Source organism: Ylistrum balloti, unplaced genomic scaffold (genome assembly GCF_031769215.1).
Source record: "Ylistrum balloti isolate Yb309-2 unplaced genomic scaffold, AGI_CSIRO_Ybal_v1 Utg369888, whole genome shotgun sequence".
In the NCBI taxonomy this organism is placed as follows: domain Eukaryota; kingdom Metazoa; phylum Mollusca; class Bivalvia; order Pectinida; family Pectinidae; genus Ylistrum; species Ylistrum balloti.
Window position 1 is genome coordinate 988,115 of NW_026782022.1, and position 122,054 is coordinate 1,110,168.

At 35.7% G+C, this 122,054-nt stretch overlaps 4 protein-coding genes across 4 annotated transcripts; 1 reads left to right on the top strand and 3 right to left on the bottom strand.

The window, feature by feature from the left end:
- Nucleotides 1-7,359: 7,359 nt before the first annotated feature.
- LOC132546379 (integrin alpha-9-like) lies at nucleotides 7,360-41,940 on the top strand. Its single transcript, XM_060210094.1, has 21 exons — nucleotides 7,360-7,512; nucleotides 13,580-13,713; nucleotides 15,636-15,754; nucleotides 16,104-16,316; nucleotides 18,294-18,342; nucleotides 19,222-19,311; nucleotides 19,535-19,620; nucleotides 20,245-20,307; nucleotides 21,317-21,457; nucleotides 22,478-22,586; nucleotides 25,053-25,238; nucleotides 25,767-25,973; nucleotides 26,513-26,685; nucleotides 27,199-27,342; nucleotides 31,096-31,592; nucleotides 35,150-35,321; nucleotides 36,172-36,273; nucleotides 36,493-36,612; nucleotides 36,897-36,989; nucleotides 37,736-37,861; nucleotides 38,305-41,940. The coding sequence occupies exons 1-21, from the start codon at nucleotides 7,361-7,363 to the stop codon at nucleotides 38,563-38,565; spliced, it is 3,237 nt and encodes a 1,078-aa protein (XP_060066077.1). The 5' UTR covers nucleotide 7,360; the 3' UTR covers nucleotides 38,566-41,940.
- LOC132546380 (mitochondrial ribosome-associated GTPase 1-like) lies at nucleotides 9,228-12,418 on the bottom strand. The gene has a single exon (XM_060210095.1). The coding sequence runs from the start codon at nucleotides 12,336-12,338 to the stop codon at nucleotides 11,367-11,369; it is 972 nt and encodes a 323-aa protein (XP_060066078.1). The 5' UTR covers nucleotides 12,339-12,418; the 3' UTR covers nucleotides 9,228-11,366.
- Nucleotides 41,941-45,648: 3,708 nt separating the features above from the next.
- Nucleotides 45,649-81,867, bottom strand: LOC132546369 (sodium/potassium/calcium exchanger 3-like). Its single transcript, XM_060210083.1, has 9 exons — nucleotides 81,053-81,867; nucleotides 65,850-66,038; nucleotides 64,674-64,757; nucleotides 64,149-64,252; nucleotides 60,623-60,723; nucleotides 59,241-59,518; nucleotides 58,823-59,041; nucleotides 48,051-48,152; nucleotides 45,649-46,621 (listed from the first exon to the last, which is right to left on the bottom strand). The coding sequence occupies exons 1-9, from the start codon at nucleotides 81,282-81,284 to the stop codon at nucleotides 46,293-46,295; spliced, it is 1,638 nt and encodes a 545-aa protein (XP_060066066.1). The 5' UTR covers nucleotides 81,285-81,867; the 3' UTR covers nucleotides 45,649-46,292.
- A 16,192-nt stretch (nucleotides 81,868-98,059) lies between these two features.
- On the bottom strand, nucleotides 98,060-100,956 carry LOC132546387 (vigilin-like). The gene has a single exon (XM_060210102.1). It carries the CDS (start codon nucleotides 100,887-100,889, stop codon nucleotides 98,451-98,453), a length of 2,439 nt encoding a protein of 812 aa, XP_060066085.1. The 5' UTR covers nucleotides 100,890-100,956; the 3' UTR covers nucleotides 98,060-98,450.
- Nucleotides 100,957-122,054: the final 21,098 nt, after the last annotated feature.

Below are 122,054 nucleotides of genomic sequence, written 5' to 3' on the forward strand. Positions count from 1 at the left end.
ATATAGATATAAACGTTTTGATGATCCTATCTTTATAAATTCCAAAACGTTTGCAGGTCAATGCACGTCCAAATTTGATATCATTTTTACATTACTTGTGACTTTTTTTTCCCACTTTGTCAGATTATGCTATTTTCCTACAAATCCCAACAAATTTTTTGTATTACTACAGAAAAAGAATAGTGTTGTGGTTATTGTCATTTCCTTGTCATTGTAAGCGTTAGAAATTTTCTATGTTGCTTTCTTCATTTTTGCATCAGTGAAATATTAAATTATCTTCCGGATTGAACAAAAGAAAATACCACTTCTCAATACAAATTTGAAATCGAATATAGAACATCAAAAGGAAACGAGACATAATTTTGAATTTATTAGAACAACGATAATGGTGGTTAAAATCAAAACATTTAGGGAGGCATATTTCAGAACATATTAGGAAGCTAAAGAGTACGTTTTCTCTCTTTTTATTTCAGATGAATAAATATGAAAATATAACTATGTTAATTGGTTCAACCAAACCTAAGTAATTGGAATAAAAATATTCAAAATCGGTTTAGTAAAGGCATAACTATAATTCATGATCTTATCTAAAAAGAAATGTTACTCCTTTTATTTGTCTCATTCAAAGAATGTTGTGATATTTATGGTACAATATGTAACTAACTGTAGTATCATGGTGTTATAGTGAGAATAAAGATATACCTTGATAATGTTAAGGGAAACAAAATGACAATTCTCCGTGAAAAGTTTTAAAAGCAAAACAATCACAGGAATTCTGTAACATTTTCATTAAAAAATATCGATAGAACTGGATAAAGTGTGGAACAATGGTTGAAAGTAATTCAACTTTGAAATATGCAATATCCCAGGAACTATTGTTTATTTGTTTTATTTTATTTATTCATTTGTTCATTTATTTATTTACTAATTGTTTGGATAGCAAGATACAAACTATTCTTGTGGATATATAAAGGAAAGGCATCATTTAATAAAAATTTGGATAAGATATAGTAGAGCTCTCGTGCTTCAAGGACTCGTCAGCAATGTTAAGGGCCTAAGTGTTAAAAAAAACATGGTTCTATGAAGATTTGTAAATAATATAAAGGTTCAATTTTGTTGTTTGCGAAATGAGAACAATATTAAATGAATGGCAAATTGAATAAGACTAGTCGAACTCGTCTAAGCCCTTGTAATTTAATCAGTTAATACCTATATTAGTGTACTTTGAAATGTACTATATATATTGATTTTATTGATAGTATTCCAGTATCACAATTCGCATCACATCTTCGTGTCCTGCTTTCAAAATGAAAATCACAATGTAATATATGTATTAAGTAATATGTCCACTAATAAACCACGACAGATCATTGCTAGGTTATCTAGTCGAGAAGCGAAACGCAATCTCATGATGGCAAGGAAACACTTTAAAGAAATCCCAAGTTATAAGCACATAATGGTTAACGAGGATCTAACCAAGATTAGAAACTCCATCTCTTACCACGCAAGGAATTTAGTGAAAACCAAGAAAATATTGCAAACCTGGTCAATTGATGGCAAGATTTTTATTAAAAACCTCGCGGGTGAAAGAGTCTCTATTCGACGCGAGAGCGATCTCGTACCTTACGGCCATGTCGTCGATAGGAATCGTGACTCGGCTCCCAAATCCGGTGGTGGATCGACGGACTCTATTTCAGATTAACCATATGTATTTGTACACGATCTGATTCCGATCGTAAGTGTCTCTACCCCTACGTATCCGGGTTTCATGTAAGCCCCGCGGTTCCAGCTCTCTGTGGACTTTTTTTAGAGAGTTGCAACCTAGTTTCTACTGAACGCTGAATACTGGCAGCGTTGTTGTACTTATTATACCCAGACGTAGGATATAGGAACCATTATATCTATAACTAACTTTAACTAATAATTAAATATTGATATTACATACCGAAACCAATCTTATTACTCTGAACGTTTGCTAGCCAACTTTTCTGCACATGTACATATTGAATACTTACCTTATCTCAACTCCATGGTGCAAAATGTCTCCATATGTTTCTTTATATGTATATACACTTTGTTGTTTTCATTGCTTTTGTTACTGGAATGCATTACATCCGAGTACTGATCATGTATACAATTTTTGTGAAACTTTTCATTATTCATCTGATAATTATATTTGAACTCTCAAGCGTAGAAGGCGCTGTAAAAGTACTTACCTCTCCTACGTATCTGGTATTATCTGATGCCGAGTGACGTAATAAGCCACCGAACTCTTACCGGCGCCTTCTATGACAAATCCCTAACATTACCCTTACACAAACGCTTAGATCCAATTACTGTACTGGCAGTAAACCTGGTACTTAACTTTGGATGGAAAGCCTTACCCATTATCACTTGTATCTTCCTATACGGTATAGGTGTAATAGCTAGAGGTCCTAAAAAGGTACATCCACATAAAGTAAGTCAGAATTGGTATGTCTTAATTACTTTCATTTTACTATTAGACATTCTTGTAGTCTTATATGATCTTCTTGTTCAATGTGGAGATGTAGAAAGCAATCCAGGTCCAACTACAGCGGACGAACACATAAGTGTTGTTCACTATAACGTGCAAAGTATCCTTCATAAAATCGATGTATTGTTTACTGAACTGAATACTTTTGACGTGCTTGCGTTTACCGAAACATGGCTAAACCCCTCAAACGAGTCGTCTGATGATCTCATTCACGGCCATTTTTATCCACCTTTTTGTCAAAGCAGACAAACGCGAATTGGTGGCGGTGTCGCGGTCTATGTTAGGAAAAACATCATTGTCAAACGGCGTAAAGATCTCGAGGTCAGGAATGTTGAAAGTGTATGGCTAGAATTACATTTGAAATCTCATAAACTGCTACTTGGCACTTTTTACCGCCCCCCAAACATCAACGACCAAACTTGGAATTTAATCCATTACTCTATAGAACTTGCATTTAGTACAGGTATTACAAACATTCTTATTACTGGTGATTTGAATGACAATATTCTATCCACGAATAACAGTGTAATTAAAGATATTATGAACCAATTCGCTTTAAAGCAGTTAATAAATGAGCCAACTCATTTCACAGAAACCTCAAGATCCTTACTAGATGTGTTTCTCGTTAGCAATGATGGTATTGTTGAACAATCCCATGTAGGTGATCCTTTTCTGAAAAGTAATATAAGGTATCACTGTCCTATATATGCGTATCTGAAATTCAAACGCCCACCGAACAGTAAATGCACCAAACGTCGTATATGGTTATACAAAGATTGCAGTTTTAACAATTATCGTGAGAAATTAACTAACATTACCTGGAATGATACAGAAGCATTATCTACAGATCTCGATGCAGATTATGTTACAAAAACAATTACTCAAATAGCTTCAGAGACAATACCAAACAAATGTATCACAATAAGAAAAGCTGACCCGCCTTGGATGCACAATAATATACGTAAATTGATCAGAACTAGAAAAAGAATTCATGCAAAAGCCAAGACTACACAGAACCCACTTCATTGGGAAACATTCAGAAAAGTTAGAAATACATGTGTTGATGCTATTCGGCAGGCGAAAAGTAATTATTACAAAAAATATCATCTTACCTTCAAACCACTCCTAACTCTTCTAAAAATTGGTGGAAAGTCTTGAACTCATTAACTAACTTTTCATGTAAAACTACTGACGTACCTATGATCATTTATAATGGTCAAGAGTACATTGATGATAAAGAAAAAGCCACTATTCTTAATGACTACTTTATTCAACAGACCGAACTTAACGACTTACATCGACCCCTTCCAGTTAATCATGACAATATTACTATCATACTAGAAAATATTACTATTACACAGCAGGACGTCTCTGATGCTATTAGTATACTTGACGCGTCTAAAGCACCTGGGCCTGACTTAATAAGTGGGAAATTTTTAAAAGAAGGTAAACGTCAGTTAATTGGGCCTCTTTGTAGTCTTTTTAACAAATCACTGTCGAATCAATCATATCCCGAAATGTGGAAAATGGCTAATGTTATTCCTATATTTAAAAAAGACGACCCTAGTGTAGTTTCAAATTATAGACCGATTTCCCTTATTAGTATAATAGGAAAGGTTATGGAAAGGTGTGTTTTTAAACATGTGTATAATTTTCTACGAGACTCTTCTTTTTTCACCGAACACCAGTCGGGTTTTAGAAGAGGTGATTCTGCTATAAATCAACTATTGACTATTACAAATGATATTGGTAAAGCTTTAGATTGTGGGAAGGAGGTGCAGGTTATTTTCCTAGATATAAGTAAAGCTTTTGATAGGGTGTGGCATAAGGGTCTCCTTTATAAATTAAACAAAGCAGGCATAAGGGGAACGCTATTAGGGTGGTTCAAAAGTTATCTTTCTGATAGGAAACAGCGAGTTTTGGTAAACGGTGAATTTTCAAACTATGGTACAATTAAAGCTGGGGTTCCACAGGGCTCTATTTTAGGACCCTTATTGTTTCTGATTTTTATCAATGATATAGTTTCTGACATTGCTAGTATTATAAAATTATTTGCAGATGACACTACCCTCTATCTCGTAGTAGACAACGCTATTAACTCAGCCAACGTATTAAATAATGACTTATGTAATATTCATGCTTGGGCTAATCAATGGCTAGTTACGTTTAATGCAAATAAAACAGAGTCGTTACTAATCAGTAGGAAATCTTCAAAATCTATCCTTCCACAACTTATTATGGATAACACAAATATCAATCAAGTAATAACACACAAACATCTAGGTGTATATATCAATGAAGATTTAAGTTGGACTAATCATGTTGACGGTATTATCTTGAAGGCGTCCAAAAGGTTATCTGCCCTAAGGAAGCTCAAATTTGTTCTTGACCGTAGCACGTTGGAACGTATATATTTCTCATATATTTTGCCGATCCTTGAATATGCCGATGTTGTTTGGGATTCTTTGCCAATTGTCTTTATTAATAAACTAGAATCTATTCACAAGGAATCAGCACGGATTGTTACTGGAGCAACAAAATTGGTAAGTATAGAATTGTTATATAAAGATACATGTTGGGACACATTAGCAGAACGCAGGAAAAAACATAAGATTATCAAGCTCCACAACATGGTCTATAACCATACTCCGTCTTCTCTTTCTAATATACTTCCACGGAGAAATTCCGAAATACATAATATGAGAACTAGACAATCGAATCATTTATCTACCATTAAAACTAATACCAGTTTCTACAAAAACTCCTTCCTTCATTTTACTGTCCATTTGTGGAACAATCTACCTACCACTATACGAGAAAACCCCTCTGTGTCTGTCCTTAAACATTATCTTTATAGAGACAAAGGTAAATCGCCTAGTTACCGATCCTATGGAAACAGAACAGCCCAAATATACCATTCGAGACTTAGACTACTATGTAGCAGCTTAAAAGCACACCTCTTTGAGAAAAACATTAGCGACGATCCTTTTTGTACATGCGGCTATATTGAGGACAACTTTCATTATTTATTTGCTTGTGAAAAATACACAAACATAAGAGAACAATACATTTGGGCACTCAATTATGATTTAAATACTGAATGTCTACTCTGGGGAAATCCCGATTTAACTATACAGCAAAACGAGGAAATCGTATCAGCTGTTCAAGAATATATAATGAAAAGTGAACGATTTGCATGATCGTATCCATTTCCATTTGTAAAAATAACTTGACTGTGCTTACTCTAACAACAATCTCGTTCTCAATCACTTGGTCACGATGTACTTTCATTGCAAATCTTGTACCTCTTACCAATGTAATCATAAATTACTTACCCATACTCGCTCTAAACTGCGTAGAAATACTATATTTGTCTTTAGTTGAATGTAGATATCCATTCACGCATTATTTACCAACGTAACATATACGTACTTTAACGGTATTCGCAAAGTACTTACATGTATCAGTAATATGAAATTTAGTCCCTAGTTAATATAATATACTTGCCCTTAGTACGGACATATTATATACTTATAATGATTTACCTTCACTACAAATACTGTACCTATCATTTTTTATGATTGCTATGTCGCCATATTGTACCATATTTACATTCTTACAAATGGCAAATATTACTATAACCAATGTATGCGTCAACTAGGCTTTAAATTATGATATATGTGCATGGCATAATGTATTTACATCTTTTGTGAAAATTGTGGGCCTGCAACACCTTGCTGGTAGGGCTATCCCCAACCCCTGTGTGCTGTGAGCCTACAAACTTATCATTATATTGCATAATGATGTTGTATAGTGTACTACACTTATATTCTAACAAATTGCAAATATGACTATACCCAATGCATGCATCAATTGGGCTTTAAAATGATGATATATGTGCATGGCATAATGTATTTATATTTTTTGTGAAAAATTGAGAGCCTGCAACACCTTGATGGTAGGGGTATCCCCAACCCCTGTGTGCTGTGGGCCTACAAAATTATCATTACAGTGCATATCTTGCACAATATTTTACTCCATGTGCATGTACAACTATCTTATTATGTACCTATATACTTTATTATTGTACTTACTATGTATCTATGCTTAATTATACCAAATGTTATGTTATATGTTATAATATTCTATACTCTCTGCACTCTTCAGTTCAGAGGTAATATAGGGAATTAAAAACAACTCATATCTAATTTGCACGCGACTACATTTCAAACACATGATCAGTACTCGGATTATAATTTTATAGCTGCCACCAGCATTCCTTTTTAGTTGGACCACTCTGTCGATATGTGAATGGTATAACATTTTAGGAGATGGTTTTACATAAGCTTTAAGCTTGTTACCAAATCCTCTTAGTTAGGATTTGAATTATATGTATATCTAAATGTTAAACATTGAATAAAATATTGTTTAAACTAATACCAATTAGGAACATCGTGGGTTTTTTTTGTAATGATGTTATTTTTCGGAAATTACTGATCATTTTTACAATCAACCTTGCAACGTGCGTGCACCAAGCACGTGGTGTACAAATTGCAGTCAAAACACTGGATTACAAATTTAGGACAACGGGTTGATTCATTCGTAATTTCCCTTTAAATGCCATGTGTGTAGTATGATTTGTAACGGTCTTTGTAAAAAGCATAAATTATCGGTAATTATACGGGGTTATTATTAAGTAATTGCCTATAAGTCCTTTGACATTTTTCACCACCGGCGATTGTTATTCCTCAAGTGCAATACAGTTCACCGTCATATTTTTGGCGCGACAGCCATGTCAATTTCAAATGTGCGAGTCACTGAAATCCGGTGACAGCTTGGACAAACATGTGTACTTTTTCTACATATACACTGATGACATTTTTGTCAGCCTCTGTAGCTTTTAACTTAGATACCGAACATCCGGTGATCTATACAGGACCAAATGGAAGTTATTTCGGATATTCCGTAGCAATGTTGGATAATGTATATGGTTCATGGTAAGTAGTATTGAAGCTTAACTTTGTACGGTTCTCATGATTTTAGCAGACAAAAGAAGATATGAAAACTCGAAAAACAAAACTGATCTGAGAAAAATTATCATCATGTCAGATTTTGATTTATCTAATGATTACTATATAGATTATTTATCTTTGTTAATTTATATTTTGCAAATCTGGAACAAATTTGATTATTTTTTTTTTTGTAAAGCTTACTATCAAAGATACCTAAGGTTTCCTCCGCTTACAGAATCTGAACAGGTGTAAGGGCTTACCTCGCTTAAAGAATCTGTACAGGTTTAGGGCTTACCTCGCTTAAAGAATCTGTACAGGTTTAGGGCTTACCTCGCTTAAAGAATCTGTACAGGTGTAAATACTTTCCTTGCTTACAGCACCTGTACAGGTGTATGTACTTTCCTTGCTTACAGAATCTGTACAGGTGTAAGGGCTTACCTCGCTTAAAGAATCTGTACAGGTGTAAGTACTTTCCTCGCTTAAAGAATCTGTACAGGTGTAAGGGCTTACCTCGCTTAAAGAATTTGTACAGGATATATTCATACGTCCAGATCAATGTTATTCAGGTCAAATTCATCGACAAATGAAATAGACTTAACAAGTAAAAAATTTGAAATATTATACGATCAAACATTTTTATGTTCTACAACTTAATATTAATGAGCACTTATACTTATGTTAAAAAATACAAGTCTGTATCATAAATAGGTTATTTTATACGCGCGCCACTTCTGATCGCAATTGGGCGAGAACGTGTAAAAGCATGGGTGAATACGGAGAGGCGTTAATGTTTTTCAGTTTGTATAAATTAGTAATTTTATTTTCTCATATGGCGGAAACCTCGAAAGAACTCCAAGTCTCTTCCCCATCACTTATTTTCCGTGCTGCTGTAAACCATTATGACACAGATTTAGTCGAGACCATATTTCGTCAAATAACGAAGTTTAGATACAAATCACACTATTCGTAATGAAAGTTCACAAGGTTAAATAGGTTGTAGTTAATGTAGGCTGTTGTCAGTTTGTACGTGTTCGTGAAAAGTCGTTGATATGATTGGTGCCCCAGAAATAATGATGAAAATAATAAGAAATGACAGGTTATGTAATTGAACTCTTCACGAAAGAAGTTTTAGGGTTTTATTAGGAACTTAAATATAAGATCGTGTTCGATTCCCCGATCTAACGTGAACGGGGTATTTGGCCACTAGTAGTCTAACCATATGACTTTCCCCCAAGAAAACGGTTTCCTCTCCTTATCATCATTCAATCCGGACCAGCAAGAGTGATTAGTAAATAGACCGTTTCACCATCATTGTTTAATAGAAGCGAATTTAAACGGTGAATCCGTATTTGATTTTGAAGAATAAAGACCATCTACTCAGCCAAGTTAACATTGATTAGCCCACTATTTTAACAGTCATCAGATAGTGCTTTCACAGCTACATGTTTAACAAATATTTTTTTCAGTATTTCTCAAGAAATAGCAATTACAAACTTCAGCTCTCAAAATCCAAGATGGCCGTATGTCGGCCGGCCATTTGTTTCAGTGGTCAAGCTTAAAACGTGAACGAGCATAACTAGAGTCATAGGGAAACCCACCTATTAAGCTACAGAAATATCCTTCCAGTACCACTCAAACAATGGCCCTTAACGGTCATGTGACAATCAACGAATGGATGGACAAACCACAAAATTCGCTGATGGTGGTCTGACAAATCTGATAATTTTTATTTTGAACATTCCTTGAACGTAGCAGAAACTCATAATGGTAGGTTCTGTTCATGAAAAATAGTTGCACAATCATATAACAAAATGACTTCTGTGGTTACTATGTTGAAGTTTTGATCAGACAGAAAAACAACAAGTCATCTCTTTCTTTTCTTAAAAATATCAAACTCCAGATATTTTTTTCTGAGTGGTATGAATGGAACATGAAAAGAATTTGTTCTAGATGAGATACGTTTAATTTTGGACCAAAGCGTAAAGGTAAGATTTTGTCAGAACAATCTCAGGATCACTTCATGTATGTTTGATATCATTGCCACTCCATGTTAATGTTTTGGGCTAAATTTGGTTGAATCTACCTAAGCATTAAGTTGTAGAGTTTTGAGGCACAATATTGTCTAGTTTCCCCCTATTGGAGTCCCGCCCCTACTGTTAAATTACTTTTTTCTGAATTTAAGGAATGATTCTCCACCCATAATGATGTTTTGTACCCCATTTGGTTTAAATCCATAAAGCTTTAAGGAAGAGTAGCGTTTTGAAGCAAAATCATCAACTCATTTTCAAATTTGGTCCATAGGGGTCAAATCAACTTTCTGAATTTAAGAAATGTTTTCCAAATTTTAATGATGTTTCAGACCAAATTTGGTCAAAATCCGTTCAAGCATTAGTAAAGAGCAGCATTTTGAAGCAAAAAACTGTTTAATTTCCCCTTTTTGGGCCTCACTTCTAAGGCCCTAAGCGTTGATTTATCAAACTTTCTAAATTTAAGAAATGATAACCACATACAATAATGTTTCATACCAAATTTGGTTGAAATCTATTCAGATATTAAGAAGGAGGTGCATTTGAAGCAAAATATTCTCTAATTTCCCATTTTGGGGCCCCAACCCCCAAATCCCTCAGGGTCAAATTAAATTTTTGAATTTGATAAATAATCCCCTACTCCAAATGATATTTCAGACCAAATTTGGTTGATATCAACCAAGGTCTTAAGCAGGAGTTGTGTTTTAAAGGAAACATTTACCGACAGCAAACAACAACTGACAGTGCACAACAACGGACGATGCACGATAGCAATAGGTCATCTTGACCGTTTGGGTCATACGACCTAAAAAAGCTTTAATAAACTTCATCTGTCAAAATCCACAATGGTCGCATGTCTGCCATTTTGTTACACTGATGAGACACAAAAGTAAAAGAGCATAACTAGGGACAGAGGGCAACTTACGACCTGCAAGTACTTCTCAACTTCTCAAGAGATAGTGACAACAATGAATGTTTACAAACAGATGGACATGCCACAATGAATGGTGATTGAACAGTTGAACCTTCAGTAGTAAGAAAAATATGATAAACTCATACATATACCTGTCAAGAAATCATAACCTGAAAATTGTCTTTCACAAACAAGATATTGGTGGTGACATTACTTAAATGAAATTTGTGCTTGAACATCTATTACAACCTCATATACTTCACATCATACAGTAATACATTTCTCTTTAAAAATATTCAGTTTGAGGCCAAAAAATTAAAACTATGAATTGCTGAAATTAACCGCAGACTCCAGTCCAAATCTCGAGGCTTGGCAGGTATGTTAACATGAATGTCATATTAATTAAGTCATCTGAGGAATCTCTTCTTAACAAGCTATAGAAAAATCATGATATGATATACCTGTACCCCGACCTAAAATTTTATTAACTTTGAAAAGTACAATTTGTACTAGTGCTGGCACGTCAAATGACATAATTGATCATTTTGATAACATTTTAAAGTCATTTTATTTCACAATTTACACACCTTTGACAATTTTTTCAAATTAGGGACATATTGCAAGAATTTTTATACATGTTCCATAAAATTTAAAACATTATTTTTCTTACTTACATAACAATGAGAATATGTAAACAGATTCCTTTTTAATGAGTCACAAAACAATGCAAATTAATCCTGTGTGTCTGATGATTCATAGCAGATAATGAAAGCAATTTTCTCTCTGTGCCATGCATATCTAACACCCATAGCTGTGTACCATATACACTAACACAGGGTTGACCATTTGACATTTAAGATAATAACTATGCACAACAAATCCGACATATCATGTTCGTATCAAAGAAGGTCATCGTCCAACATAAATTTTCCTAGTTCACCCTTGCGAAACAACTTTAACACAATGTCAGCTGCAGCACTAAAGTCTGGTATGTGCACAAGCTGACGTGTTTCAGTAGATTTGATCTTTTTAATTAATTTTTTTTTCAGAGCCACATGTTTTAAAAATGGCATCACATCATCTATTGGTTCCTGCAGTTCAAAATACTTAACATAATAAAACTTTTGTTGTTTATTCATCCAGTATAGCATATAGTCTACAATGTACTCTTCCCCTACATAATGGTCCGGCATACAGCCACACAATGCCAGCTTCATTCCAACATGTATGTTTGGTACAGTTGGGGTCAGGATTCCGGGCGTATCAATTAGAAATATTGGTGGGTCAAAGTTCACCCTGACTCTATGTCCTATCGACTTTGTGACGCCGGCTTTAGCTCCAACTAAGGCAGCCTTTTTCTGGTGGGTGGTGTTCAATCTCCTCATGTAATTTAGAAATGTAGATTTTCCTATATTTGGAACTCCTAAAACAAGCAAGTTGAACTCATTCACTTCCTCTCTATGAAACCTGGGTCTCGCCTCGATGGCTTTAGTCACCATTGAAAATAGCTCTTTCGATACAAAACTGTTTTTAGTGGTAACAGTGCTTTGAGTGAACATAACATTATCAACTCCCTCGGAGTTTAACTTGGAAAGTATACGTTGTTTGTTGCCAAGATCACACAAGTCTTTCTTGTTGTAAACAAGGACATGAGGACGGAGAGATATGATATCGTTAAAACGAGGATTTCGTCCAGAGAATGGTATTCTGGCATCATGAACCTCAACAACACAGTCAATATTTTTCAACATGTGCTGAACTTGTAAAACACCTTTCTGCATGTGACCGGGGAACCATCTCACCATGTCCTTGTCAGGCAAGGTAAAGTTCTTCCTGAATGGATAGCTTGCACTTGAAATCCGACTAGCCATATCTGGTGTGATGAAAATCACTAATTACGTTGTAATTCGTCTCGTACAGTGACACTATTTGCTCGGAAAGTTTTACAGCCATTACTCAGTCTAACCGGATGTTGAATATTAAAGGGAACAAACTCTATATATACTTTGTTTTTGTTTTACAATTTTTTAAAAAAATGTTAAGATCACCGTTTCAATGATCGTTTAGCCACTCTTAACACACAGCTGAAAATTGATTAACGTTATGTTGAAAGTAGTAAAAAGCCGAAGAGAAATGAATTTGACCTGCTCTTCTAGACTGTAAGCAATAGTTATCTAATTCATGTTATAATCGAAATTATTTTATATTATCATCAGTCAAGCTCAGAATTCGTTTCGTTAAAATATTTTTCAAACTACACTAACCAGCAACAATATTTGCATTTCATATTGAAAAAATACTACCACTCAGTTATATTTTTATTTCAATACAAAACTAATTATACAAATAAAATCGATATAGAACTTTCCGGCAATGTATTGAGAAGATTTATAAAAGAGGAGAAATTAGCAAATAAATAATTACTTCAGCATTTTATATAACTTGAAACGCAAGAAACTTATCATCTTTTGACAAAATGTTATTTCTATGGAACGAGTAAATTTAAGAGATCCGCACCCCATCCTTAGTCTAAGATGATGAATGTGACCTACATTGCTATAACTAAACGGTGGAATGTTAAGGAAATGTTCATTTAATCGGACTTTTTATCAAGTACATCAGAGAGTTCCAGAATACTATTACAGAAAACAAGACAAATAGTTCTATATACATTTGTAAAGTGTAGACAAAGTCTATTTCTGACACCATCATTGGTATTATTTTCTCTGTTAAATTGTATGGCTTGATGCTGATTCAATCCTTCAATAAAAATATTTAATTCTACTTCATGTAGTGAGACTATTGACACAAATAACGCTACTAACAGCTTCTAAGTAAATATTTTCTAAAATATCAGCTCGAAGGTCCTATAAGAAATTGAAATGCACAGCCTTAGATACCATGTGGTAATAACTTACAGAGATGTGTCATCTTTAATTACTAAACAGCATAAATGAAAATGAATAATTGGATGACCAAATCAATCAATTAATCAATCAAGTATGGAACCTTTGGGAATTCTAGCCTTAATATTTCTTAAACTGGCACGATAGTTTAGAAGTTTAAAGCTAACACATTATATTCTTAAATTCCAATAATTATTCTGTTGTAGGGTTTTGGTTGGAGCCCCACTGGACCAAGACATTAACCAGCCCGGGGTTGATCGTCCTGGGACACTTTACAAATGTCCGTACAGTGACCATGGGTCAAGGGAAGAATGTACCCAGGTAAACGTGGACAGCACAGGTAAGACTAACCTTGGCAATATGATATTGTTTAGATTGACCAAGAATTAAATCGGATATCGTGAACGTACCGGAATACACTTACCCTTCTGGAACACCTGGCATTATTTTCTTCACCCATTTATAACATGTCTCAATGGAAATATTTGATTTATTCAAATTTTATCCTCACTTTATAGATTATGACGTTAATAACAGACCGGTATATCGCGATGTCTTTGAATGTCAGACGGACCAGCATACCGATATTACTGACATGAACAGTTTTTAGCCGAGAATATTGGACTTTAAAAGTGTAGTCCAGCAATTTCGTGTTCGGTCTGTTGGTCATCATATAAGCAAGTATGATATCATTTCAACTATTTTTCTGTTAAGATATAGAAATGAGTATTACTAGTAACACTTTATACAACCCCTGGTTTTCGATATTTCTTCAGATTCGTGTGAGAGTGTATAGACACAGGTGTGATATATTTAGGCGATATATCATATCTCAGGTAAGTACAAACCAAATACGATCTACATTCCGTAACTACAACTTAAGTTGTGTAAGTAGGCTTTAACTTTACAAGGAATACAACACAAACTAGCGTATATCCATCCGCGACCTAAATTAAAATTAAATACTTACAATGTACTGCAGTTGAACTCATATCCCAAGTTTGAAGATCCAATGACAAGTACTGTAGGAGATAGAGCACAGACAAAACGGACGGACACAACACAAAACTACAGTCTCCGTACTAACACTTTGTTCCCGAAATAGTTATGTTCCTTAACGTTACAGGGAATACAGAACAAGCTATGATGTTACAGGGAATACAGAACAAGCTATGATGTTACAGGGAATACATAACAAGCTATGATGTTTCCTTTACAGGGAATACAGACCAAGCTATGATGTTTCCTTAACAGGGAATACAGAACAAGCTATGATGTTACAGGGAATACAGAACAAGCTATGATGTTACAGGGAATACAGAACAAGCTATGATGTTTCCTTTACAGGGAATACAGAACAAGCTATGATGTTTCCTTTACAGGGAATACAGACCAAGCTATGATGTTACAGGGAATACAGAACAAGCTATGATATTTCCTTTACAGGGAATACAGAACAAGCTATGATGTTTCCTTTACAGGGAATACAGAACAAGCTATGATGTTTCCTTAACAGGCAACACAGAACAAGCTATGATGTTTCCTTAACAGGGAATACAGACCAAGCTATGATGTTTCCTTAACAGGGAATACAGAACAAGCTATGATGTTTCCTTAACAGGCAACACAGAACAAGCTATGATGTTTCTTTAACAGGGAATACAGACCAAGCTATGATGTTACAGGGAATACAGAACAAGCTATGATGTTTCCTTAACAGGAAATACAGAACAAGCTATGATGTTACAGGGAATACAGAACAAGCTATGATATTTCCTTTACAGGGAATACAGAACAAGCTATGATGTTTCCTTTACAGGGAATACAGAACAAGCTATGATGTTTCCTTAACAGGCAACACAGAACAAGCTATGATGTTTCCTTAACAGGGAATACAGACCAAGCTATGATGTTTCCTTAACAGGGAATACAGAACAAGCTATGATGTTTCCTTAACAGGCAACACAGAACAAGCTATGATGTTTCTTTAACAGGGAATACAGACCAAGCTATGATGTTACAGGGAATACAGAACAAGCTATGATGTTTCCTTAACAGGAAATACAGAACAAGCTATGATGTTACAGGGAATACAGAACAAGCTATGATGTTTCCTTTACAGGGAATACAGTACAAGCTATGATGTTTCCTTAACAGGGAATACAGAACAAGCTATGATGTTTCCTTTACAGGGAATACAGAACAAGCTATGATGTTTCCTTAACAGTTAATACAGAACAAGCTATGATGTTTCCTTAACAGGGAATACAGAACAAGCTATGATGTTCCATGGTAATAATATCAAGTTTCACCACCATAAAGACGGTCAGTGGCTTGGCGTGGCTCTTGATGTTCGACCAGACGACCATTCGTCCGTTTTGGTCTGTTTTAATGGTTTATTTCATTTTATTTATAATTTATTTAGTCTCATAGTAATAAACTACGTTAAAATAAATATAGGACAGTATGTTAATAAAGTTTTAGAAGTTTACATTTCTTGTTGCTCATTATGAAGGAATAAGTAACTTTTTACATACAAGCTGAAATTCAGGAGTTGTCAAAATTTTAAGTTTAATGCGGGAATCTGTTTCGCTTTTCGAATGTGTTTTTCGTGTATCAACTGACTGACTTTAGATATATTGCCTATGTGTTTACTCTGTGGTAAGGTCTGGTATGGTCATTAGATATATATCAAATATATTAATTGATTTTTATCAAAATATTCTGTAGATTTGTGCTCACAGATGGATGGACAACTTTCTGCTGAAGAAGTTTGACGACATATCCCACATGAACGGCATGTGCTATCAGTTACATAGTAACTTGACTGCTCCAGGTCGACTCGTCCCAGCCCTCACCAAACTAAACCGCTTGGTAAATCGGAGACTTCGCTATGCCGAATTCTCCATGGGCAGCCTTGGGATGGCGGCTCAGTTTTCAAACGTAAGTTTAAAGACAACTTTGTCTATTTTCTTTTTTGTTTTCTTTTTGTCTGTTTGGTTTATCACTCCGTGACCGGCCACAGTCTTTTCTAGGCCAGGTCTCCATGTACCTTAATGTATAAAATGCGGGAGACAAGTCACATGTTATCCAGAGCAAACAGAGCAATGTCGATACCACAAGAGTATTTGTGATCACTTCTTCATGATCCTTCCCAGGTAGAAATCGAACTACGCTCCGTGGATCTTAATATTAAAATGAATATTAATTGCCCTGCATAGTTTTTTTTTCTGTATTTTCACTCCTGTCACACTGTTCTATTAATTTCCCCATCAAACTCTACCTAAATACCATAATAATATATGAAGATGTTTAACTTTAGCACAAACAGGGATTGAACGTGTATTTTATGAGCTTCCTGAAACATCTGTTTCGTTAATCATTGACGGCAATTCACTATTCGGCGAATTGTCGAGATTGTTAAGTCAGCTGTCAGGGTCAGGGCGCATTTCCGTCCTAATGACATACCTGTACTGCAGGTAGTTTGAGGGACGGTTGATGTACCCCTTAACTGCTTGATATTGGAAACAGACGTTTAAAAAAAAAAAAAAAAAACGCTTTCTATTGATGAGCTTCATTCCGAACTTGCCAAAATTATCCAACAACAAACGTATAAAATGCCTATGTAAATAACTCATAAGTTGTCCGAATTAATAGCCCTTTCACCCTCACAGATCTTACCTAATACTTTATAATATACTTTTTCAAAATGTGAAAAGTTTCTAGAAGACAGTATATGTGTTACTCAATAGAAGATACTTGTTTAAGAGAACAGTTTTCTGAGTGGCAGACCTATTTACATATGGACATCGACAATAATAAATTACAACCCAGGCACTGCACTAATTAACTACTTACACCAAGTCTATCGGATGGGACTTAAAATGTTTTTGTACAATGTGAAGAAAAAACATACTTGTGAACGCCGACACATAGGTCAGGTAAGTATATTCGATAAGAGGAAAACCAGTTCGAACAACAAAATATTTCTAAGGAATTTACGAGAATTCCAAAATACAACCTATACCAAATTTTCACTAGTAAGAACCATCCCTTCCTCCCTTAGAAGCATGTCTAATTGTTGCTGTTTGCTCGTGATCCGAGTAAAGTTAGGAAAATGGTATGGCACTGATGAGTCGACTTTAAAATATAGTAATATTGGAACAGCTGTGTTCGGCTTTATTCCTTTCCTCCTTCTCCTACTGTCTTCTTTCACTCACTGCTCTATTCATTTCTCTATTTTTATTTCGTTTGCTTGGAAGGCCGGACGACAATAATAACGGACGTAAGGACCGTTAGAAAATAGTTATTCTCCAACATACTGTCCGCATATGTCAGAGTTTTATTTACGTAGTAATGTAAAAGGTCTGAAATTGAACACATTCATTAATGTTCCATTTATCTACTAAAACATGACACAAATTGCTAGTCATTGTTCGTGTTATCAGCTTTATCTTAATTATCTGCATTGGTGGGTAATGTCATCATTATGAAAATAATTCACTTAGATATGAGAACGTAAAATCACCATTTTTTATTAAACAATCAAACGAAAGTAAATAAATTCATAAATATAAATAAAGATAAAAATAAGTTTAACAATTTGGCTTGGAAGGCATCGTTTATGAAACATAAATATATTTTTATTTGAAAAAAAATGAAATACAATTATATATCGACATAACAGACTTAATAGACAATATATATAATTGAATAGGAAAGAAAAGTAAAAATGTTTGCATACCACGTCATTAAGGATAAATCATTGCCCTCCACTATTGAAGTTTTTTTTCAGAATTGCGTTATATTCTCTGAAAACACTGAAAAAACCCTCAAAAACAGAAACCTTTAAAAAAAATCCTCACACAAATAGTTCGATATAAGCAGCTATTTTAGAGTATGTTATTGGTATACTTACAGGAAGGAGGTCAGCTCTTAATGGGTGCACCCGGGCTCAACGACTGGTCTGGTAAGTAAGGTGTTGGTATTTACACTGTAGCCAGTAGATCTCATTACTAGCTCTAATTGGTATTTGATTGGTTTGGGAAGTCAAGTAGTTTTAAATCCAACCAGAATCCTTTGTTTTATTTGACTTTCAAATCACCAGTTGAGTAAATTTTCGACGCTCTTATTTACGTTCATATTAGCACTGGAGTAAATACAATTTTAATTTGGCATTGACTTGTTATTATTGGTAGAGTAACAATAACGTGTTATTATTGGTATAGTAACAATGACGTGTTATTATTGGTATAGTAACAATGACGTGTTATTATTGGTATAGTAACAATGACTTGTTGTCATTGGTATAGTAACAATGACTTGTCATTATTTGTATGGTAACAAGAACTTTTTATTGGTGTAGTAACACTGACGTGTTATTATTGGTGTAGTAACAATGACGTGTTATTATTGGTGTAGTAACAATGACTTGTTATTGGTGTAGTAACAATGACGTGTTATTATTGGTTTAGTAACAATAACTTGTTATTGGTATAGTAACAATGACTTGTTATTATTGGTGTAGTAACAACGACGTGTTATTATTTGTATAGTAACAATAACCTGCTATTATTGGTATAGTAACAATGACTTGTTATTATTGATGTAGTAACACTGACGTGTTATTATTGGTTTAGTAACAATAACTTGTTATTGTTATAGTAACAATGACTTGTTATTATTTGTATAGTAACAATAACCTGTTATTATTGGTGTAGGAACAATGACGTGTTATTATTGGTATAGTAAGAATTTAGTGGACCAGTCATTCCTTTTTCACTTGATAATTTCCAATCTGTATACGTATCAGCTAGAAATCAATCAGTTTCTTTAATTTTATTGACAGGCGGAGTTGCCATAGAGAAGGAGAGCAATTCCAGACGAGATCTACGCTACATAGAACCGGTTTACAGCATATATCACGACAATTATATAGGTATTTACGTTATATGGTTAATTAACTCAATATTAAAAAAAAAAAAAACAGTTGTACAACATGCTTTCAACAAAAACAAAGGAACAAAGTCTTTCATATTTTTTTCGTGTTCCAGGAAGCTTATTTCATGTTTGAACCGGAGAAAATTATTTATAATGTTTATTATCATAATGTCGATTTAATCGTTCAATGTTTTCAAAAGCCGTTGTGTCCATGATTTCAGGGTATGCCATCACCACCGGAAGTTACTTGTCGCGCAGGTCCAAGAATATTGCACTAGGTGCTCCGAAGGCCAATAACACGGGAAAGGTAAGGGATCATTTTCACGTCTTTGAGTGGATAAGAATGGTACATTTTCTGTGTAACTATGTATTTAACTTTCAGGATCATTAATGTGAAATAAAATGCTTTCGCTTTAATTTGTGGAGCTAAACATTTTTCAGAATTTTATAAACCTACAAATATTTAATTGCTCTTGTTCATGATATTACTGTCATTTGTTTTCATGATATTCTACTCATGAATATTCATGGCTTGTTTTTAGGCTTACCAAAGACGCAAAGTCAGTTTAATTCAATGTGCGTTACTTATAATGATATTTCAAACAAAGGCGAAAGGCATTGATACATGTGATGTTGAATTTTAAGAGCTGTATTATTTACATTTTTGCTCAGATTTACCGAAGTCTCCATCACATTTAATGCTCTTAGTTCATAGAAGCATATAGCAAGGTATTCTCTATAGAATTGTCTACGTATACTAGAAAGGAGGTAGGAGTACTTCAAAATTCTCAGTAATATTAAGCATGGGGAAGGTCAACACAAGGAAACTTTTATCCAATATTGTTTAGGATTCCGATCCCGCTACAAGTCGCTTGTGTTATCTGACAACAGACTTGGTAGCGTATAAACATAATCGTATCTATTGTTCCAGGTTTTAATTTTTGATTTGGCGAATCCAAGAAACAGTCCTCAGCTTATCATAACTGGAAACCAGGTAGGCGTGGGATGAGGATGCATTGTTCAGCAAGACCGGAAACAACAAATCTTGTATACTTTTGATATATTTTTGACATCGAATTTGGAAAAGAAATTCGGCTTCTACAGGAAATGTCATCGACCCATTGTTTTTGTGGATGACACGTGTTTTATAACATAGTTAAAATTTTGTGATGCGTTGATTGCGTCTGTAATAATAAAAATCAAGATGGTTTAACTTTTATCAAAATTATCTTTTGTAACCATACAATATACACGTAGAAACGTCTCTGTGGTATTCCAGCCAGTCATTATATACAGATAGTGTTTTCATTAACCTACTGCAATGTTGCGCCTACAAATCTAATCATCATCATCATCATCATCATCATCATCATCACCTGTTAATTTATAAGTCATCGATATAATATTTGAATCTAAGACGATAACTGCAGTAACTGGTGGTATATTTTACAAATTCTGACTGTCCCTTGTTACCTACAGTCGCATTCAAGTAGGTGCATGTTGTTAGTACCCGCAATCCCATGTAGAGTAGTTGTTTCTGCTCTGTTTCAGTGAGATGAAGGTTCTTATAGTAGGGTTTGCCGGAAAGCATTCGAACCATGTTTTTATTGTCGAAGTTTGCCAGCTCTAAAACACGTTTGGTGTACTGGTGATTATCTCTAACCGATCATGTGTATGACGTAACAGTGTAAACTGTCATGTCTTGATAGTGTAGCCGACAGTTTTCAGATATTCAGGCGTTCCTTGGTGGAATGCAGAGTACCATTGTTGAGACGATGGTTTCGAGCAGATTGGTCCATACATCATAGGATGTATGATATCCTTGAAGCATGGAAAAAGTCTGTCCTTCTCCATCCCTTGGTTAAGCTCACCGTCCTCCTTGAGGTGTACTGTCCCTTTCACTATCCTTTTCCACTAGTTTGAAGGGGAATGTACATGTGTCCTGGTATCTAAGTACTACTCTATGTGATGATGCTGTAGCAGCTTTTACGTTTCCGTTACAGCTGGGAAGCTACTTTGGCTCGGCACTGTGTACAATGAAGTTCAGCTCGGACGGGTGGGACGACATCTTGGTGGGTGCTCCATGGTACTCATCCGGCGGTGTTCAAGAAGGACGTGTTTTTATTTACATCTCTAGGGGACTGGTATGTAGATCTAAACACTTTAAGAAATAATAACACCAAGATAATACCAACATGGCAACATAATCATCATTGAAACTCAAATACCATCAAACTGGGGTGAAATTTGAACAAAAGATAGATTTACACGGAGACTCCTGAAAAAGTACAAGGAAAATAAGACAAGGTGTTCCGGAAGAGTAAACGTCTTCAGCTTTATCGACGACAATCGCCAGGTAAACATTGGCCAATTCAAGCAAGTAATGTCACGTTCTCAAATGAGAACAAGGTATAAAACAACGGAGTCAACTGACAAACTAACGAGCATCAAATACGTCCAGCTTTATGTCACACAAAGAAATAGAACATTTCTCCATAAGATCACCATGGCGACCATACAACTTCCCCATAATTTCATCAACGTGCATCTTTTGAACCCTTGTGTTACGAGTTTGTCAGTCAGTTGACGACTTCTTGCACGAAAGTCGTGATAATGGGAACATGCCCTTGATTATCGAATCAACTGTGAAATAGAAAATTCACAATAGGGAAATTGAAATCACCACGTTTATCATACAGCTTGATGGAAAGTTGTCCATGTTGGTTTCGTTGTAGGAAAAGATCTTACCACCAAACTCGATCATTTTATGATGTCTTCTGTATATTTCTTTGGAGTTTGACGTTTATTTTCACGAAATACGCTTCAGTATAGTTCACAGCCATATATTTATACTGCCGTTCACCTTTCACGGAGAAGAAAGCTCTCATAACAAGGGAACGAAATCGTTCCTTTAGTTTAGAATGGGGTGTGGTGGTGTACATCTAGACCAAAATTAAATGACACTGAGCATATGTACATTATAAAGAAATCGCCAAAAAGTGGTTTAACGATTTGAAAATCATGATAAATAGGATATATTTTGATTCGATTGACATGATCCGGTTTGCATTTTTTCATTAGTCAAACCGCTGCTACGGCCTTACCTAAACCAAACGGACTTGCCGCCCCCAAAAAATGCTTTTGATTGTAATGTGTCTTTCTAGATGGGATTTAAAAAGTCGGATACAGAATTAGTTGGATCCTCGTCTAGCCATTCCGGATTTGGTTCAGCCATCGTTAACCTGGGCGATACAAACAACGATGGTTACCAAGGTAATGTCTAAATTACATTCAACTTCAGATAAAGAAAATCAATTTTGTCTGGAATTTTTGAGAATTGACAAGGTTAATCGACGACGGCATACCTACTTTTCAGCAATTCACCAATGAGCTATGTATTAACCAAAATTACATATCACCGTTTGTACGCAATTCAGAAATGTTAGCTATCGATCTTGAGCCATCGCCATGTTATGTAACCAGACAAATACTGTAATAGAGATAACGAGCATTCACCTATAGGGCCCTCAATGCAGGTTTCCTTGTATATGTGTAATATGATCTGGTGCTCTGTAAGTGTTGAGATTTTTTCATTTTATCTTTTACTCATTTATCGTTTGGATGTCCATGTGACAATCATGCAAAAGTGCATACGTGGCATAATTGTATTTATGTGGCAATCATGCAAAAGTGGCATAATTGTATCTAAGTGGCTTTAATGCAACCATGGCATAATTGTATCTAGGTGGCAATCATGCAAACGCGGCATAATTGTATTTAGGTGGCAATCATGCAAAAGCGGCATAATTGTATCTAAGTGGAAGTAATGCAACCATGGCATAATTGTATCTAAGTGGCAATAATGCAAACGCGGCATATTTGTATCTAGGTGACAATCATGCAACAGTGCCATGTATATGTGTCTAGGTCGTAAACATGCAACCGTGATATGTTTGTGTCATCCAAATGTGCCGTGGTAATGATCGATTGTAAAAAGTTAGAGGATCACCTGTCCAACCATTACAGATTTATCCAATACTCTTGTTACTCTTTGATATTATAACCTCAGGTGTGCTTCTATCTGGGCCACCAGGTGTGATTGATATAAATTAATACAATATGTTTCAGAGTAGTAAAATAAACAGTTTGTGATAATGATTTAATTGGCACATGACTAGTTAGTTATAGTTAAATCGACAAAACAGGCTATATACCTCTGACTATGAAATTAGCATTAGATAAATATGTCCTTGGTTCAAAACACTGTAGGTGAGTTATATGTTTCATTTAAATATGATACAGTGCTGTGTTTGATGTTTATATTTAGCTTGCCAATGCCCTTTTGTATCACCAACGAGTACGAGAAGCACGAAACAGCTGTATCATCCAGCATCACCTTCGAGTCCTAGAAGGACGAAACAACTGTTCATGCAGCATCACCTTCGAGTCCTAGAAGGACGAAACAGCTGTATCATGTAGCATCACTGACGAACCCTAGAAACACGAAACAGCTGTATAATGCAGTGTCACTGACGACTCCCAGAAGGACGAAACTGCTGTATCATCCAGCATCACGTTCGAGTCCTAGAAGGACGAAATAGCTGTATCATGTAGCATCATTGACGAGTCCTAGAAGGATGAACCAGCTGTATCATGCAGCATCACTGACGAGTCCTAGAAGGATGAACCAGCTGTATCATGTAGCATCAATAACGAGTTCTAGAAGGACGAAACAGCTGTAGGTTGTAATATCAGTGACGAGTCCTAGAAAGACGAAGTATCTGTATGATGCAGCATCATTGACGAGTCCTAGAAGGATGAACCAGCTGTATCATGCAGCATCACTGACGAGTCCTAAAAGGATGAACCAGCTGTATCATGTAGCATCAATGACGAGTTCTAGAAGGACGAAACAGCTGTAGGTTGTAATATCAGTGACGAGTCCTAGAAAGACGAAGTATCTGTATTATGCAGCATCAGTGACGAGTCCTAGAAGGATGAACAGCTGTATCATGCAGCATCACTGACGAGTCCTAGAAGGATGAACCAGCTGTATCATGCAGCATCACTGACGAGTCCTAGAAGGATGAACCAGCTGTATCATGTAGCATCAATAACGAGTTCTAGAAGGACGAAACAGCTGTAGGTTGTAATATCAGTGACGAGTCCTAGAAAGACGAAGTATCTGTATTATGCAGCATCAGTGACGAGTCCTAGAAGGATGAACAGCTGTATCATGTAGCATCAATAACGAGTTCTAGAAGGACGAAACAGCTGTAGGTTGTAATATCAGTGACGAGTCCTAGAAAGACGAAGTATCTGTATGATGCAGCATCAGTGACGAGTCCTAAAAGGATGAACCAGCTGTATCATGTAGCATCAATGACGAGTTCTAGAAGGACGAAACAGCTGTAGGTTGTAATATCAGTGACGAGTCCTAGAAAGACGAAGTATCTGTATGATGCAGCATCACTGACGAGTCCTAGAAGGATGAACAGCTGTATCATGTAGCATCAATGACGAGTCCTAGAAGGATGAACAGCTGTATCATGCAGCATCACTGACGAGTCCTAGAAGGACGAACCATCTAGTTCTTTATTTGTATGAAATTGTATCATTCACTATTGTGTCTTTTGTACAATCACCATTACCTGACTGTATATATTCTTGCATTTCACCTTCATTTCATGTAGGATGAGGCTTTTTCTGATAATTGGACATGCGTTTTTGTGTTTACAGACGTAGCTGTAGGAGCGCCATACGAGGATGACACCCGCGGGGCCGTGTACGTGTATTTAGGTACTAAGGACGGCGTGTGGCCTGTACCGTTACAAACCATACACGCCCGCACACTAAATCTGGGGCTAAGAGGATTTGGAGCAGCGTTCTCGCGACCTCACGACATCGACAAAAATGGATACAAGGGTTAGTGCTTGTCGTTTGACTTGAGAAACGATTGGGCGGTTTTATTGATTACAGTCTACAATTTGAAATCAAAAGATAATATAAAGTTATGTTGGAGTTATGGTTCTTACGCTGTAAGTGAGAAAATTAGTTTCCTGTTTGACGCTCACAACATTTACATCACAAGAAAGAAACTGTTCAAATGTTCGCGGTTCACGGAAGTTATGAAATTTTTTGTTTGTTTTTGTTTTGTTTTGTTTTTTTTTTGTTTTTTGTTTTTATTCTTCATCGATCTTAATTTCTAGGTTTCTGTTTTCAGTCCATTCTACAATTCATAAAAAATAAAATCGCTTAGATATAACCAACATTTTAGTGATAGGGGTGTAACCGAAAAAAAGGAAAGGAAATAAAGGAAAACGTCAAAATATTGTCCATCTGCTACTGTCTTTTACTTTCGGTGTTTTCACTTCACTCAATGCGTATCGGGTTTGAAAATATTTGCTTGTCTTTTATTTTCATCAGGTGGTATTTTTGTTTGTTTATTTTTAGATATTGTCGTGGGAGCTCATATTTCAAATCAAGCTGTGTTACTACGCACGCGCCCCATACTGAAATTAGCTGTTGTTTTTATCGTTGCGCCAAAGAAAATAGATCCTGATCGAATGTGTACAGACTACGGATTACCTTACCCCTGTGCCAGGGTGAGGTTCTGTTTCTCCTATCAAGTTAATGGACATCCTACTCCAGCTGATATTGGTCAGTACTGATTAATTTACTTGCATAATTGAGAATCCTGTATATGACAAGGAACGTTTATATGCACCAGCCTATATACGATACACTAGATTAAATACCTTACAATCGGTAGATCCTCATATATTAATTGATTTGCCTTTTTATTACTACGTACTTAATCACACACCTATCTGGTTTGTCGGATGGTATAGTTATCACACCGCTCACCTTTCTATCAGGTGGTTATGGTTTGATTTCTTGGTCTCTGCCTGACCATGTTGATATTTAATAGAAACTTTGGTTCCCTCATTTAGGCACTTCCATCCGTATTATCAAATTACGCTTAACATATTTCAATGTTTGTAAGTGAGAACCAAACAAAAATGATTGATAGAAAACCTGTAAAACGATACATTTCACAAAATGTAGCAATTAATTTCTAATCACCAAACAGAAATGAATTCTGACCATTTAAAAAAAAAATCCACGAATAAGCTTAATGCCTTTCAAAATAATTCTTATATCCATAATAATCATAATTCTGCACTTTCCGCCTACAGATTTGCATTATACTCTGGGTGTTGATGTCACACGTGGTCACAAAACACGCAGGGCTGTTTTCATTGAGGCCCTGAAGAACGCAACCTTAACGGAAGTGATGTCACGAACCGGAAGTTTTGTTTTGTCTCGAAATTCCCGAACATGTAGCGATCTTCATACATTTTTTCTGAAGGTAAGAACATATGTAATCATATCCGTTCATGAATCGACAGATTGATAACTTACAAGCGCTACCTGGTAACTAAGTCCCTATACACGGCCAATTGACCCAGTGATGTGTTGTTGGTTTTGTTGTTGCTATTGTTGTTCCTCGTCGTTATTTACCTTTTTGACAATACTTGGCAGGCCTTGATCCGGTCAGAGAGTACACTACACAAACAGTGTACAGGGGCTATGTATACTTCCTCCCATTATGATAAAATGAAAATATTTCCTTTTGTTTTTTACCCTTTTGTCAGTACATGTTTGTTATCATTCGATAAAGATGTTTCCGCTCTTGACAATTGTACCAGCTTATTTTAGTAGAGGCAAAATATGACGTGCGGAAATTGACAGTTTCATGATCTTCTATTTTTGTAAATCTGAGATTCCAGTCCAAAGCTGTTTTCATAAAATTATATATGATACCTTCAATTACATAAGCGAACGTTTCTTTGACGATTTGCCCTATATCTGTTCCTTTCAGAATACAGTAGACCCATACGAGGCTATCACTGTGGAGTTGAGTTTTTCAGAGAGATACCGAAATACTAGTTCGATTGTACCGATTGTGGCTCCTTACATTGCTAAAAAGAAGGTGGTTCCGACACAACAATATATACAACGGCAGGTAAAAGCTTGATATGTCAGTTACAAACATGAAGCGGGTAACAAATTGTCTTTGATTGTCCTTGCCTGTTGTCTTGTAGACACAAATACAATGTAAGTGTAAAGAAAAAATTTACAAACCTCAATACAGTAAAAGTGGCTACGACTTTTTATAATTTTTTATAGTACGAATCTAAGCGGTTTTATCTAAGGTTTAAAGCAAAAAGAATGTCTTATTCACGGAAATCATGACACTTCGGTCTGTTTTTCTTTATCAATATTATATCTACAATATCACTCTTCCTAGATTTTTCCATCCACGAATCATTTGAAAGTATAAACCTATACAGTATTTTCATGGGGTCCACGTTTTAGTTATTCATTAAGATGAAAAAGGTCGAAATTATATCTTGAATATAAGACATAGAATAAAATATAAAATAAGTTTTAAAAAATGTAGTCCTTGGCATGATTTCGTTAAAGCTACATCCTGTCTGTCAGATGATCGGAAAGTCACCATATTTACAGTAACCTGAATCAGACTTATACATAGTCACCGTTTTAATGAGGCGCTTTCAGCACCAAGACCCTAATCGATGAACGTCTTGTATAGCATACAAACGAGCTGTAAATTCTTGATGGGCATATTTGGCCTTTAATTACTGGTGCCAGAGTGTACTTTCCGCTATTCCCCTAACCATTAGATACTGGTTTTTACCCTTGGTTGGAAAACATTCTCGAAGAAAGGTGATAATAGTACGAAGCTTTCCCTATATCGACAAAATTCCTCATGTGCATTATAATGTTAGAGGAGGGGTATATGCAGTGAATGGGAAAAGCACTGAACATACATGATATTGAGCTTGGTCGCATGGTAATGCAAGTGCGCGCATATGCAATAATATTACTTCTTTTTTGACAGAAAAACGTGTTAAAACCTTCAGATATGTTTTTTTGCAAAAGGTTTCCGCTAATTCTAAAGGAAAGAATCCATTTCAAAAACGAAAAAATCCGTTCCATAGCTTTCGCGAAAAGTACAATCTTTCTTCTTCCTATATTAAATCAATTCGCAAACATTGGGGTTTGTGGCCAACTTATTCCCACACTCGACCTCTACCGTCTCCTCCAGCCTACGAAATTTTTGCTATTTCTACAGAAATGAATTCAGAAAAATTCCATGAAGATAAATTCTGAGGTCTAGAATACTATATCTCATATCGTAAATAGTCATATGGTTCATACTGCTCTTTTACATGATTGAGAAGAAATGTAACTTATCTTGTAAGAGAGTAGGATGAGAAGAGAGATGATGAAAAAGCAAACCCTAGAAAAATACTGAACCTCTACCAAAGCGAGGGTTCATTATCAGAGGTCAAATGGTGTTTCCGTCAGAGAAACGGTCAGGAAAGTCTCACATTATTTTCATCACACATAATGTAACGATACTCCCGTGTATAACACTGTTGGTAATTTTGATTTCGTACAGAATAGTCGTTACCGCTTGTTAATTGATACTGAGTATTGGAATGATATATCGATCTTCACCAGATAACACTTAATCATGACAAAGAAACGTTGAGATCCCTGACCACAACATGACAAAGAAACACTGCAATTCCTGACCACCATATGACAAAGAAACATTGAGATCCCTGACCACCACACGACATACAAACACTGAGATCCCTGACCACCACATGACAAAGGAGCATTGAGATCCCTGACAACCACATGACAAAGAGACACTGCGATCCCTAACCACCACATGACAAAGGAACACTGTGATCCCTGACAACCACATGACAAAGAAACACTGCGATCTCTGACAACCACATGACAAAAAAACAGTGAGATCCCTGACAACCACATGACAAGGAAACAGTGAGATCCCTGACAACCACATGACAAAGAAACAGTGCGATCCCTGACCACCACACGACAAAGACAAAGTCAGATCCCTGAACACCACATGACAAAGACAAAGTGAGATCCCTGACAACCACATGACCAAGGAACATGGAGATTTCTGACCACCACATGACAAAGGAACGGAGATTTCTGACCACCACATGACCAAGGAACATGGAGATTTCTGACCACCACATGACAAAGGAACATGGAGATTTCTGACCACCACATGACAAAGGAACAGTGAGATCGCTGACCACCACATGACAAAGAAACAGTGAGATCCCTGACCACAACATGACAAAGGAACAGTGAGATCGCTGACCACCACATAACAAAGAAACAATGAGATCCCTGACCACTACATGACAAAGGAACATTGAGATCTCTGACCACTACATGACAAAGGAACATTGAGATCCCTGACCACCATATGACAAAGGAACAGTGAGATCGCTGACCACCACATGACAAAGAAACAGTGAGATCCCTGACCACAACATGACAAAGGAACAGTGAGATCGCTGACCACCACATAACAAAGAAACATTGAGATCTCTGACCACTACATGACAAAGAAACAATGAGATCCCTGACAACCACATGACAAAGAAACACTGAGATCCCTGACCACCACATGACAAAGGAACAGTGATTTCACTGATCGCCACATGGCAAAGGAACATTGAGATCTCTGACCACCACATGACAAAGGAACATTGAGATCTCTGACCACTACATGACAAAGGAACATTGAGATCCCTGACCACCACATGACAAAGGAACATGGAGATTTCTGACCACCACATGACAGTAATTTCATTTATTTGTCAACATGGGCTTACATTACAGTCTATTGTAAGTTAATTGTTTACGTTGATAGAAATGACAATGCCATAAATCTGCATAAAGTGTTAGACTCAAACTTCCGTGAACACCCTTAACTTCGATTGATGATGTAGGCCGTGGTGACAACTTTTCGAGAGGCCAGTTCAATACTGAATCAATACTCCCTCAAGGTTGACAAAATCTCATTTCTCTTGTTTAACCCGCGACAGTGTATCACTGACTACCTAAACTGTCGAGAAAATGACATTGATACGGCTTCAATTTATTTTGAGGATTCCCATGTCGAGCGTCCATTAGTGTCCTAAGCGAGCTGGGTTTCACACCACCAATATTCCTGTAGTAACATTAGGACAGATGTATCCCTGAAGAGAAGCAATATTACTAGCATGGCACTGAACAGTACTTTTTATGGATGCAATATGACAATATCCGATATTGAAGATATCTATCTGTCGATTTGGATTTTCATATGTGGTGGACATTTTCAATTTGATTTTGATGGATGTGTATGTTTTTCACTTCACATGAATGAAACTTTATCCCTGATATGAAATAAAAATGACTTATAATCTCATTTCTCCATGAGACAAACTTGAAGCAGTGATTACATTTGATAACGTTATTAATAAAATGCCTAACGACTTGGCAACATACAGGAAAACGATAAACTCTGATATCTAAAAAAAATCATAATTAAGCTTTTAAAAAAATGTGTTTTTGAATAATAACATAATTAAACATAAATAAATAAAATAATGAATTCAGCATTATTTTTGGGAGGGTAAATAGGATGAAAGTGTTTAGGACAAAATGAGATATGAAAAAGGAACTAAATGCAAAAATCGCAACAGTATAATTTTATAGTACGGACAGGGATGCGGCATACACAGTTCGTTTTCGTGTTTGTGTTAATACACTTTGTAAACAATTATCGTCTTGAAGGTTAATAACAGTAATTGTTTATATCCGATTATGTTTTCTATTCAGATTATATCGTGTGATTTATTTATCATTCCAGATTTCTATCATGAAGGACTGTGGATCTGATGACAAGTGTAGAAGTAGTCTCGAATTATTGAATATGACCCTGATGATTGGCCAGTCTAACTCTACATATGTTATCGATGAAAGTGAAGACATAAAAGTAGGCATTTCACTCATAAATTACGGAGAAGTAGCCTATGCGACTGCGGTAAAATTGAATGCTCCTTGGAATGTAGCATTACGAGGAGGATGGAAAACAATGGCAAAAATTAGCACGCCCCTAGCTTGTACGATAAGTCATTCACAAACAAAATCTGAAAGATGCGACATAATTTGTGACATCGGCGACGTCAAGTTCCTTGATGACGTCATTAAAGTTTCAATACAGTTAGGAATAAGATATGAGTTTTCGACGAAAAGTTTCGTAATAAATTCATCCTTAGATTCAAGAAGTGATGATACAATGACAAACAGGAAGACAATGGCTACAGAGGTCCGAGTTCAGTACCTACCAAACGTTAAAATCACTGGGTAAGTTATGTTGTGTTAACTTTCCACCGCACAAATCACAAAAAAATAAATAGATAGATAAATTTCCCTATTTGTAAATACACTGCAAGATTCCACCGCACAAATCACAAAAATGGACAAATGAATTTCTGTGCTTGTATATATACTATAAGATTTCATCGCACAAATCGCAATTAATAAACTGTTTTTTTTTCGATGAAACTCATCATATTAAAAGAAACAACAAGAAAACACCAACACGTGAATATAATCGTTTTCAAAATAATAATTCGGTACAACTTGGGTAAAAATATGTACTCATATCGCACAAAGAAATATTCTCATTGATATCGCTATGGCGACTGTAAAACTTCCCCATAAATCATGTGTTATGAGTTTGTCAGTTGACGACATTTTGCACAATAACCGCGATGTTGGTATCAGGCCTTTGAATAACAAATCAACTGCGACATGTAAATACTATAGTTGGTTGGAGATGCTAGACTGCTGCCATCCAGAAACGGAAAATTCATCACGCTTATCATACAGTTTGATGGAAGACAGACTTTGTTGGTTTCGTTATATGAAAACGATGTAGAACAATATTTCATGTCCTTGATTTCCAATTTTGTTGAGTGTATACGATGGGCGAAATCTATAAATCCCTGTTATTTTAAGACCAGACGCCATCAAAATATCTGAAAATGAAATTGAAGAACTTGCAAGGTCTTTGTGACCTGTTTTGATATATTCAGCCCCGCACTTAAATACAACCAAGTCAGCGAACAGAGGGACGCAGTAAGAAAATAGTCTGTTGCAATATCTTACAACCGAACTCAAAGAAGATGGTGTCCACCAAAAACTCTTTGATGATTTCGTCTTCCGTATATTTCTTCTTGATTTGGACGCATTTTCACAGAATGCGCTTCAGTATAGTTCACAAGTTTGTACCCTTGTCCACCCTTCCCGGAAACGAAAGCTCTCTTAACAAGAGAACGAAGGCGTTCTTTTAGTTTAGAATTGAGTATGGTGGAATAGAGTGGAATAATAGGATGTTTTACAGGTAAAAGCCATTTTAAAAGAGGTTGATGAATATTGGTCAAAATCTCTTTGTGGTTCTTTAAAATCCAAATGCTAATATCTATTCCAACTCTTAAGTAAACAGTATCACAAAAGCACTGTAAATTAAATTTAATAGTACCAAACATTGTACTAAGAAATTGTACAAAGGTTTGGTTGAACAGTTAGACAAACAAGCAATTAAAAACGCTGTTTATAGGAATTCTTGTGAAGTTTAAAAATCCAATATAGCCAACTTAATTGAAGGCAATACTGAAGTAGGATTAGTCAGCATTTCTTCTTTGGAAAGGTTAGACGAAGACACAAATGTACAATTTAATATCATAGACAAACCAAACGAGGCTGTACTGTGCGCCCTGTTCACAGGACGCAGAGCACCAAACAGAATATAATGTAAACAGAAAGAGAAGTTTAATTTGTCTGTACTATGCACTTCAGTAAGAAAATAAGACGCAATGTTTATTCTTATCAATGATTAAGTCTACTTAACTCATGTATAAGAAAAGGTAGAAATATTGCACACGAACATAACCCCTTAATACAATTTTATAGGTAGACACAATACTTCTGTGCTTTTAAGTGCTAATAGGGTCTGAATGTGTGGGTTTCTAGTGGAGAAAACAAAACCAAATGATTATGACATTTATGATCAATGATTAAATTTAAAACATTAGATTATTTTAAAAGCCATTCTCAACCGTGAAACAGTACTCGTGTGTTTAAACGACATATGGTAATTTTCAATTTATTTAATTGAAATGATATACATTCCATCCCCTTTCCATTTACATTTAAGTATTTCTATATCTCCCCATAAATATCTTTTTACGATATCTATCAGACAGTATTAATATGAAATAGAACCCCGCCGCTCCTCATCCCAACCCCTCATTTAGACACTGTACTTGTTGTAACCATCACCTGCCAAGGCTTTTGATCATCCCTGATCTATAAATACCCTGTAATGAGCTGATCATTACGACTCCCAGAGAGTTGCCGCTAGCGATCACAGACCGTGTACATTGTTTGCCCTAATCAGGACTTGTATTTGTTTCCATATATTGTATGTCTTCCCGATATTTGTGTGGATCAATACATTTCCTTGTAGGAACAAAATTGAATCACTTGTAATCTAAATATCAGATTGCATGTTCTGTACCACGCACGTCAGATGTCTACATATGAATGCGAATGTGAAGGAAAAACTCATACAATTTCCTCAATAGCTCTTGTCCGTGCTTAATTCGATTCACATCTAATCACAAACTGGTCCCCAAATTGAGCACATTTTGCGCGACGAACTTGACATACGGTTTAGAAATTCCGTTATTGCGTTGCGAAAAACATTGTTCAACTGACACATACACTGTTTTGTTAGTGAAATGACATTCAATTGCGAACAGTAACTACATTGTCGGAGCTTGTGTAAAGTGGAAAATAACAAGATGTTGTAATTTACGTTTATCTTATTACTATAGCTGTTATTATGTGTACCTTCCAGTGATTCCTTATTTACTTTTGTAAGACAGAGCAAATTTGCCAAAATAATACCTTGAAACTACTCTGAAAAACGGGGTTCGCCCCATAATACCGCGAAAATACAACTTTTTTATTTCAAACTTAAGCCCGTGTATCGGAAAATAACTTTTATACTGTGTGGATTCGAACTGCAGCTCTTGTGGTGAACAGGTCAAAACTTCCAGGACCAAGCAAAATGGTCTGTCTTATTGTTTATATATGTATATGGTATTTAACGTTTGATAAAATGACAAACATATATGAATCATTGATGTGGAATAATATCCTTAACTCATAAACTGCAGATGAAAGCACATCACTCCTACAACTCACATACTTTAAAGAATAAACTAAAATGTTATCCGCACCAGGTAACCCGACGGCTAATTAGTCGATATGTAACAGTGCGCGTTTGACAACAAAAACAAAAAATGTTATTCTGTTTTAGGAAAGAGAGATACAGTTATAAACACTAGCGAAACCTTTCTTTGCCATTTTTTAAAATCAAAATGCATGTTAAATACAAAAACAAGTTTTTATTATCGTCGAAGTTAACAACTTCAACTTGCTAATTCATTTTGATATTTGGTCAGATTTCCAGACGTAGATCTGAATTTGCATGGTAATGCTACTATATACATACTAGGTGCACCTCTAAAGTATTGTGAATGGAATACATCGCTACAATGAAATCTTTTTTTCCTGCCGAGGTGACGCTACTCGGTCAAAGTGATTGGTCCATTTGTACAATAATGATAATAGTCTGCGTAAATAATTAAGATGTGCAGGGGTGTACACTTTGAACTGTTGTGTTAGCGTAAAATGTTATCATTAATGGCCAACTCCGTCATTTATACCGACTATAGTTGTCATAACCATACAGCTCAATGTTTCCTTATAGGAAAATTGCTGACAGTTTCTTATAGTGTTAAACACGTGGCTATATTTTGGGTGTCAATCACGACTAATTTTCTCTGCAGGTTTTCTACACCTGATCAGCGCGTGTTATCGGAGAGGAAGGACTTTCTAGGGTATGAGAACATCACTCATATCTTTGACGTCACTAGCTATGGACCAAGCTCTCTTTCCCGTGGGATCTTAACACTTAAGTTACCCGTCAGGGAAAGATACATTGAACTACGCAGATATACAGTAGGTAACATTTATGTTGAAGAGAATTAAGAAAGAAAAAAATTAATTAGAATATTGTCTTATAACTAAAGTCGTCTCCATTTCAGGGAATCAAGTACAGCTGTGTGTTAATAATTTTTCGCCAAATTGTATAAACCATCTTAGAATATAACTTTTATTTCATGTGACTCGGTGTGAAAACGGCTCTGACATAATCCTTTTCTCTGTAATTTAATTTGACATAAATGACATTTGAAGAACCTTTCCGTTATATACTGTGTTATCGCCCTTTGATCAATGTCTTTTAGCTACAATGACTATTTTACACCGTAATGTACTTGTTGTTTACGGAAGTGAGTTACTGTTAAATGTTTGATTTCGGAACCAAAGTTGTAGATCAAAGTAAGATATAATTTATTGTGCCTCTGGAAGTCCTATCTATGTAAGTTTGTTGACAGTTGTTGTCCTTATTTATCTTGGATGTACAGGAATCATACTAAATACATGTGGTTATTCTCCACATGTAAATATTCACAAACTTTTTTTCTCGTCACTGATTGGGCAGATTATGTTATGCACTTAATAATATGTGTAGTACTTTCATTTTTCAATGAGGATTTGATAAAATATATGATTGCAGCATCTTATGAGTTACAGGTATGAATATTGAGAATATACAGTAGAATGACACTAATGTAGTGTTGACATTGTACGAAACGGTGTATCGTTCCTGAGCAGTAGTTCATACATTTTATTGTCGAGTTGTGAAAATGTTTTCATGTGAAAAGTTTGAATTTAAAAGAAAGTTTTCTTATGATATAAACAACTATTGTTTGTTACTGATAAGATAGTACTGTGAATCTGTAACTAGCTCGACACAGAACAGGGAGTAAGCTGTATTGTAAACAGAAGTTCAAATATGTTGACCAAAGCCGACAGGAAAGACCAAGGACTTCGTAACAAAATGATGATAGTAAGTTTGACGAATGATGTCCTTTTTATTCTCCTATGAATGTGTTTGCTCTTTGTATTCATTTAGCCATTTCCGCGTCACAGCTAATAACATTACTTAAAATCATTTCATTCCATTTTCTCTCTTTTTGCGTGCAAAACATTTCCCTAATTCAATCGGCTCTTTCGTATGTCTATTTTTCACCACATGCGACATGCACTTTATGTTTTAAAACCTAAGAGCTGTGAGCGGTTCCCTTGTTTGTCCATTAAGTGTGATATCTGGGACCTGTCACCACAACATTCCATTACATTGAAAGCATACATGACCCTATCCAGTAGTCTCTTCACTGAAGATAAGGTAAGTTGCTACTAGATTCAATGTATGCTTCCCAAAGCAGAATTGTATGTAGAATCTGAATTTCTGCAGAGGATAAGCTTGTGTATAGGAGTTTTTGTGTGTATTACGGTAAAAAATTTTACGGTCTTACCAAAAGTTACGTATGGTTTTTAGTTAGTTTTCATTACTTTATTCTTGGATTAGCGAAAAAATCTCGAAATCTGAACAACACATAGTCATATCTGTGTATCAGTAGTGGTTATTATAAATGCGTTTTGTGTTGATCTTAATTGTTTATTTTCCAGAGATTTAATCACATTCGACTGGAGACTTTCTCCATGTTCACTTATGACGAAGACCCGAGTCCGAATTTCGAGGAAATAAAAACAGGGACATCGGTATGTGTTGGGTTTTGTAAAAAGAAAAAAAGAAAACTGTTCTTCGAATGCACAATATTTGTAATCATCGTGAGAGTTCTTGTTATTGTTGCCTCACAAAAATGGTTATTAAAATGACCATATGTCTATCGTCTGATTTGATAGCGGTTGTTTGAATATGTATGCACTGTAAGTGATTTGCTAACAAAGTTATCAATTATTTTTCTTGTATACATGACTAAGGTTCAAGTGTTCGAGATAAAGTGCATCATATGAGAGAGAAACTGCCGTTAGTTTTTTATAGATTCAAACGTTCGCTGTTGTAGTCTTTCCTTAGTGATATCATGTTTCGTCACATCACATTTTAGGCCTGTTAAATTAATAAAAACCCTTTTTTGTATTTATTACACAGCTGGTATTTAGTCTTTACTTCTTTTAATAAAATTCGACATTAAACACTCGCGTGAAACGTAAATTTCCTTTATTGCACAAGGAATCACTAGCAAGTGGAATTTCACTTTTGCTTTAAAATAATTAGTTGCGGTGGGGATTTATTTTGGTTAATGCCATGTGTACTGTTAACATATTCTGCGGATTAATACTCTGATAGAAAGTTAGCACCAATGTTTAGTGTTCGTGGATATTTGGAGTAGATTGTCTACGAAATCAAATGTCCATGAAAGAGATCATTTTTGACACACCAAGGAATTTCAGCTCCGATAAGATATATGAATTTAAATTCATACCGATATCTTTCATTATGACAGGTGGCCACAGACTTCCTGATTTACAAAAAGGTACTACGTACAGAGAAACTCCAGCTTTGGATCATACTTGTCAGTTTCTGTGGAGGGATAATCGTTTTCATGATAATTGGAATAATTCTTCTCCGAGTAAGTTCATGTAAATTTACTAAGTTTTTCACATACAGAATAAGAATGTTCATATATTTTACCATCGTATCAATTAAAAACGTATTTGGTAAAAGAGAGGATACTGAAATAAAAGAAAGTCGTATTTCTTATACTTTGATTGGTCCTCTCTTGCATCATAAACAACCACAGCCATGAATTGGTTGTCAAACACTGAAGTACGCTCCCAGAAGGAGAGACAAGTTGGTAACAGCAAAACAAAGAATGAAAATCGAACTGGTTGAAGCTGGAATTGAAAAATAAAAATATTTTGTTTCCAGGGAGGTCAAGATGGCGATCATGAACAGCCCTGTAATCTGTCTCGAAACCTTGTGCTATACGTATTTGGTAAAATCGTGAATATAAATAATGATATGTAAATACAATAATTCACAAGCCTTACTTAAATCATCTCATATTTTCAGATTGGCTTCTTTAAGAGGAGGCACCGAGACGATCTTCTTATCCTCCGAAAGTTACAGTCCAGACACTGTGGAAGATCTCGCGTGAGTTCTGAAGAGACGAGTGATGGAGGAGAGGGCAGCAATGAGAATCTCGTCCTCGCAACGGACTACAGAACTGTGACTTATGACTTGTCAAGGGAATCATCACCCGATTCACCGATCTCCCGGACGTTTAATGACACGGATTATTTAGAACCTATTCAAACACTTGCGAGATCGTGATTTATGATAATCTTATTGAACGCTTATATTTATTATGTGTTTCATATTCAAAATCGTCTGTTTTTTCTTAACTTCCCTTTTTTTAACAGACCGTTGGAAATTTGCATTTCATCGTATTATCAGGTCCAATTAAAAAAACCTACTAATAGCATTACTTTGTCGTTTAATGATTTCCCTCGGTCTGCTTATTGCCAGAATTGAGTTACTGCTTCCGGAAGAAAGGGTTAAGATCTGGCTTCTGGTTCAATGCGTGCGTATACTCCACAATATACACAAAATCGATTTGTTGTTTGTCCAATTCTTCTCTTGAAATATCTGATCCGTTATCTTTATTTACTACATTTTTGATATGTCATTTCGTGCCGATTCTACTGCATTCCTGAAGAAACGCGAAACGCCATGAAAATACAGTGTAATCATCAACATCTCTTATAAGCGTTTGTTTTATTGACTTTTCATCAGAAATTGATATCTCTTTTAAGTTGATACCTGATGTGTACAGGTACATATACTGTCTATATAGGAAAGTTTCACTATGCTATCTCTAAGTGTGTTTGTGCTGAGATAGCATACAGAATACATAATCGGTATCACGCAGTCACGACTTTTATTTGAACTATAACTAACTTCATAAATGAAAAAACTACGAGTTACAATAACCTACTTTCAAGATCACAGTGATGAAATACTGAGGCTGCATTAATAGAAACCATGCTTTGTTTTTAGTTTAGTAAAGTGAAAAGGTTATAATACATATTTTAAATGAATTACGTTAGCCTTATTCATGTCCCGTCAAACACATTAAAACAGAGAAACATTTAAAAAGGCATGCGGTCGAATATATTTACCTGAACACGATTTCTTTTTCAATTTGTGAACAGTGAAGCCCGTTGTTTAAAAAGTTAGCAAGGGGATTATGTAAAATTCGTACACGTGGATCCATTTTGTGTTTGCGACACCATAAACTACATACATATAAATAGCTCACGTGTGACACGGTGGTATCAACTCGTGTGGCAAATAGACTTGACGCTGAGTTTCTGAGTTGTGTATTTCAAAAGTTTTACATAACCTTTAATCACCATGATTAATTGATTTCATGTTGTTTTTACGGCCAATTTTATTTTCAGACCAACTTTTTTGTGTCTATAAATTGATGAAGAGAAAAACACAGGAAAGTTCCTCAAAATGAATCGCTATCTATAACATTTGATAAGTTTCTGATAAGAATTTTGTGAAACTGGAAACTTAGGTGAAGGCTCTTTCGTAGTTGTGTTGTTGTGGGCGACATTAAAGCCCGTGCAATGATTGAAACAAACATATCTATTATAATGTGTTAAAACAGAACTTACTGCACTGTTAGGTTTTCGAGCAAAGTGCAAATATACTTAGATATAATTAAGTTATTATAAAATCAGCTGGTTTTTCATACAAACGGTTTGTGTTTCTGTTACCATTGAACACAATAATATAGAATAACAGACTATTAAATTAAAGACAGTAGAGATAATAAAACAAATTTCATTTCAGAATCTTTATTCTCGGTGATAACATCTTTTCTGATTTCTTTGATCTTTCCGTTCTGCTGAAGCTGGATGTGTCGAATGTGGGTATGTCTGATGGTTCCGTTGTTGTATACCTTGTTCTTATTTGGAATGTAATATTACTTATATGGATTGACCAAGGTTTACATGGCGGATGTCATCGATGAAGTAGGAGACGCTTACTCTCCTGGTACTTTTTCGGGAGTCTCCGTACCGTTTTATTATTATTTTTGCCGTAGTTTCATAAAATTCGTACATGCATTTAAATTAAAAGATTGTGTTTGCATGTTAGTATTTTCTTTGTGATTTCTGTAAGATTTTTTGTATTATATTAATTATTTGTTAATCTAAAGGATTCTCTATATTACGCCACAGCCTTCCCTTTGTATGTTAGACTGTGATCTAGGTATGTATTCAGAATGAAGGCAAATGTAACTCTCCTAGCCATCTTAGGTTGTCACGTGTCAAAAAGTCTCTAAAATTATTTAATAACCATTATTATTGGTATTGTACCACTGTAATATCCTACTGTTAACGATTCAAATAAGGTGGTTAATCGTACACGAATGAGATTAATTTATGTCACATTTGTTGATATCGACAGTTTTAATGATGTCTTATTTTATCGAATCCTGGTTATACCGGTATATATATATAACAAGACTGACTTGCATCAATTAATGTATGTACTTGAGTGAAGTACATTTTTATACATTATATTGTCAGACAACTAAATATTTGTGTTAGCATGGTGTCGGGCAACTAAATATTTATATCAGCATTATATTGTCAGGCAATTAAATATTTATATCAGCATTATATTGTCTCTCCGGAAAAGTATATATAGACACGATAAGTATTATACTACAGTGTTCCAGAAATCCTGGATAATAAAACAATGCACATTCTATTTACAGCAAAACATTATAACAGATATAACACATTAAGCGGAATATGAAGTGTTATTTCTCCAGTGTTTACTTTCTTCAAATATCAAAATGTTCAAGGTTTTTTATTATCAGTAAGCATATTATAGACGCTATGAATATTCGAACTTGTGACCTTTTGATCTTTGATCTTACGGCTTACAGTAGTGATATCCAAGCCATTAACATATCAAATATAAATAATGTCAAAAACAAAACAAAAACTTTTCTTTGTGTGCATGATATACGGTAGAAAAAAATGCTCATGTCATTTTGAAATTATAGCCATTTGAAAGGTACCAGAATGGAAAGATAATTAGCCCTTTGTTTAGAGGGACATAACTCTTCCTGTGACCACTTGTTTGTTCATGTATCACGAACATACATGTATTAATCATACATCATCTTACAAACTGGGACCCTCAGAGAATCGAGTCAATTAATCCCGAACCGATACATCCTGAGTTATAGAACATATTCCTGAAACATCCCGATATATCCTGAGTTATAGAACATATTCATGAAACATCCCGATATATCCTGAGTTATAGAACATATTCCTGAAACATCCCGATATATCCTGAGTTATAGAACATATTCCTGAAACATCCCGTTGTGAAATTGAAGTGATAGAAAATCCCACAAGTAACATCATACAACCTTGTCACCGATGTTCTTAAAATCCCTAGAATGTGTAGATATTTAGTTTCACCCAGCATACAGGACGATTGTGCCTTTTTCTTTTTACTAATCAGAAATCTCACATAGAACCCTATGTTAATGATGCTTTTTTTGTATATAGTGTACGGTAAATATAGCGATGGTTTTTCATAAGATGTGTTCACCCTTCATGGAATGCGTATGATGACATTATAATAACATCTTGTATATTCGGACTGATACACTGAGACGTTATTTCAATAAATAAAAACACTCTTATAAAAAGTCTTTGTAATTATTTTTACGTTAAACATATTTTATTGTCAAAATAAGCAAATGGATTGGTCACAAATTACACGAACAATTTTAACGCACTTTCCTATTAATATAAATACACACATACATCTACATATATGGCATAAGATGGCTTAACTAAATTAAAATTTTACATGAAATTTTGGCATTTTTTTAAAAAGATTGTATCATCCACAAATGAAATGTACTTGTGATTTAAGTGGGGTTGGCAAGTGTACAGACCGACTTCCATTTAATGATGTAAATTTAGAACAGTTCCGTTTCATGTCAAGTGATTTGAAAGACGACCGGAAGGTCTCATGCATGCCATGTGCTATTCAAACGTTGCAAGACGTCAGCACGTGTTGGTTGTACGGCTTCTGTCTGTACAGAATACTTAGTTTTTTCATGTGTATGATGGTATCGTAATACATTCACAACATAAAGTCAATTTTCAAGGCTACCTAGATACCTAGTTATCTTTTCAGAAGACAGGCACAATATTGTTTTCATGGTCGTGTGTTTCGGTTCGGTTTGTTATGTTGCAGCACGTGTTTTTATATGATTAGATGTTGGTACTTGGACACATTTGATTCTGTTGCATATGAAAATTTCACGCGTTTTACTGTGTAAGTTTGATGATGAAAATTTCACGCGTTTTACTGTGTAACACCATATAGTGTTTCGTTTGATGATGAAAATTTCTCGCGTTTTACTGTGTAACACCATGAAGTGTTTCGTTTGATGATGAAAATTTCACGCGTTTTACTGTGTAACACCACATAGTGTTTCGTTTGATGATGAAAATTTCTCGCGTTTTACTGTGTAACACCATGAAGTGTTTCGTTTGATGATGAAAATTTCACGCGTTTTACTGTGTAACACCATGTAGTGTTTCGTTTGATGATGAAAATTTCACGCGTTTTACTGTGTAACACCATGTAGTGTTTCGTTTGATGATGAAAATTTTACTTATTTCACCTTGAAAAGAAGCTGAAATGTAGTGGAAGTATATTTTAAAAATTTCATTTGAAGGTTTCCCTTGGTCCCTAGTTGCGTAGTTTTGGTTTTGGGACAGATTAGGAAAACAAAATTGGCTGACCGCCGATCATCTTCGATTGTGACAATAAAGCTTTGTTATCGCTATTTTTTGGGAAGTGTTACATGGATTTTTCTTAAATTACATATGTAGATTCCTCTTTGTCACTTGCCGTGCCCTTTTAATTTTGGTACTGATCAGAAAAACAAAAATGGCTGACAGGCGACCATCTTGGATTTGGCAGTTACAGGTTTTTTCATAAGAGGACTTTATAATCTTTATACAATTAAGACCAAATACTGGGAAAGAAGAAGAGAAAAGAAGGTAAAATATTTAATTTCAAAGAATAGATGATAAAGATCAAACGATGGTGGGAACCAAGATCCGTCTGGAATTTCCTGTCTTACTCGATGTCTATCACACAAACTGATATTATAATAGCAAAAAAGTTATATAAATCATTTTCATTTCGAAATTATTCGATCAAACAAAATTACCTTGTGGGTTTAACGTCAGAAATACAACTAAATTTGACGTCATTCAATGTTGTCGTCACTTTATTCCAAATATCCCTTAAAAGGTATCAGACAAATGCTTATGTTTCAGTTAAGTATCAAGGTTTCGTTTCTGTATTTCTACTTCGTCCTTATCACGGGGTGAACAAAAATATATCAAAATAGTTAAGTGATTATGTAAAAGTTGAGGGGCTGCTATATTTTCGCTTTTAATACAAAAGTAATTCGAGGAAATAAAATCAAATATCATGATTTCTACAAAAAAATATTTCCAGGAAAATATATCCTTTTCGAAAAAAACGCAACAATGCAGCCTTGAACAAAGAAATTGTTTCTTTACCTGTAACAATTATCTCCATTTGTAAACAACTATGTAGGTTATGGATATATACTGAAGCGTATTCCGGCCACGTTGTGTTTTATTTTAACTCGAAATTTTGAGACAGTAACTCGAAATAACGAGATGAAATAAAACACAACGTGGCCGGAATACGCTTCCGTAGATACACATATCCATTGCCAATTTTACAACAATAATATCGATAATACAAAACTTGTTTAAATCCCAAGTCCACGGCCCTACAAACGTCCTTGACCCTACAATTGTAAATTATTCAGCGTAACCTAAATTTAACGCCACATGTTTTTTCATGACAATGTATAATTCTACCAAGAAATGTATAACTTCATTCAATACAAAAACATCAATCATGAGTGATGATATACATTTATTTCAGTATTTAATATTCATGCTCATGTTCTCATAAATCCCTTGCTCGTATTTACACATATTCGTAAACTCCTCACACGGCCTACAGAATACCATCAGTATTTACATTCCGCTGTTGTTACAGCAAATTGATTGTAGCATTGTTGATACTTCTTGAGTTTAGAAAATGGAACGTTCTTGATAGGAATGCAGACGAAGTATATTATTCCCCTTAAATTATCAACAAAATCTTTAAATTTTTACGTCGTGGTTTGATACAAGACTACAGATTACATTAAACTCTACAAAAGGCAATATCTGCTTCGAAGTTAACACAATTAAGACGTATCTGTTTGTGATCTGTTCTCCCGCTGAATTTGAAGTGCAAGTGATTATTATTACAGTTTGTCGATGCAGCTTATGCGCAATTACTGTAAGAGTCTATTTTTTCTTTTTTCTTTCTGTTTTGTTTTGTCCATTATTAACTTTCTATTGCTTTAACCATAAATACTCTCTAGTTCATATAAGTTCGTTACAAATTAATACAGTTTACAGTGTTGTTTGACAGTTCGTTACAAATTAATACTGTTTACGGTGTTGTTTGACAGTTCGTTACAAATTAATACAGTTTACAGTGTTGTTTGACAATTCGTTACAAATTAATACAGTTTACAGTGTTGTTTGACAGTTCGTTACAAATTAATACAGTTTACAGTGTTGTTTGCCAGTTCGTTACAAATTAATACAGTTTACAGTGTTGTTTGACAGTTCGTTACAAATTAATACAGTTTACAGTGTTGTTTGACAGTTCGTTACAAATTAATACAGTTTACAGTGTTGTTTGCCAGTTCGTTACAAATTAATACAGTTTACAGTGTTGTTTGACAGTTCGTTACAAATTAATACAGTTTACAGTGTTGTTTGTCATTTTAACTTTTTAAATTATGTATAAATAATATGATGGATGGTCGGGTGTTGCTGTGATAACGCACCCGCCTTCGACTAGACGTCAAGGGAACCCCGGAGTGGACAAAAAAACGTATGGGGTCACCTGACCGACCACGTGAGTTTACCACGTGTGCTCTGATTTCCTATCACAGTACGGCCCCTCGCGCGCGTACATCCGGGACAAGAAAAGTGATTAATAGTTGTTGGGAAATCTTGTTTCGCAATTGTTTTAACGTTTAATTTTGAATGTATTTAGATGAAGCACTGTTACATCAACTGCTTTGACAAAATGTAACAGATATGTTTTAATGTTTTCTGAATGTAGACATCTTGCTTGGAACTGTAAACAAAATTCTACAAATTAAACATAGTAGTACCACATATGACTGTTAATCAACGTCCAATATCTGTTAAGACTATTTGAAAAAAAATTGAAAAAATATACCAATGTATTTCTAAGTGTTTAATTAAGATAAATATAAACATCAAGTATTCACCTCTTCACCTCACACTTCATTTCTGATCAGTCTAAACTTTAAACTTCTCTAATCAGTCCAGGATTTATCACATGATGTCACAATAACTAACTTTCGATGAACTCTGCAGATCTCTGTGACGTTGCAAATTCCGTGTAGACAAAATGGGCGCCACAACCGTTGACTGCATCATTCACAACACTGATATATATTTTACTCCCATATCTTTAGAGTGAACACATGGAAATCTATTAATGTTTGTGATTGGGTTGGTTTCTTTTCCATGAATGTCTTTACAGTCATAGACATCAATGATATGCTGACTGATACAGATTACAATATTACTAGGACATCTATGGAGAGCTGACCACAATTCCATTATGTAGTTAATTTAAAAACTTGTAACTCTACAGTAAAATCTAAACACTCTAATGTATCTAATTTGTCATAAATGTATTCCAATCTATCTCATCGAAAATTCTTTCCGTTTTATGGCTATTTATTTCAGGTCGACAATGTTTTTTTTTTAACGACGCCTTTCACATTCTATGACTAACTCACATCTATACACAGACATGTCACTTGACCAGCACTCCACACTACGCCATTCGCATCGTCATGTTCTCGGACATGGCGGCAAGTTGAATGATCCAAACACGTTGAGTTCGTACAAACATGATAGCGTGATAACCAACACATACGCTACAAGACATACAATACCAAATGTTCGCCCCAGCTTCCACTTAGCGAGAAATACGGCGACGCCAAGGAACACGACTGTAGAGAGGAGAGTTAGAGCGGAATAGGTGAGACCAACACTGCTGATTTTAAGTGGTTCACCATTTTTGAAAGCCGCTGTGTTTACCAGCCAAGGAATGCCAAGACATACGAGGACATCAAACACGTTACTTCCTATAGAATTGGATATGGCCATGTCACCGTATCCTAAAACAGAAATCATAACACACATGTACAAACAAAACATATACTAAAATTAGTTTACTTCGATAGAATAGAAGCTCTTATAACACAACCAGTAGAAGCTTTAGAGTGTGACGTTTCGATGACCCGACGGTCAATTTCATCAGACAAATACTCCGGGTGGAGCGTTCTAGCACTGACGTATAAGGTGATGATGTAGTCATCAAAACGTCACACTCTAATCTTTTACTGGTTGTGTTTTAAGAATTTCTATGCTATTGACGTTTCCAAATTGAAGAAAATGTTCCAAACTAGTTCACTTAGGTATATCTAAAATACTAATACTAAAATATACTCATTATATACATACATATATAAACATCATTGTGCAATTCCCCCTCAGATGATTGATCAAATAATACCTATTGTGACGTCAGAATACGATCATGTGATGACGTCATTACTTTGAGGTTACAACGTATCGTGACAACGGAGATGATAGATCAAATGTTGTACAAAATACATACAAAATGATAAAACCATAAACGAATTAAGTAGACTATGAAAAAAACTGCATTACATATCCGTTTCGTCCTTCTGGGACTCGTCAGTGATGCTGCAAAGATGTTTCAAAAATGACGTTGATATCAATGTTTCCTACAATTTTACTAAAATTGATTTATATAAGAAATGTTAACTTATTATACTTATATATAGATAATATTATCATTATCAGAGTTATCTAACAATGAAACAAGAAGTTCTTGTTTGGTAATAAGCCACGACAATTCAGCAAATGATTCACCGTTGTCCCGTAATAAGCCCACACCAATCCAGCAAATGATATACCATTGTCCGGTAATAAGCCCACACCAATCCAGCAAATTATATACCATTGTCCCGTAATAAGCCCACACCAATCCAGCAAATGATATACCATTGTCCCGTAATAAGCCCACACCAATCCAGCAAATGATATACCATTGTCCGGTAATAAGCCCACACCAATCCAGCAAATGATATACCGTTGTCCCGTAATAAGCCCACACCAATCCAGCAAATGATATACCATTGTCCGGTAATAAGCCCACACCAATCCAGCAAATGGTATACCATTGTCCGGAAATAAGCCCACACAAATCCAGTAAACGATATACCATGTCCGGAAATAAGCCCAAACCAATACATAAATGATATCCCGTTGTCCGGTAATAAGCCCACACCAATCCAGCAAATGGTATACCGTTGTCCGGTAATACGCCCACACTAATCCAGCAAATGATATACCGTTGTCCGGTAATAAGCCTACACAAAATCATAAATGATATACCGTTGTCCGGTAATATGTCCATCTGTCTGATTTAAGAACAGTTATATCCTTTTACAAATAGACTTGGCAGAAGACTGCGCGTTTTAATGGACCTATACATATATACAACATGAGATAGCTTACCATCTCGGGCTACAAAAAGACTGGCGAGACAGTCTGGCACACTTGTCCCGGCCGCTAAAAGTGTCAGACCCAGCACTGTATCGGGGATCTCTAGGGCGTCTCCTGTAGAATAGAATCAAACGTTACCACATGACAAGAAAACTGACATTTTATTTGTGATAAAATGTAAGACATTTCGTAATATTTTGTGGTGTTTGGTGTTTGTTTCGGATATATCACATTACAATATATAAATAAGTTAAATATACATACATATAAATATCAAGAGGTAACGAGGTGATATTGGAGTACAAACAGATGAACATTTCATGTCAAATATCACACTTTTAACTTTGTAACTTCTTAAATAACTATTTATCTATTTAATCCTATTCCTTGCATTGTTACAGATATAGAATTATAAACATGTGTATTACATTGATAAAAGAAAGCAAGAAAAAAAGAATTAAAACTCAGACAAAATCCTACGAACTATAAACCAAACACAACGCAAAACAAACACAAGCAACATCTAACAAATCAAATCTTCCAATGTCAATGGGAAAAATTGTTCAGTTGGTATTCTAGATTCTACACCTAAGCCTTCAGGACCTCTGTGTGTGGAATACAGACAACAAATGAAGAGGCAGAATGAACTCCGACGTGTATAAGTGAGATCTGTCTATTACTATTTTCTGTATAAGAGAGTGTGGTTTGTGTTGAGGTTCATTTCCTCCACAATAATTACATTCAGAGCACGCTTTTATATGTTCTTATTGCGGGGAAATCTTATCCGACCTGTATAGATCTAATCACACAGTTCTAACTTTGATATTCAATTTTGTCTGTTTCTGTTTATCTAACTGATTTCAATTCATTTTGATCAGACGCAAATGTAAATTAAAGGTTGTAATTGAGGTTTACAGAGAAAGGTTTGATTGAATGCCAGTCGAAGATACTTTCTGATATATATTGAATCAGTTTATCAATTCTGGATCAACCATAATTTGGGGAATTCACAAATTGTAGATGTGTATATCTTTCAGTTTTAATCATGTGGTACTGTAATTTTTTTCTCTCCTTCTTTTATTTATACTATCATAATTCAAAAGGTAATAACAAAAGAAAAAAATTAAGAAAAAAATTCATTACGTAAGTTTTTAAAAAAATGAATGTGATATTTTCACTGAGTAACAACAAGTATTGATATTTTAAATCCTTTTTTTTTACAGTATTCTGAAATTTGAATGCATATTTCACAGAGAGTGTGAGAACTTTGTGAATAACAGCTTTATTTCACAGAATTTCACAGGAGTGAGAACTGTTGCTTTATTTCACAGAGAGTGTAACAGCTTTGAGAACTTTGTGAATAACATTTCACAGAATGGAGTGAGAACTTTGTGAATAACAGCTTCACATTTCTTTGTGAATAACAGCTTTATTTCACAGGAGTGAGAACTTTGTGAATAACAGCTTTATTTCACAGAGAGTGTGAGAACTTTGTGAATAACAGCTTTATTTCACAGAGAGTGTGAGAACTTTGTGAATAACAGCTTTATTTCACAGAGAGTGTGAGAACTTTGTGAATAACAGCTTTATTTCACAGAGAGTGTGAGAACTTTGTGAATAACAGCTTTATTTCACAGAGAGTGTGAGAACTTTGTGAATAACAGCTTTATTTCACAGAGAGTGTGAGAACTTTGTGAATAACAGCTTTATTTCACAGAGAGTGTGAGAACTTTGTGAATAACAGCTTTATTTCACAGAAGCTTTATTTCACAGAGAGTGTGAGAACTTTGTGAATAACAGCTTTATTTCACAGAGAGTGTGAGAACTTTGTGAATAACAGCTTTATTTCACAGAGAGGGTAAAAACTGTGAATAACAGCTTTATTTCACAGAGTGTGAGAACTTTGTGAATAACAGCTTTATTTCACAGAATGGAGTGAGAACTTTGTGAATAACAGCTTTATTTCACAGAGAGTGTGAGAACTTTGTGAATAACAGCTTTATTTCACAGAGAGTGTGAGAACTTTGTGAATAACAGCTTTATTTCACAGAGAGTGTGAGAACTTTGTGAATAACAGCTTTATTTCACAGAGAGTGTGAGAACTTTGTGAATAACAGCTTTATTTCACAGAGAGTGTGAGAACTTTGTGAATAACAGCTTTATTTCACAGAATGGAGTGAGAACTTTGTGAATAACAGCTTTATTTCACAGAATGGAGTGAGAACTTTGTGAATAACAGCTTTATTTCACAGAGAGTGTGAGAACTTTGTGAATAACAGCTTTATTTCACAGAGAGTGTGAGAACTTTGTGAATAACAGCTTTATTTCACAAAATGGAGTGAGAACTTTGTGAGAACTTTGTAAATAACAGCTTTATTTCACAGAGAGTGTGAGAACTTTGTCAATAACAGCTTTATTTCACAGAGAGTGTGAGAACTTTGTGAATAACAGCTTTATTTCACAGAATGGAGTGAGAACTTTGTGAATAACAGCTTTATTTCACAGAATGGAGTGAGAACTTTGTGAATAACAGCTTTATTTCACAGAGAGTGTGAGAACTTTGTGAATAACAGCTTTATTTCACAGAATGGAGTGAGAACTTTGTGAATAACAGCTTTATTTCACAGAGAGTGTGAGAACTTTGTGAATAACAGCTTTATTTCACATAGCTTTGTGAATAACAGCTTTATTTCACAGAGAGTGTGAGAACTTTGTGAATAACAGCTTTATTTCACAGAGAGTGTGAGAACTTTGTGAATAACAGCTTTATTTCACAAAATGGAGTGAGAACTTTGTGAATAACAGCTTTATTTCACAGAATGGAGTGAGAACTTTGTGAATAACAGCTTTATTTCACAGAATGGAGTGAGAACTTTGTGAATAACAACTTTATTTCACAGAGAGTGTGAGAACTTTGTGAATAACAGCTTTATTTCACAGAGAGTGTGAGAACTTTGTGAGCTTTATTTCACAGAAGAGTGAGAACTTTGTGAATAACAGCTTTATTTTGTGAGTGAGAACTTTGTGAATAACAGCTTTATTTCACAGAATGGAGTGAGAACTTTGTGAATAACAACACAGAAGAGAGTTTATTTATTTCACAGAATGGAGTGAGAACTTTGTGAATAACAACTTTATTTCACAGAGAGTGTGAGAACTTTGTGAATAACAGAGTGTGAGAACTTTGTGAATAACAGCTTTATTTCACAGAATGGAGTGAGAACTTTGTGAATAACAGCTTTATTTCACAGAATGGAGTGAGAACTTTGTGAATAACAGCTTTATTTCACAGAATGGAGTGAGAACTTTGTGAATAACAGCTTTATTTCACAGAGAGTGTGAGAACTTTGTGAATAACAGCTTTATTTCACAGAGAGTGTGAGAACTTTGTGAATAACAGCTTTATTTCACAGAGAGTGTGAGAACTTTGTGAATAACAGCTTTATTTCACAGAATGTGAGAACTTTGTGAATAACAGCTTTATTTCACTGTGAGAACTTTGTGAATAACAGCTTTATTTCACAGAGATGGACTTTGTGTGAGAGAACTTTGTGAATAACAGCTTTATTTCACAGAATGGAGTGAGAACTTTGTGAATAACAGCTTTATTTCACAGAGAGAGTGAGAACTTTGTGAATAACAGAATGGAGTGAGAACTTTGTGAATAACAGCTTTATTTCACAGAGAGTGTGAGAACTTTGTGAATAACAGCTATATTTCACAGAGAGTGTGAGAACTTTGTGAATAACAGCTTTATTTCACCGAATGGAGTGAGAACTTTGTAAATAACAGCTTTATTTCACAGAATGGAGTGAGAACTTTGTGAATAACAGCTTTATTTCACTGAGAGTGTGAGAACTTTGTGAATAACAGCTTTATTTCACAGAATGGAGTGAGAACTTTGTGAATAACAGCTTTATTTCACAGAGAGTGAGAACTTTGTGAGAACTTTGTGAATAACAGCTTTATTTCACAGAATGAGAGTGAGAACTTTGTGAATAACAGCTTTATTTCACAGAAGTGTGAATAACAGTGAGTGAGAACTTTGTGAATAACAGCTTTATTTCACAGAATGGAGTGAGAACTTTGTGAATAACAGCTTTATTTCACAGAGAGTGGGATGAGAACTTTGTGAATAACAGCTTTATTTCACAGAATGGAGTGAGAACTTTGTGAATAACAGCTTTATTTCACAGAATGGAGTGAGAACTTTGTGAATAACAGCTTTATTTCACACTTTGTGAATAACAGCTTTATTTCACAGAATGGAGTGAGAACTTTGTGAATAACAGCTTTATTTCACAGAGAGTGTGAGAACTTTGTGAATAACAGCTTTATTTCACAGAATGGAGTGAGAACTTTGTGAATAACAGCTTTATTTCACAGAGAGTGTGAGAACTTTGTGAATAACAGCTTTATTTCACAGATAGTGTGAGAACTTTGTGAATAACAGCTTTATTTCACAGAATGGAGTGAGAACTTTGTGAATAACAGCTTTATTTCACAGAGAGTGTGAGAACTTTGTGAATAACAGCTTTATTTCACAGAGAGTGTGAGAACTTTGTGAATAACAGCTTTATTTCACAGAGAGTGAGAACTTTGTGAATAACAGCTTTATTTCACAGAAGAGTGAGAACTTTGTGAATAACAGCTTTATTTCACAGAGAGTGAATAACAGTGAGAACTTTGTGAATAACAGCTTTATTTCACAGAATGGAGTGAGAACTTTGTGAATAACAGCTTTATTTCACAGAATGGAGTGAGAACTTTGTGAATAACAGCTTTATTTCACAGAATGGAGTGAGAACTTTGTGAATAACAGCTTTATTTCACAGAATGAGAACTTTGTGAATAACAGCTTTATTTCACAGAGAGAGTGAGAACTTTGTGAATAACAGCTTTATTTCACAGAAGAGTGTGAGAACTTTGTGAATAACAGCTTTATTTCACAGAGAGTGGGATGAAAACTGTGTGAATAACAGCTTTATTTCACAGAATGGAGTGAGAACTTTGTGAATAACAGCTTTATTTCACAGAATGGAGTGAGAACTTTGTGAATAACAGCTTTATTTCACAGAATGGAGTGAGAACTTTGTGAATAACAGCTTTATTTCACAGAATGGAGTGAGAACTTTGTGAATAACAGCTTTATTTCACAGAATGGAGTGAGAACTTTGTGAATAACAGCTTTATTTCACAGAATGGAGTGAGAACTTTGTGAATAGCTTTATTTCACAGAGAGTGTGACTTTGTGAATAACAGCTTTAACTTTGTGAATAACAGCTTTATTTCACAGAGAGTGTGAGAACTTTGTGAATAACAGCTTTATTTCACAGAATGGAGTGAGAACTTTGTGAATAACAGCTTTATTTCACAGAGAGTGTGAGAACTTTGTGAATAACAGCTTTATTTCACAGAGAGTGTGAGAACTTTGTGAATAACAGCTTTATTTCACAGAATGGAGTGAGAGCTTTGTGAATAACAACTTTATTTCACAGAATGGAGTGAGAACTTTGTGAATAACAGCTTTATTTCACAGAATGGAGTGAGAACTTTGTGAATAACAGCTTTATTTCACATTTCACAGAACTTTGTGAGATAACTTTGTGAATAACAGCTTTATTTCACAGAATGGAGTGAGAACTTTGTGAATAACAGCTTTATTTCACAGAATGGAGTGAGAACTTTGTGAATAACAGCTTTATTTCACAGAGAGTGTGAGAACTTTGTGAATAACAGCTTTATTTCACAGAATGGAGTGAGAACTTTGTGAATAACAGCTTTATTTCACAGAGAGGGTAAAAACTGTGAATAACAGCTTTATTTCACAGAGTGTGAGAACTTTGTGAATAACAGCTTTATTTCACACTTTGTGAATAACAGCTTTATTTCACAGAATGGAGTGAGAGCTTTGTGAATAACAGCTTTATCTCACAGAATGGAGTGAGAGCTTTGTGAATAACAGCTTTATCTCACAGAATGGAGTGAGAACTTTGTGAATAACAGCTTTATTTCACAGAATGGAGTGAGAACTTTGTGAATAACAGCTTTATTTCACAGAATGGAGTGAGAACTTTGTGAATAACAGCTTTATTTCACAGAATGGAGTGAGAACTTTGTGAATAACAGCTTTATTTCACAGAGAGTGTGAGAACTTTGTGAATAACAGCTTTATTTCACAGAATGGAGTGAGAACTTTGTGAATAACAGCTTTATTTCACAGAATGGAGTGAGAACTTTGTGAATAACAGCTTTATTTCACAGAGAGTGTGAGAACTTTGTGAATAACAGCTTTATTTCACAGAATGGAGTGAGAGCTTTGTGAATAACAACTTTATTTCACAGAATGGAGTGAGAACTTTGTGAATAACAGCTTTATTTCACAGAATGGAGTGAGAACTTTGTGAATAACAGCTTTATTTCACAGAGAGGGTAAAAACTGTGAATAACAGATCTTTGTTAATAACAGCTTTATTTCACAGAGAGTGTGAGAACTTTGTGAATAACAGCTTTATTTCACAGAGAGAGAGTGTGAGAACTTTGTGAATAACAGCTTTATTTCACAGAATGGAGTGAGAACTTTGTGAATAACAGCTTTATTTCACAGAGAGTGTGAGAACTTTGTGAATAACAGCTTTATTTCACAGAATGGAGTGAGAACTTTGTGAATAACAGCTTTATTTCACAGAATGGAGTGAGAGCTTTGTGAATAACAGCTTTATTTCACAGAGAGTGTGAGAACTTTGTGAATAACAGCTTTATTTCACAGAGAGTGTGAGAACTTTGTGAATAACAGCGTGAGAACTTTGTGAATAACAGCTTTAACTTTGTGAATAACAGCTTTATTTCACAGAATGGAGTGAGAACTTTGTGAATAACAGCTTTATTTCACAGAGAGTGTGAGAACTTTGTGAATAACAGCTTTATTTCACAGAGAGTGGGATGAGAACTTTGTGAATAACAGCTTTATTTCACAGAATGGAGTGAGAACTTTGTGAATAACAGCTTTATTTCACAGAATGGAGTGAGAACTTTGTGAATAACAGCTTTATTTCACAGAATGGAGTGAGAACTTTGTGAATAACAGCTTTATTTCACAGAGAGTGTGAGAACTTTGTGAATAACAGCTTTATTTCACAGAGAGTGTGAAAACTTTGTGAATAACAGCTTTATTTCACAGAGAGTGGGATGAAAACTTTGTGAATAACAGCTTTATTTCACAGAATGGAGTGAGAGCTTTGTGAATAACAGCTTTATTTCACAGAATGGAGTGAGAACTTTGTGAATAACAGCTTTATTTCACAGAGAGTGTGAGAACTTTGTGAATAACAGCTTTATTTCACAGAATGGAGTGAGAACTTTGTGAATAACAGCTTTATTTCACAGAATGGAGTGAGAACTTTGTGAATAACAGCTTTATTTCACAGAATGGAGTGAGAACTTTGTGAATAACAGCTTTATTTCACAGAATGGAGTGAGAACTTTGTGAATAACAGCTTTATTTCACAGAATGGAGTGAGAACTTTGTGAATAACAGCTTTATTTCACACACTTTGTGAGCTTTATTTCACAGAATGGAGTGAGAACTTTGTGAATAACAGCTTTATTTCACAGAATGGAGTGAGAACTTTGTGAATAACAGCTTTATTTCACAGAATGGAGTGAGAACTTTGTGAATAACAGCTTTATTTCACAGAGAGTGTTAGAACTTTGTGAATAACAGCTTTATTTCACAGAGAGTGTGAGAACTTTGTGAATAACAGCTTTATTTCACAGAGAGTGTGAGAACTTTGTGAATAACAGCTTTATTTCACAGAATGGAGTGAGAACTTTGTGAATAACAGCTTTATTTCACAGAATGGAGTGAGAACTTTGTGAATAACAGCTTTATTTCACAGAATGGAGTGAGAACTTTGTGAATAACAGCTTTATTTGTGAATAACAGCTTTATTTCACAGAGAGTGTGAGAACTTTGTGAATAACAGCTTTATTTCACAGAATGGAGTGAGAACTTTGTGAATAACAGCTTTATTTCACAGAATGGAGTGAGAACTTTGTGAATAACAGCTTTATTTCACAGAATGGAGTGAGAACTTTGTGAATAACAGCTTTATTTCACAGAATGGAGTGAGAACTTTGTGAATAACAGCTTTATTTCACAGAATGGAGTGAGAACTTTGTGAATAACAGCTTTATTTCACAGAATGGAGTGAGAACTTTGTGAATATCAGCTTTATTTCACAGAATGGAGTGAGAACTTTGTGAATAACAGCTTTATTTCACAGAATGGAGTGAGAACTTTGTGAATAACAGCTTTATTTCACAGAGCTTTATTTCACATGGAGTGAGAACTTTGTGAATAACAGCTTTATTTCACAGAAGTGAGACTTTGTGAATAACAGCTTTATTTCACAGAGAGTGTGAGAACTTTGTGAATAACAGCTTTATTTCACAGAGAGTGTGAGAACTTTGTGAATAACAGCTTTATTTCACAGAATGGAGTGAGAGCTTTGTGAATAAAACCTAACATAAACCGACTGAAATACAAAAAAGTTAATAACAGCTTTATTTCACAGAGAGTGTGAGAACTTTGTGAATAACAGCTTTATTTCACAGAGAGTGTGAGAACTTTGTGAATAACAGCTTTATTTCACAGAGAGTGTGAGAACTTTGTGAATAACAGCTATATTTCACAGAATGGAGTGAGAACTTTGTGAATAACAGCTTTATTTCACAGAATGGAGTGAGAACCCTGTGAATAACAGCTATATTTCACAGAATGGAGTGAGAACCCTGTGAATAACAGCTATATTTCACAGAGAGTGTGAGAACTTTGTGAATAACAGCTTTATTTCACAGAGAGTGTGAGAACTTTGTGAATAACAGCTTTATTTCACAGAGAGTGTGAGAACTTTGTGAATAACAGCTTTATTTCACAGAATGGAGTGAGAACCCTGTGAATAACAGCTATATTTCACAGAATGGAGTGAGAACTTTGTGAATAACAGCTTTATTTCACAGAATGGAGTGAGAACTTTGTGAATAACAGCTATATTTCACAGAGAGTGTGAGAACTTTGTGAATAACAGCTTTATTTCACAGAGAGTGTGAGAACTTTGTGAGTAATAGTTATTCTTTATAGAGTGTGAGAACTTTGTGAATAACAGCTTTATTTCTCAGAGTAGTATGAGAACTTTGTGATTAACAACTTTATTTCACAGAGTGGGATGCGAACTTCGTGAATAACAGCTATATTTCACAGAGTGGAGGTTAGAGCTTCGTGAATAACATGTATATTTCACAGAGTGGGATGCGAACTTCGTGAATAACAGCTATATTTCACAGAGTGGGGGTTAGAACTTCGTGAATAACATGTATATTTCACAGAGTGGAGTGAGAAATTCGTGAATATCATGTATATTTCACAGAGTGGAGTGAGAACTTCGTGAATATCATCTTTATTCAATCGATTGGGTCGAGACTTGATATTTCTCACGAATGCGCAATCAAGAAACAATGAATATAATCTGTAAGTTTACTTGTACTGATCCTGGTACACAATGTAGTTTCTTTTTTCTAATTTATTTCGAAAGTGAGTTATTGTCGCAATTGCATTTTATCTTAGACGACAGCGAAATAAAAAAAACACAACTCTGACAGTAAGATTTGGAAAAACTGCCGAACTGGAAACCCTCCGCAATAAAATATATCCTGTTTAATATCGATCTGTAGAATTTTGTCTCTGACATTGGAATAATTGTCAAGGAGTAAAATAAGGACATTGGTATAGACAATCCTGCTAATATTATGTGTGAAGACAACAATAGGCGCATTTCTCACTGCCACTCATTAGCTCGATCATCTGACAGATAGGCACCCACGTTCAAACGGAATATTTTTAATTGATCTATATACGGTCACACTTATCAAAAGTAGCTCTTCATACGTCTGAAGTGTGGTTAACGATACTCTGGCTTGTTATTGTGGAGTTGAAAAAACTTGGGATCAGGTGACCCCAAGATAATACCAGTTGTTCATTAGATATTGTTAAGTATGTTATTGTTCTACGTACTATTAACATTCAAAGTCATTTACGGACGTGCCAAGTTTGGGAGGAGATGGAAGAAAGCCACAATTAGAGGTTAAAGGGTACACAAGAAAGGCATCTGTGTAGTAATCATGAATATAAAGCTGTTGTTGTATATTGCTGTTCAGCTAATGGGACATATTTGTGTTCATATGTTATGTTTATGTACAGCTGGTGGTGTTTGTGTGATGTTCAACTGATTGATGGTGTTTGTGTGATGTTCAGATGATGGTGTGTGCTAGAGCTCAGCAAGTGCTGGTGGTGTTTGTGTGATGTTCAGATGATGGTGTATGCTAGAGCTCAGCAAGTGCTGGTGGTGTTTGTGTGATGTTCAGCTGATGGTGTGTCTTTTAGTTCAGCTGGTGGTGTTTGTGTGATGTTCAGCTGATTGATGGTGTTTGTGTGATGTTCAGCTGATCGTGTGTGTTTTTATGCTCAACTGGTGGTATATTTTGTGTTCAGTTGTCTGTGTGTGTTTGATGTTCACCAAGTGGTATTTTTTGTGCTACTCGTGAGTCAGGTTAGCCAGTTGAACTATGGTATTTTCCAAGGATCTACAATATTCAAATATTCAACATTGACTTAAGATGTTTTCCTATTCAAATATGACTTTAAAGAATATGTGTTTTCTATGACAGGATGATGTAAAATGAAAATGAATACTGGACTGCTACTTAAGCTAATTAAATCAATTTACCTGTAATTGCCACCATCCACACCATCACGTACGATAATCCCACTATCCAGACGATAGAAAGGATAAAGGTGAGAGGATACATTTTTCGCCAGTGACCCCACGGTTTCCTGCAGTCGGGTATAGTGATGTAAAAGAGCACTTTCATAGGCAACATAGCAATCCAAAACGAGCGCCCAACCAACGCATTTGGTATGACCCAAGGCGATTCATAATTATCCCCTGAAGACAGAGAGGTCATTAGCAAAATTAAATTTACAATTACAAAGATTTCTCAAAAGGACAGTAGAATTATGTTATTTCTATTACCGAAAATAGCTTTAATATAAAAGAAATTGTGTTAATGGAATCAAATCTAAATTATTTCATGTAAAATATCGCTTTTTGCAATATATATATATATACATATATATCTATTTACCTTCTGTTTCAGTTTCACCCGAATCTGTTTGAGAATTTGTGAACGATGTTTCTGCATCAGTTTCCTTCTTAGCTATTTCGTCATTTCCGGTCGATTTTTCTAATTCCTGTGCTTTTTGTGCTGCAAGTAAGCCTTGTTTGTTGTTGTCGGTATCATATCTTAGTTTGTTTGATCTCAGACGAGCTAGACCCCTCTCAGCCAATGCGTGAATGGGCTTGTTAAAGTACATCACCACTATGTACATTACATACATTAGGAAGAGAATCATTCCTTCGTACCTACAGTACAACATAAAGCTTATAATGCAGCATACAGTTATTGTATTAAGGTTCGTCTTATTTTTATAATTCTGATATACTTTAACATTTCCATTCTTTATCTCTTGTTTTTCCTGAGATGTTTTGTTGGTTTTTATTTACATATTTTTTTTATTATTTTCTTTGCAATTACAAAATTCCTACAAGTAGAATATGAACTAAATATGTATATATATATATATATTACTATTTCACCCTGAAATGATACAAAATTCAATTCCATAAAATCTTATTATATCATAGTATCATCGCTCAGTATTATATTTTGTATCAGATAACGATATCGGCTCAGTATTATATTTTGTATCAGAAGACGATATCGGATCAGTATTATATTTTGTATCAGATGACGATATCCAATCTGTTATATTTTGTATCAGATGACGATATCAGCTCAGTATTATATTTTGTATCAGATGACGATATCCACTCTGTTATATTTTGTATCAGAAGACGATATCAGCTCAGTATTATATTTTGTATCAGATGACGATATCCACTCAGTATTATATTTAATATCCTAGAAATAACAAATCATCGTAGCATCTGTATAAATGAAATTGTACGTTTCTACATATTAACCAAATTGCGAATTTAACCCTAAAGGATTTGGTTTTTTATATGGAAAACGTGCAAAGTTAAAGTCTGTGCATGGATTGGATACATTGTTTACAGTGGTATTGTAACAGAATACCTCCCTGTAGTTCCCACATGGCACCATGTTAACCCCGTCTCTAACGGCCTATGAATCCGACTCTTTATCACCACTAATCAATACGATGCCGCGAACCACTACCTTTTAGATTTTCACTAATTTATTTACTACTGATTTAGCTAGCTAGAAAATGAAGTAGATTCCTTAGTATGAGGTGAATCAACGTTGAATAAATTATAAGATTGACCAAGGATTTTATTGCAGGTGTCATCGATGAAGCAGATGACGCTTACTCTTCCAAAACACCTGGTCTAATTATCCTTTTACTTTTACAGGAGTCTCCGTGTAATGTTCATTGTAAGTGAGAAACATTCAAATAGTAAGCTGATTAGCTTAGAGCAAAGACGTACCATTCCACATTATTGTCCTGGATAACAATGACCAACGCCACAACGGAGAAGAGATAAAAGACACAGTCCCGGAACATCGGCCACCATGTAAGCTCCACTACCTGTTCACAGTATTGCAAAATTATAAGTTTTTATTTCTTTCGGTTACAAATAAGATTACATAAACAAGCAAGTCTGATTTGAAAAGTTGAAAAGTAACTTACAGATACATGATGTTTCTTCTGAAGGCTTCTGATCATATTTTGGGGTTTTATTATTAAAAAAATCCGGTTAAACTATGTTGTTCACTGGTGTTGTTATATAAAGTGAATCAATGGCGGCGACTAACATACCAACTAAGCATTCTTGAACATCATATTTTCTAATTATATAACAATGAATATATCTTTAATGTCATGCTGAGTTGAAAGTTACATCTGTAGTGGTACACTGAAGACTTCCTCATCAGTTATATAAAACAATAATCTATCCCTTATATGGTCAGATGATTTAGTCGTTTCACAATATCAGTATTTATATCATGGGGTCAGAATACTAAATCTCAAAAACAATATGTTGTTTAATTTTCAATATTTCATAAGTTGATCTTTAATATTTTGCCTATTGTTGCGTAAACATTCACCTTAGATAAATAATGCTTGGTAAGTTTGCTACAAATGTATCTATTTTCCATGGGATTCTCGAATATTATTTCACTTCATGTTTCAGGATTTGATTATATCATCAAAGCAATTGGAAACTAGAAGCATTAAATCACACGTTAAATTTCTCTAACATACACTCGGCGTAGACGTTAATAATTACATACAAAAGAGGAACAGTAGGGATGCGTAGCTATCATTTCAACTCCTACACCTCCTTAGGATCTAAAAACCTGGCCTCACTTGTATAAAACATCTCAACTTGAGATTTCCTCAAGTCGAGATTTTCCTCAGCTGGTATCTCCTAGAAAATATCTTGTATGAAAATTCCTCAAGGAATTTCAGGACATCCTAGCCGATGACTTCCTCCTGTCCCTTGAGAAAATTTTATACAAGCCGTTTTTGAGGAGATATCAGCTGAGGAAAATCTCGACTTGAGGAAATCTCAAGTTGAGATGTTTTATACAAGTGGGGCCAGGAATACTTTAGATGAGGGGCATTGAACTGTTGTTTCCAAAAAATATTCTTATTTAATTTTGACACTGGTAATGTGCTAGCTGAGAATCGCCTAGGTAGAATTTCTCTTTAGTTCTAAGCACGTGACTAGTACATCAAAGGCATAAGGGTTGATTCCTAACGTTGAAAAATAATAACATCTCCTACCTGTGTCAATCATACGATTTAAACAAAATAGGTTATTGTGTGATGCCGATAAATGTGTGGCTTGAGAAGACATACACTCCGCTCATTCATGCCGACTATAAGTTTATTAGTGAAAAGAAATGTCGCTAGACTTTAGAGCTTTGTATCCATGATTGTAACGGTATAACCTGTGTTTTCGCATCATACTCAATAAATACGGCATTTCAGTCCCAGTTAGAACACTCACTTGTCCCATACATCGCAATTCATCTAGTGTGTCTCAAGCGTACGGGTAAGGTCCACAAGGATGGCCGAGAAGATTGATGTACCGAATGAACTCCCAGTTCCATTAAAAGTTAGTTCTATGAATATATCAAACAGGACCAACAACAGACCATGAGCTGACAAGCCATGGGTAGTTTATATACCTTATAGCTAACTCACCTTCGGTAAAACACTGTTGCGACTTTGTTTACAAACTGATTTCCTTACAAAATGTCTACATGTAAGTATTACCCATGTAGTGTGGTGACTTGGTTCTTGTTAGATGGGAGAAAATAAAAAGTGGCATATTAACACCATTACGTAAAAAAAGAAAAAAATTACTTTGATCAGATAAGCGAAACTAAGTAAATATCAATGTATTATTTGTATACCAGAACAGATGTGTGTTTCGAAAGCTTTCAACAGAAAGGACAGAGAGTTACTACAAATGATTTTATCTCTGGTGCTGCCTATTATTGGAATCATCTAAGAGCAAAGGACTAATAAGAAATCAAAATTTCAAGATAGAGTAAGATTTTCTTCAGAAATTTAAGTTAAACACTTCATTTGAATGACAGCTATACGTTCCGATCTGATGAACGATTTAGATAAAACGCATGTGTTTTCATTTCAAATCTCATTCAAGATTGAAAATCATGAAGGAGACTTAATTTGGAGTTTATTACACCTGCTTTTATCTTTCTTTTTTAAATGATTTTTTTTTCGGCCAATGTTGATTTTTCTCAGTCGCCTCCTAGGTTTTCACCAACTGAGGCACTAAAAATTGCCAACAGACTGACGTCTGTCTGTGAGACAACATTTAGAGATAGGACAAGTCAAAGTTGCGGAAAACCTGTTACCAACCAACCAACTAGTGAAGGCGGCACGTTGCTAGAACACTGGTGTTCATCGGTGAGACAACGTCTGGAGATTGGACAAGTCAAAGCGCGGAAGACCTGTAAACAAACCAACCAAACACCTAGGCACTTAGCACCACTGACGGGCCCTAGAAGGGACGAAATAGCACCACTGAGGGGCCCTAGAAGAGACGAAATAGCACCACTGACGGGCCCTAGAAGAGACGAAATAGCACCACTGACGGGCCCTAGAAGGGACGAAATAGCTGTATGATGCAGTTTGATTCATTATTTCGCTCTGCTGTCTCTAACTCTAAATGTGTATGATAACGTGCTTTTAAGTTTTAAGTCCTTTGTACAATGCTACCGACTTTAGATTGTGAGAAACAAACCAAAGAGACTCAGACAACAGAAGCATAACTTCCTTTTCCAGATAACATTTTCTGTAATTGTGTAATATGTTATTTCCCGTGTTTAATTCACCGGTATTGGTCGTTGTGGTTTTGTTTATTTGTATTAGAAAAATAGTTTATCAGAAGAAGTGAATTCGTTTTCGGTAAATATGGATTTCTTTATGTGATGATGTTAAGTTTTTAATCTATTTCAAATATCAAACTATCGTAAGCTGTAGTAGTTTATCATTAAATGTTGAAATATTTAATCAAGCTGGAAATTGCTAATCGTTATTTAGTTTAGATAAACGTAGGCTGGAAATTGACTTTTACCTTATTTTCGAACAATTAATCAGTACATTGTGTTAAATCGTTGGCAATTATATATCAGTTAAGCAAAAAACTACAGAACAATGTTAAAATGAAATATCGTTGAAGGGTCGTAGATGCAAGAAATATATGATCCTCTCGTGCACAGAACGTTCATCACGTTTTATTTTTTTTTTTTTTTGGAGAAATTATTACGAAACATTTATAGTAGCATTTGCACATTTGGCTGCATTTTTCCAATCCTCCTTATAGACAACAGAGAATTTACGAGAAACATCAAACTGTTGCTCTGCGTATTTCACGCCTTCGTGGTCTCAGTCTCAACCATCAGGCAGAGATAAAGTTGTGTTTTTTGTTTGTGAATATTTCCTATGACATAAATCGTGATATTTACACTTACCATTCCAGCAAATATTGCACACACGCCGATTATAAAAAGGATATTGAAGACGGCCGATCCAACGATAGTTCCAACGCCCACGTCACTCTCGGCAATAAAAACTCCTAAAAATAGGATTGATTTTTTTCTACTGTTTTCATTTTCAAGATGTGTTATATTTGTGAATAAAGTTCAGAAAATTAACGAACGAGATTAGCGCTTGATAAGATATTTTATATTAACGACATCGAGTTTTATGACTTTAACTTCTTTACTTGACTTAAATCTGATAGCATACCACTGAATATCATTGCCGGAACCATTTACTGCCAATGTATAGTTCTTATCTATAAAGATGGACGTATGGTTGTTTGTTCTTTGATTAACGAATGCTACATAATGTTAACAAGTGATAATATCAAGCAATCTCTTATTCCTTTACTTTGTATGTGACTTGCTGAAGTCTGACAATTAGGATTGTCGCATGAGGTTTATCACACTAATTGTGAAGTTTCATTTTAAACAATGTTATTATTTCATACCTACCAATGAGTGACGTACACAGTTCGGGAGCAGAACTTCCTGCTGCCATAAACGTGGCTCCTGCGACATCTTCGCTTAATTTTAATTCTTTGGAAAAGAAAAAAATAATAATCGTCAATATTTATGTGTCGTTATGCTAACATTATCTATCAGGTTACTAATCTGTGTATAGCTTTAAACTATAGCACAGCTATACAATATAAATCTAAGCTTAATAGACCTGAAGACTTATATTGCAGGGATGATCACTAAATGAGAAGGATTAGCGGTACAGCACGTTCTCAATTCGACTGGCCAATTTATAGAAGGATTTAGTTATTCTGATAGCCACCCAGTTTGAGAAAGATATTTGGCACGTATTAATGAAACGGCTTCAAGGTAAACTGCATTTACAGCAATAGATTAACATAATTTCACATATTCCATCTCCTTCCTTATTGTAATATCATCTTTTTCACATTCATGGAATGACTAGTGATAACTGAAGTCATTGATCTGACTTATCCGTATCCAATCATGCATTTCACTATCTCAAGACCAGACTTAATACGTTGCCACCATAACCTAAAGGTCGCAATCACCAGTTTCGATTTCATTTTGCCGTTATATCATTAAACGTTTCTAGCCTCTGCGTTATCAGTTTTTTTTTCAGTTGTCATGGCGACTAAAAATATACAATCGCCATCAGCAGCTGACTCTTACATGTGAAGAGTTCCAGGTTTTGTTTTTGATAATTGCAGCTACAAAATGTTTCTTTTCATGTATACTTCCTTGTTTCCCCTTTGAGAACACGACATTTTACTTCGATTGACATCGACTTGCCCGGCTGTATTGTTGATGAAGCAGTGAACGCTTACCCGTCTGGAACACCTGATCTTATTCTTCTTGTACATGATTCGGTTATCTCTTTTGTTCATAGTTCGTTCTTATTGATGTTGAGTTTGAGTTTTTACGATATTAATAACGAAATGTGAATTGAAATTGAAGTAGCGGCCTCTTATCTCTAAATCGTTTTAAAATGAAAAATGATATTGCGCTGATTTATACTGCTATTCGTGGACATTAGACGTGCTGACAGGGTCACGTCTTATCTCCTTTATCCAAGTGGTATTCATAAAGCCCATGGATGCCACCTGAAGGCAGATCAATTCTTAAATGAACATAGAGAAATAAACTTACCATCGCAAATTATTTCCAATGATGCTACAAAATAGTCATCACAGACGATAGCAATGGCTCCGAATGTGTACACGACGAGTAACACGTGGATGAGGAAGCCACCTTCTTGTGTTTCCTTCAAGGACATAAAATTTCCAGGAAATTCATCCACAGATCGTGCGATACAATCCTTATCAGAGTTGTTTCCATCTGCAAAATTCAAGGCTTCAATCAAGTTTAAATCATACATTGTTTGACTCTACTGAATCTTAATCTTAATGATCAATAGGTGTTATTCACTTGTGAGTTTTCGTACAATCTTTAAGATAGCACATTATACTACACTTTTAATTACCTTTGTGATAAACTCCAGTCATGTCACACGGACCTACTGCAACACATATAACAATTTTACTACAGATGTTTATGTTGTGGAAGTCTTATTTAGATTATTTTGAATAATTTTGGAGGTGTAATGTTAATTACTTACTGGTGAAAAGATGTATTTATAATGATATCGTTGATGTAATGTTAATTACTTACTGGTGAATAGATTGATTTTATGTTAATTACTTACTGGTGAATAGATTTATTTAGAATGATGCCGGTGGGTGTTATTTATGTTAATTACTTACTGGTGAATAGATTGATTTAGAATGATGTCAGGGGTGTAATGTTAATTACTTACTGGTGAATAGATTGATTTAGAATGATGTCAGGGGTGTAATGTTAATTACTTACTGGTGAATAGATTTATTTAGGATGATGTCAGGGGTGTAATGTTAATTTACTGGTGAATAGATTGATTTATAATGATATCGTTGATGTAATGTTAATTACTTACTGGTGAAAAGATGTATTTATAATGATATCGTTGATGTAATGTTAATTACTTACTGGTGAATAGATTTATTTAGGATGATGTCAGGGGTGTAATGTTAATTTACTGGTGAATAGATTGATTTAGAATGATGTCAGGGGTGTAATGTTAATTACTTACTGGTGAATAGATTTATTAGAATGATGCCGGTGGTGTAATGTTAATTACTTACTGGTGAATAGATTTATTTAGAATGAGTGTAATGTTAATTTATGGTGAATAGAATTTGATGTCAGGGGTGTAATGTTAATTACTTACTGGTGACTTACTGGTGAATAGATTGATTTAGAATGATGTCAGGGGTGTAATGTTAATTACTTACTGGTGAATAGATTTATTTTGAATGATGTCCGCATGTTATGTTTATTTACTGGTGAATAGATTGATTTAGAATGATGTCAGGGGTGTTATGTTAATTACTTACTGGTGAATGAATGATGTCAGGGGTGATGTTAATTTTACTGGTGAATAGATTGATTTAGAATGATGTCAGGGGTGTAATGTTAATTACTTACTGGTGAATAGATTTATTAGAATGATGCCGGTGGTGTAATGTTAATTACTTACTGGTGAATAGATTTATTTAGAATGATGCCGGTGGTGTTATGTTAATTTACTGGTGAATAGATTGATTTAGAATGATGTCAGGGGTGTTATGTTAATTTACTGGTAAATAGATTGATTTAGAATGATGCCGGTGGTGTAATGTTAATTACTTACTGGTGAATAGATTGATTTAGAATGATGTCAGGGGTGTTATGTTAATTACTTACTGGTGAATAGATTTATTTAGAATGATGTCAGGGGTGTTATGTTAATTTACTGGTGAATAGATTTATTTTGAATGATGTCGGTGGTGTAATGTTAATTACTTACTGGTGAATTGATTGATTTAGAATGATGTCAGGGGTGTTATGTTAATTTACTAGTGAATAGATTTATTTAGAATGATGTCAGTTAATTACTTACTCGTGACTGTGTTATGTTAATTTACTAGTGAATAGATTTATTTAGAATGATGTCAGGGGTGTTATGTTAATTTACTAGTGAATAGATTTATTTAGAATGATGTCAGGGTGTTATGTTAATTTACTGGTGAATATATCTATTTTGAATGATGTCAGGGGTGTTATGTTAATTTACTGGTGAATAGATTTATTTTGAATGATGCCAGTGGTGTTATGTTAATTACTTACTGGTGAATAGATTTATTTAGAATGATGTCAGGGGTGTAATGTTAATTACTTACTGGTGAATTGATTGATTTAGAATGATGTCAGGGGTGTTATGTTAATTTACTGGTAAATAGATTGATTTAGAATGATGTCCGGGTGTTATATTACTTACTTACTGGTGAATAGATTTATTTATAATGATATCGGTGGTGTAATGTTAATTACATTTAAAAGAATTATTCAATGGATATCATCATGTGAGATCTTAGTATTGTAGTTTTGGTTAAATAAGAATGTTTTTGTTTCCTTTGTAGACCTGGTACGTTTCATGCCTATAGGTAATGGGGTGGAGACTGGCCTTGCTTGCGACTTCCTAAAGACTTTATTATTAATGTAAATGTGAGTGTTAAGCGATAAAGAACAAATGTTTATGTGGATTTCTTACTTCATCACTTTAATACAGAATATATCCTAAAACGCTTGGTAATGTTACAGAAAGTGCAGCGTTTAAAAACTTTAATTTTTTTTTAAATTGAATTATTAAAAAAAAAAAAGAAGACCTACGACATATTATGTTTCAAATTGTAAAGGTTTAGATATAGAAATATGTCAACTGGTGTTCCGGCAGAAATATAATTCTGTATTATTCTAGAAATGTTTCTCTATTTCTCACCAACTGCATTTTCAAGGAAACTTTAATTTACGCCTGTTATCACCCTTTTGTTCATCGGTAGAATACAATTTGATGCTAAAGCTGAAGTAACATTAAGCGAAACAAACAAATTTACCAGCTGCTTGCGGCGAATGTTTTTTTCTTTTCTTTTTTTTTTTTTTTTTGTCTTTTTTTTTTGTTTTTGTTTTTTTGTTTTTGTTTTGTTTTTGTTTTACAAATTTAGTCAAAATATGCCATTACAGCGCTTTGTTTTTGAAGAAATAAGGCACTTAGAGTGTTTTGTCATTAGTGTAAACTGTTCTTTACATGACAATCTATTTTGGTCCTCCATTAAGTTTTAAATCAACACTTGTCATCTATAGAGGATGAAGAGCCTACACACCGCCGCACTAATCAAACAAGCCGACTTAGCAACCAACTACAGTTATGATATTATTGGGGAGACGTGTTTACGAAATAGTTGAAAATAACCAATAACAGCCAAATTGACCCTTGTGAGAGATTGTGCCTTGTTTGCTTTAGGACACGGCATTTAAGTTAAACATTAATGTCAAAATATATATCATTATACAACATGTGTTTAAATACTTGCATATACATGTATGCCTATATTTCTAAGCATAAGATGACATGTTGCATACTGAACATGTTTGTGATCTATAATGAATTCCAATTGTTTCACGTAAGGAGTGTTTTATATAACTGGTTATCCCTGGTTTAATTTCCAGGTGACAAATTCAGTCATAAGCGTCAAACTAAAACCCAGTTAAGGAAGAAATGATGTTTAGATGGACACTTTTTTTTTTAATTTCAAGAATGGGGCGACAAACTTTAATTTCTGGTATTGTGAACTAAGAATGAGAGAGTCAATCAACACAGTCATTATAGAAATGAGCACTTTTCTGATATTTAAAAGATATAGATATAACTGTAATAAAAGTGGAACGTTTAAAATGTCATGTGAGAAAGGCCATAGTTTATACCCCAATTCCTGTGACATAAACCGGCGAGGCAGACGATTTTTCGTTTCATACATCCAATTACCATTTTAGCATTTTGTCAGTGTAATAACATGTTACTACACATGTTTAATAAGAACAGGCAAAACTGAGATTGACTTCATTTTCACTTATTTTTTAAATTTTGATGTCATTACTTTATGCTTCATTTGCATTTTGATGTCATCAAAGAAAGATATACCTATTTTATAAATTGTCTGATGATCACACACAGATTTGATGTGTAAGAATCGTCTTTTATTTCATCACTCTTACCGTGTTATCAGAGCAATGACTTGTATTTTATAAATTGTCTGATGATCACACACAGATTTGATGTGTAAGAACCTTTCATTTCATCACTCTTACCGTGTTATCAGAGCAATGCCTTGTATTTTATAAATTGTCCGATGATCACACACAGATTTGATGTGTAAGAATCGTCTTTTATTTCATCACTCTTACCGTGTTATCAGAGCAATGCCTTGTATCTTATAAATTGTCTGATGATCACACACAGATTTGATGTGCAAGAACCTTTCATTTCATCACACCTACCGTGTTATCAGAGCAATGCCTTGTATTTTATAAATTGTCTGATGATCACACACAGATTTGATGTGTAAGAATCGTCTTTTATTTCATCACTCTTACCGTGTTATCAGAGCAATGCCTTGTATCTTATAAATTGTCTGATGATCACACACAGATTTGATGTGTAAGAACCTTTCATTTCATCACACTTACCGTGTTATCAGAGCAATGCCTTGTATTTTATAAATTGTCTGATGATCACACACAGATTTGATGGTTGAAGGCTCTCATGGTTTCAGTTGTGATGTCATTTCGTTAGGATGTGATATACATTACGACGCGATTTTAGAAGGCGATATCAAGTGAGAATATCAAAACAGATCTGTTTAATAAAATGCTTTGTCATGGATGCTCATGAAATTATTCAAGTGAAGTTATAAACATAATCTTACTTTCGTTTTAATTCCATACGAGATTTAAGCACCTGCACACCAATTATTCATCTTCATTCGCCACAGGCTCATTCACTGAGAAAATTAAAGACTCTCTCCATTGATCTCATATTAACTGAAAATCATGTCTGTCATAACAGCACAAAAATCAATTTAATGATGAAGATACTAATTAAAAGTTGTTGACGTCATATAAGTATAAAGAAGTATTGATTAGTGATGAATATAAGGGAAACACAGCACAAGATAAGAAATCAATAATGCGGGTTAATAAAACCAGTACGTCTTATACAATACTATCCGTGTGGGGATGTAATTGTGTTGGTCATTACGTGAAGATATATATATATACTGTATATTCATCACTATAAAGATATTGCATGGCATTGTTTCAACAACGTCTTGAAGCATTGAGGAAATTCTGGCGTTCTAACGATCAGAAAGTTGAAAATAAACACTTACTATCAATGTTTTGGTGCGATACGTGTTACATGGATATTTTGAAACCATTTTATCGCATAATTATTGTAAACCAAAGTTTTCAGTATACAAACTGAATGTAAGTATACGTATATATATATGTGTATTGTAAATCCACAGTATCAGCTTATGTGATTGTGATATGAGATTTGATAGGTTCGATACCCGAGGATTTCGTCCTTAATCCAGGTCATATTCCGAGAAAGTGAATTCAGTAAATCTAATCTACCTTTGATGGGTGTTTTCTTCAATGATGAAAACGCTAACGCTTTAGAAACCTTGGTATTATTATATTTACACTTATAAAAATCTCTATGTTCATAGCAAATCTGTGAATGTTGAATCTACGAAATTTGGTAATTATATTATCTAAAATATCATTTAAAAGAGAGTAATTAGGAACTATTTGTTATTGTCATATTAAATATTGAAAACAAAATAAATTCGACAATGGTGAGATTCTTGATTTATTTCTATTTGTTATACTTTGTGACCACGATGCAGCCTCAACTGAAAATTTTCTTTTGATGAGTTAGTCAACCAAAAAAAAATTTCACAAATTTTGCCGTCAATGTCACTCGGGAATTATGCCATTGTGGCGAAAACATTAAATAGAATACCTGCAAGTATGGTTACTAAGGAAAATTGGCTTGTTCTATAGACATTGTTTACCCACTGATATCTATTAAGGATTTTGATAGAAACTTAACATTCCTTTCATGGAAGACCCCGAGGATTTCGATGCGTTTTTGAACATCTATTCAACAAGAACAAAAATATTCCAATATTCTTAGTTTGATTTCATAACGTTTGCCTGTTTGTGAAATGGCTCGGAATAAAACGGTTTTATACACCTATCTTTGAAGTATGGTGGTATGTAAACATTGATAGAATTTTGTAAATTGATGTTTTTTTGTACTTGTATCTAAGGTTGTTATATTTTCTACATAAACGACTTTTACATTATTCAAATATATACGGTTTGTTTTATTATTTAAAGTAAGGAAGAAAACACTTATACATCATTTCTCCATGATGATAGTAACTATTGGTTAAGTCAAGCTAAACAAAATCTTTGTAGGTAAGATATGTTTCTTACTTGTTTCTATATTCAACATCCTTTTTTCCCTTTCGTTTATAACATGAAATGTTGTTGAGAATAGGTAACCTGCTGTTCCATAGCCCATCCCCTAGCCAGATGTATTATCTGACGACAGATAAACTCTCGATAACCTGAGGTCTGTCCTATGATGTATCGCCAGTCAGCGACTATATCATAAGGTTGTACATCTATACTTGATCTTGTCATTCCGGTACGTATATACTTAATCTTTCCATCCACAAGATAGAATGAAGAAGAAATGCTATTTTTTCACATTCTATGTCCCACGTTGGACATAACAAGGGAACAAATGACAGGCACGACACCAATTGGCAAATAAGGACGACATTAAGTATTGATAGTAGTAGTGTCACTAATTAACAAAACATCAATTGATACCAACGATATCATATCATATTAGACATTTTTGTACAAATTGACCTACATTTATTAATAGCTTTTTATTAAAAATTGTAAACACACCGTTCATTTTATGATTTGATCTCTTGTAAAAATACGATGGAATAAATTTACATTTTATTGTACTACGTCAATATTGTTACGAATAAATAATGATATTCATTTCCAATACCCGCAGTACACAATGGGCATATTCAGTCTTGCCATTGGATCCCAACCCATTTTCCTGAATCCACCGAAAATTTTATATTGGCAGTTCTAAATTTACATATTATCTTCCTTTTATTTTCGTTTAGTAGTTTTAGATAATCTTATAAGCTTAACAGGTACAGACCAATCCTCTGTTTATGATTTCTGTTTCATAACGCGTATGAAGTATTCGTCATTTAAACAAGCGTTTTAATATGAAAGTCTACTATGCTGCCATATACCAATGCCCGAGGTAAGCAAGCCTTTAATATTACGAATTGCTAGAGAGATGAAACACCTGCAATTCATTGGTTGACTCTACCATATTCAACTCTATTGAAAGATGTTTTTCACTCCTGTATCTTTTTCACAATCTTCGAGAGTACAGGTTGTAGACACTACTGTAGGATATGTAGTAACCGAGTATTAGCGTAACCTGAATGCCGTTTTTTAACACACACTAATGTTCTTGACGTTCCTCGTAAATAGTCAGATATATCAAAATTACTAAATTTATTTATCAATTCGTCTCCTGCATTTACCCATCTACTATCTAGATTTTGACTTTTTTCAATCGCCTTGAATTTTCCTAAGTAGCCTCCAAGTTTTCATAATTTAGGCCTTAAACATAATAATGATTCTTAGATTGACGAAACAGCTGATTCAGGTTAATTTATTGCTTGGCTCTACTGTATCTACTTCTATATTGGTATTCAACGGTGATATTCACTAGTATATCTTTGTCTTTTGTAGGATCTTTTCCCAAATGAATTTTAACCAAAACAAATCTAAATTTATTGAATTAAGACGCTATTGCACAGCACAACATATATTCTGATATTGTTTTCGACTATTCATAGCCGCCTAGATTTCAACTCTGTAGGTCCTTAACATCAGTGGTAAATCCTGCAAAGACGAAACAGTTGTATGATGCAGTTTAATCCATTGTATGACTTTATTGTCTCTAATTTATATTGAAAGATGTTGTTCAATTTTTGTCTTTTGTACAATTGTCTTAAAGATAAGCAGTTAACACATAAACAGAACTGTTATCTGGTGATAAAACCAACCATGCGGCTGTATAGATGATGGCTTACTGGTGAACAGAACATTCATTACATAATGATGTCATCAGAGCTATATATCGAATGGTGTCGGTTTGGTAATATTGACAAGATTAATACATTTATATCTACTGGCCAGTCTCTTTCATAAATATAATAATCATTGGTTTTAAAACTGAAAACAGTAGTATATAGACACACCTCCTTTCGAAGGTTATCCAATAAAAACATGTTACCTATTTGGTCTTTGCTAGAAATAGTTGATATTGAACGACCAAGTATGGCGCGAGAATGAAATAACATATTTTGTTGACATATTTGGTTGTCTCATTCAGTACCACCTAACTTTCACTTAAGGCATTTTCACGCCTATACATGTCACGAACAGATTTGAGTGCTTGTATTTATTGCATAATAAAACTGAAAATAACTTTCGAGGCGTCATCATATGAGGGAATAACCTGATGTCAATGTTGAAACGTAGAAGAACGGATGTATGTCAAAACATGATACATCCTAAACACAAGATATCCATGATATGCATGACATCATAAAATGCGGAAAACATGTGCATACCACGAACGAAATTCGGACCTAGTAAGCATGCGTACACTTTAATAAGCTATGCTTCTCTCTTTTCTAAAACAGCCGCTTACCTGGATCTTTTTCTACCTACAACAACAATTTTCCATTCCTAGATTTTTATTCAGAAAAAAATTATGACGAAAACCGTAAACTTAACACCAAATTAATACTTCTGAAAGGGCCATAATGACAACAGTCTGTTAACAGGTAACACAATGATCGTGACCGGAAGTGTGTAATTAATTTCTATTGCATCATGGTATACATTTACCAACCGATAGGGTGTGAAAAAGAACTAAGAATATGTTTTAATTTTCACTACTTCCATATAAAATATAGAAAATTTTGTCATCTTTCGACCAAACAGAGTCACAAATATTCCAAAAATGTGTCTGTTGTTTCTATAATGTTCAGTCTAACGACAATAAGTGCTATTGAAAGATATAAAATCAGGCATTCCGATAGCATTGGCAATTATCACTGGCAAGCGACAATTACTACTGGCAATTGTCAACGGCAAGTGACAATTGCAGACATTTTTTTTTCATTTTGTTCTCAGTATATCATTGAATTTACATGATATATATAGGTGAAGAAACTTTTTCAGGGCAGTGCACCTAATTGAGGTCAATCGGACAATAATGATACAGATCATGACTGTGGACTTAATAGTCATTAACAGGCGCGTGATTTCATTTTATTACGCCAATGCGAATGGTTATTAGGCGTCCGCAGATTACGTGGTGCTTGACCACCAGTTGTTGCTGTTGATGTTAGGTAAAACCTTCTTGACCCACTCAATCCTACCAGTGTACAGTATGATTAAGCAGGCCAGGAATCCAGCTTACCGCGGTGTGGGGTGCTAACTCACTGTTTCACATCCGGAGAAGAATCGCTCAGCCATTTTTGAATCGCGTTATGGTTAAGCTTGTGACACGATTCTTTTTACACTTGCAAATGTAATAGTGTAAGGTTTAGACAATGCGTTAAATTTCGCGTAAAACGCATATGGTGATAGAGGGTAAGTGTGTTATATATTATCTACGTATATCTAATAGTGAATAGAGGCACATTTACGCCCAAGTTTTTTGTGCCCTTTGGGGATTATATAAAAGGGTTATTTCTTATTCTAGTTTTTTCGACCCCATACAGTTATCTGCAGTATAATTTGCTTCAATCACACAAGCTTGTATTTTTCAGTCCATGCTTTCCAGAAACGACAATATTACCATACAAATAATACATGATAACATCTGTACATTATTTACGGTAAAGTAACACTGATATGTAGATATGATCAGTACGTGATAACATCTGTACATTATTTACGGTAAAGTAACACTGATATGTAATCATGATTAGTACATGATAACATCTGTACATTATTTACGGTAAAGTAACACTGATATGTAATTATGATTAGTACATGATAACATCTGTACATTATTTACGGTAAAGTAATACTGATATATAGATATGATCAGTACGTGATAACATCTATACATTATTTACGGTAAAGTAATACTTCTATGTAATTATGATTGGTACATGATAACATCTGTACATTATTTACGGTAAAGTAATACTGATATGTAGATATGATCAGTACGTGATAACATCTATACATTATTTACGGTAAAGTAATACTTCTATGTAATTATGATTGGTACATGATAACATCTGTACATTATTTACGGTAAAGTAATACTGATATGTAATCATGATTAGTACATGATAACATCTGTACATTATTTACGGTAAAGTAATACTGATATGTAGATATGATCAGTACGTGATAACATCTATACATTATTTACGGTAAAGTAAAACTTATATGTAATTATGATTGGTACATGATAACATCTGTACATTATTTACGGTAAAGTAATACTGATATGTAGATATGATCAGTACGTGATAACATCTGTACATTATTTACGGTAAAGTAACACTGATATGTAGATATGATCAGTACGTGATAACATCTGTACATTATTTACGGTAAAGTAACACTGATATGTAATTATGATTGGTACATGATAACATCTGTACATGAGTTACGGTAAAGTAATACTGATATGTAGATATGATCAGTACGTGATAACATCTGTACATTATTTACGGTAAAGTAACACTGATATGTAATTATGATTGGTACATGATAACATCTGTACATTATTTACGGTAAAGTAATACTGATATGTAGATATGATCAGTACGTGATAACATCTGTACATTATTTACGGTAAAGTAACACTGATATGTAGATATGATCAGTACGTGATAACATCTGTACATTATTTACGGTAAAGTAACACTGATATGTAGATATGATCAGTACGTGATAACATCTGTACATTATTTACGGTAAAGTCATACTGATATGTAGATATGATCAGTACGTGATAACATCTGTACATTATTTACGGTAAAGTAACACTGATATGTAATTATGATTGGTACATGAGAACATCTGTACATTATTTACGGTAAAGTAATACTGATATGTAGATATGATCAGTACGTGATAACATCTGTACATTATTTACGGTAAAGTAACACTGATATGTAATCATGATTAGTACATGATAACATCTGTACATTATTTACGGTAAAGTAATACTGATATGTAGATATGATCAGTACGTGATAACATCTGTACATTATTTACGGTAAAGTAACACTGATATGTAGATAACAGTACGTGATAACATCTGTACATTATTTACGGTAAAGTAACACTGATATGTAGATATGATCAGTACGTGATAACATCTGTACATTATTTACGGTAAAGTAACACTGATATGTAGATATGATCAGTACGTGATAACATCTGTACATTATTTACGGTAAAGTAACACTGATATGTAATTATGATTGGTACATGAGAACATCTGTACATTATTTACGGTAAAGTAATACTGATATGTAGATATGATCAGTACGTGATAACATCTGTACATTATTTACGGTAAAGTAACACTGATATGTAATTATGATTGGTACATGAGAACATCTGTACATTATTTACGGTAAAGTAACACTGATATGTAATTATGATTGGTACATGAGAACATCTGTACATTATTTACGGTAAAGTAACACTGATATGTAATTATGATTGGTACATGAGAACATCTGTACATTATTTACGGTAAAGTAATATGATATGTAGATATGACAGTACGTGAGAACATCTGTACATTATTTACGGTAAAGTAACACTGATATGTAATTATGATTGGTACATGAGAACATCTGTACATTATTTACGGTAAAGTAACACTGATATGTAATTATGATTGGTACATGAGAACATCTGTACATTATTTACGGTAAAATCATACTGATATGTAGATATGATCAGTACGTGATAACATCTGTACATTATTTACGGTAAAATCATACTGATATGTAGATATGATCAGTACGTGATAACATCTGTACATTATTTACGGTAAAGTAACACTGATATGTACTCCTAAGCATTGGTCCCTACTAAATGAATTTATTCGGACTTTGATCCCCATCTATCATACAAAATCGATTAGTGACGCAAGCAAAAGACAACGATAATGACGTATATCGTTCAAACTGCAGTATGTCCGCGTTCAAGTAGCTGTCTCTGTTGAGTACAATTTTTGATACAACGGTTGATGGATTTTCTATCCTTAATTAGGCCTTTGATATCATATCTTGTATCATCATTATGTACTAAAGTATTTTATAGAGTCTGAAATATGCTTCTTTTCATTTAAGATTTAATAAAAGGATCATTAGAAGGTTTTTTCCTCATTATTTTGCGAGCCTAAGCGAATTGATACTGGAGAAGAGTTTCAAAACAAATCTTTTTTAATAAATGAAAACAAATTTAAGATACTCTTTCTTTATCACACAACTCAGAAAAGTTACATTGACAGCTGTTAAGGTAAAAATAAGAGGGAAAACCTGAGATGAACATTTTGTTGTGCTGTATTTAGTTCATGACGTAGCGTCATTGTCCATATGACGTCACCATTAATTGCTGACTGGTGCATTCAATCGAAACGTTTCAGGGTATATCATACAAGTAATATCTATGCAAACACGTTTAACTGAATTCACTGAATATCAGGCGGATCGTGTGTGATATCCTTTTTTCACATGATTGTCCTATCATTTATTGGATATACGTTATTATATCCATAATTATTATCTGCGTGCTATACCCCAAGGTATTGTATGTTCCTAGCATTATCTGCCTTTGTTTACTATATCTGTGTGTGCACTATGTACCGGAGGAATGTAAACATGTGCACCAGGAGAGTTGCAATGTTGGACGTTATAATGCACCAGCCAAGTATTTAGTAGGTAAAGTGTGCATATGTACAGGTAGGTCGTACACAGAAGTACAGCGATACTATCTACTACACTCACGGGTGAGAGAGATATGTTTATGAATCGTTAACAAAATCATCTACTATTGAAAACAAGTAATTAAATGGCACGTCAAGATAAAAATATAGACAACGATACAGTTGGGTTAAATAATAAAACTCTTACAGCTGGACTTGTCAACAACGGAAGAAACATATTAGTACACCACTATTTTTAAAATTAGTACTCTATTGATTAAGTTCTATTACATATTATCACTTGTACGTGTAATCATCAGAGTATATATAAGTGTTATAGGTATTATCGTAACGAATTATCACCTCGTATCATCATTATACATATATACAGTAGATAATACTTTGTATCTAACTACCGACACATTACCGACTTTGTACATCATTTATATCATTATGTACTTATTTACGATCTATCCGATGTTATTGTTCCGGATTATGTGAATTTTTTAATAACTCTCTCCCAGAATTATTATTTCACTACAAAATACAAATTTCTTTCAGTGATGTTTCACAAATATGAAATAGGGACGGTTTAACACTTCGTTAAAACGGTTGAAAGTGAAGAATACGCTGGGCTGGTTACATGCATGTATAAGTTAAGAATTTATTTGAATCAAACAGTCATAGCGTTAATGTTAAAGTGGTACTAACTTCAGTATAATAAATTCCAACGAACAGACATCTGATGCTACCTCGAGTTACCCGTACTAGAAAACACTATTTCATATATAAACAAACAATACAAATTGAAGGAACTTAATGGTTATGTGATAGTCTTTCTGTATTGTGTTCTAAGGCTTTCGTCGATGTCCTACCATCAAACATACCAGCGAGTGACTATTTTCAGCATCAACATATACCATAGGCTAAACTGAATTTACTATTGACAATGGTCTCGTAGAAAAAATTACCATCAACTATTGACATTTATCAAGGGTCAAAGTAAATTTACTGTTAGCTGTTAACATTGATCACACAGTAAAAAAATGAATGTTTATTTATGTCAAATGCTGTTGACATTGATCGCACAGTAAAATGAATTTATTGTCAAATGTTGACATTTATCAAGGGTTAAAGTAAATTTACTGTTAGCTTTATCAGTAAAATGAATTTATTGTCAAATGTTGACATTTATCAAGGGTTAAAGTAAATTTACTGTTAGCTGTTAACATTTCACACAGTAAAATGAATTTATTGTCAAATGTTTACATAATGCCAATTAACTGTTAGCTGTTGACATTGATCACACAGTAAAATGAATTTATTGTCAAATGTTTACATTTATCAAGGGTGTAATGCCAATTAACTGTTAGCTGTTGACATTGATCGCACAGTAAAATGAATTTATTGTCAAATGTTGACATTTATCAAGGGTTAAAGTAAATTTACTGTTAGCTGTTAACATTGATCACACAGTAAAATGAATTTATTGTCAAATGTTTACATTTATCAAGGGTGTAATGCCAATTAACTGTTAGCTGTTGACATTGATCACACAGTAAAATGAATTTATTGTCAAATGTTTACATTTATCAAGGGTGTAATGCCAATTAACTGTTAGCTGTTGACATTGATCGCACAGTAAAATGAATTTATTGTCAAATGTTGACATTTATCAAGGGTTAAAGTAAATTTACTGTTAGCTGTTGACATTGATCGCACAGTAAAATGAATTTATTGTCAAATGTTGACATTTATCAAGGGTTAAAGTAAATTTACTGTTAGCTGTTAACATTGATCACACAGTAAAATGAATTTATTGTCAAATGTTTACATTTATCAAGGGTGTAATGCCAATTAACTGTTAGCTGTTGACATTGATCAACAGGAAAATGAATTTATTGTCAAATGTTTACATTTATCAAGGGTTAAAGTAAATTTACTGTTAGCTGTTGACATTGATCACACAGTAAAATGAATTTATTGTCAAATGTTGACATTTATCAAGGGTTAAAGTTAATTTACTGTTAGCTGTTGACATTGATCACACAGTAAAATGAATTTATTGTCAAATGTTTACATTTATCAAGGGTGTAATGCCAATTAACTGTTAGCTGTTAACATTGATCACACAGTAAAATGTACTAAGATCATAAGGAGATATTCGATTATCATTCTAACTCGACACCAATATTTACAATAGAATGTTTATAAACGAGAGACAAGCATTCATCATTGAAGGCACTACAGTAATACGTATTACAGAATGACATTGTTATTTACCACGAACAAGTTACGCAATCAACAATGCATGATTATACAGCGATCAACTTACCATCTCCCACATCTGTTAAATCTCTTCTGTATCTTCCGGGTCCTGATTCTCGACTTAATGAGCTGATCCCGTCATGATATACAGCTTTGCGAACTACTGCTAGAACTAGGAAACAAACATAGGTTGATACGATAAACCCTAAAACCTGAAACTTCGTCTTTCTTTTTGCCTTCAAATACCACAATTTTGAATGTCTTTTTCGTGTCGCCTGCTCAACCCAGTCCGTATCCATAGTATTCCCTTGGTAGGTAATGGTCACTTCTGATTTGCCTTTCTATCAATAATTCACATGCTGGTTTGATCGTTATAGGCTTTACTGACCACTCGTGCGATCTCAATGAAGTTCTGGTCTATAGTCGGTTTTAACCAATTTTAGACGACAAGATAATAACACTGCACTCGGTACACATATCATTACCGTGGTGAAGCGGTCAGTAGGTAAGGCATATATTTACTTACAAATTTAATCTCACTTATCGATGCATGTACCTCGGGACTATTCGGAGAGAATGACATCGAAGGTCACGTGACCTACGCATCTGATGAAGAGGGTACATACATTAAACAATTATATATGTGTATAGATAGATAGTTAGAGATAAACATAGATAACGTTTACATACACAGATGTCATTACTCATCCTGTCCCACAATTTTACGTACAACGAAGTCACCAATAAGGACACTGAATATTCATTCACATATTCCATGCTTTTTTCTCCGCGGTCACATCTTACAGGCAGTTGTCAAAGTGAACGGAGTCAGTGTTCGGCATTTGTGAGACGCCTATCGTTCCTCAGTTCGGCATTCAGTGCTGCTGGTTAGTTCAAACAGATCGATCGGGCAGCGCTGGTTATAAGGTCTACAGGTAGATGGTAACTGTGATAGGTTAGAACCCTATCACGCTCCATCCTTATTAAATATTTACTGTATCCAATGTTTTTCTAAGCAATGCAGGGGGTAAAACAGTGGATATAACACAGACTACTGGAAATTAATTTTGATGAATGTCCTTAAAAATTCAGTTACATTCGTTAAGAAAGAATCAATCAAAGTCAGAACACACAAAATCAAATATCAGCATTATTTCAAAATTACATCGCGTACTGATACATACATACTTACATTTCAAATCGATTCGTTTCAGACACATAAGTGTATAAGGTGCCAATTTAACAAACAGACTCCAAACCAGTTAAATAAATGCAAAACTTAAAAAACAACAATAATTATACAAAAATGCTCTAAAACTGTCCAGTTTCAAACCTAAATTTTTCACAAATTTTTCATATCGATAATGAACACCTCAGATACACACTCTCAAATGGACATCTCAGACCACACTCTCAAATGGACATCTCAGATCCACACTCTCAAACGGACACCTCAGATACACACTCTCAAATGAACACCTAACATACACACTCTCAAATGGACACCTTAGATACACATTCTCAAATGGACATCTCAGATACACACTCTCAAATGGACACCTTAGATACACACTCTCAAACGGACACCTCAGATATACAAACTCAAACGGGCATCTCAGATACACTCAAATGGACACATTAGATACACACTCTTAAACGGACACTTCAGATACACACTCAAACGGACACCTTAGATACACATTCTCAAACGGACATCTCAGATACACTCTCAAATGGACACCTTAGATACACATTCTCAAATGGACATCTCAGATACACACTCTCAAATGGACACCTTAGATACACACTCTCAAACGGACACCTCAGATATACAAACTCAAACGGGCATCTCAGATACACTCAAATGGACACATTAGATACACACTCTTAAACGGACACTTCAGATACACACTCAAACGGACACCTTAGATACACATTCTCAAACGGACATCTCAGATACACTCTCAAATGGACACCTTAGATACACACTCTTAAACGGACACCTCAGTTACACACTCAAACGGACACCTCAGATACACACTTTCAAATCAACACCTTAGATACACACTCTCAAACGGACACCTCAGATAAACAAACTCAAACGGACACCTCAGATACACACTCTTAAACGGACATCTCAGATACACACTCTTAAACGGACATCTCAGATACACACTCTCAAATCAACACCTTAGATACACACTCTCAAACGGACACCTCAGATATACAAACTCAAACGGGCATCTCAGATACACACTCTCAAATGGACACATTAGATACACACTCTTAAACGGACACTTCAGATACACACTCAAACGGACACCTTAGATACACATTCTAAAACGGACAGATACACTCTCAAATGGACACCTTAGATACACACTCTTAAACGGACACCTCAGTTACACACTCAAACGGACACCTCAGATACACACTCTCAAATGGACATCTCAGATACACTCTCAAATGGACACCTTCGATACACACTCTTAAACGAACACCTCAGATACACACTCAAACGGACACCTCAGATACACACTCTCAAATCAACACCTTAGATACACACTCTCAAACGGACACCTCAGATAAACAAACTCAAACGGACATCTCAGATACACACTCTCAAACGGACATTTCAGATACACACTCTCAAATGGACACCTAACATACACACTTTCAAACAGACATCTCAGATCCACACTCTCGCTATGTGCGAAACGCCTATGAATTAACAATAGCATTTAAACTTTTTTTCCGTGGTCCGATCGGACATCTCGTTTTCTTTCGGCAAATATTTCTTTGAAAACTTCCAAAACGGTGTTGGCTTTCTTGATTTAAGAGGCTTTACCCAAGCATACCAGGAAAAATGATCGGTGACAACGAGTAAAAAGCACACACCGTCATTATGCTACTAGATGTTAGACATGTCGACCAAATCTCCATCCGAAGTGTAGTCAACGCCGATTAAAGGGGTTTTCACGAAAAGGGTCTTGTTTCTCACTTGTCTTCGAACTCTGTAGTGATCTTGGTTTTGTAGCCAATCGACGATCTTATAGTTACTTTCCCTTTTCAAGCCTTCAAACAACCTGGAGGGACCCGTTAATCCTTAAATGTGCTCAGGATCAAATCTTCCTCAGGTAATCTTCTTGATTTCTTGACAACATTTTCTCCTACGACTGACAAACACCTTCTCTTTATGCAATTATGTGCTACTAATATCTTAAATTGTTTTAGAAATGAATATGTCCTTTATACGTCACAGTAGTCTTTGGTAAATATTTCCAAAATCAATAATCCACGGTAACTATCATGGTCAATGTCATTTAACACATTGCAATAATCATTCTTCGTCTGAATACTCACTATCGCAAAAACCAAATCTTTTCTCTGTTTCCACCTCAAGTAAAATTTGCTAAGAGAACGAACGGAGGCAAGCATCGTAGACACAGAATTAAACAACATGGTAGAAATGACGCATGTTCCTCTAAATAGGTTAAAACAGCAGCAAACAACAGCAAACAGCAATTAAACAACATGGTAGAAATGACGCATGTTTCTCTAAATAGGTTAAAACAGCAGCAAACAGCAATTAAACAACATGGTAGAAATGACGCATGTTCCTCTAAATAGGTTAAAACAGCAGCAAACAGCAATTAAACAACATGGTAGAAATGACGCATGTTCCTCTAAATAGGTTAAACAGCAATTAAACAGCAGCAAACAGCAACAAACGGCAAACAAACAACCACAAAACATTAGCAAACGACAGCAAAACAGCAACAAACGCCAGGATCTCAATAGCAAACAACAACGAAGAACAATCAGCACGAACAACCACAAAATACCAGCAAACAAACAACAGCAATTAGCAGCAAATAACATCGAAATACTTATTCTACCACAGCCAAAAACCTCATTAAAGTCATCAAAACCAGCCCATCAGTCAAATTACATACTCTACCACAGTCAAATACACCAAAGATATCATCAAAACCAGACCGTCAGTCGAAATACATACTCTAACACAGCCAAACACATCAAAGATATCATCAAAACCAGCCTGTTAGTCGAAATACATACTCTACCACAGCCCAAAACATCCAATACATCGTCAAAACCAGCCCATCAGTCGAAATACTTACTCTACCACAGCCAAAAACATCCTATACATTGTCAAAACCAGCCCATCAGTCGACATACATACTCTACCACAGCCCAAAACATCCAATACATCTTCAAAACCAACCTGTCAGTCGAAATACTTACTCTACCACAGCCCAAAACATCCTATACATTGTCAAAACCAGCCCATCAGTCGAAATACATACTCTACCACAGCCCAAAACATCCAATACATCGTCAAAACCAGCCCATCAGTCGAAATACTTACTCTACCACAGCCCAAAACATCCAATACATCGTCAAAACCAGCCCATCAGTCGACATACATACTCTACCACAGCCCAAAACATCCAATACATCGTCAAAACCAGCCCATCAGTCGAAATACTTACTCTACCACAGCCCAAAACATCCAATACATTGTCAAAACCAGCCAATCAGTCGAAATACATACTCTACCACAGCCAACAACATCCAATACATCGTCAAAACCAGCCTGTCAGTCGAAATACTTACTCTACCACAGCCCAAAACATCCTATACATTGTCAAAACCAGCCAATCAGTCGAAATACATACTCTACCACAGCCAAAAACATTACCGATGTCATCAAAACCAACCTGTAAGTCGAAATACATACTCTACCACAGCCAAAAACATCCAATACATCGTCAAAACCAGCCTGTCAGTCGAAATACATACTCTACCACAGCTAAACACATCGAAGATGTCATCAAAACCAGCCCATCAGTCGAAATACATACTCTACCACAGCCAAAAACATCAACGATGTCATCAAAACCAGCCCATCAGTCGAAATACATACTCTACCACAGCCAAAAACATCCAATACATCGTCAAAACCAGCCTGTTAGTCGAAATACATACTCTACCACAGCCAAAAACATCACCGATGTCATCAAAACCAACATGTAAGTCGAAATACATACTCTACCACAGCCAACAACATCCAATACATCGTCAAAACCAGCCCATCAGTCGACATACATACTCTACCACAGCCAAACACATCCTATACATCGTCAAAACCAGCCTGTCAGTCGACATACATACTCTACCACAGCCAAACACATCCAATACATCTTCAAAACCAGCCCATCAGTCGACATACATACTCTACCACAGCCAAACACATCCAATACATCGTCAAAACCAGCCCATCAGTCGACATACATACTCTACCACAGCCAAACACATCCAATACATCGTCAAAACCAGCCTGTCAGTCGACATACATACTCTACCACAGCCAAAAACATCCAATACATCGTCAAAACCAGCCCATCAGTCGACATACATACTCTACCACAGCCAAAAACATCCAATACATCGTCAAAACCAGCCCATCAGTCGACATACATACTCTACCACAGCCCAAAACATCCAATACATCGTCAAAACCAGCCTGTCAGTCGACATACATACTCTACCACAGCCAAAAACATCCAATACATCTTCAAAACCAGCCCATCAGTCGACATACATACTCTACCACAGCCCAAAACATCCAATACATCGTCAAAACCAGCCTGTCAGCCGAAATACATACTCTACCACAGCCAAAAACAAAACATCCAAAACATCAGTCATAATACTCTACCACAGCCAAAAACATCCAATACATCGTCAAAACCAGCCCATCAGTCGACATACATACTCTACCACAGCCAAAAACATCCAATACATCGTCAAAACCAGCCTGTTAGTCGAAATACATACTCTACCACAGCCAAAAACATCCAATACATCGTCAAAACCAGCCCATCAGTCGACATACATACTCTACCACAGCCAAAAACATCCAATACATCGTCAAAACCAGCCCATCAGTCGACATACATACTCTACCACAGCCAAAAACATCCAATACATCGTCAAAACCAGCCCATCAGTCGACATACATACTCTACCACAGCCAAAAACATCCAATACATCGTCAAAACCAGCCTGTCAGTCGACATACATACTCTACCACAGCCAAAAACATCCAATACATCGTCAAAACCAGCCCATCAGTCGACATACATACTCTACCACAGCCAAAAACATCCAATACATCGTCAAAACCAGCCCATCAGTCGACATACATACTCTACCACAGCCAAAAACATCCAATACATCGTCAAAACCAGCCTGTCAGCCGAAATACATACTCTACCACAGCCAAAAACATCCAATACATCGTCAAAACCAGCCCGTCAGTCGACATACATACTCTACCACAGCCAAAAACATCCAATACATCGTCAAAACCAGCCATACTCTACCACAGCCAAAAACATCCAATACATCGTCAAAACCAGCCCATAGTCGACATACATACTCTACCACAGCCAAAAACATCCAATACATCGTCAAAACCAGCCTGTCAGTCGAAATACATACTCTACCACAGCCAAAAACATCCAATAACAGCGAACATACTCTACCACAGCTAAACACATCGCAGATGTCATCAAAACCAGCCAATCAGTCGAAATACATACTCTACCACAGCCCAAAACATCCAATACATCGTCAAAACCAGCCTGTCAGTCGACATACATACTCTACCACAGCCAAACACATCCAATACATCGTCAAAACCAGCCTGTCAGTCGAAATACATACTCTACCACAGCCAAAAACATCCAATACATCGTCAAAACCAGCCCGTCAGTCGACATACATACTCTACCACAGCCAAAAACATCCAATACATCGTCAAAAAAACATCGAAATACATACCACCACACATCGTCAAAACCAGCCTGTCAGTCGAAATACATACTCTACCACAGCCAAAAACATCCAATACATCGTCAAAACCAGCCTGTCAGTCGAAATACATACTCTACCACAGCCAAAAACATCCAATACATCGTCAAAACCAGCCCATCAGTCGACATACATACTCTACCACAGCCAAAAACATCCAATACATCGTCAAAACCAGCCCATCAGTCGACATACATACTCTACCACAGCCAAAAACATCCAATACATCGTCAAAACCAGCCTGTCAGTCGAAATACATACTCTACCACAGCCAAAAAAACATCCAACCACATGTCAAAACCAGCCCATCAGTCGACATACATACTCTACCACAGCCAAAAACATCCAATACATCGTCAAAACCAGCCCATCAGTCGACATACATACTCTACCACAGCCAAACACATCCAATACATCGTCAAAACCAGCCCATCAGTCGACATACATACTCTACCACAGCCCAAAACATCCAATACATCTTCAAAACCAGCCTGTCAGTCGAAATACATACTCTACCACAGCCAACAACATCAACGATGTCATCAAAACCAGCCCATCAGTCGACATACATACTCTACCACAGCCAAAAACATCCAATACATCGTCAAAACCAGCCCATCAGTCGACATACATACTCTACCACAGCCAAAAACATCCAATACATCGTCAAAACCAGCCTGTCAGTCGACATACATACTCTACCACAGCCAAACACATCCAATACATCGTCAAAACCAGCAAGTCAGTCGACATACATAATCTACCACAGCCAATCACATCCAATACATCGTCAAAACCAGCCTGTCAGTCGAACATACATACTCTACCACAGCCAAAAACATCCAATACATGTCAAAACCAGCCCATCAGTCGAAATACATACTCTACCACAGCCAAAACATCCAATACATCGTCAAAACCAGCCAGTCGAAATACATACTCTACCACAGCCAAAAACATCCAATACATCGTCAAAACCAGCCCGTCAGTCGACATACATACTCTACCACAGCCAAAAACATCCAATACATCGTCAAAACCAGCCCATCAGTCGACATACATACTCTACCACAGCCAAAAACATCCAATACATCGTCAAAACCAGCCTGTCAGTCGAAATACATACTCTACCACAGCCCAAAACATCCAATACATCGTCAAAACCAGCCCATCAGTCGACATACATACTCTACCACAGCCAAAAACATCCAATACATCGTCAAAACCAGCCCATCAGTCGAAATACATACTCTACCACAGCCAAAAACATCCAATACATCGTCAAAACCAGCCTGTCAGTCGAAATACATACTCTACCACAGCCAAAAACATCCAATACATCGTCAAAACCAGCCTGTTAGTCGAAATACATACTCTACCACAGCCAAAAACATCCAATACATCGTCAAAACCAGCCCATCAGTCGATATACATACTCTACCACAGCCAAAAACACATCTACCACAGCCAAAAACATCCAATACATCGTCAAAACCAGCCTGTCAGCCGAAATACATACTCTACCACAGCCGAAACCATCAATGATGTCATGAAAATCAGCCCATTAGCCGAAATACATACTCTACCACAGCCAAAAACATCCAATACATCGTCAAAACCAGCCCATCAGTCGACATACATACTCTACCACAGCCAAACACATCCAATACATCGTCAAAACCAGCCTGTCAGTCGACATACATACTCTCAAAAACACCAGTCAAAACCAGTCAGTCGACATACATACTCTACCACAGCCAAAAACATCCATCCAATACATCGTCAAAACCAGCCCATCAGTCGACATACATACTCTACCACAGCCAAAAACATCCAATACATCGTCAAAACCAGCCTGTTAGTCGAAATACATACTCTACCACAGCCAAAAACATCCAATACATCGTCAAAACCAGCCCATCAGTCGACATACATACTCTACCACAGCCAAACACATCCAATACATCGTCAAAACCAGCCCATCAGTCGACATACATACTCTACCACAGCCAAAAACATCCAATACATCGTCAAAACCAGCCCATCAGTCGACATACATACTCTACCACAGCCAAAAACATCCAATACATCGTCAAAACCAGCCTGTTAGTCGAAATACATACTCTACCACAGCCAAAAACATCCAATACATCGTCAAAACCAGCCCATCAGTCGACATACATACTCTACCACAGCCAAAAACATCCAATACATCGTCAAAACCAGCCCATCAGTCGACATACATACTCTACCACAGCCAAAAACATCCAATACATCGTCAAAACCAGCCTGTCAGTCGAAATACATACTCTACCACAGCCAAAAACATCCAATACATCGTCAAAACCAGCCCATCAGTCATACATACTCTACCACAGCACATCCAATACATCGTCAAAACCAGCCCATCAGTCGAAATACATACTCTACCACAGCCAAAAACATCCAATACATCGTCAAAACCAGCCTGTCAGTCGAATACATACTCTACCACAGCCAAAAACATCCAATATTTCTTCAAAACCAGCCCATCAGTCGACATACATACTCTACCACAGCCAAACACATCCAATACATCGTCAAAACCAGCCTGTCAGTCGAAATACATACTCTACCACAGCCAAAAACATCCAATACATCGTCAAAACCAGCCCATCAGTCGACATACATACTCTACCACACCCAAAAACATCACCGATGTCATCAAAACCAGCCCATCAGTCGACATACATACTCTACAACAGCCAAAAACATCCAATACATCGTCAAAACCAACCTGTAAGTCGAAATACATACTCTACCACAGCCCATCAGCATACATACTCTACCACAGCCAAAAACATCCAATACATCGTCAAAACCAGCCCATCAGTCGACATACATACTCTACCACAGCCAAAAACATCCAATACATCGTCAAAACCAGCCCATCAGTCGACATACATACTCTACCACAGCCAAAAACATCCAATACATCGTCAAAACCAGCCTGTCAGTCGAAATACATACTCTACCACAGCTAAACACATCGAAGATGTCACAGCCAAAAACATCCAATACATCGTCAAAACCAGCCTGTCAGTCGAATACATACTCTACCACAGCCAAACACATCCAATACATCGTCAAAACCAGCCCATCAGTCGACATACATACTCTACCACAGCCAAACACATCCAATACATCGTCAAAACCAGCCCATCAGTCGACATACATACTCTACCACAGCCCAAAACATCCAATACATCGTCAAAACCAGCCTGTCAGTCGACATACATACTCTACCACAGCCAAACACATCCAATACATCGTCAAAACCAGCCCATCAGTCGACATACATACTCTACCACAGCCAAAAACATCCAATACATCGTCAAAACCAGCCCATCAGTCGACATACATACTCTACCACAGCCAAAAACATCCAATACATCGTCAAAACCAGCCCATCAGTCGACATATATACTCTACCACAGCTAAACACATCGAAGATGTCATCAAAACCAGCCCATCAGTCGACATACATACTCTACCACAGCCAAACACATCCAATACATCGTCAAAACCAGCCCATCAGTCGACATACATACTCTACCACAGCCAAAAACATCCAATACATCGTCAAAACCAGCCTGTCAGTCGAAATACATACTCTACCACAGCCAAAAACATCCAATACATCGTCAAAACCAGCCTGTCAGTCGAAATACATACTCTACCACAGCCAAAAACATCCAATACATCGTCAAAACCAGCCTGTCAGTCGAAATACATACTCTACCACAGCCAAAAACATCCAATACATCGTCAAAACCAGCCTGTTAGTCGAAATACATACTCTACCACAGCCAAAAACATACATCGTCAAAACCAGCCTGTCAGTCGACATACATACTCTACCACAGCCAAACACATCCTATACATCGTCAAAACCAGCCTGTCAGTCGACATACATACTCTACCACAGCCAAACACATCCAATACATCGTCAAAACCAGCCCATCAAAATACACTCTACCACAGCCAAAAACATCCAATACATCGTCAAAACCAGCCCATCAGTCGACATACATACTCTACCACAGCCAAAAACATCCAATACATCGTCAAAACCAGCCCATCAGTCGACATACATACTCTACCACAGCCAAAAACATCCAATACATCGTCAAAACCAGCCCATCAGTCGACATACATACTCTACCACAGCCAAACACATCCAATACATCGTCAAAACCAGCCCATCAGTCGACATACATACTCTACCACAGCCAAAACATCCAATACATCAGTCAAAACCAGCCCTGTCAGTCGAGTCGAAATACATACTCTACCACAGCCCAAAACATCCAATACATCGTCAAAACCAGCCTGTCAGTCGACATACATACTCTACCACAGCCAAAAACATCCAATACATCGTCAAAACCAGCCTGTTAGTCGACATACATACTCTACCACAGCCAAAAACATCCAATACATCGTCAAAACCAGCCCATCAGTCGACATACATACTCTACCACAGCCAAAAACATCCAATACATCGTCAAAACCAGCCTGTCAGTCGAAATACATACTCTACCACAGCCAAAAACATCCAATACATCGTCAAAACCAGCCTGTCAGTCGAAATACATACTCTACCACAGCCAAAAACATCCAATACATCGTCAAAACCAGCCTGTCAGTCGAAATACATACTCTACCACAGCCAAAAACATCCAATACATCGTCAAAACCAGCCTGTCACAAATACATACTCTACCACAGCCAAAAACATCCAATACATCGTCAAAACCAGCCCATCAGTCGAAATACATACTCTACCAACAGCCAAAACATCCAATACATCGTCAAAACCATGTCACGACCATACATACTCTACCACAGCCAAAATCATCAAAGACATCGCCAAAACTAGCCCGTCAGTCGACATACATACTCTACCACAGCCAAACACATCCAACACATCTTCAAAACCAGCCCATCAGTCGACATACATTCTCTACCACAGCCAAAAAAAAACATCCAATACATCAGTCAAAACCAGCCAAAAACATCCCATGTCAGTCGACATACATACTCTACCACAGCCAAAAACATCCAATACATCGTCAAAACCAGCCCATCAGTCGAATACATACTCTACCACAGCCAAAAACATCCAATACATCGTCAAAACCAGCCCATCAGTCGACATACATACTCTACCACAGCCAAAAACATCCAATACATCGTCAAAACCAGCCTGTCAGTCGAAATACATACTCTACCACAGCCAAAAACATCCAATACATCGTCAAAACCAGCCTGTCAGTCGAAATACATACTCTACCACAGCCAAAAACATCAAAACAAAACCAGCCCATCAGTCGACATACATACTCTACCACAGCCAAAAACATCCAATACATCGTCAAAACCAGCCTGTCAGTCGACATACATACTCTACCACAGCCAAAAACATCCAATACATCGTCAAAACCAGCCTGTTAGTCGAAATACATACTCTACCACAGCCAAACACATCCAATACATCGTCAAAACCAGCCCATCAGTCGACATACATACTCTACCACAGCCAAAAACATCCAATACATCGTCAAAACCAGCCTGTCAGCCGAAATACATACTCTACCACAGCCAAAAACATCCAATACATCGTCAAAACCAGCCTGTCAGCCGAAATAAAACACAGCCAAAAACATCCAATACATCGTCAAAACCAGCCTGTCAGTCGAAATACATACTCTACCACAGCCAAAAACATCCAATACATCGTCAAAACCAGCCTGTCAGTCGAAATACATACTCTACCACAGCCAAAAACATCCAATACATCGTCAAAACCAGCCCATCAGTCGACATACATACTCTACCACAGCCAAAAACATCCAATACATCGTCAAAACCAGCCTGTTAGTCGAAATACATACTCTACCACAGCCAAAAACATACCACAGCCAAAAACATCCAATACATCGTCAAAACCAGCCCATCAGTCGACATACATACTCTACCACAGCCAAACACATCCAATACATCGTCAAAACCAGCCTGTCAGTCGACATACATACTCTACCACAGCCAAACACATCCAAACACCAGTACATCAAAAAACCAACCTGTCAGTCGACATACATTCTCTACCACAGCCAAAAACATCCAATACATCGTCAAAACCAGCCCATCAGTCGACATACATACTCTACCACAGCCAAAAACATCCAATACATCGTCAAAACCAACATGTAAGTCGAAATACATACTCTACCACAGCCAAACACATCCAATACATCGTCAAAACCAGCCCATCAGTCGACATACATACTCTACCACAGCCAAAAACATCCAATACATCGTCAAAACCAGCCCATCAGTCGACATACAACTCTACCACAGCCAAAAACATCCAATACATCAGTCAGTCGACATACATACTCTACCACAGCCAAAAACATCCAATACATCGTCAAAACCAGCCCATCAGTCGACATACATACTCTACCACAGCCAAAAACATCCAATACATCGTCAAAACCAGCCCATCAGTACCACAGCCAAAAACATCCAATACATCAAAACCACATACATACATACTCTACCACAGCCAAAAACATCCAATACATCGTCAAAACCAGCCTGTCAGTCGAAATACATACTCTACCACAGCCAAAAACATCCAATACATCGTCAAAACCAGCCCATCATACATCGTCAAAAAACCAGTCAAAACCAGCCTGTCAGTCGAAATACATACTCTACCACAGCCAAAAACATCCAATACATCGTCAAAACCAGCCCATCAGTCGACATACATACTCTACCACAGCCAAAAACATCCAATACATCGTCAAAACCAGCCTGTCAGCCCAAAACACTCTCCACATACATCGTCAAAACCAGCCCATCAGTCGACATACATACTCTACCACAGCCAAACACATCCAATACATCGTCAAAACCAGCCCATCAGTCGACATACATACTCTACCACAGCCAAAAACATCCAATACATCGTCAAAACCAGCCTGTCAGTCGAAATACATACTCTACCACAGCCAACAACATCAACGATGTCATCAAAACCAGCCCATCAGTCGACATACATACTCTACCACAGCCAAACACATCCAATACATCGTCAAAACCAGCCCATCAGTCGACATACATACTCTACCACAGCCAAACACATCCAATACATCGTCAAAACCAGCCCATCAGTCGACATACATACTCTACCACAGCCAAAAACATCCAATACATCGTCAAAACCAACCTGTAAGTCGAAATACATACTCTACCACAGTCAAAAACATCCAATACATCGTCAAAACCAGCCTGTCAGTCGAAATACATACTCTACCACAGCCCAAAACATCCAATACATCGTCAAAACCAGCCTGTCAGTCGAAATACATACTCTACCACAGCCCAAAACATCCAATACATCGTCAAAACCAGCCTGTTAGTCGAAATACATACTCTACCACAGCCAAAAACATCCAATACATCGTCAAAACCAGCCCATCAGTCGACATACATACTCTACCACAGCCAAAAACATCCAATACATCGTCAAAACCAGCCTGTCAGCCGAAATACATACTCTACCACAGCTAAACACATCGAAGATGTCATCAAAACCAGCCCGTCAGTCGACATACATACTCTACCACAGCCAAACACATCCAACACATCTTCAAAACCAGCCCATCAGTCGACATACATTCTCTACCACAGCCAAAAACATCCAATACATCGTCAAAACCAGCCCATCAGTCAAAATACATACTCTACCACAGCCAAAATCATCAAAGACATCGCCAAAACCAGCCCATCAGTCAAAATACATACTCTACCACAGCCAAAATTATCAAAGACATTGCCAAAACCAGTCCGTCCGTCGAAATACTTACTCTACCACAGCGAAATACATCAACGATGTCATCAAAACCAGCCTGTCAGTCAAAATACATACTCTACCACAGCCAAAAACCTCTCCACCTAGGCATGCCTGAAACCAAATTGGGACAGAAGCAATGCATTCCTACAGATGAGAAAGGATTTTAAAGAACTTGCTTTATTTCCCATTTTAATTTGGGCCCAGACCCACAGCTTAAGTAAAATTAGTTCCCCTTCTACCAAGGATGCTTTAGACCAATTTGGTCAAAATCTGCTTTCTCATTCATGACTTTTAGCAATTTGTAGGAAAAGTTGATGGATGGCATATAACAGATGCTATGGTATGGCTTAAGCTAAGCTCACTAGTTACAAGGTTCACTAAAATTGATTAATGCCACAATTATAGACCAAGGGGCCTTAGGGGGACCTACATATAACCTGAGAAAGATATCAATCCATCCACCACTTCTCAAGAAATAGTGATAACAAAACTTTCAAAATACAAGATAGCCACCTATCATCCCCTCCCCCACCACTTCTCTTGTCATTGCCAACAGAGTTTATTCATAAAATCATGAAATGGTATTTAATTTGGATGACATGAGATATACATTCTTTTCAATTAGAACCTTGATTTCAAATTTGAACATGTTTGTATAAATAAATATTCAGTGATGAACAAGCCCACTAAACGCTTTAACGTTGGTCATAAAAAAAAGTGAGCCAATATGAAGAAGTCAAAACACAAGTATGGAGGAGTATGGAGGAATGATGTGTACAGTAATTTGTTGAGTTTGTCAGCTTAAATAAATAAGTTTAATCTTACACGGGACGAGCACTTTCAATGTTGAAATCCATTCAGTAGTTATGAGTAGCTAATACATCGCTGAATTCCCAAAGGGGTACAAGTTTCCAAAAATGGCAGATAACTCTACCTGATATTGATTACGCACATTTGCAATGTATGAGCATCATTGCCAGCATGTTACATTTAGTAGTATAAGAGAAGTAGATGATATATCATTACATTCCTAAAGCTCAACCGAATATAGATTACAAGCATCTATAACGATAAAGATTATAGCCGACAAGTGTCATTGAAATCAATTCAGTAGTTTAGGAGGAGTAGCTGGTACACATCTTTATATCTACAGACAAACTTACGGATGGATAGACAAATGGAAAGACAACCTGGTTCCAGTATAACATCCCCTTTCCCTCTTCTTTACTTCATGGAAGGGCGGGGTGGGGTGGGGTGGGGTGGGGTGGGGTGGGGCAGGGTGGAGGTTTTAGGCCCAAGGGGAGGGAGAAGGTTTAACCATATATACACAATTTGATTCTCTTTCTCTGTGGATGCTTCTGACCAGAATCTGCAGGTAATCAGACCCTCAAGACCAGTGGTGCTTTTCAGAGAGAAAAAAATTGGAAAAAAAGTTAACAGATGGAAACCTGACACTTGACAGACAATGTGCTAAGGTAAGTTAAAAATTCAATTTAAAACATCTAATCTGACATTATAATATAATTTATGAGCAGTAAAACAATTTCAGTTTAGAAAGTCTACATCTCTTCTTGGTCAACAGGCCAATTCTTGCATATGAAAATATGGCTATCCTAGAGTTTTCCATTCTCTAGAATGCTGTTGAAAAAAATAGAATTTCTATTTCAATTGTTAATGTTTGATACAGCCATCATCAATTTACTTATACGAGGGGGATCTCTGATCCTCTGAAATCGTAGGCAGTCAGACCACCTTTACTAAAGAAGAAATACACATATGGTAACAAACCAGAAATTGGTATGAAAAATCTGGATTTTCAGCATAGATCATAAACAATGTTAAATGCCCAAAAAATAAATGTTAAATAGAAATAAAAGCAGTATCAATAACTCAGTAATAAATCTTTATTTCTTTTTGGTTTTCATTTTATTCATTTTCATTTTTTTCACTTCATTAAGCTGAAATAATTCTTTCAAAACATAAAAGTTGTCACTAAATTATTGAACTGTATTTCTATCAATCTGTATTCATTTATCCATTTATTATAAATTATTTATCCATGTTTTATGGAAGCTTAAATAATTTTTTTTTATAAAAATTGACTGTTGAATAAATATTTCTCATCTTCCTTGTCTTTTTACTTCTCAAATTTTACACAATACTTGCATATTATTTATGAGTTTATGAAAAGAAAATTCTTTCAAAGAAATCTTTACAACTTTAAATGAAAGTACTATAAAAAAAATCATAAAAATAACACATGTTCAGATCAAGCTGTCCTGTTTCAACTATTACTTAATGTATCAATAGGGTAGGACTGAGCATACAAAGAATTAATTGGCAATTGTGTTGTGTGAAACCATAACTGAAAATTCAGATTTTGGTAAATCAATATTCAGAATCAGAGCTAGCCCTGAATCTTAACTTATTAATTATGTACCACATATCAGCTCAGCTATATTCAATGATTTATTCACTTCTTCAATATTCCAAATTACTCTGCAGACAACTTTATGACAATTTTATTTTATGTTCCAACTGAAAATTGAACCCAGTCACTAATATCTATTGTAGCTTGTTGTATCCTCCTGTTCTAGTCAACACAAAGCATAAACATCATCCAGTCTTGAACTAGGCACCCTCGTCTGTGAACACCTTTTCATTGGAGGGAAAAAATCTCATCTTTTATTTTTTGGATCTCCTGTTCAACTTTTTCAACCGCTTTATTCACCACTTCAGTATTAGGCCCAGATACAACTACATGACCATCTTTTTGTACAGTCAATTCAAAATTGAGTCCAGTTCCTGATATAAATCGTTTGATGTTAGATCCTCCTTTACCAATGATCATTCCACATATTTGCTCATGAAAATAAGAATCTTCATCTGTAAACACCTTTCTGTGGAAGGGAAAATTGATCCTATCCTTTATTCTTTGGATCTCCTGCTCAACTTTTTCTATCGCTTCATTCACCACTTTCACATTAAGCCCAGATACAACTATATGACCAGTTTTTTGCACAGTCAAATCGAAATCGAGTCCAGTTTCTGATACAAGTCGCTTAACATTAGATCCTCCTTTACCAATGATCATTCCACATATTTGCTCATGAAAATAAGAATCTTCATCTGTAAACACCTTTCTGTGGAAGGGAAAATTTATCTTATTCTTTAAACTTTGGATCTCTTGTTGAACTTTTTCTACCGCTTCATTCACCACTTTCACATTAGGCCCAGATACAACTATATGACTACCTTTTTGCATGGTCAATCTAAAATTGAGTCCTGTTTCTGATACAAGTCGTTGGACATTAGATCCCCTTTTTCCGATGATCTTTCTACCTATCTGCTGATGACGATCAGCATCCCTATCAGTGAAAACCACTTGATTGAAGGGAAAAATTGTTTCATTCTTTATTCTTTGGATCTCCTGTTGAACTTTTTTCACTGCTTTATTCACTACTTCTGCATTAGGCCCAGATACCATTATATAACCACTTTTATGCCTGGTCAATCTAAAATTGAGTCCAGTCTCATATACAAGTTGTTTGACTTTAGATCCTCCTTTTCCAATCACCATACTAAATATCTTCTCATGAATATCAGCATCCTCATCTATGAATACGAATTCATGAAAAGGAAAAATTGTTTCATTCTTTATTCTTTGGATTTCCTGTTGAACTTTTTCTACCGCTTTATTCATCAATTCAGCATCAGGCACAGATACAACTACATGACCACTTTTTTGCATGGTCAAATCAAAATTGAGTCCAGTTTTTGATCTTAATCGTTGGATGTTAGATCCTCCTTTACCAATGATCATTCTACCTATTCGTTCACGAAGATCAACATCCTCATCTATGAACACCACTTCATTGAAGGGAAAAATTGTTTCGGTTTTTATTCTTTGAATCTCCTGTTGAACTTTTTCTACGGCTTTATTCACCACTTCGACATCGTGTCCAGATATAACTATAGGACCTCCTTTTTGAATAGTCAATTCAAAATCTAGTCCAGTATCTGATATAAATCGTTCAACACCAGTTCCTCTTTTTCCAATGATAATTCTACCTATTCGTTCACGAAGATCAGCATCCTCATCTATGAACACCACTTCATTGAAGGGAAAAATTGTTTCATTTTTTATTCTTTGGATCTCCTGTTGAACTGTTTCTACCGCTTTATTCACCACTTCAACATCGTGTCCAGATACAACTACATGACCACCTTTTTGTAAAGTCAATTCAAAATTGAGCCCAGTATCTGATGCAAGTCGTTTGATGTTGGATCCACCTACTCCAATGATTTTTCTTCCTATTTGCTCATGCAAAGCGGAATGCTCACCTGTGAACACCTTTCTGTTAATGGGAAAATTGACCTTATTCTTTATTCTTTTGATTTCCTGTTGAACTTTTTCTACAGCTTTATTCACAACTTCAGTATTAGGCCCAGATACCATTATATGACTACTTTTTTGCAAGGTCAATCTAAAATTGAGTCCAGTTTCTGATACAAGTCGTTGGACATTAGATCCTCCTTTACCAATGATCATTCTACCTATTCGTTCACGAAGATCAACATCCTCATCTATGAACACCACTTCATTGAAGGGAAAAATTGTTTCATTTTTTATTCTTTGAATCTCCTGTTGAACTTTTTCTACCGCTTTATTCACCACTTCGACATCATGTCCAGATATAACTATATGACCACCTTCTTGTATAGTCAAATCAAAATTGAGTCCAGTTTCTGATATAAATCGTTTGACATTATAGCCTCTTTTTCCAATAATTAATCTGACTATTAGCTCACGAAGATTTGCATCCTCATCTGTGTACACATTTTTAGTAAAGTTTTGCTGGTGTTCTGACCTCTTTGTGACGAATCTTTGGATTTGGCTTCTTTTCTCTTCTCTTGCACTCTCTAATCCATCATCTTTGCTTCGTGTGCTGAACCCAAATCCACTTCTTCGTATGTAATCTACTTTTTCACTTACGTATAACCTGCGAGGAAACTTCGGATCTGTTAAGAATTGTCGAGAGTGCTTGGGTTTTACTAACGATAGACAGTGGTGCAAATGCTGGTTTTGAATCAACATAACATTTCTTACCGCACTTACGCTTGCAATCCGATGTCGGTTATTAATAAGGCGACAAGAAATCCTACTACGATACCTTTTGGCGAAGTTAGAAATGAAAGTCGCCATGATGCCTATTCGTTCCGATAAACACGTGGAGTCTGTTCTTTTATGAAGACAAATCGGTCTATACCTCTTGCACCCTTGAAATGTAATATTTCAGACCTACATCGAGACGGACTTGACAACATCAATACATATATTTTAAAACTTTACTAGCGTTCGTTAGAAACCTAAACTAGACCTGTATGTTATCCCTCATTTCATATCTGAGCAGGTCTAGTAAAACAGATCTAACCGATAATTAACAACGGCCCCGCTTGCGTGGTCTTCCTAAAACACGCCTATACATACAGAAAGTAACATAAAGCTTCAACAACCGGCATCTACAAACGTGGTAACAGAGGCCTTAGTAGGCTGAATGACAACAATTATCAAAGCAGGTAACAGGAATTACACAACCATTACTGTACAGTAACAGTTTAATAATTAAATTAGTTACATATGTATCACTTGTACATTAATTGAAATTAAATCATGTTTCGTTTTGTTTGTTAATTAATAGTCTGTCTGTTACCTGTACTGTGTATTTTGGAAAGTACCTGTCCTAGTTATAGTGTAGTCACGTGTCGTGCATGTGCCACGGCAAAGCCCGTCCAGTACATGTCCTATGATGTCCTTATTTGGAGTTGTTGTCGTCTCATATATAAATCAGATATGTGAGTTGTAAGGAAAGCATTGTAGGTGTGTGAAGTTTTAATAAAAAAAACTAAAAGAACCCGTGCTAATATTGCAGTTGTTCGCATCTCCTTGTGAAGGAAATATCATCCGGATTCCTACGAATTATACCTAATTACTACTGGTAACATGAAAAAAGTACAAGTATCATATGACCAGGTGTTTCGGAAGGTAAGCGTCTTCTGTTTTATCGACGACACACATGCAATCATGCTTAACGTTAATCCACCTAAGTAATCAGATCAGAACAAAGTAAACAGCAACGGAACCCGAATGTATACTAACGAGCATCGAACACGTCCGACTTCATATAGCACAAATTATCTCCTGTGAGATTAGTATGGCGTCCGCAAATCTCTCCATAATCTTCACCAACCTGTATCTCTCAAAACCATTTGTCGTGAATTTGTCTGTCAGTTGCCTACATCTTTCACGAAATCGTATATCTGGAACAAGCCCTTGATTTATGGGTTATCAAAACGCCAACTTTCCAGTAAAAAAAAATGTCGATAGTTTCGGGTCAGGATGTAGGTCGAGGCATATGAAAAGGTTTAAAGTGTTTGTCTGCGTGGATTATCTGTCTAAATTGTTGTTTATAGGGATTTCTGATGTACATACATAATATTTGTCTTGTCTGTCTCTGAATGGTAAAGGTACACTGATAAAACAACGGACATCGTGCGTGGAGAGACACCAACAAGAGACGGGACAAACAAATAAACTTTGTAACTGCTAAGGTCAAAAAAATACCTTGGGCTTTCTATGTCGGAAGGTAAAGGCCAGTTCTTCTAATATAAAAGACCATGCCTACAAAACGTAAGTTCGTCCCTGCATCTGTATGAGAACCCCAATAATACCAACCAAGTGAGCCAAATTAAGATAGTACAATGACGTGCCGTAGATTCGTGTGTATTATATATTATAAGATCGGTAACTGACATTAACGAACCATTACACTGGTTTTCCCTTCAGACACTTCATTCTGGTAATGTTCTACAAAGTTCTCAATAATAATCGCAATATATTCTACAGAGCTACAAATTTCAGCAGACACTAGAACCAGAGTCTTGTCACCGCAGTCTTCAAACTTTCAAACGCGTGTATACACCCAAAGACTACATCTGATACAGTGGAAGCTTTCAAAGCTGCCCTCCCTGTATGATATCTTTTCTGTACATTTTAAATTATTCTCTCCGTGCACATAGTTTCATCATAAAACAAATGAACACACAAACAAAAAACAACAAAACAAAAATTTCAATGTACATTCCAGCGAATGACAAGAAGAAAAAATCACGACAGGAAACTTATCCGAAGTTGTCGGTGCGTTTCTTTTATAACGGAGATTAGGATTTATATATTGTTATCTATATCATTATTCAGGTGACGGCATTTAATTTAGCTGTGACATTATAACCGACGTTGATCAGTGGATTGAGAATATCTCCTACTGTAACGACTAAGCAAAGTGTATCATCTTCATCAGCATTCTGACATTATTGACAAACTCACTTGAAGCGTAGAAAATTTCTTTCGGAACATGTTACAAAGGTTATCATTAGCAAACTCTCCACATTTCGATGACACGTTTGAGCATGCCGTTACTATATAATTTTTTTCCAATATCATTTCGATGTCGATGATCTGCCTCAGCCGGCAAGATGGCCGCCATCATTAGGCTAGCGTTAGAATTTCATGCGTATATCGGGGATCAAATCGTGAAATTGATTCAATAAAATGAAGCGTTACATAACTGTTATTTCAGAATATCGAATCGACTACGATATGTAAGCAACCTAAGTTGGGGATGCGCGGATACGCAATTTTCACATGTCTGTACAGACAACGGGAATTGGGGCCAATTCTTACGCTCCGTCACTTAAATTTCGTTACCTTACTACACTGCAACATTTAGTAATGTTACCAAATTTCCCAATATAAACACGCACATATTCACATTTGTATATAGGTATTCATTTCTAATTAATTACCTGTTCATTCACAAGTAAATTAACATGAAATCATCGTACATCACACAAGCAGGCTAACCCTTATTCCATCATCATCACCGTTATTACCATCATCATGCATGAATTACACACTGTCATTATGGTATTACAGCACTAATGTAGTGTAATATTGTATATGATATGTAATCCGTCCCGTTTTCCAGTGACTTGGCCTGAATATTTTTTCGTATATGTCACTAGTGTAATATATTCTAGAGCATTTTTCATTGGCTGATCCAGTCAAACTCGATTGTGATGTCATATAATGGGTAATGATGTAGCGTCAATAATTGAAAATGCCACATTAGCAAAATGGCTGCCTTCGTTTCATTCTCTTCTCCGTATTTTGACCTTAAATCCTGTCAAAATTTAACTTTTTCTGAGTCATGCGATTAAAAGTATCTATTCAAGTTACCGTTTCATATGAATTTTATAGTAAATGTAGTCTTGTTTATTAAAAACAGAATACAAGAGTACCGCCAGGCGGAACAATATACGCCCGTCTTCTGCTCGTGATTAATTAAGTGGGATGGATGCAAAAGCATAGAAATGGGAAAATTGAGAGTAAAAGTCAAGACGGAAAACAATGTTATAGCATACCAGGGTTTAAACCGATAGCTCTAAAACTAAATTGAATTGTAAAAATTATAATCAAAAAAGCAAACAAACAAAACAAACAAACCTTTTAAATCTTGTTGAATCAAAGAATAAAGAAAAGTATGCTTTTGTATGCAAATCTAGTGGCATTAAAAATATGGTAATGAGGCAATTAATTTCTAAAAAAAGAAATATGAAATAACAACTCAATCTCCATGTCATGAAAATGAAGTATATCGAAGAATGAAAATTTAGTGAGGAAACCTACAGACAAGATCTTAATGCTTACTAAAATAAAAGGCAATAACTCCTTGAAAAAGTGTTGGATTGGACCGAGACTGACACACAATTTCGAATCATACTTATAAAGCCAACAAATGCAAATTTTGAAACTATTAACATAAACCAGAGAAAAAAGACAAGATATGGACAAGATTAACATTTTGAAAACAACAAACGGCAGTTACTCTTCCAAATGCAATATCGTCCTAACTCTCACCAAGTCTAAATCTTACCAAATCTCACGAAATCTCACGAAATCTCATCAAATCTCAACCAGTCTCAGTTTCGTCAAATCTCGCCCTATCACTGCAACATTCATCAATTTTCATAAAATCACACAAATCTAATTCAATCTCAATCTCACTAAATATCAACTTATCTCACCAAATTTCACTAAATATCGCCCAATATCATCCAAACTCTCCTCACCATAACTTATATCTGATCCGGTCTCAACCAACCTTACCCAGTCTTACCAAATCTCATCCGATCTCAAGCAATCGCACTTATCCTACCCAATATCATCCACTCTCAACAATCACACCAACTTTTGCCGAATTTCAATTTTACAGAATTAATCGAAATGTCACTAGATCTAGCTCAATCTCACCCAATCTCACAAAATCACACAAAATCTCACCCGATCTCAACCGCACGAATCTCCCTCAGTATCACTCAATTCGGCCAAATTTCGCAAATCGCATCCAAACTCATCTCACCATATATCTCCCAGTCACAATCTCAAAAGAATGCTTATCCCATTCCACCACTTCACACCAAATTTCGTCCGATTTCCATTCCACCAAATTTCACGAAATACAACCAAATCTCACGGTATTGCATTCCCACGAGATCTTACACAATCTCATCCAATATCAAAACATACCATAATAACACACCCAATCTAACTTTTATGAAATTTCTTGAAATGTCACTAAATCTTACTACATTTTATCTAGTCTAATCGAATCACACCAAATCTCATAAAATTTACCCAATAACAATCTCACGAAATATCACAAAAAATCTCACCCTATCTCATCAAATTTCAGCTATTCTCAACAAATCCAAATGTCACCAAATCTAAATCGTATGGAATCCTACAAAATCTCAGTCTCTCGAAATCCAACCCAATCTCAACTAATCTCACCCAATTTCATCAAATCACCCAAAATCTCACCCAGCCATACTAGAACATCAAAATATTACCCAATCACACCAAATCATACCAAATCTCACCCAATCATAACAAATCACACCAAATCTCACCCAGTCAAACCAAATCACACCAAATCACACCAAATCTCACCCAGTCAAACCAAATCACACCAAATCGCAGCAAATCTCACCCAATCATAACAAATCATACCAAATCTCACCCAGTCAAACCAAATCTCACCAAATCATACCATATCTCACCCAATCATACCAAATCACACCAAATCTCACCCAGTCAAACCAAATCACACCAAATCATACCAAATCACACCAAATCTCACCCAGTCAAACCAAATCACACCAAATCATACCAAATCTCACCCAATCATACCAAGTCACACCAAATCTCACCCAGTCAAACCAAATCACACCAAATCATACCAAATCTCACCCAATCATAACAAATCACACCAAATCTCACCCAGTCAAACCAAATCACACCAAATCGCAGCAAATCTCACCCAGTCATAACAAATCACACCAAATCTCACCCAGTCAAACCAAATCTCACCAAATCATACCAAATCTCACCCAATCATACCAAATCACACCAAATCTCACCCAATCAAACCAAATCACCCAATCAAACCAAATCACACCAAATCATACCAAATCTCACCCAATCATAACAAATCACATCAAATCTCACCCAATCATAACAAATCACATCAAATCTCACCCAATCATACCAAGTCACACCAAATCTCACCCAGTCAAACCAAATCACACCAAATCATACCAAATCTCACCCAATCATACCAAATCATACCAAATCTCACCCAATCATAACAAATTACACCAAATCTCACCCAATCATACCAAATCACACCAAATCTCACCCAATAATACTTAATCACAAAAATCCCACTCAATCATACCAAATCTCACCAAATCTCACCAAATCATACCAAATCACACCAAATCTCACCCCATCATACCAAATCACACCAAATCTCACCCCATCATACCAAATCACACCAAATCTTACCCAGTCATACCAAATCACACCATCATCCAAATCTCACCCAATCATAACAAATCACACCAAATCTCACCAATCAATCATCAACAAATCACACCAAATCTCACCCAATCATAACAAATCACACCAAATCTCACCCAATCATAACAAATCACATCAAATCTCACCCAATCATACCAAGTCACACCAAATCTCACCCAGTCATACCAAAACACCGAAATCTCAACCCATCATACCGAATCACACCAAATCTCACCCAATCATAACAAATCACGCCAAATCTCACCCAATCAAACTAAATCACACCAAATCTCACCCAATCATAACAAATCACACCAAATCTCACCCAATCATAACAAATCACACCAAATCTCACCCAATCATAACAAATCACACCAAATCTCACCCAATCATAACAAATCACACCAAATCTCACCCAATCATAACAAATCACACCAAATCTCACTCAATCATAACAAATCACTCCAAATCTCACCCAATCATAACAAATCACTCCAAATCTCACCCAATCATAACAAATCACTCCAAATCTCACCCAATCACAACAAATCACACCAAATCACACCCAATCATAACAAATCACACCAAATCTCACCCAATCATAACAAATCACACCAAATCTCACCCAGTCATACCAAATCACACCAAATCTCACCCAATCATACCGAATCACCCAAAATCTCACTCAATCATACCAACAAGCCTAGCGAGGTTCATGAAAGTTAACTCACTTTAACGAACTTCTGTTAACACACAGTGTGGTAACACCAGACTAGCGAGGAACGTGAAAATTAACTCACTTTAACGAACTTCTGTTAACACACATTGTGGTAACACCAGACTAGCGAGGAACATGAAAGTTACCTCACTTTAACGAACTTCTGTTAACACACAGTGTGGTAACACCAGACTAGCGAGGAACGTGAAAGTTACTTCACTTTAACGAACTTAAGTTAACACACAGTGTGGTAACACCAGACTAGCGAGGAACGTGAAAGTTACTTCACTTTGACGAACTTAAGTTAACGCACAGTGTGGTAACACCAGACTAGCGAGGTACGTGAAAGTTACCTCACTTTAACGAACTTCTGTTCACACACAGTGTGGTAACACCAGACTAGCGAGGGACATGAAAGTTACCTCACTTTAACGAACTTCTGTTAACACACAGTGTGGTAACACCAGACTAGCGAGGGACATGAATGTTACCTCACCTTAACGAAGTTTTTGAAGTTAGCGGAGTCGATACACTGTGTGCAACACTTCACCATAACTGTGGGGTACATAGTGAAAATGCCATGTGACGTTGAGATTCGAGTTTTTACACAGAAAATAAGCTTATTGGGAAAAATACCTCGCTATTTCCATACCACACTTCGTGACTGTGTAGTCATGCTTTGTACCTCGGAATGTAATGCACACACACGCGCGCGTGCTCACACACACACACACATTGACACATGCATGTTTGCATACATCATATTCTATTGACATTTGACTAATTCATTCCATAATTCCCACTATATTACTTGCGCGCTGAAAAACACATCTCGTCCATTGCGTGATAATTATCCCTTGGGTAAATTAGCTGTTATTCTGGAGGAAGACTTGTTTTACTTTTAAGATGATTATAAATCGATAGGCGTCTGTAATGGAGAATGCGATTTTCTATTTGGTAGACATATTTTCATGTCTAGCCCTGCACGAGGGAACTACTTAATATCCTATATATAGCTCTGTTAGGTAAACCCCATGTTTGCCTCGTAATTTCTCTCGCTGTTTCTAAATGATAGACATATCGTTCTGCCACTTTGCAATAAGAAATTGCTTTGGGTCAAAACAACACCCCTTTCGTACAGACAGACGATATGAGGATCAATTTAGGCGGAAAAGGATTTTCGTTTTGCATTGGTTTAATATCCATATTTTGCCTTTTTTTTGTTATTTGTTGTTTTTCAACAGTGCTCTGACTAATACTCACGCCGGTTTACTGATGCCACAACCATACGCCAGCAGACTTTATTACAAATTAATATTTTTTGGAAAAGAATCTGTCTGCTGACAAAGTCCTCCAAATCTGTGCACTATGAATCTGATGGATGTTTCAGTATTGAGGGCTCATCGTCTGTGTGTTTAGATATCCATGTCGCTATTCTATCGTTATAAGTCAAAATAAGTAGATAAACATGTCGACATCAAGGAAACCATACGTGTGAATATTGTATAACATACCTGGTTTCCAAAGATTCAGATTGATGTCTGAGAAAGTTTCGTGGTCATATCATAACAACATTGAGAAATGATGGATGTGTTCTTTGTTTTTTATAATGTTAGTGGTTTTGTTGTCAGATATAAAGTCAGATGTGTTTTATGCTCGTTAGTATGCCTTGTGGTGTTGTGTGATATAAAGTCAGATGTGTTTTATGCTCATTAGTATGCCTTGTGGTGTTGTGTGATATAAAGTTAGATGTGTTTTATGCTCGTTAGTATGCCTTGTGGTGTAGTGTGATATAAAGTTAGATGTGTTTATGCTCGTTAGTATGCCTTGTGGTGTAGTGTGATATAAAGTTAGATGTGTTTTATGCTCGTTAGTATGACTAGTGGTGTTGTGTGATATAAATTTAGATGTGTTTTATACTCGTTAGTATGTCTGATGGTGTTGTGTGATATAAAGTCAGATGTGTTTTATGCTCGTTAGTATGCCTTGTGGTGTTGTGTGATATAAAGTCAGATGTGTTTTATGCTCGTTAGTATGCCTTGTGGTGTTGTGTGATATAAAGTCAGATGTGTTTTATGCTCGTTAGTATGCCTTGTGGTGTTGTGTGATATAAAGTCAGATGTGTTTTATGCTCGTTAGTATGCCTTGTGGTGTTGTGTGATATAAAGTCAGATGTGTTTTATGCTCGTTAGTATGCCTTGTGGTGTTGTGTGATATAAAGTTAGATGTGTTTTATGCTCGTTAGTATGACTAGTGGTGTTGTGTGATATAAAGTTAGATGTGTTTTTTTATCGTTGTTAGGCTTAGTGTTTTCGTTATGTGATATAAAATGAGCTGTGTGCTTTGCCTGGTAGTTTAGTTTTTATAAACCTGTTTCTGAATGAGAGAACATGACATTAATTACTTGGACTATCATAGTTTCTAAGTGGTGTCGTCACTTCCGGTATCCGTGTACTTTATTATGGATCATCGTGTACATTTTGACATGCCAATATCTTTAATAATTAGTTTAATAGTTATAGTAACCCAACCAATGCAACAACTCCATACAAAGGCACAGGTCCAGATTTACTTTGCCATTTTCCACTGTCTTTTTTGAGTAGAGTATAGCATGGGAGGACTGGAGTTAGCGCCACAAAATAAGCCATCGAAAAATACAATCACCTGTAAAGGTAAGGTTCTGAAAGGTGAGAATGTAATAGAATATGAATGGGTAATTCTGTCACCATACCCTCTCGTAATGTCGAATGTATATGTCTGCCATTCAGTGGATGTATGACAATATTAGACTTCCCACAGAGATAAATACAATAAGATGTCAGGAAATTTGTAAGCGTCTGGTTTAGATTCTAGAAAAAAGCAAATGTTCGATCCTTTCTGCAAGGTCCTGAAGATCTTTAACATAACGGATCATTCGGAATTTGTAAGGCTATGGCATTGAATAATTCACATTTTATAATGAGAAATTATGTATAAATAAGGACACACAATGTATCACTGGTTGTTGGACTCATTCGGTAGTCCAGGCGTCGCCATCAGTTCTAACATGAAGCTATCATTTAACTTAGTGACCTTATTGGATAACCAGAGTTACTCCATCATCGCGTGCCAAATATGGGATATTGTATGTATGCCCAGCTCTAGATATTGACCGGAAGTTCTATTATCTATTCTGGCAGGTTAGAACGAAATGAGATTTCAATAATAATTCCGACAGTCAAAACGTCTGCAAAGTTAACACTAAGTACTCCAGTCACGTGATGCATTGAAAGTGGCAATGTATTTCGAAGTTGTGATATATTTTTACTTTTATGATATTGATCATGTAAGTGATCGGTCCAAAGGATATATCGATTCCACTTTGTAAAGAATTGTACGAGTATTGTGTGAACGGCAAGTACGTTAGAAATCCAAAATTAGCATCTTACATAGTAAACGTCAAAATATGAATCAAACAGGATCATATACTTTATTGCTGATTTGACGTGTACCATTTATTAAATCAGTCATATTTTTTCTTAAATATAAAAGCTCTTTCTTTTTATCACGAGGCGTGCCACTACCTCTGTCGTTTCAATTGATAACGTTATTCAAAACGTTTCAACCAACGAGACAGCATAATTCAGTAAAACATTTTTCTTTTACTATGAGTTATTCGTCCTTGTCAAAGTATGGATGAAGACGCCGTTTACGGATTATGCGGTCACTTATAGTGCTATTACAACGAAATGTTGTAAGTTGGACACGATAACCTGACATATTCCGTCCTGTCACATAATACGAACTCTTGGTTATCTCTGTCCGAAGACAGAATCCATTATCGTCCTCGTCTGGTAACACTGACATTAAAATCGCGTGGCGAGCAAACTGCGATTTTGCACCAAGCGCTGACTTTGGGCAGCATGGTTCGATTTCGTTAATGAATTGCTAATACCGTGTCAAATGTTAAATATTTCATTCCACATTCTCTTGTGATGATATTGTACTTTCATGCATTTGACACAAACAACTACCAAGAAAAGTCAACACAAATACGTTTATATAAGTAGACCATTAAAAAAAGTACAAGGAGAGTAATACCAGGTGTTCCAAAAGTGTAAGCAGGTTTTGTTTTATCGACGACACCGTTCTGATTAATCGTGATCAGTTCAACCAAATAGTGTCGGGTTTGTTAATGAGACCTAGGTATATAGTAAAGAAAACACGGGTATACTCACGAGTCCAGTGACCCTTCATCTACTCTAATACACATACATACATATATAAATCTATTTCTTATCGTTTCACTAACAATGGCGTCTTCTATTATAACTATCGATAGATTCATGATATTTAAAAAAGTCAATTTTCGTATAAATGATGCAAACATCATTTTTATCATAGTCATGGTAACATTGCATACATTTTTTAGAAAGGTCTACAATCTGGGAGAAGAGTGGATATTTCACCACTCCAGTCTAATGCTTGAGGTGAGATTTGTCGGTTTGGATGATTATCTTCAGCACAAACTGTGATTGAAAAACTTTTTGCTGGCTTTCGGAAATGTCTGTTTCCTTAATCAAGCTTAGAGTGCAAGTGACTGAGCCTAGGCGCGTTTGACGGCTGACTTTACACTTTCGTCCATTCGCTGAAAAGTAAAAAAGTGTTAAAATAACATAACAGCTTAAATATTTATCTATACAGTATTGCATGATAACCTTGAAACAAAGAAAAGTGTCATTGGGTAACGTGCTGTGTATAGATACAGCGGCTCTACAGACTGACGCTCCATGTAAGACGGATGTGGACAAAAATGTACGTATTGATGCCTGGATATCGATTAATCGGGGTAGACACGCAATATAAAGATCTACTGTAGGTATGTTTCACGTTCCAGGCAATAAAGAGGTTTATACCACAGGGGGTTGTAACATTGATACAACATACGCTTGTATGATCAATATGATACAAGAAAAATACTATCATTTTCTTACAAGGACCTATGATGAAAATTGACCCTTGTTGAAAACGGACCCGGGATCCATTTTTATTGCGGATCCATTTTAAACGTTACACCGGCTAAGTGACGTCACTTCGCCTATATCTTCTTCCTATACCACGATTGATACAAACAGGGACGTAGATAACAGATCCGTTATCTACGTCCCTGATACAAGTAGGTGTTTTTGGCCTCTACTGAATAAATCAAATCAAAATGATTAATTTGGCGTAAATTTGGTTGAATGGTTATTTTCACTTTTGTGTAGTTTATACAACGTTTAGCCATATTAGCAGATACTGTGTACAATTTAGCTCCAATGTATTTTTTTTATTTCAGTATCGCTGTATCGATTTCCTTTGACATAACATATAGAGGAGGGGCTATTACTCTTCACATATACTAACGATTTTTAAAAATATTCTTCATATTTCCATCACTTGTGAAAAAACATGTGTTTATTAGCGTTTTCACTTTTCGAAATTAAACATACACTGTATTTAAATATACTTAAAAGCCGTCGAGAAAACGAGCGATATTCCTGTATGATACACTTTGATATTCTTTAGTGACACAAATGGCAATTCCGACAACAAAACAAACATTCATCTTTCTAGTATTGGTATTTAAAACCCCATAACAGTTATATTTCTCACCACATTACGTCCGTCATTTTACCGATTGGGGTATCCCGTCATTCTCGACCCCCGTCGGTTGTCAAACTTATCGATATATCATCTGACAGAATAAAATAAAGGGAAGTAACTGTGGGAAATCAGAATGGTATCCTGTACACATGCTGTTCGCTTTTCACAACAAACGATCTATTGTTGTCGTCGATGTTCGTATTACATGACGGACTCGAAATTTCATTGTTCCTGGTGTAACAGAGGTCATTTTTCATCTCAATGCCTCCGCTACGAATCGAACCCGGGACCCCTGGCTTACTACTCTATTGGGCTATATTTTACCAGGGTTATATTGGCGACATGACATTATACAGTTTATCGTTGGATTGGTGTTGTGGTGTTCTGTAATACCAATGACTCCAACTGACCATTCCAGTGACGTACAAGTATGATTACATCCAGAGTGTACATTTTATTTCATTTCTGGATAGTAACATTCATTATATCCCAACCTACAGTTGAGGTTGACTTAACAGTCAGAGGTGTATTTTAATATTACGATTGCTACCTTTACACTACACAGGTTTTTCACGGTTCACTCCCAATACTCGAGTAGAAGCAAAATTGACGAAGAAAAAGCACACACTGATGAGTCTATACTTGACCTAGTAGTTAGTAGGAACTTGTCCTTACTACTCACAACGTCATTCTTCCAGTGATTTCTGAGGTTGAATTAAAACCCGTTGTTTATTATTATTATCATTTTGTTTTAACTGACTATCTATTCGAATCATTTACTAATCTGACAGCCAAGGACTATTTCGTCATGTTGGGCTTCCGATACGGTTTTACAAATTTCTTACGATTCAGTGTCTTTCAGTTGTCACATTTTCAGCATTTTTCCTTGCTTTGTTGTTGGTTTTTGACAAAAGTTATGATTTTGTACATCGCGATGGAGCGGGCCCTGGCCAAGTTGGCCCACGGATATTTGTATGGAACTCTTTGATATGGACAAACAGGTGTTTATTTTTTGTCTGCCTAACACAGGTGTTTATTTTTGGTGCCGTGATGACCAGGATTCGAACGGGATATTGTGTATTTCACCAGAAATTGTCGCCATTCACAAGAATAAGAACTGTACCATGTAATGTTGGGTTTCACCGTTCGTAAAAATGAGAATTGTTGCATGTAGGGTCAGTGGCGTAGCCAGGATCTAAAGTTGGCAAAAATCTGATTCTCTTACCTGAGCTGAGTGTAGTTTGTGTGGTGTTAGTTTCGACAGAATGCAAGTAGAATCGATAAAATCACTGAAATATAGATATGAAAAATACAGATGCAGAAAACTGAAAAATGGGACCCAACTCAACGGATTTACACGTTTCACAAAAGTCACCTCTGGGACAATTGAGATTTATTGACACCCGTTTTGCTAGAGATTACATTCGCGCCCAGTGGGTTATTGGTACTGATGGGCAATTCTGATGGGCAATTCTAAATTCAGTGAAAAGATTATCCTGGAACCGAACGGGCCCTGGCCAAGTTGGCCCAAGGACATTTGCATGGAACTCTTTGATATGGACGGGTAACCTACAGAACCTGAGGATGCTTCTGTATGTTGATTAGGAACTATCTTTTGTAATGGATATTAACGTGTCCTAACTATGGAAAACCACTATACGATGAAATAAACGTTTCGGTCAACCCAAGTAAACACCGGGTTTAGTCATTGTATTACAGATTTTTCGAGTAGTTTTTTTTCGGAAAATTCAGTGTAAGCCTTTCTTTTGTTCATATATTACCCTGATTTCATTGAATCTGAGTTTGGATTATAGTTATGTTGTCATGTCGGTTATTTTTTTTTATTATCATTTACTTTTATGCGGCGATTTTTTTGTCTTTCTCTGTAGAATTATGGCCATTTAACTTTGAGAATTTTAATCGAAATTTTCTCATAAAAACAGTAAGACCAATCTTGTAGAGCTAGGGAAATTATATGGAGATAGACAGAAAGGAAGAAAGAATACACCTTTCAACAAAGCCAATTTAAACGGGGACATCCGTGTCGCTCTGAGGCATCTGGTCTCACTTTGACTGAAGAGATAAGGGTTTTAACTAAGGAATGAACGAACAGGACAGCAATATTACTTGGAATACTGGGTCTGATTCTTCATAAGCAGTGAACAAATCATCTCATGAGCGCAAAGAAAAGATAATAGAGCTTCGATATATATGTGATATTCATACTACAAATTAATGTCGATCATGACTGAGAAGTTGGGATCCTATATTGGAGATGCTATATAAAGAGAGATAACTCAAGTTAACACGAACTGGTTTAAGTTGGATAGTTGTTCAATTGTTTATGATATATATATGTGGGAACTTTTAACTATAGAAGGGTCGCCCAGAGCTCATCATCGATGACAGGTGATCCATGTAACTAGAGGAGGCGACTAAGGAAAATCACAATTTACGGAAACCAATGTGATGTGTAACAAGTAAATAGCATGATGATGTCCTAAAAATTATGTGCTAAATAGAATTTTTTTTAAATCGTTGATTTAGAAATAATTTTCGTCATGTTTTAGGCTGAAAGTGAAAGTAAAACTTAGATTGATGTTTCAGTTGTAGATGGCTGAAACATGCGTGTAGTCTTAAAATCATGAACATATATATTTGTCATAAAAGTTGGCATGTTCATTTGAAAAAAAAACTGTTTAGTTTTCTACTACGGTTATTCGTGAAAGGATTATAATATTTACTTTTAAACAAAATGGTATAAACACAAAGTAATGCTGGTCAATCCTAATGCATTTGCTGTAATTTCGATATTCAACAGCACCCTGCTTACTGCCGTGACGCTTGCAACAGTTAAAATATAAGAAGGAAGCAGCAAGCAGTGAAATGTCCTAATTTAGGGAGCAGTAAGCAGTAAAAAGCTCAAATTTAGGAAGCAGTTAGCAGCGAAAAGTTCAAATAAAGGAAACAGCAAGCAGTGAAAAGTTCAAATTTAGGGAGCAGTTAGCAGTGAGAAGTTCAAATAAAGGAAACAGCAAGCAGTGAAAAGTTCAAATTTAGGGAGCAGTTAGCAGCGAAAAGTTCAAATAAAGGAAACAGCAAGCAGTGAAAAAATCAAATTTAGGGAGCAGTTAGCAGTGAAAAGTTCAAATTTAGGAAGCAGTTAGCAGTGAGAAGTTCAAATAAAGGAAACAGCAAGCAGTGAAAAGTTCAAATTTAGGGAGCAGTTAGCAGTGAGAAGTTCAAATAAAGGAAACAGCAAGCAGTGAAAAAATCAAATTAAGGAAACAGCAAGCATTGAAAAAATCAAATTTAGGGAGCAGTTAGCAGTGAAAATTCAAATTTAGGAAGCAGTTAGCAGTGAGAAGTTCAAATAAAGGAAACAGCAAGCAGTGAAAAGTTCAAATTTAGGAAGCAGTTAGCAGTGAGAAGTTCAAATTTAGGAAGCAGTTAGCAGTGAAAAGTTCAAATAAAGGAAACAGCAAGCAGTGAAAAAATCAAATTAAGGAAGCAGCAAGCAGTGAAAAAATCAAATTAAGGAAACGGCAAGCAGTGAAAAGTTCAAATTTAGGGAGCAGTTAGCAGTGAGAAGTTCAAATAAAGGAAACGGCAAGCAGTGAAAAAATCAAATTAAGGAAGCAGCAAGCAGTGAAAAAAGTCAAATTAAGGAAACGGCAAGCAGTGAAAAGTTCAAATTTAGGAAGCAGTTAGCAGTGAAAAGTTCAAATAAAGGAAACAGCAAGCAGTGAAAAAATCAAATTAAGGAAGCAGCAGTGACAAGCAGTGAAAAAATCAAATTAAGGAAACGGCAAGCAGTGAAAAGTTCAAATTTAGGAAGCAGTTAGCAGTGAGAAGTTCAAATAAAGGAAACGGCAAGCAGTGAAAAAATCAAATTAAGGAAGCAGCAAGCAGTGAAAAAAGTTCAAATAAAGGAAACAGCAAGCAGTGAAAAAATCAAATTAAGGAAGCAGCAAGCAGTGAAAAAATCAAATTAAGGAAACGGCAAGCAGTGAAAAGTTCAAATTTAGGAAGCAGTTAGCAGTGAGAAGTTCAAATAAAGGAAACGGCAAGCAGTGAAAAAATCAAATTAAGGAAGCAGCAAGCAGTGAAAAGTTCAAATTTAGGAAGCAGTTAGCAGTGAAAAGTTCAAATAAAGGAAACAGCAAGCAGTGAAAAAATCAAATTAAGGAAGCAGCAAGCAGTGAAAAAATCAAATTAAGGAAACAGCAAGCAGTGAAAAGTTCAAATTTAGGGAGCAGTTAGCAGTGAGAAGTTCAAATAAAGGAAACAGCAAGCAGTGAAAAGTTCAAATTTAGGGAGCAGTTAGCAGTGAGAAGTTCAGTGAGAAGTTCAAATTTAGGAAGCAGTTAGCAGTGAAAAGTTCAAATAAAGGAAACAGCAAGCAGTGAAAAATCAAATTAAGGAAGCAGCAAGCAGTGAAAAAATCAAATTAAGGAAACGGCAAGCAGTGAAAAGTGATCCTATATATCGTGTTTCTATACAAACTGTTCATATGTATCACGCTTCTATATAGTGTTCCTATATATCAAGTTCCTATATATAGTGTTCCTATATATCACGTTCCTATATATAGAGTTCCTATGTATCACGCTCCTATGTATCACGTTCCTATATAAAGTGTTCATATATATCACGTTCCTATATGTAGAGTTCCTATATATCCCGTTCCTATATATAGTGTTCCTTTATATCACGTTCCTATATATAGTGTTCATATATATCACGTTCCTATATATAGTGTTACTATATATCACGTTCCAATATATAGTGTTCCTATATATCCCGTTCCTATATATAGTGTTCCTTTATATCACGTTCCTATATATAGTGTTACTATATATCACGTTCCTATATGTAGAGTTCCTATATATCCCGTTCCTATACATAATGTTCCTTTATATCACGTTCCTATATATAGTGTTACTATATATCACGTTCCTTTATATAGTGTTCATATATATCACGTTCCAATATATAGTGTTCCTTTATATCACGTTCCTATATATAGTGTTACTATATATCACGTTCCTATATGTAGAGTTCCTATATATCCCGTTCCTATATAAAATGTTCCTTTATATCACGTTCCTATGTATAGTGTTACTATATATCACGTTTCTATATGTAGAGTTCCTATATATCCCGTTCCTATATATAGTATTCCTTTATATCACGTTCCTATATATAGTGTTACTATATATCACGTTCCTATATGTAGAGTTCCTATATATCCCGTTCCTATAGATAGTGTTCCTTTATATCCCGTTCCTATTTATAGTGTTCCTTTATATCACGTTCCTATATATAGTGTTACTATATATCACGTTCCAATATATAGTGTTCCTATATATCACGTTCCTATATATAGTGTTCCTTTATATCACGTTCCTATATATAGTGTTACTATATATCACGTTCCTATATGTAGAGTTCCTATATATCCCGTTCCTATATATAATGTTCCTTTATATCACGTTCCTGTATATAGTGTTACTATATATCACGTTCCCATATATATAGTTACTATATTTCACGTTCTATATATAGTGTTACTATATATCACGTTCCTATATATAGTTTTCCCATATAAAGTGTTGCTGTATATAGTGTTCCTATATGTAATATTCGGATATAAAGTGTTCCTATATATAATGTTCCTATATACATGAATAAAGTCGTTTTCAAATCATACCTGGAAGCATCAGTTATGAATGTTTGGTAGAATAATGGCTAATTGGACTTATTTGAATACTTTTAAATTCCAATTAGCATTCAGGCGAGCTGAATTATCTTTTATTTGAATACAGTAATTTATTAGGCCCCCATATAATGAGTCGTACGGAAGGTATCTGAACATTTTTACGTTGAAGAATTAGATATCTACAAGAAGTTCAGTGTTTTAAAGGTAATTAATGTTGATATATATTTAGTGTCGCAGAATAGAGCTAGTATATATAGTTTCTATGAATAGCAATGGATGACGTCATCGACCGGATTGGGATTTCCCTCCCCAAGACGACGCCTTTTCCTGAGGTGAAGGTCGTTTGGCCGAATGCGTTGGCAAATCAAAAGGAAAGTGGAATTTCTCAATTTTGTATGTGTGCTGTCCCCTGGTAAGGACATTATCCAGATTTATTTATAAGGTATGAGGATTTAAATTATTTGTACTGTCGCATCAAAATATTTTTTATCTTCTATTTCAACAAGTGAAAGTGTTCTGTGATGTACTGAGACATACAATTAGCGCTAAGCGGTAAGTTAAAATATTTGACTGTGACCTCATTCTGTGATGTTTACACGTCGGTAGACATGTTTGTATCGGATTGGTTAGTTGTGTCTCAGTTTCTAGTCAGTTGACTCACATCAGTTCTAATATGAGTAAATATAACTTGTATATGTGTAGTGTGTCCAAGTTAGGCTTAAGGTGATACAAGCTATACTGCTAGTCAAGATAGTGCTATACCTGACTACTCAAGCCTTAGACAATTTAAGCCTGAATTTAAAAGTTAATGTTGATATCCCATACAAGTATGCTAAGCATAAGGCAGAGTAGATTACATGTGTTTATTTACATAAAAAGGCCTTGTATATAGATATTTGTATTTTATATGTTGATGAATTATTCTGGGTTAGCAGGCCGGTTAATCATCAGGTAAGGAAGGATACTAACTATGTAGTCATTCTCAGGTAAATAGCTGGAGACAACTACTTAAGTCATACCTGAGGAATCTCGGGGGTGTGGTCAATTATGATAACACCATATAAAGATAAACGGAAGTGACTTCTTTCCGGGTACACATAGACATCACAGGCCCAGTATATGTACAGTATGTATACACGGTGAAAACGTTGATTTGTTGTACAGGTGTTTAAAAACAGGTGAGTGATACACTGTATCCACTGACATTAACAGCCATATCATTTCAGTCATCTTATAGTCCAATATTCTATATGCCTAACCTTATAGCTCAATAACCTTACGTCGATCATATTTGATATTTTTCACATTTGAGAAGTTGACACAGAATCTCTTTGCAGTTCATCCAAACAGAGAACCATTAATTACATGTAATGGTGTGTAAATGTTCATAGTTTACAGAAACTGTAGATAGTAAGAGTTATAAATATATTAGGGATATATACATCCTGTTGAAAATAAGTAATTTGTACATGGAGGTACGGTCTATGCATCAGTATTAAGCTTTACGTTTGTGAACAACACTTGCAGGCCATTAGACCAAGGTGTTTTTGACAAGTTTTTTTTCGTCAATTATGATGTTTAGAAGATTAATAATTACTTAAAACATCCCTGTATGATACGATCAGATAGCCTAACTTTGACATATAAATGTGAAAGCAAATTTGCACTTGGCCACATACATGAGAGAATCTGTGGTCCTAGACTCAACCAAGTGTTAAACAAAGTGTAGCTGAATTGACTACAGTACATTGTTACCGTCTTGAGTATCTTTTGGACTATAGTTTGTTTACAATTTCGTCACACTATTTTCCACGTAAGTGTACATATAATTATAGTAGTCGAGAAAGTTGGTGGATTCCTTACCATCTCGTACACAACAAATATCAGTGCTATGGCACTACACAGTGGTCATTTGTCTGATGAAGGTGACCATGTAGTCATCGAAAAAACACTCTCTAATCTTCTACTGGTTGTGTTATAAGATAAAGGTGACCATGTAGTCATCGAAACATCACACTCTAACCTTCTACTGGTTGTGTTATAAGATAAAGATGACCATGTAGTCATCGAAACATCACACTCTAATCTTCTACTGGTTGTGTTATAAGATGAAGGTGACCATGTAGGTCAGTAGAGGGTTGGACTCCCAAGGGTGTGGTTTGATCCCTAACCGGAGCTAGCTTGTTTTGTACAAAGCCCAGATCACAGTTGATCCTAGGTTTCATGGTTTTATTATTATAGAGCTAGATATTTTGACTCCAATGTCTTTGCATATCATGGAGTAGGACTTGAGCGTCGTGGTCAGTGAGGTAGCCATCAGCTGCACACAAAGGCCTTGCCTCAAAATGATCCCGGCTTTTCATTTGGACAATAAATGCATTAAACACACAAACATTATCAGCTAGGTTTTGTCTTCATGGACAACCAACATATAGATACCAATGTATGATATACACTTAAACAAAACCACATTTATGAATTTATCACTTTTGTCACACGTAATTTTTTCAGTGATATTGAGTTTGGCTTGGTCTAGAAAGTATGTGATTGGATTGATCCTTGCCTAACCATATTTTAAATGGTTGGATGTCATTCAGACTATTGCAATCACCTTTCATCATGGCAGCAAGGGTACAATTCCTACATCTAATGGAAAACAGTAATATCTGATCAAGTCGTGACCACTTGTGTGATTGTCAACCAGGATTTACTTTAACTTCTTATTGGATCAGTTTTTTCGGGAACCATTTCAACGTAAAATGTTTTCCACTTTCTGTCTAAGACAAGATATTGAAAATACAGAACATATTTGTTCCATGTTAAAAAAATTGAAATATACAAAAATAAATCATAGGACAGGGTTGTAATAATGAACGTCTGTTTTGTGTATATCTAGCCTGCAGGGTTATTTGGCGTGCTGCATTGTCCCCATGATATTTAAAATACAGATATTTTGGTGTGATATACTGTAAGGAATGGAGCTTGAGTGTGTCGCTATAAATAAACCATTTGCATTCAAGTGAAAATAAGACGTATGGGGCAGATTCAATTTGATATCAACGTCTAAGGCTCTAGATCAGATTTAGCATATGTTTTGTCCCCAGATAAGTGTAGGAAAGGGACTCTGATGTCAACAATAGGATAGTTGCCAGATTGTGAAAACTTTCCATTAATGAATGAAATGGGCATAAACACGTTCTAAAATAAGTACAAT

Coding starts and splice junctions, on each gene's coding strand:
- LOC132546379 (XM_060210094.1), top strand. CDS start 7,361: ATGTGTACTTTTTCTACATATACACTGATGACATTTTTGTCAGCCTCT. Junction 18,343..19,221: donor CGGGCTCAACGACTGGTCTG/GTAAGTAAGGTG, acceptor TTTTATTGACAG/GCGGAGTTGCCATAGAGAAG. Junction 20,308..21,316: donor TTATCATAACTGGAAACCAG/GTAGGCGTGGGA, acceptor TTTCCGTTACAG/CTGGGAAGCTACTTTGGCTC.
- LOC132546380 (XM_060210095.1), bottom strand. CDS start 12,338: ATGGCTAGTCGGATTTCAAGTGCAAGCTATCCATTCAGGAAGAACTTT.
- LOC132546369 (XM_060210083.1), bottom strand. CDS start 81,284: ATGGATACGGACTGGGTTGAGCAGGCGACACGAAAAAGACATTCAAAA. Junction 60,724..64,148: donor GTGCAATATTTGCTGGAATG/GTAAGTGTAAAT, acceptor TACTGTGAACAG/GTAGTGGAGCTTACATGGTG. Junction 59,519..60,622: donor CAGGACAATAATGTGGAATG/GTACGTCTTTGC, acceptor GTTGTACTGTAG/GTACGAAGGAATGATTCTCT.
- LOC132546387 (XM_060210102.1), bottom strand. CDS start 100,889: ATGTTGATTCAAAACCAGCATTTGCACCACTGTCTATCGTTAGTAAAA.